The 144,179-nt window shown below is 40.8% G+C and overlaps 1 protein-coding gene across 4 annotated transcripts; it reads right to left on the bottom strand.

Annotated features, from left to right (window-relative positions):
* Positions 1-32,918: 32,918 nt before the first annotated feature.
* Positions 32,919-129,708, bottom strand: BCL11B (BCL11 transcription factor B). 4 transcript variants are annotated; one of them, XM_065403526.1, is made up of 4 exons: positions 129,651-129,708; positions 115,411-115,779; positions 84,434-84,649; positions 32,919-34,930 (listed from the first exon to the last, which is right to left on the bottom strand). In XM_065403526.1, the coding sequence occupies exons 1-4, from the start codon at positions 129,706-129,708 to the stop codon at positions 32,919-32,921; spliced, it is 2,655 nt and encodes an 884-aa protein (XP_065259598.1). The 4 variants fall into 4 exon arrangements, with proteins under 4 accessions (XP_065259598.1, XP_065259599.1, XP_065259600.1 ...); XM_065403527.1 differs by having other exon boundaries at positions 115,411-115,776; XM_065403528.1 differs by lacking the exon at positions 84,434-84,649.
* Positions 129,709-144,179: the final 14,471 nt, after the last annotated feature.

The following is a 144,179-nucleotide window of genomic DNA, read 5'->3' as shown; positions in this document are numbered from 1 at the left end:
CTGGCTCTGACTCTGACCATGGGCATGTAATCTCCCTATGCATCAGTTTTCTTATCTATAAATTGAGATAATGGTACTTAGCTTCCTTCACAAAGTGCTTTGAGATTTATGGAATAAGAGGTAAGCAACTGAAATTGTGAGGGAATAATGGAGCCTCTGCCACATCCCCTGTGCCAGTAATAGGGAGGGCTGTGTCATACAAGTGTGTTTGGTCAGTTACATTTGCTTTAGGGCCACTTTGCCCCATCAATGTGGTGTACAGCTCTCTTAATCTGCCCAAGTGTTGTTATAAATAGTTTCCCCATATGGGACATTATGCTAGGATAACAAGAAGGGACTCAAAGTATGAAAATTTGCATGTATATGACATTAATGAAGTGCAAAATAGCAAAAATAAATTATAATATTACTAGGCCAATGTCAATTATAAGCAAAATACCAAGGAAGAGTATACAGACTTTCAGCAAAAACAAATTAGTGACATTAACCCTGAGACAAACAATTCATAAACTAGACACACAATAAAAAAATAGTCATTTTACTTCTGGAAATAGATAAAAACAATTCAGTCTATACATTGCCTGCTTCTCAGAATACCCATTGCATTAAAAGAAAATATAATTCCATTGAGAAACCAGATAAACTGTGCGGTTGGATAGACCGAAGCAATTTAAACAAGGCACTAAAACAAGATCACTACCAAATGCCTACAACTGCAAAATACTACCTGACTTGGAAAAAGCAAAAATATTATCAGTACCTGATGCCAAATGAAACTATTGGCAAGTGCTACTGTATAAGGAAAGCAGCTACCTCACCATATTCTGGACACACATACAGATACAGATGGTGGACTATGCCATTTGGGATCAAAACTGCAGCGGAAGACTATCAGTGCTGCCAGCAAGATGTACTAACAAGATTCACAGGGATCAGCATCGTAACTGATGACATACTGATGTACAGATGCAGAGAGATATGGTAGAAGCTGTGGAAGATCAGGACCACATCATCTGTGTGCTAGAATGATTCAGGGAAATAAATCTAAAATTGAATAAAAACAAGATGAAATTGCAGTTGAATGAAGATGCCTTCATGGGATGCCTGCTGACCTCCCAAGAGCCAACTGATAGGTCTCAACATGTAACTATAAATGGAGAATCATCATCAAGCAGGTCTGTTTCCAGTGGGGTCTGGCAGGGATCAATTCTCGACCCTACGCTATTTAACATCTTTATCAATGACCTGGAAGAAAATATAAAATCATCACTGATAAAGTTTACAGATGACACAAAAATTGGGGGAGTGATAAATAACAAAGAGATCAGGTCATTGAGATTGCTTGGTAAACTGTACACAAGCAAACAATATGCATTTTAATATGCCTAAATGTAGATGTATACACCTGGGAACAAAGAATATAGGCAATATTGACAGGATGGGTGACACTATCCTGGGAAGCAGTGACTCTGAAAAATATTTGGGGGATTGTGGTGAATAATCAGCTGAACATGATCTCCCAACGTGATGCTGTGGCCAAATGAGCTAATACAATCCTGGGATGCATAAACAGGGGAATCTAGGGAAGGAGTAGAGAGGTTATTTTATCTCCATATTTGGCACTGGTGTGACTGTTGCTGGAATACGGTGTCCAGTTTTGGTGCTCACAATTCAAGAAGGAAGTTGATAAATTGGAGAGGGTTCAGAGAAAGTCCATGAGAATGATTAAAGGATTAGAAAACATGCTTTATAGTGACTGACTCAAGGAGCTCACTCTATTTAGCTTAATAAAGTGATGGGTATAGGGTGGCTTGATTACAGTCTATAAGTATCTACATGGGGAAAATATTTAATAATGGGCTCTTCAGTCTAGCAGAGAAAGGTATAACACGGTGCAATGGCTGGAAGTTGAAGATAGACCAATTGAGACTGGAAATAAGGCTTAATTTTTTAACGGTGAGAGTAATTAACCATTGGAACAATGTACCCAGGTTTGAAGTGGATTCTCAATCATTGACAATTTTTAAATCAAGACTGGATGTTTTACTAAAAGATCTGTTCTAGGAATTATTTGGGGGAAGTTCTATGGCCTGTGCAATACAGGCGGTCACAATGGTCCCTTTTGGCCTTAGAATCTATGAATCTATGACCTGGCCCAGACGGTAACAGCAATATAGCAAATGCCCACATCTAAAGATATAAAGTAAGTTCAGAGACTATTAGGATTTGTGAACAATCTGACAGAATTTCTTCCAAGCCTCTTTGATGTGTGCAAACCCCTGAACCAACTATTGGATGAAGACACAGTTTGGGGTTACTTCAACATGATGTAGCCATCACATATATCAAGGACCAACTACCCATCCTGAAATACTGTCATGGGCATGAAGAGGCAATCATAAAACATGATGCCAGTGAAATGAGGCTTGGGGCAAGACTCCTATAAAAGGGAAATATGGTAGCTTTAGGTGACCAATGCACCAAATTGAAAAGGAATGTCTTGCAACAGCGTTCACATGTGAAAAATTTAACTAATATGTTCAAGGACTGGAAGCCATTTGAATAGAAAGTGACCATAAACTATTAGAGAGCATTTTTTAAAACCACTGGTAGAGAGGCACCAAAATGCCTTCAGTACATGCTACTGAAACTGCAGTGCTATAGTTTAGATGTACACTAAAAGAATGGGATTGTGATGTACATAGCTGACTTCTTCAGAGGAGTTTTGCATCTTGAAAATATATCAACAGAACCAGAATATGAGATCTTCAACCTGATAGAAATCCAGAAAACACAGAAAGATATAGAGAGCATCTACCAAGCCAGTTCTGTGCCACTTTCAAGCAGGGACTGGGGAAAAAATCAGAAAATAACCCAGACAAGACAAAGATTTACAAATGCTCATATCAATCTTCCTGTCTGAATGGCCAGACACCAGGGGAGAAGTCCCACCTGCACCTCAAAAATACTGGCACTGTTGAGACAAGCTTACTATACAAGAGAGCATTATATTAAAAAGGCCGTTGAACAATAATGCCCAGATCAGTTAGAACAGAAACTCTCTCAAGAATACATTGGAACTATTTTAGAATAGAAGTATGTATCTAGAAAGCCAGAGACACCATACACTAGCCATACATGACCACGGATATTAGAGATCTGGTGAGAAGATGTAATACATGTGGGGAAATGCATGCCAAGCAGCAAAAAGAGACAATACAAGTACACAGCATCCCCATCTGACCTTGGAGCAAAATACAAATGGACCTTTTCATCACAAACTACCTCATTACTATAGATTATTAAGACTTCTGGGAACTAGAGGAGCTGTCAGGCACTACTGCAGTGACCATTGCACACAAAGCAATGAATCATATCTAGAAAAGAGTGTGAACAGTGAGGTGGCAAAATATGCAGATGATACAAAAATACTTAGGATAGTTAAGTCCAAAGTTGACCACAAAGAGCTACAAAGGGATCTTACAAAACTGGGTGACTGTGCAACAAAATAGCAGATGAAATTCCATGTTGATAAGTGCAAGGTAGTGCACATTGGAAAACATAATCCCAATCTTAAATACAGAAATGATGGGGTCTAAATTAGCTGTTGCCACTCAAGAAAGAGATCTTGGAGTCATCATGTATAGTTCTTTGAAAAAAAGCTCCTCAATGTGCAGTCAAAAAAGCTAACAGACTGTTAGGAACCATTAGGAAAGGAATAGATAATAAAGCAGAAAATATCATAATGCGGATATATAAAGCCATGGTATGCCCACACTTTGAATACAGTATGCAGTTCTGGTTGTCCCATCTCAAAAAAGATACATTAGAATGGGAAAAGGTGCAGAAAGGGGCAATGAAAATGAGTAGGGGTATGGAACAGCTTCCATATAAAGAGACATTAAAAAGATTAGGACTGAGAAAAGACTTCCACTTCCACTTCAAAAGAGACAACTAAGGAGCAATATGAAAGAGGTCTATAAAATCATGACTGGTGTGGATAAAGTGAATAGGGAAGTGTTACTTACCCCTTCACATAACACAAGAACTAGGAGTCACCCAATGAAATTAATAGGCAGCGGTTTAAAACAAACAAAAGGAAGTACTTCTTCACACAATGCACAGCCAACCTGTGGATCTCATTGCCATGTGATGCTGTGAAGGCCAAAAGTATAAATGGGTTTAAAAAAGAATTAGATAAGTTTATGGAGGATAGATCTCTCAATGGCTCTTAGCTAAGATGGTCAGGGATGCTACCCTATGCTCTGGGTGTCCCTAAGCCTCCAACTATCAGACACAGGGATACTGGGCCAGATGGACCATTGATCTGACCCAATATGGCCATTCTTATGTTCAGCAGGCAAAGTATCCCAAATTGTGTAGTTTCAGACAATGGACACCAGTTTATTTGCAGTGAGTTTGTGCAATTTACCTAGGAATGGGAATTCAGTCATATCACATCATCACCACACCCAGCCAAACAGCAAAGGTAAATCAGCAGTTAAAATTGCTAAGACTATTACAGAATGATGAAAAAATCAAAGAAAATACCTGATAAGCCATTCTAGAATGGAGAAATACTCCCACAGAGGGTCTCAATAGCGGCCTGGTACAGGGCTTGATGTCAAGACACACACATACCTTGGTGCCTCTCACCTGAGCATTTCTACAACTGGCAGTGGGGGAAAAAGTAACAAATAAAAAGGCAGCGAGACAAACAAAGCCAAAACCTACAACAACCAACAAGCTAAAGATCTCTCAGATCTATAAACTGGAGACCCCATTAGGATCAAATTATTTCCTCAGGATAAATCATGCATTTAGAAGCAAGCTACATGTGTTGAGCAGATAAATCCTCATTCATATAACATAGGCTGGCATATATTTCACAAAACTCACAAATACATTGCCCATTAGGAACACAAGACATAAACATGGACATGGAGGATGGTAAGATTTGCACTCTGCTGAGACTTGATCCACAGGACATGGAAAGACCATAGGCCAATAAGCAACCAATAGCTATCGGAATAGACTCACAAAACACCACCACCCCACCAGAAGAACCAAGTGCCAGACAGTCTGCTTTCATCATGAGAAAGCCTTGCACTCGCTCCTACATCAAACCACCTGCAAGGCACACACAAGACTTCGTACAATATTATGTCATGAAACAAAAATCCTTCCAAGCCCAGAGGAAAATACCTTGGTTCCCAAGAAGGTTAAGTGTTAGTTTAAAAAAAAAACTAATAATAATCTGGCGTTAAGTAGCGTTAAGTTAATATATATGGTGAGATAGATTTTAAGGGAATGTAATAGAATGTTAAATATGTAAGCCGGTTACGGTATTCATGTTTAATTTTTCTATCTCAAATTTGACAAAAGGGTTGTTACGAAAGATGGCTTCCCAATAGGGAGCGTTATAGTATGACAATATGCTTATGTATCAGGTAATGTCTAGAAACTTAAAAGTACTCTCCTTTCAGGAAATGCTTGGAGAGAGAGGACAGTATATATGGAGGAAGAAATAAAGCCTGAATATTGTTCTGGCTTGGCTCTCTCTCATTTTAACACCAAGGACATCATTTCACTTTTAGTGTGCCTGCTTCAACTTATCCTATAACCTCTAACACTTACATTCAGGGAGGAATAATTTCTAGGCATTGCCTCTTCTCATTTCTTCCTATGAGTACAGTAAGAGTGAAGTTACTAATGTCTTTCAAATGAAGTGACAACAACTGTGAAGGAGCAGGCATTGTCTGGGGTTCTGAAGAAACCCGTTACCTTTCACCTTATATGCTACTAGTTAGTGCCATGCTGACTTCATTTCTTTCTTTTTTTAAGTGTTTCACATTTTTCTTTAAAAGTTTCCTTGGCTTCTGAGGGGTTTTGTTTTGTTTTCCTCCTCCTCCTCCTTCATTTTGTTATTATCTACAGGGACAATGCACATCCTTTTATCCCATAGTTCTCGTTCACAATGATCCAATAGTTAAATCCTTCCATTTCTGATTATGCACAATGGACTAAGCCTTTTGATATTTTGAATCACTTTGACAAAGTGAGGGCCAAATCCTGCCTGGTGTGTGAACATATATTTTACACCCAAGGCCTGATCCTACAAGGTGCTTGTTGCAATATTGTGAGTTCTCCTAACACTCACTGAATTCCTACTGAATTGAAGGTTCCTCTCTAGGTGGACCCCATGGTAGCTTTTGATAGAACTTTTGCATTTTTGTCATTGCTGGGGAGGCAGTGGCTAAAGCCTTTGTCCCTGTAATAGGAGGATAGGAACTGGAGGAAGAAGGTCAGGTTGCAGATGGGACCTAGTTTGTTAGGCACCATCGGGATCAGGAATTTAAAATGAGTGCAGACTGCCCACTCTCCAACTGTAGTGCCTTAAGCCATTCATATAGCACAGCATATTTAATAAAGATCCCTTTCCTAGAACTCTACCTGCTATATCACTTATTACTAATGAAACAGTTCCCCCTCCCAGTACATTCATGCAGTAGTGGGCCAGGTTACTGCCTAAATCCTGAGAGTGATGGGAGGGAGGAGGGGGTGGCTGTCCCCAATGCCCACTAGTGTGCCATGTTCTGCTGGCTAAGTGCCAGAGTCTGTGCACAATGTAATTGGCAGACAACGTTAGCCAGGATTATATGGTATTCACTTTCACAGCAGCAGCAAAGTGCACCTAGTAGCATGCATCACGGCTCTTTGCTCTTACACAGTTACTACCCTTACCTGCATGTCTGTGACCGTCACATAATTTGAATAACAAACTGGTGCCACAACAGCTTCTTTCATTCAAAGTGACATTTGCTCTGCTAGAATGCAGGGGTACTTCTCAGAAAACTTACCATTTCATGCAAGAGAGGTATACTTGTTCCAGGGGGCTAAATAGATTAAAAATAAATGTGTGGAAGACCCAAACCAAAGTAGCAAGGTAAACACAGTGAGCCAAATTCTGTTATGCATGACGTGAGGAAAGTGCCAGAATGACTGAGTGCAGGGCCTCTGATGCAGATACAGAGCAGTGAAATGGCAATGGTCATGTAGGGCAATGGATGGGCAAAGGGAGCCAGATGCGCACATCTGGAGATTGGAATTTGCCCCATCTCACCTACTGCATGCAGGACATCTGATTGACATACACTCAAATGGGAGCTGGCCATCTGCACCCACAGTCTGAATTTTGGTTCTGTTTCTTTAAAGCAATTTCAATCTAGGGGAAAAATCAGATAAATAAGTTAAAGGAGCCCAGAAGCAGCTCTTATTCTAGCTAATAAGTACGTTACAGATCATCCCAAACCTAGCTGACTGAGGCAATGCTGAAAGGGTGAAATTTTTTCACAGATTTTTCCAATGTATTTGTCAAAATCATCTTCATTTCAACAAGCACATCTCTCCTATATTCTCTTTAAAACTCAGTGGACCTGATTCTCAGCTGCTATAAATCAGTATCGCTCTATTGACACTATGCTTGTCTATACCCGCTCAGGATCTCATAGACTCATAAACTTTAAGGCCAGAAAGGACCATTATGATCACCTTGTCTGACCTCCTGAATGCTGCAGGCCACAGAACCTAACCCATCCACTCTTGTAATAGACTCCCTAACCTCTGGCTGAGTTACTGAAGTCCTCAAATCATGATTTAAAGACTTCAAGTTACAGAGAATCCACCATTTACATTAGATCTGACCCAGTGTTTATTGTGGCAATTGCTCAGAAAATCCAAGTCTCCTTTATCCTTTGAGTTCTCCCACAGTTCCTCTTGCAGTGATGGAATCCTGAATTAAATGATGGATGTTGGGTTATTTTGGGTTTATTTTAATTTTTTGATGGATTTTTTTCAAACTCACTAAGTTTGTTGCTCTTCTCCAAAACGAGTTCCATATTTCAGGAAGTATTTAAATTGATTATTATTATCCTTGTATTAGAATCTCATCTCCCACTGGTGAGCAGTCACACCGGTTGAAGAGAATATGCAGGCAACAGCTATCTACAGCTTTCCCTGCAGGGAAAATAACACTTGCTGGTTCAGCCTCACTATGTAAGCTAAAAACATGCCATCTCCTTTACATGATTACAGGCAGGATTTGAACTATGATAGTCTATGAGCAAATGTTGAGGAACTTGGGCCAACAGTTGCAAAACAGTTTTCCTGGAAATTAGCCAGCAGACCAGCAGTCAACTTAGGACAACAGCAAAACACATTATTTTAATAAAGCAAGGAATGCTATGACATGTCCAGAGGAATACATGTCTATACTAGCCACTTTGGTGATCCATGAATAGTCCATGCAAGCCCAGTAAAATGACACTTGTTTACTCCCCCAACATCTTTACTTTCCACGGTAGCCTCATAAATGAATGCAGGTATTGCAGGAAACTTCATTCTATTCTATTTGTGTTCTTATACCATGCTTATCACCATAGTATCTGAACACCTTCTGGTAGTGCATTAAGTGACTTGACTAAAATCTGTCACATGTTGTTCATTCTTTCATCCTTTTCCCCAGGGGAGAAGTGTGTAGTGGAGTTTCTTGCTTGGTAGGGTTTAGGATTTGAAACTTTTTGTATACACATGTTGCTATGTATTTATGTCAAAAAAGGCAAAGTCAAATAAATGTGCTTTGCACTTGCAGTGGAAGGTGGCATGGTTTATGGTGGTCCTCAATTCCTGGAAGACTTCCTTCCGCAGTCTCGGCCCAGTTCCCCCAAAGGTGCTGTCTCCTGCCCAAACAAGCATTACCCTCATTGTAGAAAGTTCCACTGAGCCAGAGGAGCAAACCTGTCATAACCCCTAAGTACTCACAATGTTATTTGTGTAAAATCAGCAATGTCTTTCCCCTGCCCCACACTGCAAAGCTAAGATGGACATCTGAATTTCCCCAGTGAGAATTCAGACTGAGTTTTGTTTCAGGACCATTTCTAATCAGGGTTCAATAGACCCTGTAAGTAGCTACATTGAAGTCAGTGGGGTTACTCATGGTGCGTAAAGTTAGGATCATGCTTTGCTGCATCAGGACCAGAACACTATGTAAAATCCAGAGGGATGACATCTTAAAATTGTGAGCATTAGGAAGCTGAGAGCCTGGGCTAAATTGTGGCATCTACTTGAGGGAAGGAGAGGGTGGGAAATAAGGAGTCAGACATACAGAAAATGAGGAGTGGTGTCCAAGTGCTTGTCCAGGGTGCAATCAGAGAGGTTAGCAGGAGGGAAGGAGGACAGGTTTGAATATTCATCAGGGAAATTGCAGGTGGATTAAACAGTGGCTCCATGTGGGAGACTGAGCCAGTTGGGGGAAAAAAGAGGATTGTGAAAATGCTGGTCATGGCTGGAGATGAGATTATGAGGGAATATACCCGTCTACCATAGGTATTTTAATAGTTAAAGAATAGACAGAGACAATCCATCATTTACAGGTACAGCACTGGAGCCTGTGGCTATATGGCATGAAGGCATCTTGGTTTGTTTTTGCTTTGCTTCTTTTCTATTCTTTTGCCAGTTACCCCAAGTGACTAATACATTTGAAGATTCCGATGGCTGAGGCACCCAGTGTAGTGTTGCCAATGTATTATTATGAGAGCAGTTAAGTAAGAGAATTGGAGGAATAGTTTTTTTTTTTTAAATTATCCTATTAATTCCTTTGTGGACCTCATTGAATTTGAATCAAGAAAGCTGACAATTAAGACAATGAAAACAATGTCAGGCCATGGCAGTACAATACTGAATAAGATTTGTAGCATGCATATCAAGGTTTTTAATGTTATCAGAAGGGAAATTCTATCAAGAAATATAAAGTAACCTCATTTTCCTCATACACAAATTTTCCTTTAGAAATGCTAATGGGATAGCTGAAGATCTACAAAGAATATTTTCCTAGATCTGGACAAAACAGGGATAGTTTGATGATATAACACATGTTCTCCAAATAAGGACTCGGTCTAGTATCTTTTATAGCTGTTGCATTATCAGTGAAACCATCTGCCCTGCATTTTTCATTAGTACAGGTGCAAGCTCTTTGCTATACATTACTAGGAAGATCAGTTCAAAGCATCATATTTATGTTGTGCGGCAAAATGTGTGTAGCTGTTGTTTGGACAGGGCAATAGGGGTTAATTGGAACCTTACCAGTTATATATTACAAACAAAACATTGACAATAAAACAAGAGACAGAAAATCAATATGGTGTCAGACAAATTAATTATCAATGGGGTATGGAGTTAAAAATAATGGAATGAGATCATCCACTTATTTTCAATGGACTGCATCTCTATGAGCCTCTTTTCAGTTTAGAAAATTCTCTGTAAGTCTGTGAAACTAGAATAATTACCTGTTCAATCAACATCCTTTCTGTTACCATCTTTGTGATGTAAACTCTCAAATTCACCTTGTCAATCCTGACCTCTAGTCCACTGTTCAGGCTCACTTCACCTCCTGTCTCTCCAGTGCCTCCTAGTGGGTGCCCCATCGCTTCCTTAAACTAAACATGCCAATAACTGAACTTCAAATATTTCCTCCAGATGCTTCTTCCCTTTCCAGTTTCCCCCTAAAGCTCACAGCTTTAACTCCCCGCTAACTGACTCTTCTCAAATCTGGGTTCTCACAACATTTTATTCTTTCTAAAAACTTTTCTCTCTGCCAAAAGCCTGGCTCACACCACAGTCTCTCTCACTGGACTACTATAATCCTCTTCTTCTCCAGCCTTCCCAAGTCTCCCCTCTCCTTCAGTCATCTATCCCATATTCAACAGCTAGAACAGACCTTTACTCTTGCTATGTATGTCACCCATCTCTTCAAGTCCCTTCTCTGGATCCTTCTCTCTTTCTGCATAAAGTTCATAGTCTCCAGTCTTAAGGCTCTGCAAATCTAGAACTCGTCTCCCATTATTCCCTTCTGCATGCCCTACACTCTGACTGCACATCTCAAAGCCTGTGGGCTAGATTTCCAGCTGGAGTGGCACAACTATACACTGGCCCTTACTCCGGGCAACACGTAATGTCTCAAGGTCAGATGCACAGCTAGTGTAAATCAGCAGGGCTCCAACAATGTTGATTTAGATCAGGTGAGGATCTGATACTTAGTCTTGCCCTTAGGTATCATTGTGGCACATCACTGACATCAGTTTAAGAGCAGAGTTCCCCACTGATTACACTGGGTAGACCTATTTAAAAACCAATGATACAAAATGATTTATGTTTTTAAAGTGGTGGGTCATTCACCATTTTGACAGACACATAATAACCAGATTCCTATAACATAACTGATGCCCAGCTCTCACCTATTCCTGCATGCCTGAACCCAATGTCTCAAAGGACCCCATGGAGAGATATGAAGAGGGTTTTGACCCCCTTGCATCGGCATGTAGAGTGAAGTCACACTCTAGTCCTGTAAGATTTCCCTTCCCTGCTTTAAAATTGACTGAAATGTTCTACGCATAATGGCTTTGAATAAGGGAAATCAAATTAACAAGACCCAGATCCTCAGCTGGGATAAGTCAACATATTTCCATTAAAGTCAATGGAGCTATGCCAGTTGACACCAGGAAGTGGATTTGGCCCAAAGATTTTCATATTTATTTTCAAGAGTGAAGCCATTGTCCAGCAGATGTTTAGGGCATAAAACTCTGGCGAGGAAGCTATTACTTTGGCAGTCCTTTTTTTTTTTTCCAGAATCCTCTCCTTATTCTACATTTTGACCAGATCTGTTTTAAATACAAAACATTATGTGTACATAATATTCAGGCTGTGATGCTAACTGGCAAAAGCCAGGAAATCGCAAGCTCAGACTAATCCCAATATCAGTGCCATGAATGAAGAAATAGCAGAGGTTTTGCAGACAGTTGCCAAGAGAGGCTGAAATGAAGATGCCAGATAAAAGCCAAGGTTGTATCTGAGGAAACAAGGAAAGTGCTACAGATAAGGAGTGAAATATAAAGAGATTTAAACACGAGAAACGAGGCAGATTTTTGTAAATCTGTATAAAGCTATAAAAGCAAAGATGAGAGAGGAAACCAGGAAGAACATATTGAACTTCTCAAGACAACAATGAACAAACAAAACAAAAACTTGAAAATACAATAGTCGGAAAAAAGCACAAGAAAGGGACATACCATTTTATTACAGTGCCAGAAAAATAATGGAACTGAATCAATGACAGGGCAAAAATCATTAAAAAGACTGAAGAATTCTATGGAGAGTTAGAGTCCTGTGTTTAGTGCCAAAGGCCATCAAAAAAAGCACCTCTGAAATCACAACCGAATAAACTACATGGCCTACACCAAGCATCAGGAGCTGCCTTCCATGTTCTATAGAACATTCAATTGATAGTAGAGAACCTCTTCTGATGCATGTTTGGTGTCTTCTGTAAGAGGAGTTGTTGGTCCCAGTCCCCAAAGGAAGTTTGTCTATCTCACAAAAATCAGCACAGTTGGTACGAATTGGTTCTCTAAACAGACAGGACAAGAACTACCTCACGTAATGAAGAGAAGCAGGGACTAAGATACCCTCCAGGGATGAATGAACATGGAAACTGCACTATGCTTTCATCCCTAACGATGGTCTCCCCAGGCCAGGGTTGAGGTACTTTGGTGAGCCATGTGAGGAAGCATGTACTGCCTGAATTGTACCTACTCTATGGACAAATGGAAGGTGGCTTCATTTTTCAGAGCAGCCAATCTGGCATCTTCCAGTAGCACTAAGTGCACTGACATTTTGGGTTTGTTTTTGTTTTGCTTTATGAGGGGGGTTGGGGGGGGGTCAGGATGAGAGGGAGGGAGGAGACTGGAAATGACTTGCTTAGTGCCAGATCGTTCTTGGCCCTTCTGCAAATGTGCAATGAGGGGCTTAAGGAGTAGGAGGGAGGGAACTTGCACGGTCAGTATAAGGTCCAGGCAGGAGCACAGGGACAGCTTTGTCCTAATCCTTTGGGGGTGCATGGTGCCCTAATGGGGCATAGAGGGGCAAAGAGGAGGTGCAGGCCCACCATCCCACCCCTCTTCTACACTAACCCACAGAACAAGACCAGCATGCGGGTGAAGACTAAGCTACACCCCCTGAAGGGGTGTAGTAGCATACACATCCCTCATAATGTACCAAAAAGCTCAGTGAAGTATTTCCAAGTTACCTTAGGGCCAGGCAGCTCCACCCAGCCCCTTACTCTGGGCTGTGCCTAACAGATATGATCTAGCCTTAAGTCATTCACTAAGGAGCCAATGCTGCTACGCATATTCCTATTAAGTAGTTCTTGTCTCTGCAATCCCCACTGCATTACTCAGGATGCATACGGATGGCACAATCTGGCCCGACCTGCCCAATTTCCTTTTAAGAAGCAAAGCCAGTGTGGAATATTTCACAACAGGTGCTTTCTCACTCCACCCCATTACTTTTTAAAAGGCCAAATGGTGTGTTTGAAAGCAGATTATGTGAGCAAATTTGTTCCCAAACTAAGCGCTGGAGTGCCAAGCTTCCACCCGGAGAACACAACAACACTGGCACAGCCTTAATGATCGGATGCATTTATAGCGACAAAAAATGCTTGTAAATTCATAAACCCTCTACTAACCTTACCTGTAACACGCTCCTGCAAATTTTGCAGTAATTACTAATACTGTAGGTATGAACTGTAATTAGACAATTTGAAGCAGTAAAAACTTGCAACAGATTTTGGAGCTCTGCTGAGTTCACCAGCCAAAGAGCTGGCCTGTGATCTGTAGTTTACCAGTGACAAAGGAGAAACAAAGTATATTTCCTGTACTTTCCCTTAGCATTTGAGCAAACATTGTGTTTAATATTAGAAAGCAGTAGGCATGTGGTTGCTTAGGAATGAAAAACATTCCTTGATGCCCTCTGATATGCACCAGGTTGCTGTGGGATGCTTTTGTGCATTCTACTTGAGCAGTTACTAGGGTCTGGAGTCCACAGGAACATGACATTGTAATCTTGGTCATGTTTTATTTATGGGGAACAGTGCAGCAGATAGGGTGTGTTAACAAACAAAGATGATTGCTTCAGGGGCACTCTCTCGTCCTGAGGTAATTAAGACAAAGTAGTTTCACTGGTTGGGGGATTCATACTGCAGACAACCTTTTCCTTGCTAAAATGATCTGCAGCAACCAGGCCAAAAGGACTAAATCAAAAGCAACACGGGTAGTGTTTCATCTTTGGTTAAAGGTGCATCATTAAATGGAGCTGGCATAAATTATACTTCTTAAAAACCCATATAACATTAAAAACTACTGAATAGAAAATGTCAGCTTAGAGATGTGTGGATTTGAGGCTGGAGAAATATACAAAAGAGCATTGCAGTGGCCCTACATCTCTTTTATAACCTAAATTTAAAATATTGTCTGTAACTAAAACAACCCTAAATTGCAGTAGGCTGGCCCCTGCGAGGTGTTATACAGCCCATTGGCTTTCTGAAAAACCTAAACTACGAATCAAGCTCAGATGACAAAGAAGCTCCACATCTCAGGAAAAAACAATACATCACTGAAAGGTCACGATTCATAGACAATAGGCTGTTCAAATGTGTTGGTTATTTGCAAAATACACAGCTGTGATCACTGCTGAGTGTTACTTGTCTGGTGACTTTACAATAGCATGGTAAAGACATAGTAGGTATTAACTTGGAAAATATACTAGGACAGCAGTTCTCAAACTGTGGGTTGGGTCCCCAAAGAGGGTCATAGGGTTGCCAGGGCTGGCATTAGACTTGCTGGGGCTCAGGGCAGAAAACAAAGCCCAAGCCCCACCACCCAGGGCTCAGGTTACAAGCCCCCTGGCCAGGGCTGAAGCTGCCGTTCGGCCTCGGCTTTGTCTTTGGCCCCCTCACCCAGGGCATCTGGGGTTCAGGCAGGCTCAGGCTTCGGTCCCCGCTCCTGGGGTCATGTAGTAATTTTTGTTATCAGAAGGGGATCGTAGTGCAACGAAGTTTGAGAAACGCTGTACAAGGATCATCTTCCTTCCATGTCCCTCTGATCCCCTCCCCCAACAGGCTCATCCCCTTTCATCACAGCAAGTTGAAGCTTCAAGGCGCCTCACAAATTGGCCTTTCCCTCTCTTTTGTCTCCCAGCTTGTCACCCCTCCCTCCCTCTGCACCCGCTCTGGTCTGTCAATAATGGCAGCTTCATGCCCCATTTTTCAGCCTCTTCCCCAACTGTCTCTATGCCATCTTTCACGCTGCCCTCATGTATAGACTATCCTCCCTGAATTAATCCATAAGATCTTCTCCTCCTTCAAATCCCTCTTCAAGACCAACCTTTGCTTTGATGCCTACAACACACCATCCAGCCAGTGATGGTTTGGTTCTGTGTCAGCAGGGCAGAGTGGATTTTAATTCCTGTTTTTAAAGTGATCTGGTATCTTAGGAAGCACCATTCAGTGCAAAACCTGCTTATGCAATTGTGTGACCTTATTTGTGTTACACTTCTCCTTCCCCTCTTCCCTCCTCTTATTTATCATGCTCTTTTGTTGCATAGTCTCGAGTTAGACCATAAGCTCTTCGGGGCAAGGAATGCCCCTTCCCATGAGTTTGTAGAGTGCTCAGCACAATGGGGCCAGCACTCAGACCTGTAGCTGCTACCACAATATAAACAGAATGAAACTCACCTATGATAATAAAGGGCTCAAGGTTGGCTTTGCTGCAGGCCCCATAGATCGGGTAGTGCATGGTTACCCTGCCCCAGGAGCAAACTGGAAAGGAGCTAGTATCTGAGAGAGCCACAGTCTGCCTCCAAGTTTCCTGCCATGCTTTGTGAAGGGGTAGGACCCTATCTCAGCCCTAGATTTGGTGCAGCCTAATTCCCTGGTGCATCAGCACAGCTGTGCTGAATGCTGTGCTGAGGGCATGGAGACAAAGCTTTTCCCAATCCCCGCCCCTTCCCATCCACATTTGTGGGCAAGGGACAGAGCAGCCCCACAAAAGCTGCTTCCCTCCTTCCCTCGCAGTATCCATGGTATGGGTAGCCAGGACAGGAGAGTAAGGTGATTCCCCTGCCAGGCCACAATCAGGTCCCAAATACAGATCTAATACTATACCTAGATTCATGGCTTTTGGCACAGAGAGGTACAAATTGCTCTTTCCTGCACCAGTGAGGCCCAGAGGCGATTCTCCCCCAGGGAAGGGCAGGCAATGCTTCTTGGGTCAGCCTCCCTAGGGGTTCAGCTTTCATTTCTGCCAGGGGCTCTCAGTAGATGCACTGAATCATATCAAGCCCTTCCCCCTTTCAGGCTGTGCTAGCCCCCTAACATTTCCCTGTGCAGAGGAGATGGCAGCAATCTAGTCCTGATAAACCTCCCCCTTCCCCAGCCCCATGGGGGATTTTCCATCATCAGGTCCCCTGGTTTACATCAGCAGAAGTCAGTGTAAAACAGCATTGATCTGTCCCCTGGTGTGTATGTGTATGCTGGAGGTTGAGTTAATAGAATGTGTTAAGGAAAAATGAGGAGGTGAGAGCAGGATAAATAGGATTGTAAGTGTTGGAGATGAAAAAGACCTATTAGATGATTAAGCCTGTTCCCCTGCCAGAGCAGGATATAGTCTCCTTATAGGGGATGTTTCAGATATGAAAGTGGGACTACATTTGAGCCTGTCCTAAAGACGCCATAATAAATAGAGAAAGTAGGCATATGTGTACAGAACGTGTGAGGCTGTAGGTGATGGCGTGGTAGCCAGGCTGGAGCAGAATGGCTGTGCCGTGCACTTGGCATCAGTCTGAAATGGTTAACAATAAACAAACAGGATTTGGCTGTCAGCACTTTTAAAGGAACAAACACAAAAGGTGACTGCTTTGGCGGCAGTGACTACGCAAAGGACTTGACCTGGCCCTGGAATTCTGGGCTAGTGTTGAGTTGAGCTGAGCTGAACTGAGCTCCTCTCCCAGGCTCACTCAGCTCCGCCCTTCAGACAATTTCCAAAGCAGGCAAGCCTTCTTAACTGACCTGCTGGCTCCCTATTGGTCAGTCTCTTCTTCTGGCCCTTCTAGGCCTCTGGAGGAGTAAGTCTTGTTGGTAGCCCAGCCTGAGCAGGTTTACCTTATTCAGAAGGTGTGTCAGAGCACCGACACCTCTAGTGGGGCAGAGAAGGCCTGATAGACCTAGTCACAGAAGACATGAAGGATTTATTTCCATGCACTTTGGATAATTTTCAATTCCTGTACACACCCTTCCCTGGAAGGTGAGGAAGGACTGTAGAATCTATGTAATGGCACATTATCCAGCACCGCCTCTCCCCACCTTGCTCATTAACACCCCCTACTCATTGCTGAGCATGATCTGCCATGCCACACGGGAGCAAGTAGCCACTGCACTAAATGCTGCTCTGACAATCTTAGGGTTTTATGCTGCTGCTCATCACTGTAGTATCTGAGCATCAACAGAAATGGAATCTCTGACTTATCTTCCTTTTCAAGGTGAAATTTCTGCTTGGGTTATGAGGTGGTATTTTGTTTGTTTGGATTTTTTGGTTGGTTGATTTGTTTGCTTCAGATTGGAGCTTTTGGGGGGGGCTGTTTGGGTAGGTGGGGGTGTCTGTGTTGTGAATGTAATTCCTGCTATAGGGGAAAGGCAATTTCAAAGAGGAAGGTTTTGCAGTGTTTCCTATAGATGACAAGACTCTGGATTCCCCTAATCCCCTCTTGAAGATTGTTTCATACTAGATGCTGTCTACTGAGAATGCTTGTCCCCAGGTCTCATACAGTTTGCACAGCTATCCTGGTGATTCATAGATCGAAATTTGGTCTTTAATGTAGCTGGTGTTTGAGCCATTAATTGCTCTGTAAATTAGGACCCAGGCCATAAACTGGCATCTAAAACTGATTGGGAACCAGTAGAGGGACTTAAGCATGTGCTCACGGTGGCTTAGACCGTGGAAGAGGTGGGAAGCCACATTTTGTACTAGCGGGAACTGTACATTGTCTTCAGCTTCAGACATAGTAAATTACAATAAACCAGAGCGGAGGTGACAAATGTATCACTGTGGCCAGGTCCACGTGCAGGAGGAAGGGATGAAGTTTCCTACTGAGATGTTTTGCTCTTCTTTACTCTAACCCATGCAGCAGAATGTTCCTTTGTCCTCTGTCAGGGACGTTCTGCACTTGGGAAGGTGGGGGCAGGATTTTCCCCTAAAACTTTCTGGACCTGAGGTCAAAATTAAGAATGCCCCCTCAGATGACCTATTGGGACTAGTGGATTGTATATTCTGTATGATTTTTGACCCAAAATGCAATTCATCCTTTGGAACACATGGCATTCAATCTGCATTCACCCCGATGCTCACTTGAAAGGCCAGAATACCTGCACGTCTGAGACAATTTTTAAATGAACTAAGCAAAAAAGACACACATTATCACAGCAAAATAAGGCAGACACAAAAGTATGAAAACATCCATTGTATTTAGAAACGTGCCTGATACAGAGTGTTAGTGGGATGGTGTATGTGTGGGAGGACGTACTCTTAGGGCACGTCTAGACAGCCCGCGACAGCGAGCCTCCCAGCCCAGGTTGACAGACTCAGGATAGCGGGGCTCATGCTAGCGCTCTAAAAATAGCTGTTTAGAGAGCGTATTGAAGTCCCACCCTTGTCTTTTGGCTGGGTTTTGTTTTGCTAGATCTCTATTGAGATTTCAACTCTCTTAGGCTGCGATTTTCAAAGGAACCACAAGGAGTTAGGCACCCAATTCCCATTGCAATTAAATGGGTGTTGGGCGTCTCAACTCTCTTTAGTCTCTTTTTAAAATCCCTGGTTTAAGTGCTAAATGTTTTTTTGGGGGAGGGTCTTTCTTTTTTTATGGGTCATTCCTGTTTTGGAAGAAACTAAGATCAATTGTCTTTTTGAATGTGACTGATGACACAGACCGTAGCCTTTATCCCATGTCCCAAGCATTTGCATTACAGCTAGGACATGCCTACTACGTGGTTTGGAAGAGGTGCAGTCTCCTCCCCAAAGAAGTGTTCTGCTTGTCCCAGTTGAGATATTGTGTTGCTGTCAACTTTCTGTTTTGAGCAGCAGTGCCTATCTGCCCTGTTTGCAATTACATTAGCTAACTGCCTCTTATCAATATTTGTATATTGAAAACCTCCTGATCTTGCTTGCTGCTGACAGTAATGGAACTACTTGCTTAAGTAAGGCAAGCAGCATTTGGTCCTCAGAGGGAGTAATATACACCTGATTTGCACCAGCTGATGATTAGGTCCTATATAAAATGCATCCTAGTGCATCATCTTTAGCGCTTGGGCCAGTGACCTTCCTTCCATGGAGAAATTCTTTGCCACCCCAGATACTTAGTCTTCAAAGAAACATTGGAGACAGCTGTTACTTGCACATCGGGATGAGCAGATCATTCTGATGGAGTTCGGACACCCATTTCTCATTGATCCAAGCTGTTCTGTCACTGCTTACTGATGAAGGCTGCTCATTGTGGCCTTGGTGTCTTGTGTGTTGAATATAGATGGCTTATGAAGTCAAGTGTACTTCTCCTTACATGCAGATAAACAGTATCCTATGCCTGGAATCCACATTCACATACCCCCATTTGGTTCATCTCTACTTGAGGCACTTGGAAAATTTAGAGTTTGAAAGCTCACTACACAGAATGCCTTGAATGTGCAGGAAGTACCTTAAATGAACTAGAATACAAACCATTGCTAGTAGACATAAACTAAAGCAAAAGGACACTTTATATTTAGATGTGTAGGTTGCTCCAGTAGTCTGTTGTGTGTGGAAAATGTAGTTCAGCTGTTCCTAAACTCCCTAGACCAGCATGGTGTGACAGTGTTGTAATGGCAGAGGGCCAGATTTTTAAAGGCATTTACGCTAACTTCCATTGAGATCAATGGGAATTTAGTTGCTTAAGTATCTTTTAAAAACTGGACCAGAACACCCAGACCCAAGGGTCTGGAGTGCCTCATCATAACAAAGAAAGTCCCCTCTAGGTGATTTACAGAGTGGCATTAACAAGCTTAGGAGAGAGCAAAGTCTGTTCTTGCTTGGCTAGAGGAAGAAATGACCAAGGTGCTGTGCTTAGAAAAACGTGATGGGGAAGAAAAACAAGTTGCCTTTGCATTCAAAAATCACTCAGCATTTGAATTAAACGGTTGATATGAAATCATGTCCTTGCATGCTGGTAACAAATAAAACACTATCCCCTGCATTTTTACAGTGGGGATAGGCATGTGTCATTTTCTCTGAGCCATGTGGCCAAGCCCTGCACATCAAGACAAGAACATACCTTTGGGTAAAAATTGCTTTGCAAATTATATTGGACTGAAATGACAGGAAAGCTACTTAATTCTGCAGTCTGATCATCCAGACGTATCACGGAAGTTCAAGGAGATAGACAAAATCTGCCTGACAAACCTAGCACTGATGATTCGCCGCTGCTCCTTTGAGAGCAAACCTATTTGAGAAGCTGGACTTAGCCTGACAAAACAATGTAAGGAAACTTCAGACTGTCTTCAGAAACTTTGAAGGCTATTACACCAAATCAATCCTTTGGAACAATCCATACAGGTTTCTCTGTCAGGTATTAAAACATCCATAGATCTAGTTTGAGTAGCACGACATCTTAAACTAACTATAATTATTGGGTCATATCCTCCACTGGTGTAAATCAGGCTAACCCCATTGGATACAACAGAGCTCTGCTGATTTATGCCAGCTGAGGATCTAATCCATGTGTTTTGTCTGAAATGAAAGGATCAGTTTTCCATAACTTGCTTGAGAGTATAATGGAAATCAGAGATGGGGAAGACCTACAGTACTCCCAACCTTAAATGTTAAAAAATCATGAGGCAAGCCACCAATGAGATTGTCTTAAAAATCATGAGACATTTTAAAATACATTTTGAGTACTTTTTATTTGCCATCTGGTTTTTTAGCCTTTAGAATGCACTTGGGTCATTTTCATGCTTTTGTGCATAACCATAAGGGCTAAAATTTATTCTCTCAGATGTCTAAGGAGATTGGCCTCAAGTATTGATCTAGATCTGAACTTCCCCAAATGCTGAAGGGGTTTATATCTGGTGTAGTATTCAGTGCTTCTCTCTTCATGTAAAATTAAAAGAACACTGCTAAAATCTGGCTGAAAATTTAGATTTCTGTTTTAGGGTTTCATCCTGCGCTACTGAAATCAATGGGAATTCTGCCATTGACTCTAAATAGAAGGCAATCAGGCCATTAGACACCAGTTCTGCAATTGGTCCCAAGTGGGCTCAGGGTTCCACCTGTGTATCTTTCATTGCAGGATCAGGACACTAAGTAGCAAAACTTTAAAGTATTTTATATCCATTGGAGATCTCTCTCTCTCTCTCTTTTTTTTCTCTCTCTCTCTCCCCACTGGGAGAGACAGAGTGGAAGTAAATGGGACTTAGGCGCCTAAGTGTTTCAGACCTAGATCCTGAAAGATATTTAGGTGTCTAACTGCCATTGGGCTTCAGTCACTTTGTAAATGGGACATAGACTCCTAAATCAGTTAACTGTTTTTGAAAATTGTACCCACCATCTAACAGGCTTGATTCACCAATGCTCCATCTGGTTACAAATCTCAGCTGAAAACGGGGGCTGTCAAGCGATTAAAAAAATTAATCACGATTAATCACACTATTAAACAATAAGAGAATACCATTTATTTAAATATTTTTGGATGTTTTCTACATTTTCAAATATATTGATTTCAATTACAACACAGAATACAAATATTTATTTTTATTACAAATATTTGCACTGTAAAAACAAGAGAAATAGTATTTTTCACTTCACCTAATACAAGTACTGTAGTGCAATCTGTTTATCATGGATGTTGAACTTACAAATGTAGAATTAGGTACAAAAAATAACTGCATTCAAAAATAAAATAATGTAAAACTTTAGAGCCTACAAGTCCACTCAGTCCTACTTTTTGTTCAGCCAATTGCTTAGCAAACAAGTTTATTTACATTTGCAGGAGATAATGCTGCCCACTTCTTGTTAACAATGTCTCCTGAAAGTGAGAACAGGTGTTCACATAGCACTGTTGTAGCTGGTGTCACAAGATATTTACATGCTAGATGTGGTAAAGATTCATATGTCCCTTCATGCTTCAACCACCATTCCAGAGGACAGGGGTTCATGCTGATGACGGGTTCTGCTCAATAACGATCCAAAGCAGTGCGGACCGATGGATGTTCATTTTCATCATCTGAGTCAGATGCCACCAGCAGAAGGTTGATTTCCTTTTTTGGTGGTTCGGCTTCTGTAGTTTCCGCATCTGAGTGTTGCTCTTTTAAGACTCCTGGAAGCATGCTCCACATCTAGTGCCTCTCAGATTTTGGAAGGCACTTCAGATTTTTAAACCTTGGGTCAAGTGCTGTAGCTATCTTTAGAAATCTCACATTGGTCCCTTCTTTGCATTTTGTCAAATCTGTAGTGAAAGTGTTCTTAAAATGAACAACATGTGCTTGGTCATCATCTGAGACTGCTATAACATGAAGTATATGGCAGAATGCGGGTAAAATAGCAGGAGACATACAATTCCCCCCCCCCCCGAGTTCAGTCACAAATTTAATTAATGCATTATTTTTTAATGAGCATCATCAGCATAGAAGCATGTCCTCTGGAATGGTGGCCGAAGCATGAAGGGGCATACGAATGTTTAGCATACCTGGCATGTAAATACCTTGCTATGCTGGCTACAAAAGTGCCATGCGAACACCTGTTCACATGTCAGGTGACACTGTAAATAAGAAGTGGGCAGCATTATCTCCCGTAAATGTAAACAAACTTGTTTGTCTTAGCAAGTGGCTGAACAAGAAGTAGGACTGAGTGGATTTGTAGGCTTGAATGTTTTACATTGTTTTGTTTTTGAGTGCAGTTATGTAACAAAAAATATCCTCATTTGTAAGTTGCACTTTCATGATAGCGATTGCACTACAATACTTGTATGAGCTGAATTGAAAAAATATTTCTTTTATCGTTTTTACAGTGCAAATATTTGTAATAAAAATGATAATATAAAGTGAGCACTGTATACTTTGTATTCTGTGTTGTAATTGAAATCAATATATTTGAAAATGTAGAAAAACATCCACAAATATTTAATACATTTCAATTGGTATTCCATTGTTTAACAGTGTGATTAAAACCACTATGAATTACGATTAATTTTTTTAATTGCAATTTTTTGAGTTAATTGAGTGAGTTAACTGCAATTAATTGACAGCCTTACTGAAAACCATTTTCTACTCTGCTTATATCTCAACATCTCCCTCCCTCTGCTCTTATTTTCTGATTTAACTCTGTCATTGTATTATTTCACTCTACAGATCATTTTGGGATAGTTTGCAAGAACGATGCTTTGCTCAATAAAGCTACATTGTGTTGCATTTGTAATAAAAATTCAAGGCATTTTCTGCAGAGTGTTTGGTTTCTGCCAACCACAGACATCCTCACACTGGCAAAACTGCCATTGATATCAATATCGTCTTCCCCTGACTCTGCTGGTGGGATTGCCCTTGGTTCACAATGGGAGGCGTCATATGAAGAGTTTGCTCCCTTGGACCCTCTGCCTCACTCCAGAAATGCGTCTCCTCCCCAAGCCGTGGAGCTCTCACTAAATAGAGTTTGCTCTCTATGGTTTCCACAGTAGATAACCCACCCCACTGTGGTTTTTGTGCGCCCACCTTCTTGTAAGTTGTTCCTCTGCATCACACAGCAGGGGAACTATGAGTTTCTAAATTTGGTAAAAGGTTCGGAAAAGAGGGTAATTTACATACACTTTTCACATCAACAAGAAAAGAAGTAGTGAAAGAGAAATATAACCCCCCCCTTTCCCCCCAAAGGAATGAAATAGTTATAGATGCTTAATTATGTATTTTAATTACATGCATATTAGGAAAAAACTATTTATAGAATTATGTCTTTAAGAAAAGAACAGAAGGGCAGCATTGCTATGTGTTTTACGGCTGCCCCTGAATACCAGATCAGAGGTGTTCAGAAATCTCTACTTCCACTTCTTTTTATGGGGCTGAATTTTTGTGTTAATTTCAGTTTATGTGCTGGCCAGATGATGAGTGAGTTGTGCAAAATCCAAGAGTAAACAAAAGACGTTATAACCAGCAACTAAGTCTCATGGAAGAGCTTCCCCGTTGTAAGCTTGACATGTAAGTTTTACAGGAAGGAATGTTTTGCTTACACCACCACTGTGCCTTATACCTGCACCCTAGTGGGAGTCCCAGTTGACAATGTTCAGCTGGATCCTGTTTCCAGCTGGTAACTAGGTTTTGGAGCTAAGAAATGGGTCTATTAGTCTACTGTTTCCTAACTTCTTCTTGCTGGGACTACTGTTTCTGCCAGTAGAAATCAACAGCTGAAGGATGTTGATGGTGTCCACAGGACAGTTCAGTAGGGATGGATTTACATCCTTACAATCGTTGTGCAAACTGAGGTTTCTATATGGGGTTTCAAATACATATATAGAGATTCACCACTGCATTATTCAGTTATAATCAATTTCAGTGCAGTTACAGCAGCATAAAATTGGGGAACACAGGAATGAACCAGGGCTACAATATGGGGACTAGAATCTGATCTCAGTTACACAACTGGAAATCAGGAGTAACTCAAGTGAACTCAGTATTTTAGATTTTCACCAGTGTACTAGAGATCTGAATCTGATTTTATATATTATATAAGCAAACACAAACACCACCACCCTACACACACAGTACAGCACAGGCTAAACTGATAAACAATAATTCTCAATGGTAAAACCTTTTATTTTAAAAGAGCACTGTATATATTTTTGAAGTTATTTTAATTGATTGCCACTCTGTGTAGATATATGTATCACTACACTGATTGCTTTCCTTCTCATTTTCATTAGCTTTGATGTGCTCTGATATACCAATGACTTCAACCTTAATCAGTGCTGTAGCTTGCCAGCTCCACATGAAAATATCTAAATGGTCTGAACTTGCTGCAGGAGATAGTCTCAAGCATCTAGGCGTACACACACACACACACACACACACCATCTAAATGCAAACACATGTCTAAGATGTGTGAAGAAAAGGAAATCTGTACTGGGTATTTCGTCTCTATGTAGCATACTTGCCCCTTGACCACCAATTGATTGGAAAGTATAATTACAACTGTATTTTCCTGAAATAGTTTTCATCCCAAAGCCCTGATCCACCTATGCACTTAAAAATGTGCATTACTTTGACCAACAGAGTAGTCCCATATTGTAACTTGTCATGATAAAACCTACAAGAAGAGTGACAGGGACAGAATAGGTTCACACTTTTTTTTTTTTTAACAATCATGTATTTTTAGAATTTAAATATGAAATGATGTTTTATCCTATTCTGCCTATAGTAACATCTAGGAAATGTATTGTAGGGAACAAGCTTGCATTTGGTAAGGGATGGACGATTCGAACAAATGGGTCTTTTCCATCTCTAACATGTGTGATCCTTTCCAGGAAAGAATAGTCTGTCATCTGACAGAAAATGGAATACATGTTGTCATTGAATAACTAAAGGTCAGTGTTTAGCTGAGCTGGGAGAATAATTCATAGCAAATCAACCACTAGACAAATATTGCCTCTTTTTTTGTTTTACAAATTGATCAAGTTTTCTTAAATGTATCTGTTATCCAGAATTATTTCCTGAATGATTACTGCAACAAATTCTTGGTCTGTTCACAAATCTCTCATTGCAAGTGTTCAATCTTCAAGCTATTTTGACTGGACACATAGATCACATGTACATTTCTGTTCCCTGACTGGCCTTAGAATGCAATGCAACCCTTAGAATCCAACTGTATGGTGTGAATATTAGTTATTATATTTTCTGCTAATATTCTGCAATATGGCCCTAAAACTTATGTAAATTTCCTGCCAGTAAACTCACTGGCTCAGATTCTGATCTCACATATATTTATGTAAATCAGGAGTAAGCCTATTAAATCCATAAAGCTACACTGGTCTCAAATTAATATAAGTAAGAATCAGGCCCTTCAAAATTAAATTGGCTTTATAACCTCATGTTCCTTTATTACAGTAATGCTAAGAAAAAGGTAATTTAAAGGGATTCTGAAAAGAAAAATTGAGTTAAAAGATTTTTGTTTTTTAAGTTTAAAATACTTTTCAGTTCATCGCATATCAGACCTTGATTACTGGGGGCCTGATTCTGATTTCACAACAGTTTTACTAAACTGGTGTAACTCCACTGATTTCAATAGAGTACTTCCTGATTTATACCCATGCACAAGAAAAATCAGAATACGATCAAAGCTTGGTAAATACTGCAAAAACATTCCACAAATATTCATTTGAATTTGTGAACACGTTTGCTTTGCTAGTATTTGTTGTTTCGCTTTTCATTAATAGTCTAACAAACGGGCCTAATTCTGATCTTTCATTCACACCAGCGAATCTGAGGAGTTGCTCTGTTTAAGTCAGTGAAGCTACAAAGTGGTATAAAACAGTAGTAAGTGAGATCAGAATCAGACCTTATTGTTTAGGGAAAATGCACATTAAAATGAAAAATATATGAAACTTAAAAATAAAATATAGTGTCCTTTAAATGAATTCTTCTGTTGCAGAGTGCCTTTAAGATGTACCTTACTTGGCATTTTGGAAATTATAAGAGCATGAACATTAATCCAATTTAATTGTCAAAGAGCCTGATTCTCATCTCACACTACAATAACTGTTAGAATAGTTTAACTATTACATCAGTCTAGCCCCGATTCAGCAAAGCACATAAGCACACACATAACTCTAGTCATAGATATTAAGGGCACAAGGGACCATCTGATCATCTGACCTCCTGTATATTAAAGGCCATTAAATTTCACCCAGTTACACCTGTATTGAGCCCAGTAACTTGTGTTTGACCAAAACATAATTTAAGCATGAGTAGTCCTATTGAAGACAAGGAGATTACTCACAAGCTTAGAAATATGGCACCTACTTACATATTTTGCTATATCAGGACCTAAGTGAGTTAAGAATCTGGCCATCAAAGCTTCACAAATAAATCTTGAATTGTCTAATAGCAGTTTTGTATACAATTATCCCAGTCAAGGTTTTCTTACAGTTGTTAAAAGTGTTGGCTTGATAGGGAAGAAGAGGGTGGTAGATTCTGTTGAGCTATAATTGTCTCCATCTTTACAATACTCTCCAAATTGAGCCTAATTCTGCCTTTAGATGCATATACGTAACTCCCCCTGCACTCAGTCAGAAGGGCAAATGTGTATCTAAAGGTAAATTTTGGTGTATGTAAAATATTGCTTGGAAGCCCATATTGTGTGGGCCAAATTCTGCTCTCAGTTAAGTCAATGAATGGCATTACTCCATATTTACATCAGAGAACAGAGGCCCTGATCCAGCAAAGCCCCTAACAAACTTATACCGCTGGGACTGCTCACGTGCTGAAAGTGAAGTATATCCTTAAGTACTTTGCTGGGTGGGGGCTTGAGAGCAAAGTTCAGCTCAGAAAAAACAGAAACAATCACGCTTACCTTTTAGTACTTAAAGCTACTTGTTCCGGGACATTTTAAGTGTTTCAAACATTGCTCCAGCTTGCATTGCTTAAGGCTCCAATTCAGGAAAACCCTTAAGCACATGCCTTACTTTAAGTATACACTTAAGTCTCATTGGCTTTAGTGGGATTTAAGCACATGCTTAAAATTAAACAAGTGCTCAAGTGTCCTTTCTGAATAGGGATGCTTTCCTGAATCGATACCTAACTGAACTGATACAAAGATATTCCGTAAGTCTAATGAACCATAATGATCCTCAGTTTTTCAGGTCCTCCCAAATTTAAAATAAACAGGAAAGACAAGATTTGGAGATCAAGTCAAAAGTCCAATTTATTTTTATAACTTGAAACTGGAACAAACGTTGTTTTGAACGAGCGTACAAATGAAATGGTAGACACATGCTGAACTCAACATTGTGACAATAAGGGAAAAAAGAGGCCAAAAATCTTGTACAGAGAATAAAAGGAACAATAAATATTTCACTAAGCCATATTGAAATGACCTCCAGCCATCTCAACATTTTATCCATAATAAAAAAAAAGTGCTCTTGTTTTTTAAACAGAGCACAAATACCAAGCAATAATAAATAGTTCCAAACTTGTAGTAAAAGACAAAACCTCCAAGTAAACAACAAAAGCTCATACAATAAGTAATAGAAAAAGGTAATAAAAATATTTTGCCTTGCCGGTACAAATGCAAACAACTTAAATCAACATTACTTTGCTTTGCAGTTCTAAAATACAAAGAGCACCATAAAAATGAGTTTGCTTCTGATAAACAAAACCTTGGACTGTCTTGTACTCAGGACTGGGATGAAATGCTGATTTTTGACCCCTTTTTTTCATATAGATATTTTCCTTCCCAAAAACGAGATTGCGGGCCCACTCCTGCTCCACAGAAGTCAACTGAAGTTTTGCTATTGACTTCAATGGAAACAGAAGCGGGCACTGGAAGTAATAAATTTCAACTTAATAAAATGTTAAACTGAATTCTGAATATAAATATGGCAGCATAATAGCTACTGTATGTCTATGTAATATTGTGCTTATGGCCTAGTAAAGTATGATTCTCCTAAACAGGAAGAAGAGGGTCTCCATTGTTACTACAGTCTGTAGAAACACATTCCTTGTGCTTTTTGGGTGACTTACCGTTGGTTTATGAATGATTTAAGTCACACGATTAGACAACTGCTGGTTTAACTACCTTAGTAAGAAACAATAGGACTAGTGGTGCTCCCAAGCAATTTGCTTTAAAATGAAAGTTGATTTTTTTTTCTTTCAAGGAACTGGTCTTAGACTGGAAACCTAGGATTCAATGCTGATCTTCATTAGACTGGTATATATTCAGGGGGTACTCCACTGAATTCCATGAGGTTACTCCAGATTTACACCAGTGTAACAAAGATTAGCGTTTTCACTATAAAGTAGTATATGCCTTTAAGGGGCCAGATTCCAATCTCAGTTACACTGGTATAAATCAGGAGTAAATCTTATGAATTAATCCTGATTTACACCAGCGTAACTGAAATCAAAACTTCACCCAATAGGTAAATCTTAGGATAGGATGTAGTCAAGCAAGAAGGCAGCATCTGCAAGATAGCTGGGTCAAATTCTGCTCTCAGTTACAACCATGCCATCCCAATGGCTTCAACTGCATTGCACAGATGAAAGAGAAGGAAGAATTTGGAATGGTGTTTTTTACCACCTTTTTCTGAAACAATGCAATTTCCTCCTTCTCTCCCACCTTAAAATATTCAATAGAATGTCATTGCCACTTCTGCTACTTGTTCCCATCCCGACCAAAAAAAGAGAGAGAGAGAATAGAAAAGAGAAATCAAAAGGCACAGAATTTCATCCCAGTCCCTCAAACATTCAGAAATTTATGGAATGTACAATTAGGAGTACAGCAGCAAAGCAGATAATAACATGGACTGGCAAGACCTGTACATGGAATAGGTCCTGTTCTGACAGGGAAAATGAGGGCTGTGCCTGGACCAATTTTACTTCAATCCAAATTACAATTGTACCAAGAGCAGGTCACTTTACCTATGTCAAAGCAGATGCAACAGCTCTCGCTTTTAAAGAGTAAATTTACTTTATTCTGGAGGGCAGGAGTTAGGGGAGTGAGTGGGAGGCAGTGGTGGTAGAGAAGATGCTCTAAACAGCTAATCATTTGCAAGGGGGAAAAAATCTCCTCTCTCTCGCTAGAAGAGGAATCTGTGGAATGTTACTTCAAACATCTTTACAAAAACTGAATTTCCCTTAACATGAATAGGCAATAACCATCCAGCCTGGTTCACCCATACCTGGTAAAACCTTGATGCAAGGGGTCCAGGCAACTTTGACGATATTAGAGCCCTGTGGGAACAGCACTTTTTTTTGTAGGCCATTTCTGACAAAAAAAATATATACAACTAAAATCATTTGTGAACAAAATAAAATAAAATAAAATAAAATGAAAAAAGCACTTAATTATTTTGTTTTGTTTCTTTTACTTAAAGGTCGTCTAACAACCCCTCCCCCCCCTTTTTTTTCCTGTACAATAAGGACTTAACATACAAATTTTTTTTTTTTTTGCAATATTTTATCCTGCCAAATTAAAAAAATATATTATTGGCAGCCTGTTTGTTTGTTTTTATTTTTATTTCCAAATTCACTAACAAAAAGGTACATTAAATCCCTTTAAAAGGACAAGCGTACAGTTAAAAAATTACAAGCTTCAGTAAAAATACAGCGAGTGCCTACATCATATGAATCAACCAATATCAATATCCATTCCAGAAGGGAGGGGAGGGGGAAGAGAAAAATAGGTATAGGTCAGAAACGTGATTTTTTTCTGCAAAGCAATAACAATATTAAGCACTTTTTTCTACATACTTTTTCTACATGGTGTAGCAATCACCTTTTAATCCCCAAATACAAGTTTCTATACATTTTTTGAAATAAAAATTCAACACCCAAGGCAGAAAAAAATTTACTAAAACTCAAGACTTTACAGTTACAGTGACAAGAACAAATTTATAGACCCACCATTTAAATTTTACTGCAACATTTTCAAGGAAAAAAGAAAAGTTTTTTTTTTCTGGTTTTTTGTTTTTTTGTTTTTTCTTTCTGGTTTTGTAAAATGCCCAAGCATTCTCCATTATTACAAATACTGGTCCACTTTTACAGTAATCAAGAAATTTTAATATATATAATATATACTAAAACCCCGTCACCAAAAGAAAACAATATACACATGGCCATCATGGCATTTTTTTAATAACCTATTAAGCAAACTTTGAAAAAAAAAAAAAAAGATTGCTCAAACACACATACACACAATTTTTTTTACCCTTGTATGTATTCAATACTGTAAACGTATTTTAAGACAGAGTGCACTAAATTTAACTTTTAAAAAAAATTAGCCATTGTTCCTGAATTGTTTTTTTCTCATTCAATGATAACTTGTAATTTGTGTCATATGAGTTTTAATTCAGCAGTAAATCATTTCCATTCCATTTCCTAAGCAGCGTTGTCCTGAAAAAAAAAGGGCTGAGAATAATTCAGCTAATGGATGTCCGAAGTTGTGCTGGGTATGCATCTTCATTTGATTGGGTCTTATGGCATTTTCATGTCCACTATCTTCAACCAGTAATTTTTTTAAAGTAAATGTGGCTCTTTTTTTTCCCCTTAAAGAATGTACTTTTCTTGTTTTACTTTTTTAAAAGTCTTTTCATTTCACAAAAACGTTTTGCATTTGTCTCAAGAGACTCAGATAGGAAGATCAGTTTTCAAGGCACTCACGTCAAATTGAATGGCAGTAGAAAAACTGTCCAATAAATTATTTTTATTTTATTTTTCTTTATAGTGCCAGTATTGTGAATGCCATGCTTAGCAACACTGACACTTAATCTCAGCTGTTCCCTTACAGTTTAACCCACCTTTGGGCCAAGGAGAAGAATATGCTGTAATTTCTTGTTCAGAAGCCATTTTCTCTTAAACACAAACAAAAGTTTTAAAGTGCGGGTCAACATAATCAAAATGTCTAACCTTAATTGTCCACTCTTCGTTATTATTAGTCCTAATATGCTAAAAAAATAAAACAATTGGAAAACAGAGCAGCTGCATTTTTTTCCTACAATGCTTTGCTCATATAGGGCCTGCTCCTGCTCCCAATTAAGTCAAAACTCTCATTGACTTCAGTGGGAGCAGAATCAGCCCATTACACGTATAATGATTAATTTTTCCCCTTCCTCACAATAACATCGTTGTGCATTATATGAGATAATCCTGATATTTTCTACTCGCCATCCAAATACCTTATAAATTCTATTCTAGCGGATTGAGAAACTACCAATCAGCCCTAGTTACAACTGCCTTAATTACAGCGATTCTAGTTGCAGTATACTACTGAGCTAAGTTAGGGGTTTGTACATATATCCCAAACTCGTTTAGATTTGTGTGTGTGTGTGGTAAACTAAAAGAATGGCATTTCATTCATCCAAGGGTGGAGAAGGATGCTACAATACCTTAAAAGAGCTTTTATTACAACTGTGAGGATTCTTTCGGTTATTTTAATTACTGAACCTGGAACAAGTGACAAAATGGCGGCATCTCAGTACATATCATTAATAATGCTAAGAAACTATCTGATAATAATCCACAATTAAGAATGTTATTGCTTTGTTCAATGTAGCTGCCTTCAAAAAATACCTGCACCCATGTCTTTTTAGTTGACATAACTTTAATGTTGAAGTCTACACAGAAAAGGCCTCTATCTTTAGCGACATTGTCAGTGCTACATATCAGATCCAATTCCAAAAGAAAGTGCTAATTTTAAAGATTGTTATCCGCTGTACAATTTTATTTTCCCTAATCTCCAAGGTTATTTTACAAAAAAGGAAGAAGAAGAAGAAAAGAAAGAATTCCGTTAAAATGTTGGCTTCTTCACAAGAAATTACACATGCTTAGCTTAAATTTCAACAAAGCAGCGGCCCCAAAATTATAATTTAAAAAGATATGCCTCTCCCCCTACAATGCAAGTAATCTCAGGCTACTACTGGGTAAAATTAAAAAGGGATACCCAACAAAATTTTAAAAGAAATTTAAACAGAAAGAATAAAAAAAAAAGTACCTGCACATGCCAAAAAATTACAAAAACCCAATAAATACAGAAATTATTGCACAGTTAAAAGGCTCCACAATTTTACTGCCTTAATCAACCCTCAGGTTTAATAGAACTTTGTAGACACAGGTTATATTTAAGTGCCAAGGTCTGGCACCTACTATAGTTATGCTAAGTTATGTTTACGGAGGCAAGTTAGGTCAGCTTTTCTCAGTTGGCAATAGTTAAACTGTACAAATTAAATGTTACCTAGACCCCTGATTTAACCCAGTGGGGGTCTTAGCTTCTTTCTGCCTGCTCAATTTTGACGTCATTTGTCAGCAAATGTTCTCCATGCCACTTTTTCATGTGTTTCTCCAGGGTGCTGTAAACACTGAAGGGCATCTGACAAATGTCGCAGCGGTAGACCTCCTTCCCTATCTGGCCATGCGTTTTCATATGACGTGTCAGCTTACTGCTCTGGGCACATGCATAGTTGCAGAGCTCGCATTTGTAAGGCCGCTCTCCAGTGTGGCTCCGGCGGTGCACCGTTAAGTTGCTGCAGTTCTTAAAGACCTTGCCACAGTACTCGCATGTATCGCTCCTCCGCCCTTCCTTTGAACTGGGTCGACCGGGACCAGGTCCACTGATGTGGGGAGTGCTGCCTCCGCTCGCTGTCCCACTGCGCCCTGAGAGACCCCCATCCAGCATGTCACCTGGTGGAGTGGAGAAACGCAGGCTTCCGTTCTCTGAAGAATGCTCAGAAGAAGTTGCAAAGGGGGATTGTCGGGAGTCTGTGAATCCTAGAAACGGATCCTTCATGAAGTGCCTTGATGCTGCATACCCTACCAGCCACTGGGAGTAAACATTTTCAGAAGGTATTATTGTTGCTGGTGGTAAGTCCAAATCTTTCTCTATTTTTATTCTTTTAGAAGAGTTGTTTAAACTGGGGCTCGTGATAGGTGTTGGCTTGCGAGGGAACAAGCCTGGGAAGGGTTCTCCTGGGCCAAAGTTTCTTCCATTGACCGTCCCTTCCTCAGTGCGGTCAAGTTCTCCTGCCACTGAGTCTTCGTCGCCTGTGTCTCGCTGACAGAGGTCTCGAGGACACAGGTCTCGCTGATCAGAAGACCTTTTCATGAAGCTACTCCTCTTCTGTTTTTCAGCTAGCATGTCATTGTATTGCTGGATGGCACCGAGACTTACATTCTCTATAACTTTTCCAAGGACAAGGGATTTTTCATCTGGTAGCGATTTGGAACCGTTCTCTCGGTTACGACTTAGCTCTGAGTCCATGCTGAAGCTTGACTCTGGCCTGCTCTCATTTTCAAGCTCCTCTTCCTCCTCCTCTTCTTCTTCCTCTTCTTCATTGTCATGGCCCAGGGAGGGATCACTCTCATTCCTGAAATCCGTCTCACTGGATTTTAGTCCCTCTCCAGTGAGCTCACTTGTGCCTGGCTCAGGAGAACTTGTGGTGGAGAGTCCATCATCTGACCTGCCTGTCATGGAGCCAGCTTTGTGCATATGTGTTTTCATATGACGTTTTAGCTTGCTGGCCTGGGAGCAAGCATGATCACAGAGTTGACATTTGTAGGGCTTTTCTCCTGTATGACTGCGTCGGTGCACGATAAGATTACTCTGGAACTTGAATGTTTTCCCACAGAATTCACAGGACTTACTCTTCGCCTGAGGCTGCGGCGGCGTAGTGCTGCTTGGGGGCATTGGTGGCAATGGCGGGGTGCTCAAAAAGGGTGATTTAGGGCTAGGCTGGAAAGGATTCAACAAGCGATGCATAGGGTTGGTGCGATTCGGTGAGACTGGAGGAGGGGTAGAATTGTTTCCTGCCAGTTCTCGAAGCCTTCTGGAGAAATCCATCGCTGGGGACTCAATTGCCATGGGGTTTAAACGCATAACTCTGTCAAAGGCACTGGGATGCTGGGCAACTAACCCCATTTCTTCGGCACTAAGGCGATGTGGATCCAGATGATGACGAGGCGGTGGGCTGAACAGTGGAGGTGTGTTGGGGAGCCGACCCTCACCAAAGCCAGGGTGATCACGTAGGATGGGGCCCGTCATCCGCAAAAGACTAAAAGGGTTGTTGTCTCCAAGGAAATTCATCAGCGGGGACTGTGCAACAGTCTCTGGTCCCAGAGGAGGAGGGATGGTGATGCGTGGAGTAAGGGAACTGTTTGAAGGGCTGGTTTCCAGGTAGATGCGGAATCCATGTGTGTTCTGGGCATGCTGAAGCAAGAACCAAGCGCTATTAAAAGGCTGCTTGCATGTTGTGCAAATATAGCTTGAAGGCTCATCTTTACCTAAAAAATAAAAAGAGAGAGAAAACACTCAAAAAATAATACAGTGGAGAATATTTAAATACCATTGGCATGTACTTTATTTTGTTAACAGATTTAGTTCTTGGAATTTCTGAAAGGGGGATTTAATTGCAATTTATTGATTGATATAAAATGTTGCCCAATGTATTTACTCATCCAACATGTTTATTCACTGAATATGTATGACATACATGACACATACTTGCATTATGTGTATATCTTTATATACTATACCATATAAAACCTACTATATCATATAAAACCTTCATAAGGACTTTTTGGGGGAAGGGATAGCTCAGTGGTTTGAGCATTGGCCTACTAAACCCAGGGTTGTGAGTTCAATCCTTGAGGGGGCCACTTAGGAATCTGGAGCAAAAATCAGTACTTGGTCCTGTTAGTGAAGGCAGGGGGCTGGACTCAATGACCTTTCAGGGTCCCTTCCAGTTCTATGAGATAGGTATATCTCCATATATTTTTTCTATATATTTTATTTTTGGCATATAGGGATCAAACTCGCTTCACACATTTATTCCATGTAAAAATAATTGTTTAAAGGGATTTAATGCTATGTATAAAGTCAAAAGAAAATGTGATGTAGTAGGTAGATCTGTTTTATGGTACCTAAATAGGCTGTGGTATCACGTTCAGTCTTTAATTTTATATTTTTATACACTTTACTCAGCGGTCACCCCAGATCTTTGCTGTATTTAATTTATACATGCTTCAATCATGCTGTCCCCTAAATTTTTAAAGCAGTATGTGGGTATTTATCTGCACAAGTCCCATTAAAGTCAACAGGAGCTTGGAAAACGTATCCCTGTATAAACCACTTTGACATTCTCTTTGCCAAAACACCAAGAAGCCACTCAAGTGAAATATCCGGTAATCAAAGCTGACAGCACAGTTGCAATTAACAGTAACAAATGTCGGGCAGTGCTTGAACTGGATCCCAAGAATTTCTGAGCCTGAGCCTGCCCTCCATCGCAGAAATAGTAACCAGAGCCAAAAACATGGCTTTCTATTTGCCTTTCTAGCCTCCTTTGAACAACTGTATAAGGTGGGAAACATTCCTTTAACCCTGATTCAGTTTACATAAAAGACAGGTGTGGACAAGTCTGCACTACAGTCATAATTTTACTAGCTAAAATATTCCAACCCTGGACACAATATAAACTTTTTACTATCTTCAAAAAAGTGGTCTTTTCCCCTTTAGTGCTCCCGCAGCAGTCTAACACCTATAAATGCATAAACACACGTCAGCTTGAAAATCACGCTTCAGGACATTTTTTTAAAAGTGTCTCTTTGAAAGTAGCTACCTTTTATGGAAAAACTAAAATTGAATTCTTGGATTTCTTTCTGTGACTTAATTAATATATTCTGAGCAGTGATGGATCTAAACCAGAGCCCTGACACCAAATGCAATAAACTTTTTGAAGTTCAGAACCGGGACTGAGCTTCCTGTCTTTCCCTATGCATAATGGACTGAACCAAATCCCAGCTCGCAACAACTGCAAGAGTTTGGCTCTGGATCTAAATTTTACAACCCACTTCCAGTTGTAGGTATTAGGTTATGCAGAAGCCTGTTGCTCAACCATTATGCTTGAAAACAAAAGTGTTTATAGGTGAATCAACTGTACTATCACAACTGCCTTTTTAAAGCTAAGTGACTCACAAGGTATGTCTACACTGCAATAAAGCACTCGTGGATGGCCTGTGTCAGCTGACTCTGGCTGTGGGGCTATAAAATTGTAGTGTAGACATTCGGGCTCGGGTTGGAACCCAGGCTCTGGGACCCTCCCATATCATGTGGTCCCAGAGCCTGGGTTCCAGTCCGAGCCTGAACATCTACACTGCAATTTTATAGCCCCACAGCCCAAACCCAGCGAGCCTTAGTTAACAGACACGGGCCATCTGCAGGTGTTTAACTGCAGTTTAGACATGCCTATGGGAACCAAGAAAACTTAAGCCAAAACACACCATGAGAAGAATAACTGCCACTGACTGTATTCCAGTGTTCTAAGCTTCCAGAAATGGCTGCTGACAGGAAACCTTAGACAGAGGGAAGATGGGGGGTATCTATCTACCCATCTAGCTATCTGGCCTTATCATCACAGCATCTGAGTCCCTACAAAAAGGGAGAATAGAGAAAATTATATCTGATTCTACCACCTTGACTCACATAAATAGGCCTATTTTTAACTATATATTCAGTAGAATATTTTGGGGGGAGTAGTTCCTTACACCACAAGCACTGCTACTGATTTTAATAGCCTATTCATGTGAGTCAAGGTGGTAGAATCAGGCCTTTTACAAAAACCAAACCTGACGTGGAATGCACTTTTGTTTGATTGACATGATCTTTTCCCACAGGTTCTTATTTTGCGATCGGAGGGGAGATAATTAGGAGTAATATGCTTAACTTTTGTGATTAATCTGTAACAATAGCTATTGTAAATAAAAGTGCGGGGGCTATATTCTCCTTTTAACATGCATACATAACTCCGATTGACATTAATAAGAGCTGCATGCACACACCAAATGGAGCAGATATAGTATCCTTTAAAATCTACTTAGCGATGAGGCAGTTATAGGGTTTTATGTCAACTCTGAAGTCGAAGCAACACTAAATGCTCCCATTATTACTTCAACTATTTACATTTCTGTTTCTTATAGAAATATGATGAAAATGTCTAGACTTTTAACTTTTCTTGAACAGCAACATGTGTAGTATAAAAAGTGACAGAAATCACTGAAGCACACTGAAGTATATAACATATTCTGTCAAAAGCTTTTTTTAACAATATGTTTTACCTCAGCTCACCCTAGAATGGTTTTAATAAAGCCCTTTCTCAAGTGCGATCTAATAGCAAATGAAGTGCAGTGTCTTACAAGGTCATGTATCATCCAAATAAAGAGTGCTCTGCACCCTTCACCTCCATTTTATCCACTCTAATTAATCAATTTAATACCCACAGTTGTTCAATTCTTTCATTTTTAAAAGTCACGCTGTGCATTATATTTTATTCTATTTTTAATTTTGTGCACGTGTGCACAAGCGTGTGTGTGTGTGTATGTGTTCTTAAAAGCTTGCTCATCTAGTACAAGAACTGACAAAATCCAAACAAAACCAAAAAAAAATCAGCTGTAGGTTAAAAAAAAAAAGTTTACTTCAGAAAAGGCACACGTGTAAGAAAAGGAATTCCTGGGCAGGCTGAGGATCAAGGCTAATCTAAAACTGAAATGGCTGATTAAAAAAATTAGCCTCAAAATGGCAGCTGGCTAGGAGCTTGCTACTACATGTTATATGAAGCTCAGATGTTTTGTTTTGTTCTCCAAAACTTCACCTCTGTGAAATTCAAGTGAGGAAAGTTCCTTCTCCCCGACTCCTTTTTAGTTTTCTTTCAAACAGAGCAAATTAGTGTTTATTGCTGAGACAAGATTTATGAGATACCAGTCATAACAGAAACAGTATTCTTTCTTTTTGTTTTATTTAGCTTTTATGCCCCTAAACTCTTCTGTTCAGGAGACCCCTACACAATGGCAAAACTGACTGCAGGCTACCTGGCTACCAGGGCTCTGACAGCTTTTTCTTTTCTTTTCTTTTTTTTTAATACTTTCACAACCCTCAAAGGCTCTCCCTAGATGCCTCTTTTTAAAAAAATAAAATAAAATGTTCATTTCCATATTATCACTTCATGGTTATCTTGCCTAGAAGTTGCCCTGAGCAGTGTAGATGCTCACTTTTAAGTACAGAACAATGTCAAAAAGTCTTTGAAGATCCACTCCGAACATTTTTATAGTCTAAAACTTGCTAAATATTTTAAACATGCCCAAGAACAGTCATGTATTTCTCAAAATGATTCTTATATTTAATAATGCAGTGCACCTACACTGTAAAACTCTTTGTTATAAGGCTACTTTTGATATATGGCACAGTCTCTTGCCCACTTCACTGAAGTTAAATAACCACTTTATAACAACTAGCTACAGTGGTTATGCCATGCACTCTTTGGGTACGTCTATACTTACCCGCTGGTTCGGCGGCAAGCAATCGAACTTCTGGGTTCGATTTATCGCGTCTTGTCTGGACGCGATAAATCGAACCCAGAAGTGCTCGCCGTCGACTCCGGTACTCCTGCTCAGCGAAAGGAGTACGCGGAGTTGACGGGGGAGCCTGCCTGCCACGTCTGGACCGCGGTAAGTTCGAACTAAGGTACGTCAACTTCAGCTACGTTATTCACGTAGCTGAAGTTGCATATCTTAATTCGAATTGGGGGGTTAGTGTAGACCAGCCCTTTATCTCTTAAGCACATGCTTAGTTTTAAGCCACATGAGTAATCCCACTGAAGTCAATGACATTTAAGCATATGTTTAACTGCTTTGTTGAACAGGCATGGGATTACTCATGTGCTTAAAGTTAAGCATATGCCAGTTGCTTTATTGAATGGGGCCTGAATGAACACATTTCAAGAATGTGGGCATGATTCTATCATCTTTAAGCAGACAAAATTTCTGATTTCAATGGCTTTTGGGGGAGCAAAGGAGGGTTTGAGTTTATTTTATTATCGTTATTAATTGGTGGGTATTTATTTATGATGAGATGACCAGTCCTCATACTGTAATTTATATAGTGGGAAGAGAACCCAGAGCATAGGATGGGCATCTACAGAAAGTAACATTACCGGGGACATATGTTTACAGATTCACAGATATATAGATTTTAAGGCCAAAAGGGACTGCTATGATCATCCAGTCTGACCTCATGCATAAAGCAGGCCATGGAGTTCAGTGCTAGTCCAACAATTTATGGTTGAACTAGATCATATCTTTTAGAAGGACAGCCAATTTTGATTTAAAGACTCCAAGTGATGCAGAATCTACCAATTCCCTTGGTAGTCTGTTCCAAATGTTGATTATCCCCTCTATTAAAAAATTGTATCTTATTTCCAGTTTGAACTTTGCTGAGTTCAATTTCCAGCCACTGCCTTTGTCTGTTAGATTAAAGACCTCTCTAGTATCAGATATCCCCTCCCCTGAGTAGGTAATTATAGACTGTGAATTTATTGAACACTTCTGTCTTTTCTGCATATAATAGCTAAAGGTGGTCTTTGCCAGAAATATTAACATTTGTTCCCTCCCTTGCTATGTGATTGATTAAGTTTCATTCAAAATGTCAAAACAATAACAAGACTTTTTTTTCTTTTTAATAAATGGTACAAAACAAAGCTAAATTCAGCTTCCTCTCCCCCTGCCCACCCATAAAATTCTGGTTTTATGTTGGGCACCTAGCAGACAGGTTCGTGGAGTAAATTCCACCCAACCAAACTTCTGCTTAATGCCCAGCTCAATGCTAGAGCAACTAGATTTTGTGGGTCAGTTGCTCCAATGCATATGCATAATCATGGACCCCCCGACCGGCGCTCTGCAGGCCTATTTGTGACCAATGCACAACTCTGTTTTGTGATGCAGAGGCCCTCCCCTTTCAATCAGTTCACACCCTCCCTTTGTAGGCTCAACCTTGAGCCTTCAGCAGCAGAGGTGAATTTCCCCCTAAACGCTGTAAGATATTCGGTGCCATATTAAACAATAATCATAGTGTGACCAAAACTTGAGAGAATTCATTGTTTTCTGTTTGGGCTACAGAGACATTCTCTGCCTTACGAACCCTCTTCTGAGCAGGACTGAATAATTCCATTAGCTGTAACAAGAGAATAAACTCCCCCCTTTAATCAGACACGCATGACCCTCACTAGGACCGTGGCATACACAAAGTTGGGTCCATATAACTACTGCCATTCTTTACCTCTAGCAATACATTCTAGATAATGTTTCTGGTATGCTTTACAAAGTTATGACGTAAGGAATTTTAATGCTGCTTTACTGCAGCTTTAGAAGTTCAGGAAAAGTAGAAACTTGCAAGCTTTAAAGAAAGGACCCCATTAACTGTAACACTCAGGAACAGACATGTATCCCGTTCCTACAATCATTCCACCAGTGTTACTCTTGCCCTCTTCCACTTGATTTTTTAATGAGCATTTAAATAATTACTCCTTCTTATTATGCTGGTTACTCTAATAATACCTATAAAGGTAGCGTAGATTCTCAATAAAAACACACCTTTAATTGAATTATTATTAAATTAAAACGCCATAATTGAAAGCACTGGTTTAACAAGTCTCCTCATAAGACCAGCTGACATTAAAGAGAAGGACATTAAAAAGATTTAGTGTTTCATGGTGAACAAGATCTATGGGTATATAACATTTGACAGCACATCGAGGCTGGGACCAAATCCTTCCCAGGAATCCACAGTGGGAATCTCTCTTGCATCGCCCACATGCCAGCTCTATGGAGCATTCCAAAGAGATCTGTGATATGGATCCAAGAGCACAATTTTGCCCCTAGTGTCTTTTCTCCCAGAAATGGTTTCACAAACTGTGCCGTTAATTGAGCTCTCCAAAGCAAGCTAGAATATTTATCTACTTACTTCTTTGACCTTATCGCCATAATATGTGAGCACCTCACAAACATTAATGAATTTCTTCCCACAATATCCCTGTGAGGTAGGGAAGTATTTTAATCTCTGTTTTACAGAAGGGCAACTGAGGCACTGGGAGGTTTTTTTAATGTCCGAGATGTGGTGTGTGGGAAAGCCAAGACTTGGACCTAGATCTCCAATTCCAAAGCATCGCCAACCCAGTGCTTTAACCTGAACCCCAAACGAAGACTGAACCACTGACTTTTACATTTCTTTAATAATAGCTCAGTTTGATGCCAGTGAAAGCTGATGAAATGACACAACCCCTAAATCTTCGGTCCATCCAAAGACGACTAGTAGAGTGCACACTTCCCTACATAAGCCAGCCAATGTCAGCCTTCTTCTGAAGGGATGGCTCATTGGGTGTTACTAGACAATAGTCTTCATGTCCATTCAAATCTTGCAATGTCTATTGAGCACTGATGTGTCCTGTGAAAATGACACTTGTCTATTGAAAACAGGATTAAGACTACCAATGCATTTCACATAGACCACAAATCAGCCATCAGATGGCAAAAAATGTTGGCCTCTTTTGACTTAGGTTGAATGTCTCCAGACCTGATTATTACTTTCCTGAACCACTCAGTTCCCAACTCAGATAAATATTCATTCCCTCTCCTGACTGCCGACTAACCTACCTGCTTTGCTAAAATCCACCTCATTCTCCTGAGCCAGTAGCTGTCTTCAATCATGGGAGACCTTGGATTAAGAGGAGGAGGATATGGATTCTGGGATGTCACTGTCACAGGGTAGCCTCAACACCTGGGGGAATGGGGGCTTGAAGAGATTACACTGGCTGGCCTTGATAAATCCACTGCACGTAGGGATTTAAATAGGTGCCTGCTGGAAGGAATTGAAGGTAAAGGCGAAAGAGAGCAGGAATGAGTGTCCAAGGAGCCTGCTGGAATCTGGGGAAGGGGAATTTTGGAATGAGGTCAGGTGAAGGGAAGAATTGGGGATGGAGAAGGATCAGATTAATTTGGAAGGTGGGAGGGGAAATAATGGGAATGTGTGTAGAAAGAGGGCAAGGGCAGTTTGCTCTCCATCCCCATCGATCACAGTCTCTTTACTTCAACTTCACTCCACACTTACCCTCCAACCTTCTATATCCTTGTCCTGTCCTCACCTCCCTTCCCTTCCATATCCCCTCTCCCTTCACTTGTCTTTTTCTTTCCATTAGTTTCTACCATCCTACTTAAATCCCTCCTTCTAAAAAAAAAATGGAACTAACATGACATTTGCTGCTATGACATTGTTCACTCTGCTTGTGCATATTATACTCCTTTTTCCCATCCAGCATCTGTCTTGCCTAGTTTACTACTCTGTGTACAGCGCCTAGCACAACAGGGCCCCATTATTGGTTGGTCCTTAGGCACTGCCCTAATAAACATGATTAATAATAATAATTGCTCTGCTGTGATTGGAAAGGCTTCAGATAAGCTTTCATACTTTCTGAGTATTTCTCCAACTCTGTCAAGGCTTCCCCTTCTCCAACATGGCCTTTAATTAATAAGAAAATACTCAGAAGAGAATTTGTTTCTCCCAGGTGGAAAATTTACAATAGCACTAACTGATTTCATGACTTATTGCTCCAATATACTAATATTTTTATGTATAGCCAAATCCTTGCCACACTGAAGCCAGTGGCAAAATATTGTCTTCAGCAGGGTTAAGAGCTGGTCCACAAATAGGGACAGCTCTTTATGCTCATTGAACTTAACTGGAGTTCTCCATTGATTTCAAAAGGCATTGGGTCAGGCTCACACTGAGCAAATGTTCAGCGAGACACCAAAGCATCAGTATTGCAATCAATAATAAACATTATCTTCTTGCCAAATATACTCTTTTACCCAACACAGGGAAAAACAAAAAGACCAACTGCCAATCACGCACCTTAGCTGTCACTTTGGGCCAAGTTATGCTCAGATACCCATGTGCATCTCCTGCTGAAGTCAATAGGAACAGAGTGCATGAATCCTAGGGAGAACTAGTGATGTAAAGCTTACTGTACACTAGCGTACACTGAGCCAGTATCCGCTTTCGATTACAGGGATATAAATCCAAAGTAATTACATTTACCTCCATCACAGAGGCTAAGTTACACCGGCATAACACAGATGAGAATCTGGCCCAGAGTGAACAAACGAACAGCGTTGTTGATTTTATTCATTTAACTTTTTTCCCCAAAAACTGCTGAATATGTTTGATGAAATTTAACACTCATAAAAAAATCAGTGGCTAACAGCTCAGACTAGAGCCATGTGTAATATGGGTTGGTGCAAGTTGTTTCTTGGTAGATATAGACAAATCTCTGCTAGAGACAGGGCTGCGTGTCCAACAACTCATTTTCAGTTGTGCCCTAATCAAACTTCAAGCTTGCACACCCAGGGGCCAGTACACTAAGCCATTAGCTTAATTTTTATCACAGCACATTATAGCAGTGTTGTACATCCAGATCTCCAATTTCAAAAGTGACCAGTGATTTTGGAAGCCTCAGTTTCTGGGTGCACACCTTGGAGGGGCCTGAGGTTCACAGAAGGTGGATGCTCAGCACTTTTAAGAGAAAGAAACACTTTCCCCCTCCGATGTAGTGGGAAAAAAGAAAACATGCATAGCAAAAATTGGACCTCATAATACTATGTTCCCTGAATGGAAATCACTGCATAAAATAGAAGAGGAGAGCACGTTAGTCATCTCTGGACACATTCTTCTAATTGGTGTTAAACTCTAAAATACAAAGCAATTTATAAAAGAGAGAAAGGGAGAGGTGCGAAAGGTAAGGAGAGGACAGAAAAATCAATAGTGAGAGATCAATAGTGAATGAGCTAACTTTTAAATTAGCCCTTTGTGATACAACAGTTTCAACTGACTCCATATACACAGCATCTAAATAGATTTGCTTCTTTTAGGTAGGTTCTATGAACCTTATACACCGGTTAGCAGAGATTGGATGGATGGATGGATGCATTAGAAACGTGGCCTATAAAATAGTGAAAATCATCAGTACCTTAATATTGGGTGGAAAAATGTACCCATTAGTGAGATGAAAAGGCTATTGGACGTATCTATGGTATGGCGGTTTATATATAGGATCCCATTTATAGCATTCATGAAAAACCACTGTACTTCTCAAGGACATTTTTAGGGCTTTTCTTTGCATAAGGCATTCAAATACATTTGAAATAATGTCAGTCTTTTCTACAACATATGAAATATGCCAGCAGCTTCCCTTTAAATCTGTTTCCTATACAGTAGCTTTGTTGGAAAACTGGCAAGCGCTTTTTTTTTTTTTTTTTTTGCCCAGCAGACTTTTCTGAGGTGCCATTTTCTGATCTTTCAGGCAGCAATTGTGAGGCCAGAAACCTGAACAGGAACTTGAAGGGAGACATAAAGGAAATTGTCCATGTCATTTAATGGAAAAATAAAGAGTAAATTAGGAGACAATAAAATAAGCCAAAGGGTGAAAACAAATTTTACATTTTTTTTCTTTCAGTGCTTGTGTCTGTTTTATTGCAACTATCTCTTTAGGGTATTAGGTATCTATTCATAGCTAGTAAATGAAATAGCACTTTTGTTTTAATTCATTACTTCTTTAACAAATGCTAACTCCCATCTCTGCTTCTTTAAATCCACAAAATTTCCATGTTCAATCCTAAGAAGTATTATAAGGGCTGTAAATCTTGTTTTAATGGAATGTACATTTAGCTATGAGGAGATAATTGACGTTATGGAGAGCCTAGATGCTGAATTATATAGGTTATCTAATACAAAGGGGACTCATTACTGAAGCACTACAAACAAGTAGTAATATATGTATATTGTTCTGAGTGGCGTTATAGCAAAAGTGTTCAGGTCTACAGGGATTTATAAAACACAAGAAAACAGCAGACATGCACTTGTAAATTTGTCTCATTTGTCTCTGAAGTTAAAGGTTATTCCCTTGATCTGAATTTGTAATAAAAACATGCTAGACTAAGGTTTGTAGAGAATGTTTGAATATGTAAATTGTGTATAATGATAGGCAATTATAGGGTAAAAACTGGACCTTATGAATGTTACAGAATTGCATGAAGCATCAAAGTATTTTCCTTCAGATGAAATATTTATCTTTTGTGCATGCTATAAGCACTTTTTCAAAGGTATTCAGCAACCTATTTGAGTGGAGAGTTAACAAAAATCAAACCACTACAACAGACTAAGACCGTGGGCTTAAGCACAGGAGAAACCTTGGCTTTTACAAAATATACATAATAAATCTCTTGAACTAATGGTTCCGGAGATGTATCCTCAAGGACAAGTTCCACTGATTTTCACTCGCTTAGATGAAAGCTGGTCAGATGTTTCTGGATATATTTTTTTTTAAAGAGGATGTGTGTGGGGGTAAGAATTTGAATTTCCTTGGACTGATTGAACTAAGTCCCTTTTTTTTTTTAGTTGATGGCTGTACTCTTAAAAATAAAAAGGGATGATGCATCAAGATAAGAAGGAGTAAAGCAGAGAGATGATATTGCGGTTTATGCTGCTGAAAATAAGGTTTTCTCCTTCTCCGAGCATGACAGTCTGTTCAGGTTAACCAACTGCAGTGTTAGAATAACTCCAGCCGACTTGTCACAGAGTACAAAAGTCATCAGCAACTGAATGTTCTTTTCTGCACCGCAATTAAGACGAATCAATACGACGTGCCACAAATGGTATTTTACTCTCAATAAGAACTCGGGCTGAGTTTATTCAGAATATTTTAGCGCTTCCCCAGGGGATTTTGGTCCGACGCAGATGGCAAATAAAGTACTCAGCCTAGGGCTAGAGCACATTATGCTAATTCTAATGTCAGATGTACTTTAATATACAGCTCTATTTAATCACCCCATTATTTCACATTTCCATATGAAAAACCTGCGGCACTTCTGCAGAGCTTTCACTGTGTGACAATGCCAGCTTCCTTCAACTAGCTCACTGCAAAATAGAAAAGAAGACTGGTCATTCTCGCCAGTCAAAATGTTACAGTTTCAAAGTTTCAGTATTCCTGAATTTAAAGTGGATCTTCTAGTGTGATTAGCAAGCCACTCTGTTAGGATACTGATATATGCAAAATGCTAAGGAGGTGTTTTAAAAAAAAAAAAGAGACTAGCCCTCCCTCTAACCCCCCCACACGTGCGTGTGTTACACCCCCCAAATCCACTTGGGGAAAAAATAAATCTGTCATAGTGCACCAATATTCACAATGCTGTCACCAACAAAAACGCTAACATTCTCGAGTTCATAGCTTCAGTTATTTAAAAAAATTGACATGACTGGCACAGCTGCCAACCTACAGATGTCTCTGAATAAAACCCTCCTCGTGTATTGGTAATTTTTACTATATCAAACTGCTCTGACTGGAATTAGAAACCACACACCTTCAGCTCAGATCACAGGCCAAATTCTCTTCTAATTTACCCTCATGCAACCCTATTGACTTAAATGGGAGTGCGCCAGGACAGAGCCGTAACCCGGGCAGGGTGAGCGGGGTAGCCACCAAGAGCGTAAAGCCACGGGGGCAGAAAAAATGTGGTGGAAAAATGATGGGAAAAAAACAGTAGGGGGCACAAATATGCTTGCCCACAGGTTTTGAAGGTGAAATAGTAAAATGAAATATTTGGTTTTATATTGGAAAGGATTAGTGCACAGCCTTCACTATTTGGTGATTTTTTCATAACAATATATGGACTAGTTGTGTAGCAGTGGAAAGTGATACTGGGAATTGTGCCCACAAATTCCCATTCCTCAGTCCTTACTCTTGACCTCAGCAAGTCTACTGGGGCCCTCTCCATGAATGATACTTAACTCGGGTTTTCAATATGGAAGGGACACAAGTGAAATGAGATCCATGGTCTCAACTGTCTATAGCACCAAAAAATCCCCCAGGGTTGGAAGAACTGGGGCTCTGTACAAAAAGGAGGCCCAGTTCAGGAAGGTCAGAAAGGGGATCCAGGTCAGAACTGAATTACATTGATGTGCTGTCTGTCAGCTTCCCACTCTTGTGATAAACCCACCCAAACATTTAGGGGGGGAAAGCTCTGTTTTTTTCTTCTCTTCTACAACCATCCAATCTACATGCCTTGAAAATTGTTCAGCAATGCATGCACAAGCCAGCACCTGGGGCCAGACCTCACCTGGTTCCACTGTTATGAGTCAAGGTTTAAAGATGCAGAACACTATTGCTGTGACTGGATATGGCATATGTCACACAAATTAAATGTTCTAATTTGAACACAGTGGGTAGCAATCCTTATATTCATGGTTGGAACGATGACTTTTTAATCTTCATTTTTCTCACTGTGAACACGGTTGCAATACTCCCAAAGGGGGGGATGATGAAAAGCACAAGGAACTAGAAGGGCCTCCTTAGCCTTTTCTATTATCCTTTCAAACATGTGGGGTCTGATCCTGCAGTCTATACCCTGTCCATTCACTCCAGAGGAAGTTTTGCCCAAGTAAGGATTTCAGGATCGAGCTGTCTAGTGATAGAAAGTTTATTTTGTGAGCTTTGCCAGGTAAACTTGGATAAATTAAATGTTTGTTAAGAATAAAAATACTACCCTAAATTCAATTAGTTAATTTCAAAGGGCCAAAAAAAATGTTTATTTTTAAGGGCCTGATCCACTGTCCACTAAAGTCAATGAGAGTCTTTCCATTGATTCAATGGGCTTTGGATTAGGCTTTTTGCTTACTGGGATTTGCTATTCTCAGGCCATCGTTTTCAATGCAGGGGCAAATCTGGCCTGCTGCATGGCAGTTAGTTAAGAATACAGGACCTAGTTCATCCCAGCAAAAAGCCCAAAGACGTCAGTTGACATTACACTAAGGGTTAATTTGGATCATCTCTGTTAAGTACTTTTTGTTTCTTCAGTAAATGCACACATTGAAAAACAGGAAATGCACTAGCTGAATATCAGTCCCTGACAAATTTTGCTGTCTTTTTTTTACTACACTATAATGGGGGGGGAAGGGGCTTGAAGGGAGAAAAAGTGCTCTCCAGGTCTCTCTTATTTCTTTTGCCCAGTTTAGATAAATTGACTCCACTTTTAAGTGCCATTATTAAGACTTCTTTGCAGGAACTGTAGCTGAGGCTAGCAAAACAGTTTAAAAAAAAAAGAACACATACATTATTTATTCTTGGCAATAAACAAACTTGTGGAATCCCAGTCAATTTCCATCATTATGGAAATTATTTGAATGCCAGAATGCCTACGGTCGCATCTTATAGTAAAGTTGATCCGATAAGATTCTAAGTCCTCTAAAGGAAAAGCCCAGGCTGAATGAACAGAGAAGCAGAATGAGGAGAAACATGAGAAGTATAAATATTAAGGGGAAAATGCTATAAAATACTACAAACTACAAAAAGGTTCAGCCACAGAGGCAGGGATTTTGGGGGCTGCTCTAGATCAGGCAGTTTAGATGTGATCTATGTGAGCGTAGCTGCAAAAGATTAATAGACGAATATATTTCCTGAAGTGCAAAGATAAAAAATACAATTTCTGCTCCTTAAAACTGCTGTTTTATGCTGTTACAACACTGCAGAAAAAAATGCCCATTCAGGCTTAAAAAAACCTCCAAACCCTACAAACGTCATATTTTATTTCTATACAATCCAGATTGATCACCTAAGAGAATCACAATTAAAGAATGCTAAGTATCCCAAACCCTCTGAGAATGTGCTGCCTAAAAATATTTTTAGAACAATCACTGTAGTAATTCTTCTTAGTTGTAGAAACACTCCAAATCAGAAAGTCAATTTTTCCTCTATTTGCAGAAGTGTGCTGGTTTTCACTGGAAAGGCGCCTGTGTTTTGTTTGGCTGCTGTTCATATACTGCCTTGGCAGGATTTCCTTGGATAGCTTACAGTGAATATTGCTCTTGCACACAGTAGCACTCCCATTTTAACTGTCCCAGCCACACGTTCTCTAATAACACACGGAGAGCTGCAAAATCCCTGTAAGCATAGTGCTTTAAAGCAACACCAGAAAGGGAGTGGGGAGGAATTTCTGCCCCTTCAAAACTGAGCACTGCAAATGGAGGATGGTCTCTTTAAAAACAACCAATGTGAATTATGTCTAAGGTGCAGTTTTTCTGGAAAACAATGAGAGAGAGAGAGAGAGAGAGAGAGAGAGAGAGAGAGAGAGACAACAACTCAGTGAAAAGGCCTGATTCTGCTGATTCACCAAAGTCAATAAAAGTTGGGTATGCTCAGCAACTACAAGGATCAGGCACTAAGACTGATCTTCTTCTTCTGACAGCACAGACCATACAGTGGTCCCTGATATCTCCTAGCCTGCTACAGATCTGATGTCCAATCCTGCATTCCTTGCGCAACCAACATTTCCACTGACCTGAGGGAGATTTGGGGGCACCAGGGAAGCAGAACCAAGCTGTTGAAAGCAAATGGGCATAAAATGTAAAAGAGGAAGAAATCTACATCACTGAAAGATCAGTAAGAAACTCAACCACTATATTTCCACCTAAGGTTGGAAGAAGGAAAAACAAAAGAACAAAAAAACAAGCAGGGATTCTGAATGCACTTTAGGAATAGCACTGACTTGTTAGGGAACAGCTGCAGTCCTATACAACTTTCCAACTTGCTGTATTTGCTGCCTTGCTGTTGGAGATTGACAGCAATTTGCATCACCATACATTTAATCTCTTGTAAGGTAAATTGATTAATTTGGGCAAGGAAAGATGTCACTCAAAGAACAAATTTCCAGGTACAAAACTGTATGGCATCTAGACACCTAATATTATTTCTGGCTTTAAAAACTCCCCCTCCAGCAGCACTGCCTCCACTGCACTCCTCTCTCTCCTCTTTCTCTATCCCCCCCTCTCTCTCTCTCTCTCTCATTCTCTCTGTTGTTTACAAAGGTTTCATTATGTTTTCAACTAATCAGAAAGGCCTGCTAATACACAATTAACATGTGATTATAAAAAAATAGCTTCCAGAAGAAAGAAAAGTAATTAAGTAGAGAATGCTCTTCAATAAGTGCTTGCTTTAACCCATTGTCAGAACACGATCTAGGTTAGTCCACAATGGATGGAACAGATGCCAAGGGCAGAATGTTAAAAGCAAATAAAAAAAGGACATTATTTTCTTTGGGAATAATAACCATCAACTCCACAAAAATGAACATCGAATTTCAGTTGTTTCTCTCTGACCTCGTCCTCTTTCCTCCACTTTTCTGAAGTATCTTTTATTGTTTCATTTAATTTAATTTAAAAAATGGTATTATTTATTATACCTGGACTTCCAGGGTGACAGGAAACCAAATAACAGTCAGAACCATAAAAAGGGCTTAATGTATTGGGTTTTTCAAAAATGTGATTTAGGCCTAATCCCCACCCAGCTTTCCACAAGCCAAACTCCCAGCAAAGTCAATGGGAATTTTGCCTGCGTAAGGACAGTGAGATTGGACCCTCTGTGGCTTGTGCTGTGTTACATCCACATCTGTAGCACTGATATAGTTAAAAGAACTGCAGTATTTCTGTTGCTAACCTTGCTTCACAGGGGTTGACAACGCATCTATCTGCAGTGTCCTTAGCCCAACACACGCCACACAGGTTCACAGCCTGGAGCCATGGGTTTTGGTTTTTTTTTTTTTTATTTTATTTTAACAAAATTTCATCTGAATAGTTTCAGCCATTTTTGATCTAGAGATTGTCAAAACACATCCAAATGTATCTTGTGTTCCTGATGCTTTCTGCCGACTTCTACAGCAAAAATGGTTCCCTTTGGAAAAATATAAATTCCTCTGGATGTTTGTCCTTGAAGTGGCGCATTTGGTGTATATTTTATTCCTGCTTTTTCCTCCAAATGCATTTTGAAACAAATGAGACAAGTATTGGTATGTCTGCAGCCTGTGTGGTACTCAGTATCTCTCACCTCGTACTGAGCATCCCTCTGTTGCTATTGAAATCAGGGGTTCATAGGACCAGGCTCTTGCTTAAGTCAAAACTAAGCCTATGCAATAGCAGCTCCAGTTCCTTAATTTTTTTGCTGTGTGTTTATATTCCAAACTCCATGTCACATTCAGAGGATTTTTTCTACTCCAAATCCCATTAGTTTCATTGGCACGTTAGGTAATAAGATTTGCATGGTAAAAATTCCATTTATATTAGTTCGGGTCTAAAGGACTCACCAGCCTGATATGATTGTCAGGGGAAAGAGAGGATTTGTCTACACACAAATATGCACTAGTTTAATGAAACGTGTTTAGTTAAACCAGTGCAAATCCCTGTGTGGACACATCAACTTAAAACTGGTTCTGTCTCTATAGCTTGTCACAGGGGCTAACTTAACCAGTGTAAGCCAGGTTTGCATCGATTTAAGAGTGTCCACACACAAAGGCCTGGTCTACACTGGGGGGGGGGGGGGATCGATCTAAGTTACGCAACTTCAGCTACGTGAATAACATAGCTGAAGTCGACGTACTTAGATCAACTTACCGTGGTGTCTTCACTGTGGTGAGTCGACTGCTGCCGCTCCCCCGTCGACTCTGCCTGCGCCTCTCGCGGTGGTGGAGTACAGTAGTCGACGGGAGAGCGCTCAGGGGTCGATTTATCGCGTCTAGACTAGACGCGATAAATCGATCCCCGCTGATCAATCGCTGCCCGCCGATCCGGCAGGTAGTGTAGACATACCCATAGTTGCACTAAATCAGTTGGAATACATCTTTAGTTAAACCAATGCAACTTTGTGTGTAGGCCAGGCCTAAGTATTTCATTCATTTCCACTGACAAAGTTACTATGAGATATAATGGAATCATTGGCCAAATCCTCAAGCCCTACTCAGGGCAGGATTGAAATCAATGAGATTCTGCTATGCTCATTCATGTTGCCTTCAATGAGAGTTTTTGTGCAGTTAAGAACTATTCAACATAAGAAAAGGCGTCAGAATCAGAGTACTATATTATTCAAAGTACAGGTGACAGGATCAGACCCTCCGTTTTTACCAAGAACTTACTCAGACAAATCTCCTACTGAATTCTATGGGAGTTTTGTCAGAGTAAGAAAAGACTTGAGGATTTGGCCCACAGAAATTAGAAATGGAAAAAGCCTATTTACATTGTTTTGTCCAGCCCTTTGCCCCTGAAAGATACTGTGTGGCTTCTGGAGCTCTTCCCTGGCTAGTTTTAAATGTCCCGAGCAATGGAGCTTTCGTCACCACCCATTGAGAGGGAGTTGATCAGAATTTTTGTTTGTTCAAAAATTGTCGAAACTTGAATTTTTTCAACCACCTCTACTTGGGAGAATCGTCCAAATCCTAATGTAAGTCATGGTTTAATATTGAGCCTAAATTTCTCATTTCTTAGTTTTATCCTTTACTCATGGTTATGAGCCCCATTCAGGAAAGCACTTAAGCATATGCTGAACTTGAAGCATGTGGTTTAATCCCATTGACTTTAAGTGCCCTTTCTGAATAGCAAGGGCTTCCTGAACTGGGGCTTTTATGCCCTTGGACCACCCTCAGATGTTCTTCTCCCACAATGCTATTGGCAGAACGCTCCTCAAATGCTTGTATCATATTCCCATCCACCCTCCCCATAGCCACTTTATAGTAATACTACTTGTATATACATACTTCATTCTTTTTATCTTTCCTAGTGAATCAAGCCCTCCAGCCCTTTAATCAATTTTGCTGTTGTTCTCTGAATTCCCTCCCATTTACCAACATCTTTCCAGTATCAAGATGCTCAGAATTATACACTATGTTGAATCACTATTATTTTTTCAAACTCACTTTAAACAAAGCCCAAAGAGAATGAAATGCTGAAATAACGTTTAAAGTAACACCATGGATCAGATTCAGATCTCAGTAACATTTACCATGGTGTAACTGAGAGCAGACTCTGGCCCAAAGTGTGTAAGTAAGGCTGACAGAAGCATGTAAATTCAGAGGTAGGAGTACTGTCCATAACTCAACCCCTTTGTTCCTGGATCAAGTAGTGATCAAGAGAGATCACTCTTTTAAGACCCTTGAAACAGCTAGACACAACGGAGTGAAGGGAGGATTAAGTGGCAACCTTGACTCTGGATTGCCTTGCCATTGTCAGTTTGAACCAATTGCTTAACTCTACATGATCCTACAGCAAGAAGTTATTTTCCATCTAAGACGCAATAGCATAGCAGAGTCACAAAGATAAAACGAATGGACGTAAGAGGCAGGCAGCTGCAAGAAGAACCCGGAAGCAAGCAGGAACCAGGCCTAAGTGTGAAAAACATGCCTTTTTTAACCACAAAGCTTGGCTAGGTGACAACTGTGGAAGGTGACGTGGTAAGTACCCACAAGTATCTGAATGGGGTAGATAGCAAGGATGGTAAGGAATTGTTTTGGGTGATCCAAGGGGGCACAACTAGAAGTAATGGGCTAAAATTGTGCCAAGGACAGGACAGGCTGATTATCAGGAAAATATTTCCTAACAGTAAGGTCTATAAACCTCCCAAGGGAACTGATGAAATTCCTATCACTTGTGTCATTTAAAACAAAACTGGGGGGAAAAGTACTTAAGAATACACTGTAGGCAACAATCTTACACTGGCAGAAAGTGGGCAGCATAATTCCATAGGTATTTACCATCTTCGTACTTATGGACCTGATTCACAAACTTAAGCATGTGCCTAAGATTAAGCACCAGAGTAATCCCATTGAACCCATTAGAGTCAATGGAACTATTCACCTGCTTAAAGTTAAGAACATGCTTAAGTACTTTGCTGAATGAGGTCTCTGAACAACACTGTGCCTTTTAGGCAAAGCCCAGAGCAAAGGGCAGAGCAGAGCTACTTTGTCTCAGGGGCACTCCAGGGGTGAAATCACAGCTTCACTGAAGTCAATGGGAGAGCCTTTATGGTACTATATAAATGCTGCTTACCAGTAACAATCAATAGGAGCTCAGGAGAGAAATGAAAATAATGCATTCTTCACTTGAGCCAGACATCCCTTCTCTCCAACATATAAGCACAGACTTACTATTTGGGTATTTTGACAATTTTTTGTATTTTTAAATCAAATAAGCTGATTCACATAAACTGATGATTATGAAGTTTAAAAATATACCTACTATATAAAATCAACTGGCATACATTTTTCTCAAGGCAGGTGTTCTATAACTCACAGATTTACTGAATTATTCCATTTCATATCTGCAGGCAATGTAATTTCTTACCTGTAAATTTGGTTACAGTGATTTGGATCCATCCATAGTGGATGTGAGGAGGTGTTTTGTTCACTGGGCCAAAATTTATCCCTGATGTAACTTCAGGTGGATGAATCTGGAGCACTGTCTACTTATACTGATCTGTGCACCATGGACTCTGCTCTTCACAAGGAATCCATTCTCAATAATGCAGTAGAACAATCCAGTGTCTCCAAGGGCCTGATCCAACACCAATTGAAGTAAATGAAAATATTCCCACTGACTTCACTGGGCTTTAGATCAGGCCCCTGATGTGTAAGTAAATCTGGGTCTCAGAAGCTAAATTTACAGCTAAGTCACTACCCTTTTTGTGGACTATATGGACTAATCCTGATGATGAACACTCCAAGGTAAGAGCCAAACACTAAAACTCAATGTAATGTTGGGAGAAATAATGGACTAATTTCTGGGTTACAGAAATTGGAAAATGCCACCCCTAAGCCAACCCCTCTGCCCAGGAGGTGGACAAGATCACCTAGATCTAATAGTCTTTAATTCTAAAATGATAAGAAATCTCTTCCACTTTGTAGGCCTCTTAATGCATGCACAAATATTCTCAATATACTCTGGCACTCATATTTGAGTTAAGAAACTAGTTTTCATGCAGAAAACTACCTTGTATTCCTGAAAACTATAATGGGATTGTGGCATGAAAGATCCCCTAATTCTCCAGCCCTCTAAGCAGAAATAAAAGTAGTCTTGTATCTTTTCATCAAATCAAAGAGGACTTAAACCAAAGTGGTCAATCCTAGTTCAGTCAACTGCCATGACCTCCCTTTAAGATTCTGAGAGTCTTCTCACATCTTCTTCACAGTATACAAGCTCTGAAAGCCAAACGATATAACCAGTGAAAGCGGAGCTGCATTTCACACAATTCCATCCCTTCACGTCTGGGTTCTACCTACTGTTTGGGTCAATAGTAGGAGCTGGAAGCTGGCTGATACAATTAAAGTTCTCTTGCTGCCCTGCCAAAGACCTTGCATCCTCATCTAGGACATTCCTTTAGAGGGGAAAAGCAGTCCTATATGATGCTGAAACACATCAGAAGAGAGTTGAGACAGAAAATTGCATGAAAATTGTGTAACATGATTGGCTGGTTTTGCCTGAGTGAAAAAATGATCACGGGGTGAACAGAGAATCCAAAAGACACAGAGGTGAGATTTCAAATTTGTCTAGGGGATTTGGATACCTGATTCCCATTTAAATTAATGGAAGTTGGGGAGCACACTATGTAGTTTTCTGAGAAAAGTGCATGGAAATCCAAGTGGATGGAGCAGATTTCAAGCACAAATCTATAACAAACATATTCCGTTCGGGGTTTCCTACATAATTTTAAGCAAAATGTCATTCCCACCCCGCCCATTACACAACTACTACTTTATTTTACTTCCTGTAATCAGGGTCTTTCTGGGTGCCTTTTGTTTATTTTACTTCCACCCCAGTTGGCATCATAAGCAGAATGGATCAAATTCTGCCCTGGTCTAAACCAACTGTAGGTTTACACCAGGGATAAATTTAGCCCTCCATTTACAATAGGATTTGTGAAATGGTGGCACGAGGAAATAACAGTTTTCGATGGTTGTAAGGATGCAGGTGGCAGTTATATGGTGATTATTATATATTCTACCCCCTTGTAATGGACAGGCAGAAGTCAAACTTGTGCACTTTAAGTACTAAAAGGTTTACAAATGGGCCTCTTCCTTTAATGTAAATAGTCTCCTCTATTTTTTAAGATTCATCTATTGTATAGTGTTCTGAGCAAACAAGCACTCTTCAATTGCCACCTCGTGCATCTGCAATGCATAGTACAGTTCTTCCCCGATAAATATCTGGAAAGAAGCAGGAAAACAATTAAAACTAGAAGGTAATAAATGATGAAGAAGCCTATGAACATTGTTCTGGCCCACTTCCCAGTCTTCATTCATGCGTCAAAAAATCCCATAGCTCTGAGTCTTTGAGAGGGCAGCTGGGCAGTAGGGGTGTCCACAGTAATATAAATGGGAATTAGATATGATCAAATGTGCTCATTGCATTTTCAACAGCACATGTAATCTTCTCCCCCCACACCTCCCGCCCTTTTACCAGAATACATGACAAATGATTCTGTAACCAAGCAACCGGACAGATGAAGAGTTTCAAAGTTCCAGCACATGACAGCTTAGCTTATTATCATTTGGGTGATCAGGATCTGACTAGAGGGGCCATACCCATTTTCTGAGTTAAATCCATTCACACACACACTGAGAGCCTTGGCTCCTGCTCTAAGCCTAATTCAACCCTGGCAGGTTTGCATGGGATGCAAAGGTAGAATTTGGTTCTCTGTCCTTAAAACCTATATTCATTATCTTTGTTGTTCCCTGACATATACGGGTGCGTGACATCCACTAGTGAAGTAGAGTTGTACCCACTTGCCAGTCAGCTCCATGGCAGCAATGGAACCGCCCCAGGTATCCCCACCAATTTGCTAGTTAGCACTTATATTAGAAGTGTCTGGGAATGTTCAGAGTATTTAGCATAGCTCACTCCCCCGCCAATATTTGTTTGCACAATATAGGAACATGATTTATAAAGATTGAGTATCCTAAAACATCTTAAAACAACTACATCTCTTCCAATGGCCTGTTCTAACTGTAACAGCCCTCTCCACTGGGGATTGACTGTGAGATGACTGAGCTTGATGCCACTACAAGCACCCTTGTTTTCAACTCAAGACACATAACTCCCCCGGAGGTCAATTATCTCACAGTACAGTCCCCAGGAGCAGGGGCTATTGCTTAAGAGATCCTCTGCTAGCAAGGTATATAGTTATCCCATACTGGTATGTGTTTACAAAATCTTTTTATTGGTCAAACTATGTGTATATATATATATATATATATATATATATATATATATATATATATATACACATAGTTTGACCAATAAAAAGATTGACCAAAAAAAATAGTTTGACCAAAAAAAAATACACATAGTTTGACCAAAAAAAAAACTCATATATATATATGAGAGAGAGAAATATATTGCGTGTGTGTGTGTGTTTATTTTGTGTCTCTTTCAATATAAGTACTTATGTGGCCCTCATAACTGTAACATCTGTGTATGTATATGTAGAAAAATTATAAAACATTTTAATACGCAAATTTAGATAGATAGATAGATAGATAGATAGATAGATAGATAGATAGATAGATAGATAGATAGATAGATAGATAGATAGATATCTAAGACCACAAAAGGTTTCATTCTTACAAATTTGGATCAATAAAGCCAAATTGACTAAATGAGCTTTGAAATACAGACCAGTGTCTGTTCCGCTGTTTGAATTCTGAGTTATATTAAACATTCTAAAATCCATGACTACCCAGACAATATGAAGTCAGCATTAACATATTACATTTAGTAGTTAATTGGCCACCATAGTAGAAAAATGCTAATAACACAACTAGAAACTGTGAGGTTGGAGTGAAGTGAAATTCTCTGGCTGATCACTGAAATGGGGGGAGGGCAGGCAGCGAGGGGAATCTGCATTGGTACATCTCTGTTCAACTATAAGGAATCAACTTGTTATCCTAAAAAAAGTTATCCTTCGAGTCAAAGACAACTAATGCTCACAGGAAAGCCCTGACAAGGCACTTTAAACTCAGAGGGCCTAATCCCAAACTGGCAGCGGTGACTTCAGCTCCCATGGAAGTCTCTGGACCATATTCTTTGCTGATGTAACCAGAGGGTTAAATCACATATCAGACATAGCTGGATGAGAAAGTGGGTGTAAGTGGCCTAGTTTTCACGAAGCTGGCATACTAGGTTGTGCAGAATGAGTGCAGATTACACATCAAAAGGGGAAAGCAGCTAACTGCAGAATGTCAGCTAAACCTTTATCTTACACCATCTTCTTGGTTGCTATTCCATATGAACTTTCCTCCAGCCTCCTCAGCATTTAAGTTACACTCATTTTCCATGCCCAAGTGAATGACAAAACTCTCCAAGTTATGCTACTTTAACACTTACACCAGTTTTTGATGTCTGACACCACTGGTAGTTCTTATCTTAGCATGTGGCCCACATAGATACCTATAGTGCACAGGCTGCCAAATTGCAGCCCCAGCAAAGTCAATGGGAGACTGGTCAGTGACTTTGGTGGGACCAGGATGTTGCTCAAAATAAAGACAATGAGAGAAATTAGGGAAATTATATCAGGAGTGTGCATTGCTTGGGGTTTTTAAAGCAAACTCACATCCCTATTCCTTTTAAAAGTCAGCATATGAACTACGTAAAACTCCAATAAATAAATATAATGCAGGAAATGAGAAGACAGCACAACTGAGATTCGTCATCATGGTATCTAGTATGGGTTTTGTGGTCACAATTAAGTAGATTCAATGGTGTTTAGCAGGGACCATCTATTGGGTGCACTGATTCGTGTTTGAAAAAGTTAGCAATCATACCTGTGTGCATAATTGCTATTAATATTATTAAGAACAAGCTCTCCATCACAGTTAGAATTATTGTAGCCACAAGTAATGCAGATATGCTGGAGAAATTTCAACAGCTTATCAGCCTTTCAAATAGTAATTGTCCCCATAACACGTAACGCATTGATTACCCTTTGTCACAGCAGATAATAATAATTTTAAAAATCTTGTGAACTATGGCAAGTGAAGTAGGCTAGTTCCTAGTGGAGTCCAGTTGGATAAATAGCAATGGGATGGCAAGAAAACAAGAGGGAGATATACAGAGCAACCAGAGTTTGCAAGAACAATGAACAAAATATAAATCACAGCACAAATGACAAAACTGTGTCAAGTTTTCATCCTTATTCAAGCTAAAGGCCTGAATAATTTGCTGCAATATAAAGAGAGGATTTAATGAAACATTATGGCTCGAAAGGATGACATGAGTAGGATGCTTGGTAGATTATACTGTACATTTAGCACACAGGCTATAGTAAAGGGCAGTGCATAGGCTCCTAGGGATGGAGGAGTAATTTGCAACATTTCTTTATAGGGTGCACAATACTTCCTTTCTCCTTGACTTCCACCCTGCACAGCCACCAACTCCCCTGACCAGTGGACAAGTCAGAGCCATGACTCCCCTTCCTCACCCAGTTGCTCCCAGGGAAAACATCTATGCTCCCCAAAACCACTGTAGCTTTGGCAGCTTTAATGTGAACTGCACGGAGAAGACGTTGCTCCCCTCCTACTTCCCTGCCAGGCTGTGTTAGATGAAGGCCCAATCTATCCCTACAAGACCAATTCTGCCACCTCTACTGATGCTGTGTAGTAGTTTACTCCACAAGCAGTCCCACAGATATCAGAGGGACTATTCATAAAGAAAGGAACTACTCAGCATCAGCCAAGGTGATGGCATCAGGCCCTATAGGAACTGCTCTCCTCATTCAACACGAGTCACTCAAACTTTTAATCTGATAAATCATGTCCAAAAAATTTCCTATTCTGGCTTTGAATATATGCAACTTGCTTGCCCTGTGTTTACTATTGTTTTTCCCATTCAATTTACAAACAACTCTGTCTCCCTAAGTGTACCATGAAGCCCTGTGCACTGCATACTGAACACCACTGGCCCATCAATTTACCATGACACAAATTCGCTCAGTGGAATGATGTTTTGCACTGGGCTATTGTCCACAAACCATTATTTGTCGAAAAACAAACAAAAGGAGAACATCGCAGATACTTTTACACGATACTTTCCTGGTTCCTGAAAATGTGAGATAATGAATAAAAATGTTCATTACAGAATTATTCACTTTTCTCCATGATTCACGTCCCGGTAATTACCGTGACCAGCCTAATAAAAACTGCTACAAAACGAAGGTCAACTAGCAGTTAGAAGTGTTCATTTTCATTTCAATGTATTCATCTCTGGCTCCTAATGGCCTCATTTTCTCCTATGCTCTTTAATAAATACCACTGAATTACAGGTTAAATAGCTAAATTAAATTATTGCAATTACAGCGTGCAGAGCACTGAAACTGGTTTACCTTTCCCAGTTCAATTAGAGGGGAAGTTTCAACAGCTTGAGAATCCTGATTGCTGTCAATATACTGAATCGCTTGGAATCTATACTGAAGCACCAGATATTTGGTAGCAGACCCAGTATTTTTTTTTTTTACAACCCTCTCTCCTGCTTCCAGGAGAATGACTGGAGCACTCTCAGCTGAAATAAAATCAGACAACCAAAGTGTTTTTTTGGAAAGCAACCACAAAGCATAATTGATTTTTGACTGAAAAGAAGGAAGCCTTGAAGTGATGGGGGCTCGTGCAGAGTAAAAGAAAAGACAATCTTCCTCTTCTAAATAGGGAGGAAAGTACATTTTAATAAATATGAATGCTTAACCTGCCACCGGCCTGCAATTATTTTACATGTACAAATTACAGAAGTTCTTCATTATTTAAATATATTCCAGCGTTTGTTGATGTTGCCCCCTCCATAGGCTTAATTATTTAACATCCCTTATAAGAATGAATATCTTAATAATAAGGACAGTTGGAAGAAAAAGAAAGATTTTGTTTCCAAATGATCCCATGGCATGTGGTTATATTTGTTGTGGAAGAGCTCCCCCTTACTTTTTCATTTTTGTGTGTTAACAGAAACACCAAAAAATATATCAAGGATGGGGGATTCTTTTCTGCAACGATAACAACACACGAGGCACATGCACTTCAAATTCAATTAGACCCGTACCAGAATATTTCAACTTCTTGTCGTTTTTAACATCGGGGGAGAGAAAGTGTGTTTGGCTTGCACCAAATCAAGCCACATATTCCACATTGCACTTTAATGGAGAAATGATACTGTCACTGTGGGAAAACTAAGGAGAGAGACTGCTCTGCTCAATCATTCACAGCTTTTTATCATTTTTTCTTATGATGCCTTCGGGCAGCAGGGAGGAGAGGAGCTGCTTTGTGCCAAGTCTGGGAGACATTTTAAAGTATCCCTAAAGCCGAAGTGAAAATTAGTCACAAAGGAAGTCAGCAATGTTCACAAAATTATGTACTTTTATTATCTCGGCCCTAATAGGACACTCAGCTCCATGGGTGTACTTCCCACTGAAGTCAACAGGGTGCAAGTCAGAGCAGAATATGGCCGACAGTGTGCAGCTGAGAAAGGAATTACCTCTCAAAGTCATTCAAGCAGAGGAAACTGGTCGGGATACTGTTGTGGGACTTGAGTCCGCCCTTTCACACAGAGGATTTCAAATTATTGCCAGATCCTTGGAAATGTGAGGTCAAGGCAGTGGAGCATGGACAAGATTCTGCCATTTGGTTTTCTTGGAGCCGTGTATGTGAAGGTGGCTGAGAAGATCATTTACAGATCGCAACATTGTCACCTATGGACTACTTCAATGTTTGTTCTCTGTAGTGTGGTCCTTGCTGGATCCCTATTTAATTTTTTCCACAAGTTTTAAATTACAACTACTGATGAACTTCGTAACGTACAGAGTGAAAGAGAGAAGACAGACCTGGGGGGTTGTAGTTTTTAAATTTTTATTTCAAATTGTGTTATATAGGGAGAACCAGATCTGCAATTATATAATTTAAATTTTGGGGCTGGGTCTCAAGTTCTGAACTTACTATATAACAATAATGATGACAATTGATGACTGTACGTCTGTAGCACCATCTACAGTATCCAAGGCTCTAGAAGCACTTTACAAACACTAATGAATTAAGCTTCATGCAACCTCACTGAAGTCCCATCAAGAACAGAAGATATGAGGAACAGCTAACCACAGTCCCCTCTTTCTTCCCCCTCCAACCCCAAAAAGTAGAAGGATAGGAAAGAATATTACCAGGAACTCCTTGAAGACAACAAATCCTAAGTAAGAAATCCAGGGGCTAAGTGGGGGTGAGGGAGAGCTAGGAGGGATGAAGAGGTCTGAAGTTCTAAATTTATCAGACTTGAACCTCCAGGCAAACCTGAAAGGTCTGGTTCACCATCAACCCCTCATGAACCTGAGAGCAGAGTTTGCTCTGCGTACACCATTGTGAATGGAACCCTGCAGGGTTTGAACAGTTCTAGCCAAAAGTGCAGCAATGGAAATAAAATGAGTGTGTGTTTTGTGAGAGCTGACAAATGAAGTTACATCTCTCCAACAGACAAGTGCATTCATTCTACAAGGTATGTTTCCACTATTTCCCTCCCAGGTCTGAGAGGGCATCCTTAGCAGCTCAGGGCTGAATGGCCCATGTTCTGGACTTTCAGATCCTATTTGGAATCTGGCTAAAATGTGCAGGACATGGGGGAGGTAAATGGCATGTTTTTCTTGTTTTCAGCACATTAAAAAGGCTATTTCAGGGCAATTGTATCACCCAAGCAATACAATCTTCATACATTTCTAGCTTTTATTACGTTCTATTGTACACAAAGATCCTGACGTGTGTGTTTAAATGAATGGTTTTATTTAAAGGTGAACTTGAAAGCTCCTTACTACAGCTGATCGGAACATGTTTGATGCAATTTCATTGTTGCCAAAGCTAAAATGTCTTTCAGAGACATATTGGTTTGAAGATTTTGTGAGCAGGAAAGAGGCTTTCGCACTCTGTGGTTGGGGCACTGACCTGGGATGTGGGAAACACAGGTAAGGTTCAAATCCCTGCTTTGACTCCTTCGTTGTGTTCTGGGATGAAAAACTCTGCTCAAATTTCCAAAAGTTGCTGTGAAACAAAAATACTGTCCCTCCAGTCCCCTCTCCTCCTTACCCACTAGGACCAAAGTCCCGGCGTGAAATCCTGACCCAAATGAAATCAAAGGGATTGGTTTCAGTGGGCCCAAAATTGCACCCCTGGCTTCTGTGTTTCTCTGCAGCAGTCAATTCCATCATGAACACCTGAACCAGTGGAAGGAGCTGAATTCCTGGTTTATGTGCTAGCGGTGACATCAAATGTTGCAGGGGAAACCCGAATCTTGAACTCAGGCATTGGCAAGTAACTAGAAGAGGAAATATTTTGCAAATGACTTGTTGTTGTTTTTTTAATCTTTGTATTTGCATTGTTCAAACCTTCACAGATATTGCGTTAGTGATGTGAGATCTTAAAACTATTTTATCTAAATAAAAAAAATTCAGATCACCTTCAATTATTTGTTCTAATGTTTAGTACTGAGGAGGCAAATAACTAAGGAATAGTGCTTGGATGTCTGTCGCTACTGCTGCCTTTAGGAGGAGTTACATATACATTTCCATGGGACAGTTCACAAGACTAAAAGATCTTAACTGATCACTGATTTGTAATTTGGCCCCAACGCTTTTAGTAGCAGAGAAGATGACTGGTTTAAGATGGATGAACATGAGGAATGCCTGGAGCCACAGATTCAAATCCAGATCAATTTGAGTCACCCCCTGCTCTTTCAGAGGAAGATAACTTTATTCTTGACTGGGGGTTCAGATGATGTATTTAAAAAATCAGGTATGATTGTGCTCTGTGTAGACACAAGCTCCCATGGCATCTTTCAGAATGAATGGGGTTCGCCCAGATGTCCTTAGCCAAAATTGCATCTCCTCTCACTGGACTGTGTACAGTGCTGTGTAAAATATTGGCCTCCACCCCAGTGGTAGCTACATTTCAGTAGTGTGGCATATTTACATTTGGTTAAGTGCTTTAGGATAAAAGGTGCACTGACAAGGTATAATATTACCTTAAATCATATTATAAGTACATTCTACAAGTGCCAAGCATGAGTACCAGGGGGTAATTTCAAGAGCAATTTGGCAATTGTTTTTTGTTTGTTTGTTGAGAAGGGCAATGGGAATAAAAATAATAATCACAATACCTAACTTATATAGTGCTTTTCATCAGTAGATTTTTATATGTGTATGCACCTTCCTTCCTCTGCACTGAATTAAAAAAAATGTTTTTCTAACCCTTGGATATCTTTGATGACTTTGGGCTACATCAAGTTTTGCTTCCATACTCCATTTTTGCAGGCAACTGGGAATGGTTAAAATAAGACCCAGCAGGAGCCCCCAAAACTTGAATTGATTAAACCTTTTCTTGAAGCTAAAATGATTTTTCCTCCTAAACCTCCAAACTTTCAGGGCCTGGCCAGGGTCAGACGTGGAAATATTGAGATACTATGAGAAAACTCTCTCTACCTCTGCTGGTACCAGAAAATAGAAGAAAGCTCACCTACAATTTTAAGCTCAATTCTGCAGAGTTGACAGTTCAGGCAATTTGGATAAACTTTGACTGTAAACTCTTTAGGGCAGATATTGTGTCTTCTATTGTTGTTTGAACAGTCTCCAGCACAATAGGGTACTTACCCTGACCGGGGTCTACAGTATGGCCACTATATAAATAATGAGCAATAAGGACTAATCATGGCATGCTTCTCCAAACTAGACTGTTTTTCTGAACCATTCAAATTTCCCACCATTATGATGTCCAATTTCCCCCAGCTGGAAGTCAAAAGGGACGGTATATCAGTTCTTTAACAGAAGTACATGATAAACGGGGAAAAAGAAAATCTGTATTTCTAACATTCTTAGACTTTTTCTCGCTACAAACCAAATACAGAACAAAGAACTTGGAAACACACCAGAACACATGACCCAATGTTTGGATTATTTGGTTATTTATTTCGGAGCATGGATCATCCCTTTCCACAGTGCGCTTCCCAGGACGGGGACATCAGCATTACAGATCACCCATTTCTGAGTAACAAGTGCTGTGGTTGAATTGCCACTCCCTATTTCTTCAAGGCAAAGAGAGTGGGCAGTCTCAACAGACTACAAACAAACCCTGACTGAGTGCAGGTGAAAGAGTGCCCACATTGCCTGATCCTGAAGGTGTGGTGAAGGCTAGAGAGCATCAGGGACAGTTGTTACTTTAGGGCAGTCAGATGCAATTATGGATTGGAAGAGTAGCATGGAAGTGAGTGATAGTCACCAAGTGAGTGGAAAGGCCCATGGGAAATAAACCCAAATTTTAGTAAGGATAAGTCAGTGGCTAGGTTACTAGGTTTATGCATTACACAAAGGTCCTGATTTTGCAACCCTTACTCAAGATGAGTAACATTACTCATAGTTCCCTCAATGCAACTAATCACTTCAAAAAGTGCTACCCACTGTGGGATAAGTATTGCAGAATTGGGTTGGAACCTCTTTCTCAGTTCTGCACAGAAACACCACACAAAGCAACAGTTCTGGATTACTGATCTCTCAACAATCACTGGGATACACACCATGGATCCAACCCATAGAGGCTGCTTCCCCAACAAGTGCAAGTTCACTAGTTCTCAGTGTCAGCAAGGCAAAACTAGCTCTACTTAAACCTTTAATGGCCTTTTTTACTGACTCATTTAGTCAGTCAGAATAAAAGCTGAATGGATCCCATGATTTGACTATAAACGCCGCTAGAAACACAGCTGTAGAACATAATGTTATTTATTTCCTTTTTTTTAACCCGCTGAAGCAGAAATTGTTGTATCTCGCACACATGCTGGCACAGGAACAGTTTCTGCTTCTGTATATTTTGCCATGTGTGTAGTTTACTACAGAGAGAGAGGTGGTCTGATCAGAGGCCTGCAAGCTGGGAATTCTTCAGTTCTGTGCCCAGCTCTGCTATTTACTAAGTCTGTGCCTCTGAGCAAGTCACTTACATCAGTCTTCACCTTTCTTTCCCCGCCTGTAAAATGGTGATAAACCTACTTACCCATCTCACCAGGGTGTTGTGAGGGTTGATTATGCAGAATCAGGAAAGATGACCTGCCTGTATATTTTCACAAAAGTTGTGAGGTTTTAAAGAGACACGATCCCGTTTCTGAGCAGCCGAAAGATCACATTTCAAAGATGAAAAGAATAAAGAAATGGAGCAAACACAAACCACTATCCCCCCCCCCCACCCTGCACTTAATTTCAAAAGAATTCACAGACCAACAGGATGCTGATTATTTATGAATACTAAACCAGTCCAATATACATGTATAATACACTGGTCTGGGGTGCTTTCCAAACTATCAAAAATCACACCACGCATTACCAAAAATATTTACTAATGAAATGACTAAGAAGAACGGGTGAACTACACTCTGTGGCTGCCAGAGAGGCAACACATTACTGGGAAGTATTATTCTTGTTAGGGAGCCTGATAATGTTTTCTGCTCTTTATGCCTCATGTTTCTTCGGGAATACAACACCAATCCGCTCTGGTAATTAGCATTTCTCAATCTCAGTTTACTACATAGGGGAGGGGGGGAATTGCTCCTTGAAGCAGCAATCTCCCTGAGGGAAAGGCATCAAGAGCAAAAAAAAAAAAAAAACCAATAGCAACAGAGGGAGGGACATAGAACAAGTTTGTCCAACGGAGCCTAATGCACATGCTGCCAAAGAAATGGCGTCAACTGACAGAAGCTGTAAAAAGAATTACAGCAGAGCCCTCTCCGTCTCATTGCTCAGGACGGCTGTCATTATGGACAGAGAAGTAAGGGAGCACAGAGGAGAGGAATGGGGGAAAGGCAGAGAATAAAATTAAAACACTGAACAGAATCTGCTCCACCAAAAAAAAAAAAAAAAAAAAAAGTGAAGTTTGCTGAACTACAAATGGATTAGGGGCCTGATCCAAAGCCCAGTGAAATCAATGGAAGTCTTTCTGACCATTTCAGTGGGCTTTGGATCATGCCCTAAGAGTTACTTTTTTCACCATTTCAATCACGCTTTGTATCCCGTATACACTGTTGTTAGCAACACTTTTTGCATCCAAATCTCAAAGCACTTTATGAATATTAGTTCATTCTGTTCTATACGCTGCTCTCACTGCCGCAGCATCTGAGCATCTCGAATTAAGCCTCACGACACTTCCTGTGAGACAGGTGTTATTACCTTGCACTGTCCCCACTATAGCTGTACAAACGGAGAGACACGGAGGTGAAATGACTTGGCCACGCTCATGCAGGGAATGTGTAGCAGAAATGAGAAGAGAACCCAATTCCACTTCCAGTTCTGTCTCTCCGCTGCAAAAATGTCTCTCTCATAATGACTAATTCAAGCTTATTGTTTACACCCACTTCAATCAGAAAGTGCTCGGGGCTCCTTGGGACAAAAGGTGCTCAGATAAATGCGTATTGTTTTTATTATTATTATAATTCACAAATAGAGATGTCACAGTAGTTGCAGAACAAGTTTTGGGTGACTGCCCCTGCTGAGGCTCACATGTCTTCCAGGCATCTATCCATGCTGTTATATAGTATTAAGGTGTAGATAGGGAAAACCATCTACTTACTCAGCACTATGTTTAAGTGGCCTGCCAATTCCAGCTAATCACCAAGTTATTTACTTGCAGTTTATTAGGCCGAAACTGCCACTAGCCGTTGGCAGCCTCAACTATTTCCACCTTGCTTTCCTGGGGTCTCTTAAAGGACTGCTGTAATAAAAAAGCCATTTCTTCCAGGTTTAGAAGCTAGAATTAACAAAGAAAACCCAGTGCAATGTCAAGCCAAATTCTGGTCTCAGTTACAACCGTGTAACCCCACTGATTTCCAATGAACTTCATTTGCAAGGTGATTGTGCTGTTATATCTGAGAACAGAATCTGATCCACTGTTGTCACAAAGAGGGGTCTAACAGCTGTAATTCTTTTATGCTTGTGAAGATTATAAAACAATAGTCAGACAAATATCAATCCCAATCAGTCTCATCAATAACCTTCAGTTTTGTTTCCATGACATCCAATAGAGCACAGAAAGAGCAGTATCTACAAACTAACTATATTCTCCATGTCTGTCTTAAGTACTTAGATGACCTCCATCACCGCAGTATCTGGGTACCTCACAATCTGTAATGTATTTATTGAAACCGCCCTCCTGTGGGGTAGGGAAGTGCTATTATCTCCATTTTAAGATGGGTAACTGAGGCACAAACTCTACATGACTTTCCCAAGGTCACACAGGAAACATGTGGAGGCACAGGGACCTTAATCTGGGTCTCCCAAGTCCTAGGGAATAGGGAATACAATGCAGAAACCATACATCTGTTTTTTAACACCTTCCATTATTCACCAATTAAAGTCAGGGCCAAATTCTCAAATCCATCCATGATAGTTCTTGGTGCAGTTATTCTGCTCTCACTAAATACCTGGTTTGGTTCTTCCATTGGGGTCCTCTGGAAAGGAGAGTTTTCCTCCTCCCAGCTTTAAAGGACAGTGGCTGGTTTGCTAAGGCTGCCTTTCCCACGGATTGGGTCTCAGGGTGTACTGCTTTTCTGGGTGTCTGATCCCATTGTCATCCTCTTCCAAACTCACTGATATGACATATGACGAGAACAGAATATAAGAGTCATGATTCACCATACAAATCTAAGAACAGAATTCTGCCCTTAGTGGATTCCCAGTGAAGACAAGATTTGAGCTTTCTGATGCTAAACCACTAATTCGGGATATACTATGTGCTTATATACAGTTCTCGATGCCTCCACACCAGTCACACTGCCACCAGTGTGGAGTTCCAGCATTCACTGAGGGTCATATACACTATTCATAGGAAAGCCTTGTAGAGCAATAAAACAAGAGATGGAACAAAAAGATTCTGATTTATTAGTACACTGGTACCCAGTCAACTGACCACATTCAGGAACTGTATGCAAACCAGCAATGGGCCCTGCACTGCAAAATCCAGATCCAAATTTGAAAATCCAAACAAAGAACTCCTCAAAGATTGTTTGTGTCTGGTGATTTGGTTTGGCCCAACAGAACAGTGAGCAGCTGCCAAACTCAAAGAGGTAATTTTCTTTCATAGAATCATAGAATCAGAGATTAGGGTTGGAAGAGACCTCAGGAGGTCATCTTGTCCAACCCCCTGCTCAAAGCAGGACCAACCCCAACTAAATCATCTTCATCTAAATCATCTAATCACCTAAATCTCCATGCTCCTACTATAGTGACCTGAGAGCATCTCACTTGGATTCCAAACCAGACCACCAAGCACAATACTGCCCTTAAGAGAATCCACCCAGTGCAGTGGACACTATGCCAGGACTCTGACAGTAAAATTCCGGTCCCATTAAAGTCAGTGGGAGTTTTGCTATTGACTTTGATGCGGCCAAGATTTCACCCTGGACGTTTAGTGAGCACTCCTCCCATACAATGCAGACATAACCAGTAAAGTTCAGACATGTAACTCACTATTGAGTCTCACGAGTAGTAATTGTGTTCACAACATCCACAGTTGAATGTATTTCCATGTCAAGAAAGGAGAGCTTAGAAGAGGGAGAAAGGGAAAGGAGGACAGAGGGGAGATGAAAAGAAATTTTTGTTTTAAACTAATAGGAAGCTATTATTAGACAGTGGAAGGCCTAGCATTTATTTTAGTCCACTTTAAGCCTGGGGTATATTGGTGGGGGACAGTTGAGATTACAGCATAGTTGAGTGGAATTAAGTGGCACATAATGGCCGGGGACAAACTGAAAGGGTGAATTTTGTCCCCAGAAGTGGTGGTAACCCTAACTCCACATGGTAAGAATGCAGCTCTGCTGTTCTTTGCTGCTCAGTTCCTTACAACTACAAGAGTTACAAGAAACAAAGGTATTTTTAAAAAATACAGTTAAGTAACATTAATATTACAACACAAACAAATGCAAAAGAAATCTCTCCACTGCTCTCACATACCTGGAAATAGACTTACATTACCATGCGCATACAAGGTAAATGGAAGGTCACCATGGAAGTCTTGTTCATTTTTTGCAACTTTTATGCTGCTGCAGCAGCATAGAAGCTGGTAGAGGATGAGCTTTGAAGAGGCTAATACCCACACTGTCCTTAAGGCTCTCTCTCTGCCCGTCTCTTTTTCTCCCTCATGCACACATGTGAACCCCCCCACACACACACACACACACACACAGACAATAGCCTGCCATGCATTTAACTTTTTATTTTTGGCAATTTGTAATATAGCTTTTCAACTAAATGCATTATATAAATGATGATTTAATCTAAAATATAAATGTAAAGCCCATTTCAAGAATAAATTCCAAATTGCTAATTATCTATTAAATTAGACTTTTTTTCAGTCACCCTCTAGTACAGTTTAACAGCACATCACATATCCTTTTACTGTGACTTTAAAAAACAAATCCTGTCTGCTCTTTGTGAACACTGGTGATCCTACCAGTTTTCAAAAGCCTCTGCCCTTTTGTTCTTGGCCAAAATTTCTCCTCCCTCACCCTGAGATATACATGGCTGATACCTCAGAGATGGCTGTATTAGATGGGTGAAGAGAATCTGCCGTGTATATAATTTATAAAGCTGAGATACTCTTGAAGTGAAAAGTATTACAGAATAGGTACTGTCTGTAGTTATTGCTATATAAAATCTGTCTCTTTCTGCACGTGTTGTGTGTGTGTGCAAGTCAAAGCTGGTTGGATACTATAAAAAATTGTCCTGGAATCTGCCTCTTTTCACAAATTTGCATGCAATCAAGTTTTACTAGCAAATTGCAAAATCACAGGCACATTCATTTGTAGAAACCAACTTTGAGATGTGCATGACTTCCTGTGCGAAAAGTGCTTGTGCACTTGTCCAACCCACCAGTAAAATCCCAACAACATGAGCCCAATTTCCCGTGAGTTCTCACGGCTTGCATTGACTTAAACCTGAGGACTGAGCACCTCTGAAAATCAGGCTCTGTGTGACTCATCTGACTTTTGACAACTAACCAGCCCAGCTCAACTGATGAATACTGAAGATCAAATCCTCACACAGAACTATTTGCAATCAATCCAGGGAGGTTTTTTTTTTAAATGACAAAGTCTGTCAAGTACTTCTGAATGACAATCTGAGGATATTCGTTTACAGCTCGCGCTAAAGTCCCTCGATAAACTGTTTGCTGTTATCTGGTCGCTCAGCTTTTAATGTGTATGTGTTTGTGACTAGAACTGTATTTGGCATCTAACATCTATCTACTGATAAATAGCTATATCTCAGCAGCCTGCTCTGTGAGCCTCTGCAGACAAGGAATGGGGAGCACACTTTCATCAAACTAGCATCTGTTTTCAATTCTCATTTATGGATGTGGAATCCTTTCAACTGGACATTAATCATTCTCAACAGCAGCAATTAGATACTTGAGACACATCAGAACAAATTAAATTAGCCCTATTTATTAAAAAAAATATCCTAAGAAAGTGAATAAAAAAGGCAATAGACCATCCTGTGTGTAGCAACACAAAAAGAAAATTAAGACATTGAATCTCAGGAGTCTGAAAATTTTCAGGTGCTATTTTCAAAGCCTGAACTGTAATCAAATAGCAGAGGGGTTCTATTGCAGAATGCCTGGTGGATTATTTTAGCAATAAGGTATAATTGAAAGGATTAACTTGAATGTAATGTTTCCCATCCAAAAATTCCAGGAATGCTGAAATGACTCTCATCTGCACCGGTATGACTCATGTTCTTAATACTGGAACTTAATTTTTACTTCTGAGGAATTCAGGTTTAGGGAAACATTGCCTCAGAAATACTCGTTCAATTGACAAAGGAAAATCTCTCTTTTAGTGTGGTTAAACCCTAGGAGTCACATCTTTGGAGAATCTGGCTTGGCTTAGATTCAGGTAATGGACACCAACAAGAGAGGATCTGCTTTTATTAGAATGGAAAAATCAAGCAGGATAGATCACAGTAATGAATTCAAACTTCTTCAAGCAGGCCAGACAATATGACTTCCTACTGCTGTGTTTGTCTTGTCTGATATAGCAGGCTACTGTCAGCAGGTAACATGGGAGACCCCACCCTGCTCCCTTGGAAATAAACATCTAAACTTTCACGATTTCAACAGGAACAGGATGGTGCCCAATTCAATCCAATGTCAGGCATGAAGTTGCTTGCCAGTCACGATGAGCTAATAAAAAACTCATAAATGAAATCTGCTGATTTTTTAACCAGGAAAAACACAATAGATATATTTTTAAGGAAAAGTTACAGAAAGAGGGACATTTCTGGGCTAAGATAAGCTACTATTATGAGCTCCTATTACCTGTACTAATATGTACCTCAACAACTCTTAGTTGCCTTTACATTGGAGGCCAAATCTTATGCAACCAAGCCATTCCACTATAGACAGTGGGAATGCTTATGAGTTCTGCAAGCATGATTTGGTCCTCTATGGGCAAAATTACCCTCACAGATCCACCCAGTGGATCATGATTCTGACCTCCTGTTCCCATTTGGAAAGTGCACGTATCTGGAAAGTTTTACCCAGCGGAGCACAATATTGGAGGAAAACCCATGTGCTATGCGAGTCTGGAAATGGAATTTTGCCCTCTCCTATAAAGAAATTTGCTGACGCTGGAGTCTTCTTTCTTATCAGTGCCCACATAGAGCTGGGCTTGCGCAGGGAGGGGAGAATATACCCTTTTGAATTAAGCAGTCCATCCTCTCCTCTTCCTTAAGTATCTACCAGTCCAGTCACCTCCCATAACAATTCTTTCCTCCTGCTTTCCCAGCTCGGCGTACACCTGTCTGTAATAACAACTAGAATAAGATTTGGGGTTAGCCCATCTAATATTTATTGCTCCCTTGTTTATTTCTTCATAAATAAAAATCATTGGTATCTGCACACAAGTCCAGCACTGTCTCTGGTAATTTTTAAAAGCCCCAAATTGAAAATAGCCTCAAGTTATGAAGAATTAAAGCAATACTATCCAAAAGGCCAGCATGTGAGCAGACGTATCTAGGGATTGCCACTGCAACATACAGAATTCACGTATGGTTTTATGTTTAAAATTCCCTGTATTGGAGAAACTGTATCAGCTAGTTAGATGTAGCTATAAATAGAATTGCCTACTGACATTAATCACAATAATTTGGCAACATGACTACCAGTGAAATTATGAAAGGGACAGGTAACTTGCAAAGCAGAGCCCAAATCCATTCCAACCATTCATCAGCAGGGGGAAAATGTTTTCCCCATATACTGCAACCTCATGAGAGTATGTGGTACTGTGGTCGTATTTTTTTTCTTTTGGTTAAATGTGACTTTAAAAAATATTAATCTGTTTCTTCGTTTAATTTCATCTGTACCATCGGCCAAGAGAAATACACTAATTTATAAGTTGAAGTGAGCCTTGAGATAATGTCACCCACCATTCATCCAAATTTGTCACTAGCATCCCATTAAAGCTGTAATTATTTTTTAATTAAAACTAAGGAAACTGGCATGCGTGTGCCTACTTTATACATCTGTTATGGGTTAAAATAGCTTTTAAAAAATGTTTTTTTAGACCGCAGTCTTTTGTGGCCATGGCCTATGCCAAAGAAAACGCAAGCTTGCTTATTTTCTCCATGGGGCGCAACAGCGCCTGTGTGTGCCTGAACAGATTCGACTGGCCGTGAAAAGAATTCTAAATAAAACACAAACATGGAATTTGGCAACGCCACAGAAGCAAGCTTAAGACTAATTCCAGCATGCGGACGGCTCTCACACAGCAAGTCTGGCTCCACTATAAATGAAACCAGGCTCTGTAAAATATCCAGTAAAGTTTGAGTTCAGATTTAAAGGGACAGTGCTCTTATTCCAGTTTAAAAAAAAATCTTATTAAAGAAGCTCATGCTGGCTCAATAAATCTGCATGTTGTGAGCTGTGTTTTCTTTCAGCTGATACTTCCATTTAAAAAAAATTAAAATAATTTCACTTTGGGATTGACTTTTGTAGAGGAGGTTCTGAAAAATATGTTTAAAAATAATGCGGGGAGGGTAAATAAAGAGAAATTTTCCTAAGGTGAAAGAAATCAAAGAAAGTGAAGGGAATAATTATTTTTTAAAATATTAAAATAGGTCCCCAAAATAGGAAATTCCAGAATAAAAATTAGGTGTGGATTAAGTGTGTGGGTCATTCACCACAAGTCAAGCAGGCCACTGACAGAAGAGCTTGTTCTAATTACATATCAAAGCAACCAAAATATTGACTCATGATGAGCTGTTGGGGAGGAGGGGTGTCTGTCTGTCTGTCTGTCTGTGTGCAAAATGCTCCAGCATTCCCAAGAGAACTACAGAGGAGCAGGGTGTGTGGTGCTATCCCCAGGGGAATACAATTACATGGGCAACCTTCCTCTAACAATCTCAGTAGATCAGACTGTTTAACCAGAGATAACAGGAATCTCTGAAGAAAAGGAGGGGGTGGAGAAAAAGAGCTACCAACAATATAAACAAGACAAAAGATGTATTTGGTTTTGCCAATTCTGGTGTAATAAAAAAAATTAATCATTGATTATCATCTTAGAGGGATGTGCAATGGTCCTGGCAAACTTACTGGGAAAGGACGGAGAAAATTATACAAGGCAGCCTTCAACCCGACATTAAAAGGCAATGGCTTTTTTCCCAGTACATCTTCATTTTCCCTCAAAGGTTTGGATGACGCTATGTTGTACCGTTCTATAATCACAAAAAAACTACCCTCCACTGCCCATTCCCAACCCGGATCATCTGCCTGCTCCTTGAAAAGCAGACTTGCTGGCCAGTGGCCACTGAATGTTTCAAGAGATTGTGCTTTTAAGAATGTATTGACTTTATCCTAATGATCTTTGACAATGATGGTGAAGAGGCGGAATAAGAGAGCTGTATTGCCTCTCATTTCAATAGCATCTTTCACCCTACCTGTTATGGCAAAGCCCTGCAGAATGTATAAGGATGAAGCCAGTAAGTTTCTACAGAAATTTAATAGGGTTCTATCAAAATTATTCTACAAACCTACTGAATGTAATAGAAAATTATATCCATGCTATAGGGCTTTTATAACCATACTACAGAATTTTATAACAGGGATATTATTTTAATTAAATGAAAAGGTTTAAAAAAATTTATAGAATGGGTTTATTTTCTATTAAATTCTATAGGACTTCTGCATAAGGGTAAAGTTACTTATTTTAATGTTGTCCTCACTATAGGCAAAACCACAAATATCCTGTTCCCAGCTCAATCAACGGTACACATATTTTTATAAAGGATTTGGATTAATTAATCTGTAAACACTCAGACCTAATTTTTAGACACCCTTTAAATGTTAAACAGTGCTAGGTCATAATACGTGCACTTATTCGCTCCCTGTTCTACTGGAGGGAGGAAAAAAAACAGAGAGACCTTTTAGAAGATGTGAACTAAAATAACAGTAGTTCTTTTAAAGATGGATTATATGTAAGCAGGTTTACTGCTATTTTAAGATCCTATTCAGTTCTGTTAATTTTTATTTCTTACATAACTTATTGTTAATATTTTTTAAATGACAGATCCTTCCTAACCATATACTGGTTCTCATTTAAAGCTATATACTTTCCTGGGCTGCACAGGCGAAATTCACAGCTCGCATAAACGGGTGTAACACCACTGAAGTTGACGGAAGTGAAAAGCACCTCTCAGGAAGACACACTCACAGGACTAAGTACCACATGTGCTCCCCCTGTTGTCAACAAGAATTCCACACACAGACTGATGGCACTGTATGATCATTGTTCTGCCTGGCTCATGGAGGCTACCGCATGGCTCAGTGTTAGGGCATGAAAGTGGGTACTCAAAAATTACCCAAAATCCTCCTGAAGCTGAATGACTTAGAGGCTTACTGAAACCCAGGAAATAAACAAAAGCCATGGGTATGCTTTTGTGAGCACTGAATCATCTTTGGAGTGTTTTATAAAAATAGGTTAAAGGAACAGCTCTATGCTAAAATGGACCATTTGTGTTCTGAAAGAATTATAACCGCTCAAAGCAAGCAATTCAAGACACAAAGAAAACAAAATAATCTGTCAATATTATGAAAATTAAAGAGTCAACCACCCATACAGAAGGAGTAGGATTGAAGGACAAAAAGACAAAGGGCCCAATGCCGCTCCCCTTACACTCCACCAGGACCGTTTATGTGAGTAATCAAGTAGGATATGGCCCAAAATAAGGAAGTGGTGTTTAAACAAACCTAAAGGATGCAGGTGTGTTGTATACATTGACTTCTCTCTACCCATGGATTCCTTAGGTTCTTATTAGCAAAGAATAATTTTAAAAGTACAATTTTATGGAAAGATTCCAAATACCCGTGTCTCGTCAGATACTCACTCAGCGCCTGCATTAACCTCATTCCAAAAGTCCCAGGACCTCTGACTCTTACAGCTGAATTCATAAAAAATGTAAGCCTTCTCTATGTGGGATTTTTGCCTGTTTCTTTCCAAGTACACATTTTACTGATTCATTAGACCTTCCTTCCCCAATCCTTGCTATGGTGAATGGCCTTGTCTTTAGTACCAAGGACACTGGTTAAAAAAAACAAAACAAAACAAGAACAACAACAACATCCACAGGGCAGAAAGAAGAGGATTACATAAGGGACATGCCACACTCCAGTGCACTAGATACACTTATATGTTACAAAAATGTATGGAAACGACAGAGCAAATAAAGAAGAAAACGAAAATGTATGCTCCAAATATGTAAGCAGTCATTTACCTATCAAAAGAAGTGCCATGGGTACCTCAGTAAGTTCCTTTGACTTCAATGGAGTTATGCTGTGGTACTGCAGTGGGGAATCTGGCACAGTTCCTCTAAAAAACTAAAAGGTTCACAAAGAAATGTACACTTACCAATGCTTTTCACACTGCCAAACGCGCAGGCTTGATAACATCTAAATGATATTTCATAGATTAGACTACTTGCCCTTGATTGTGAGAGATATGTCTACATGCAGGACACTAATCCTCCTCACTGAGTCTGAAAAGCCTAGTTAGCACATTTCCTCACACACACACATCAAATCGAAAGTGCCAAGAAAAGCAATGACAGAAACCATTTCTGAAGGGACAGAATAACTCAGTGCTACACATGCCAGGTGAAGCAATGCAAGCAAACGGTTTGGCATATGCTACATACAAATGAATGGGATTTTACTGAGGGAAATAAAGAATAATTGCAAACATCTACGTATTGTGTGTCTGAAAATCTCAGTGCTAAAAAAAACACCAAAAAAACCAAACCCTGTGCACTGCACAGCCAAAAGGCAAGCCCGGTGATTGCAGAGAGGCAGTGCGAATCCTAATTTGGTCCTTCATTTCCTAACAGATTATTGTTTCACACAAGCCTTCCCCTCTTCATGTTTTTAATATTTTTTATGAAGTGTTTACGAAGAGACTGGCTGCATTTAGGGAAAGAGTGGAGAGACAGGTAGAAGGTAGTGCGATCAAACGGTTGATCTTACAGCACAAATTATCCGCGGTAGTTACCCTGTTGCTCCTGCTGCAAAATAAAGTGGATCCCTTCTTCTTTGTTGAGTAAGAATGTGCACAATATTTCAACTAGGAAAATATGTCTGCTCTTGCTACTGGCAGTGGAGGTGTTTCCTGATATGATTTCTGTGTGCAGCTATGTATTCATCTAAGCTCCACCTACATTCCTATTAGCGGGGGCGTCCTCTTTTTATTTTGGGTCTCCTGAAAAGTATGGCATGAGCCCCAATTTGCAGAGAAAAAAAGCAAAAGTGTAAATGGGTATGTTTGTGAGTGGGTCCTTTGTCAGAGCAGCAGCAACTCCCCCATGAACGGTGCTGCTTCCTAATCCTTCTACTTACTCTCATTCAAACTGACATTGCTTCCAAATATGAAAGGATTCAAGAGAAGAAATTTGGGGTTTATTTTTATTGCAACCAATGAAATGCCACAAGAAAGCACTCTTTTAAAAAAAGGGGGGTCTGAAGGAACTCAAATGCGTCTCCTTTAGTTTCTTTTAACCTCACATCCCACTTTGCCTTTTTCAATAGGCTTCTCACTTGATACTGACAAGCTGTGGTCAGGATTTAACAAAGACCGGTCACTAAAAAATACAAATCCACCAAATTTACTGCTTAGCCTAATGGTGTTTACCTGCTCTGAAAACATTTTTTCCTAAACAAGCCATCATTTACCATACACTGAGCCCCTCAGTAATGGGAAATTCATCCATTCCCATAAATAAATTAAAAAACACCTCCATCTATCTTGTTCCAATATTTTTAAATTTAATCATGGCCAGAGAACTGCTGGTTAATAATTAGCCCTTCCCCACTCACTCACACACACACACATACATACACACACCCTTTAAAAATGCAAAAATCTAGCCCTCTATTTTAATATTTCTGATGTCGGTGACTGGTGTCAGCTCTCCCCATACAGTAACTGCTTTAAAGCGCTGCATATAGCACTGCATTAAAAATTAATTACACATGCTATTTTATTGATAGTGCATAATGTAATGAGCACCAGCTGTGCTAAACATCCAAACTCCTTTTTAAGACAGCTATAAAAAAAGAAAGAAACTGCACTTCCAAATGCTTCTCCTGTCAGAGGAGAAAAACAGCAACATCTTGTATGGATTTGAAACAGAATTCTTTGATTTAGCTCTACATTTGGAACGTTTGAAGAATTCAGACTCTCGGGCTTGGCGTAGTGGTATGCAATCCAGTTAACTCTCTAAATGTTGGAGTCATTGTCTCTACTGTAGGCAATGTTTCCTTGAACCCCTTTGTCTTGAGACTACTGGATCCAGTTCCACCCGTTAATATTGCAATTAAGCACCTTTCTTTTTCCTTGGATGTCTCAAAATTGCAGGCATCTAGTTTTAAGCAAACTTTAAATACCCCTTTTGCCCTGCTGGTTCTTAACTTTACATAATTAGGACTTACTAAGTTATACTGATAGGGTGTCTTTCTAGAACAAAGCCTAAGCCTCACTTATATTGCCAGCACTGCTGCCCTGTGAAGCGCCCTAATTTTAGCTGCCTCTGTGCTGTCTTATAGTCTCCTGTTCGTCTCTTGATAAACATACCATGTATTAAAAATAAGTTTATGATGAGGTCTAGTTTGTGGCTGGATATGAGATAGATGGATGGATAGATAGATCATACTTTAAACACTGTGCATGAAGTAAATTCTTCAAAATGCATTACATATTTCATTAAAATAAGTAAATAAATATAAGTAATCAGTGACTAATAGAGACGTCTCTTCTGAGCACAAATTTTAGTCAGTTCTACTCTAGCGTGAATCATTTTTTTTCACAGTATAATGAGAAGAAACATTTGCAAATGATTTTAATGTAGCTGTAGCTCTTTGTCTGCATTCACACACACACACACACACTGCCCAACTCCTCTTTCTCCTCTCCAAAAAAAGGGGGGGAAGTGGATCTGAAATCTAATTTGGATGGATTTTTTTTTTCAGATTCCACTGAGTAAGAGGGGGAGGAGTAACATATCAGCCATCGTCCTGGGACTTGATGAGTGAGGAGGCTTTTGCAGGATGAGTTTGCATTCTCCATTCTGATTATTGTTTTGTTTTCCATTGATCTTCCAGTGTTAATAAAACCCAGTCTGATATGAAACAAAAGCTTGCTTCTTGTTCTAGTATGAAATGTGCAGAACACATACCATATCATTAACATAAAAGTTTTTGAAATAATATTGCTTTCTAGACAGACTGTATTAATTGCATCAAGCTTTTTACAGCAGGGTGGTCTTTTCTAGCGTTCCTCATTGGCTGACTCATGTTATAAACCAACACAAAATGAATAGTGTGATATAACTAAAGGAGGAAAAATATTCTACTGTTAAAACCTATTATTTACTTACAGGTATTTCTTTTAACTTTATTGTCACTTTAACCCGTGCCAAGAAAACAACAGACTAGTTAAATAATACAGTAAGCAAAATTTTAGTAGCAAAATAAATTGATGTTAACTTTACAAGATTATTGGGTAATTATTAGAATGTCTTAATAACTAATATGGCCAATTCCTTGAATTAAAGGAAAATTGTTCTTACCATGTGATCTAGGGCCCCATGGCTCCTCTGTGTTAGATCTTGAACCTCACAGTCCTGCCCATTAATCACTGCTGTCAATGCCCACTTGCTGTTTTTAAATATGCAACTGAAGTATTACAATAGCTTTCTGCCTCCTTATAGATATGTCTGTGTGGGAAGGAAGCTGTTTCACTGATTGATTAGATATATGTATGTTAGATAGATTTAATTATTTTTATATATGTATATAAAACCCATGCTCACAGGGCCAGTGCCAATGGATTTAGATCAAGCCCATATGAATACAAGTATAATGGGTAAATTAAAGACGAATGTTGTTTCAATGTGCATTGCAATGTACCAACTGCAATTTCATTTATTGCGCCTTTGGATTGTACCATCTTCAGGGCAGAGACTTTTTGTGTTTGTACAGTATGTCATAAAATGCCATGTACTCTTGGGCTGAGATTTTCATAGCCCATTTCTCTTTTATTTTAATGGGAATTGAGCATCCAGGTTTCGTAGGCCACTTTGAAAATCTCAGCCTCAATGTACAATATTAATAAATCAGATCGTGAAAAAGCAGCCTGTATTTATAGTGAAGATGTATTGTGAAAAATGGCTTCAGTGAAAGTTTTCCAGTGTGTCTGTATACACAAACATACATATAATTTTACATATAATTATGTCACTCAATAATCGTTTGCTTGTCTTTGTTATGTATTTTACAGTTAAGCTAAGCTGTCAGAATTAATTTAAACAAAATAAAAAAGAAGATTAAAAAAAGCACTCTGATCTGGCAAGACACAAAGCAAAGTGAATTTTGTGCCCATTTATATTTTAGATCCAAGCTACACAACCCCGTGAATTTCATGACTCTGTTCCAACTTCTAATTAAATAGGCACTAAAAACGTTTAAAACAAGAGAGCCCAATTCAACAGACAGAAGCTTCTGAGGGACAAAAGACACTGCAACAGTGATATGTGTAGATATTAAAATAATAATATTTTAATATGTAGGCTCTAACTTGCTAATTCTACATCCTGTGTTTACTTATACACAAAGAAATTAACAAAAGCATAACAGAATATGCAACTAGCAACCAAAAAGTGGCCTAGCACACACCACAGCAGAACTTCCATGGCATCCATTTGTTGTGGTTATTATTGACTACACTGAATATTATCAGCATCAAAATTTCTAAAGAGCACAAACAGCCCAAGATGATGCAGGATGAATTCCCATTTGCACAACTTAACAGTGTGTTGTATACAAGACAAATCATATCCAGGACCAAATTTTCAACAGCAGCTTTGACATGTGGGCGCCCATATGCAGCCAACAACTCAGGTTGTTGCCGCCACAAATTGCACAGACTCCTAAGGACCTGATTTGTGAGTGACAATCAGAGATACTAGGTGCCCACAGATGCACCTGCAATTGCTTGCCCTCAGATTTAGAGAGGTTGAGGCTACACTGAAAAATGTGAGGTCCTTACTAAGCATTTAAGCAAGAGCTGAAAAATAAAAAAGGGAAGAAATGGAGGGGGGAGGACAGAGGAGGGTAATGTTAATGGCTTTTGTTCAAAGAATGAAACAATTCCTCAGAAACAGGAACAAGCCTGACAGAATAAAGAGCTAATCGAGTCAGGGACACAAGCAGATCCCTAAAGCTGGAGTAAGTGACTCTCCAGTGTAAATGATTATATGAAGAGGAAAGAAAACAACATTGAGATCATCACTGGTATTATTATACAGCCAACACAAAGAGGTTCTTTTTGTTTCATTTCCACAAAACATTTTGGGTGCAAGAAAGACCTTGTTCTATGTTCTCAGCATTATACGTGGAAGACAATAAAGGGTTAAGTAGATATGAGTCTCCTTTCCAAGGGGAGAAAATGTTTCTTTCAAGCAGAACTTGACCAACTACTGTCATAAACACTTAGCATGTGCTTTGATATAACCTATTCTCTAAGTGCCATAGACTGTAGCAGTAATTATAGGAAGCCATGATAACAGGTCTATCTCCCCACAAAGCTGGCATCACTCTTTTAGCAAATAGATCATTCCAAACACTAGCAGCGCTCAACTATAAAATGAAAGTACGTAAAATAGAAAAGCCTTGTGTTCCAACGTGCTGTAATGAGTTAGTCCTTCCTTCCTTTTCTATTTTTAGTTTTACTTTCTTCTCTCGCCATTAACTGTCTATGTTTGTTTTAGAAGCAATAGGGAATAAGAGTATCAGTTCATTGTTACAACTACCTACATATCAAAGACACCCGGGTCTATTCTATATCAAAAAAAAAGAGAGGGGAACAGAAAATATGAGCTTGCCTCCAGTATGTTTTACTGGTTACGGGGGGAAAACTGCCTACCTTCACACACTGTGTTAGTGGTTTATAAGAGCTTGATTATATTAGTTTTATGGCAATGTCAATCCACTGAAGCCAATGAAGTGAAGCCAGATTAACAGAGTGGAGAATCAACCCCATCGAGAAAGCAACCTGCTTATAGGGAAGTTGGATATAGTGCAACTTCACGTATCGCTGGCAGACATTATTTGAATTCTTTGCATTGTGCAACGTCATGCTGGATATAAAGAGTTTGTGCTTAGAGAAAAGTTGGTGTATGAAAACTGACTGCACTGTGGGCCCAATCCAGCATCCACTGAAGTCAACTGGAGTCTTTCTGTGGACTTCAAGCTTTGGATCAGGTTCTAGGAGGTTCTGTTGTGTATTTTTAAACCTCCTCTTGAGAATTCTTCATCCTTCAAGACTCAAGGTTTAAAATACTGTACTTGCAAAACTTTCGATCTCTGTTCATCACATTAAATCTGAAGTTCCTAATTTTCTCCCTCAGCCCCCGTATCCCCCAGTGAAAGACCGCAGACATTTAAGGAAATACAATCAGGTATTTTCCAAAGAAACTGAATCATAGGGACCCTGTCTTGATATATAGTCACTGTTATACTGTGGTAGGGTTCTATCTGCACATGCTACAATGAAAAACTGTATGCGAACAAGCTTATGCTGGCCCTCCCAAGAGGTCATCAGGGCCAACTCTTTAAGGCTTTACTCACTCCTCACTCTGCTAAGTCCTTCCTGACTGTCCAAATTCTGCAGTCCATATACAGTATTTACTCAGCATTATTCTGTGAAACTCCGACTAAGTTTGCCCAAATAGGGACTGCAGAATTTGGCACACATGGGAGTTTTGCCTGTGTAAGCACTTTTGGATTTTGCCTTAGCTGAATTTTCTTTTAGGCCCTTCCCATTTTCACCTCTAACCCCCTAAATTCACTACAGGCCTGATCCCTCAACTAAGCTGCACTCAGAACACCCATTGATTTCAAAGAGATCCCTGTGTCTGAAATGGCAGGGTCAGGCATCAACTCTTTAGTCAGTCACATGTCAGGGTCCTCCCTGGCTATCTGGGTTTCACTAATCCACATCGCCTTTCCTTCATGGCAGTGACAAGAGTCAGGGTTTAAAAAATGAAGACAAAAAAAAGTTAATGAGGAACATTTTCTCAAAAGCCGGGGAGAAAAGTGCATGGAGCACATATATCCTGCATGCACATGGACTTTGAGGAAAGCCCTTAATACAAATGATTAGGAAAAAAAGACCTCAGATGTTAAATGTTATCCAATTAAGCTTAAAATAAACAGCCCAGAGAGATGAAATCTTGATACCAGGGTATCACATTATGTGAGGATTCTCAGACATTTGCTCACAATGTGGCATAAACAGACCAGCAGTGGCTGGCGGTGACATCTGAAAGTGGGTAGATGGGGGGGGGAAGGAATGGACTCACACCCCTTTTCCCACTCCCCATCCTCAGTGATGAGGGAATGTTTACGTTTTCACTGCCTCCCCCACACAACCCAGCGAAGACCACTCTCCCACAGTAACGATGACATCACTTGGCAGCACTACTGACCTTCAGATAGCAAAAAAAAAAAAAATGTTTCTATTACCTGACAACTGACAATGACATCCAAATGTGCCTGAAGTCTCAGTCTGAGTCTCAGTCTGAGTCCCGCCAACTGAGACTGCACGGGCACCACAGCAGGGCAGGCTAAGGCAGGGCGGGAGAGAGGCCAGTGCGCGGAGAGGTGACGTGATCACTGATGTGTGAGGGTGGGAGGAGGCAGCTATGGGAGCCCCCAGCAGCTTTGCAGGCCTGGACGGCCCTGGAGAAAAAACAATAGAAAAAACTGTCAGTCGGATCTACGTTTGAAGGGACAGAGGAGGCATCATCAGGGAAAACAGGAGGGGTGGAGGGCAACTAGGCCTAACTCGCTACATATTTTTATTTAACTAATTTATATGTCAGGCTGAGACTGGTGTGGCTCGTTGGAAAGCCAGGGAGGAGAAGCCAGGCCGGGGGGATGGGCAGGCAAGAGACCTGAAGAACTACAAAACCACAGATTGCTACAGGCAATTTTCTGGAAGTAAACTCAGACTGGAGGGGCCCAAGGGAGGGGGACGTGGAAAGGGGATGAGGTGGCCAGTGAGGGAAGCTAGAGAAGGTCAAAGATGGTGTAGATGAGAACTGGAGGCAGTTACCAGACCCACCAGCACGTGCTTAGGGACTGAATCAAAAGGGGGATTCTTGTTTTATGGCGTGTTAATGCATTTAACTGACACAAAACTGGGTAGGCTTTCTGCCGAGCTGCTGCTGAAACAGGATCAACCCACCAGCGCAGACAAAGTGCAGCGACTTACAGATCAAATGGCTTCACATAGGTGCCAGAAATCAAGCTCCCAGAATAAAGCATTCATGGGCCACTGTGCTTCCTTCCCATTTGAGCTGCAGCCAGTTACGCATTTTGCATGCCCCATTTGTGTATTCTGTTTCCCTATCAAGCCTATAAAGAATGCAACAACCTTTTTCCTAATAGCTGAAAAATGATATTGTAGCCTCAAACTGTGTTATTTATTTTTAACGCAGCTAGAAATCTTCTGCTATTTAAGCTGTGTTTAGAATCCTCTCCTGCTTCTCTGGAAACCCTCTCTTCTCCAGGCACTAGTCAGAAAGGAGCCTATGACTTAAAAAAGAAAATATAAATCTTAAAATATGTGTATACACACACATACCTATGCACAAATGCACATGCAGACTCACACACACACACAATATTGTAAATCAGCACAATTCCACTGAAGTCAATGGAACTACACAAATGTATTTCAACAGAAGATCTGGCACTATATGTTTATTTAAAGCCATGACTTTTATTTAATTACTCAACAAGGAGTTGTAACTAATCCAGGGTAGCTTCTAAATAAAGCTATGTGGTGCAGTGGTCACCGTTCAAAAGCTGGCATTTGCCAACAATTACCTCACAGTGGTACCTCGGAAACCACAGGTTTTCCCCTACATTTAGATCAGGAAATAAGTGTGTTAATTGTGGGGTATCTTTTGGCAAACGCTGTTGCTATTTTGTTTTAACGGTGACAACTCTGTCTGTGCATGCATGTGCGTGCATAAACATATACAAACCTGGGCATCAAGAACTATTTTGCCATAAGCCCTATGACATTAGAAGCAGCATGTTATAATGCATCCTCTCCATCTCAAGAGTCCCAGTTCGAAAACTATGGCTACATGTTGATCTGACAGTTACACATGTGAGGCAAATAGGGATACTTCATCCTTGGCACAGCATCCAGAGCGTTAGTCTGCAAGGACTGCATTTGATTTTGTCGTTTATCTTAAATGGCTAAGAGACCACCAGTGCAAAACATTTGTGTGAAGCTTTTGCCAAAACCACAAGTGAAGAATCTAAATTCCCTGTGTAAATACTTGAGCTCCAAGCATCAAGGATAAAATTTGTGCTCTTTTGCAAGGACTGCTTTTAAATAGAAGCCATCTCTGTGGCTTATGGGGCATTTTTTTTTGGAACTGTTTGATCTCACTGCAAATGCTTCAAAAACAGGTAAAGATAACCATTAACTGGACTGTATCTGTACTACATTCTGAGTATGACTGTGTGCCAGGCAAAAAGAAACAGATGTCAGATGTATACATATAGAGGTCACTTCATTGTAATTTTAAAGTACAATAATAAGAGAAGTATTTTTATAGAGCAATAAAGACCTAAGAATGGGGGAAGGCATCCTAAAGCTATTGAATAATTGCACTTTTATTTTTAAAAAATAGTATAATGAATTAGGTTGGCACTCTGCTGGCTTGGTTCAGCCACCTGGTTACTGGGGAACTTGTGTGTTGTGGGAAGAGTTGTGAGTTTGATATCTGAGTACACATGGTGGCTATTGGGCATTAATATTCAAAATTATATGGCAACCAGTGTCAGATCTCCAACTAGCCATGTGCGGCACCACAATGTTTGCACCATAATGTTTCTAAGAGACAGACTGGGACATACAGAAGGAGTACAGGTCTCGTGTACTCCAGTCACTTACACCTTTCAACAGAACCAAAGCTTACAATGGAGTCTAGGGGTGGCCAAAGTTCTGCCTAGGGGCCTACAGAATTCTATACTACCTGTGGGTGAACTCAGCTTTAATACGGAGGTGAGGCCTGCAAGGAGCACAGATCCCAGCATGCAGCATGACCCAAATGTCGGGATCAAAACGAAGCACAGTAGTCTTTCCTAAAATCTCAACGGACCCCAACTCTCTATTAAGGATCAGGGTGGCTGCAAACTGCTCCATTTAGCCACAGCCCTCAGGATCATAAAAAGATGCAATACAGCCCTCAGGTCCAAATTCTAGTCCAAGGTGTCCTGCTCTAGTCAGGGAAGGAAATGAAGTATCAAAAAGGACACTCCTAACAGGGGAAAAAGCAAAAGTGGGGCAAAGAGCAGGAAAAGAAGGGAGAAGCAATAAACAATAAAACACAACCCTGGCAGGTCTTAAATGCCACAACTGCATGGATTGGTGCTGTGAGAGAGGAAAACTCCCAGGGCTTACTGACCAGCACAAGGCCATGCCTTCCTCTGTCAGCAGTTACAGACCAGGCGGTGCCTTCTTTTTTCTCATTTCTCCCTTCATTTTTAATAACTTTCTGAAGCATCTGAGGGTCAGACAAGGTGGCACCTTGGCAAATGCAAAGTGCCTGGAAAATAAACTCGCAGAGAAACCTCATCCACTGGGTTCAAGGGAAGTGGCCAGAGAAAATTAGGGCATTTTTTTAAACAAACAAAGCTTCCTTCTGGTTGTATAAATTGCAGCGCTGGTGCCCAGCAGCACCCCAATAAGGATGTGTACATTAAGGATGTGTCCGGGTTTTGCACATCCAACCCATTTTCAGTGGGTACCAGGCAGCCCTAGCCCAAAGAGTGTTTTAAAGATGAAAACAAAGGTAGGGTAACTCCTCATCAGTTTAACTACTTTAAGTATAGACATATGCAAGAAAAGCAGAAATCTGCCCTTTTAAGACAGTGATGTGAGATACTGATCATTCTCAACTCAGCCACAAGTTACGGGTCTCGATGCAGGAATCACTGGCTTGAATTCTATAGCCAGTGTTATCCAGGAGCTCAGACTGGATGATCAAAATGGTCCCTTCTGGCCTTAAAAATCTATGAACTCCCTCCTAATTCAAAAGATCAGATACTCAGCATTTACCCATTCTTTACTTCAGCAAATCTCCCACTGAGATAAATTCTGCTCCCAATCACACTACTATAATTCTGGAGTAGCCCCAATGAATGGCTTGGAGTTACTCTGGATTGACACCAGCGTAACTAAGAGCTAGAACTGTCTCATTCATCACAGCAAGATTTTGCCAGAATAGGGACAGAGTGGAAACAAAGTAAAGACTTCCAGAATGGCCCAATCACACTAACGTGTAGGTTTGCAGGCTCTGGGACTAAAATTTGACAAGTGCCCAGTCCATAACTGGCCTGTCAAACTGTGTCCATGCTTCTTCACATCCAAGTTTTGTACATATAAAAAACTCAAACCAGGATGAGGAAATCACATTTACACATGAAAATCAGATACTCAGAAATCTAGATGCCCAGCCTGCACAGTCTGGGCTCAAGGAAGCCTGGATGTAAAGAAAAGGTGGGTGCAATTTTAGAAGCTACTTTAGAAAAATTGATCTAATTGTTTTAGTGTATTTTATATCTATCTATCTATAGGATAGATAGATAGATAGATAGATAGATAGATAGATAGATAGATAGATAGATAGATAGATAGATAGATAGATAGATAGATAGATGTTTGAGGCCTAGATGTTTGAGGCCTAATTCTCCTCTGCAATCAGTATGGGAGAATCACTCACCTGCACTGCAGATCTCTATTGCATATTTTCTACTCATTCTGCATGTGTAGCTCCCATTGATGTCAATGGGAGTTTTGCAGGTAGAATAGTGTGAAGCAGGCCTAGAGAGATCACAGTCTGGATAAAAGATGTCAGATGCATATGGGAGAGGAGACATTTTTCCTTACACTTTAAAAAGGCTCTATATTGCATATACATCACAGCATTTTTGTTCCCCACTATTTTTACACTTACAAAGAAGAATTACTACAGATAATTTTCCCAGGTATCTGGCTGGTGCGTCTTGCCCACATGTTCAGGGTTTAACTGATCACCATATTTGGGGTGAGGAAGGAATTTTCCCCAAGGTCAGATTGGCAGAGACCCTGGAGGGTTTTCACCTTCCTCTGCAGCATGGGGCAGGTTTAAATTAGTGTAAATGGTGGATTCTCTGTAACTTCAAGTTTTTTTATCATGATTTGAGGATTTCAGTAACTCAGCCAGAGGTTAGGGGTCTATTACAGGAGCGGGCGGGTGAGGTTCTGTGGCCTGCCATGTGCAGGAAGTCAGACTAGATAATCATGATGGTCCCTTCTGACCTTTGAGTCTATGAGTCTAGGAAATTAAGATAAATTAAATATAATCCCCCAAAATTGAAATGAATGTAAGGATCTTGCTGACAATGATAAAACCCTGGAAAGTCACAATCCAAGCATAAATGTTATCCTTTCATTGTCCTTCTCACCTTGCCTAGGCATGGCTGGACATACTGTATTGTATATGAAAAAAAAAACAATCCTCTCAGACACATCTACAGAACAGTACCTAAGCACAACAGAGTGGTACAAGGGTGGAATTGTAGCCTACCCTTGGAACGTAATGTATCAGAGTTTTTAAGACAGACACCAGATTAAGAGAGATCTTGTTTTATGTATTATATTGTGACCAATGTGCATGTATATATGTGTGTATTTTTGTATTCCTTTCTCGGTGTATTGTGTTTGCCTGTATGTGTGTGTGTGTGTGTGTACATTTGTTTAAGCCTCTCTTCCAAGTGCGTGCGTGCCTTTGTATGTACATACTTGCTTCTCTGCCCACGTGTCCAGGTAGACAGCTAGATAGGCAGACAGACAGATTCAGTTACATTATATAAAATAGCTCTTAAAATAATGGCAGATGTCAGTCCCAAGCAGGAAATTCAGGGTATAGGTTGCAAACCCATCCTTGCACCATCCCATTGTGTTCAGGTACACTCCTGCAGCTATTTCTGAGAAGTCTGGTATTCTGTATTTACCATGCTGCAGCCATGAGCCAGACACATCCGACAGTGCAATGAGCATCTATTTGATAATCTCTCCCGCTGATCTGAAAGCCTTTCCTAAAACGAATTGTTTCATCTATGTTACATATTACAATACGAACCTTTTCCACCTACTATTATAATCTCTTCACCATGGATTTTCTCTCTCACACACATACACACACACAGAGATGTCAAAGACAGGCACACATATGCATAGTGGCACACACACAGGCATAGGGACACACACAGGCACACGGAAGCAAGCACACACACACCGAGTACGTACAGTACTGAGTTTTTCATAGAGGCTCTAACCTTTTTCAGTGGTAACACACATACCATGGCATGTACACACAGAGAGGCAAATACCCCTTTCTCACACACACAGAGGAGCATATGCAGATACACACATAAAACATGTACATGCGTGCGTGCACACACACACACACACACACAGAGGCTTGATCGCACACAAACACTCAGAGGTACAGACACCCCAGAGATGACACCTTACAAGCCAAAGCGCACACAACTATTTGTGATTTTTCAGACTCACACACTGCCTGATTTATATTGTTCTTTCTCCAGCTAAACTTTATCTACAAATATGAAATGCAATGTTGTAAGGAAGGGGTGTTCTGCTTGGCGTTTGGGGTTTTTTTTTGGCAAACGAGGCTTCCCTTTGAATAGATATGTTTCTTTATCCCAAGGATTCCAACTGATAATGCATAAATGAGTCATAGAAGAACTGCAACGTTGTGAGCATGAAGAAGAAAGAGTGTGAGTGAGGGACACTGGCACAGAAACTTGACAGTACCCTAACTCCCCCTCTTTCTCTCCCCCCCCATGCCAAGACATTAATTCTCACAAGTCGGAGAAAATTACTATGCATGAATGCAAAAAGCATGATCAGGAGTAATTAACATGGCTTCATATGCAAATTTTATTAATGCAGAAGTACAAAGTCATTATGCAAATGAAACTTACGTCAACTCTCTTGACAAATATTCATCTCTAAAGCTCAAGTTTCTCCCTTCTAATTTTTTTTTTATTTTATTTTTTTAGGTAAAACAGAATAAAGTGACGAGGACTGTTTGACAAGTTTGCAAAGTTGTTTTTCAACCAGAGAAATTTATTCTTGCACTGTTGATATTTTTTTGTTGTTGTTGTTGGCAGGTACACGACAGCTCATAGAGAAGGGAAGGGGAGAGGTGGGGGGCAGGGGGAGGGAGAAAGCTACCAGCAGCAGGCAGCCAATCAAAACGCCAGCGGCTGTAATGAGCGCGATTGATGACTGTTTGGCTTTACTGCAGGGTAATGAACTAGAATCCAGTCTGAGGAGGAAAAAAATATGAATATTCATGAAGCTGTGCTCCTGCCTTTGATGATTAAAGAAATTTTTAATATTCAAATAAGCGCTTGCCAAGTGATTAACAAAGAACAAGCACGCAGGAATATGGAAATGGAGCTGTGGAAGATTTGGGAGTCACAGTCTGTGCAGCAAAGACAGCACAAAATTTCATAAACAAGATAGGCAGATAACCCAATTCAAATTCAAGCAAATAAAGAAAAAAAATCAAATCCAGTTTCTTTTCATTGGTTCAACATTGTACCAGCCACTTTATTTTAAATTATAAGGGGGAAAACAACTATATAGTAAGACTGGGGGGGGAGAAATATCCCCATAATTAAATGTACTGTTTGCTTATTAAGTGCGAGTCATTTTTGTCAAATCTACCCTGGAAAAGGTTGGGAGTTTCCTGGTTACAAATTGATAAGAAAATACAGAATAACTCCCCTGTCTGTTCTGGGGCATTGCTTTTTAGGTGTCTGTTGTTGCATAGTGCTCAGCACCTACAAAAATGTTGAAAGCCCTCAACGTATTGTATGTGACTCAGGCAGGAGTCGAGGGTGCTTTGCACTAAGCAGACCAAGCCCTGTAGTAGTATGTGTGGTCCCTATGCTACAAAGTCCATCCTTGGATGTGGCCATAGTCTGGAAACAAAAAAACGTACCAGGTAAGGAGTAGTGCGCATCCTTGGGAGCCCGGTGGCAAAGAGGAGTTCAAGAAGGTTCCAATCAACTGATTAGTTGGTAGGAAATGTGCATGCAACATTCTCCAAGTGAGAAAGGGACTCCCCTCCCGACAGGGTTTCTGAACAATGCTACAAAAATCCAGCAGTTTTACAAAATGTCTGGTAAGTTCAGGCTCTCACACTTTAATAGCTCCACTAAGGATTCACACTGAAGCACATAACAGCAGTATTAGCTGCCAAAATCATTTTGCAGTTAAAATACATCTAATTAACAGCAGACAACATCCACTGTTTTGAAATTTCCAATACCAGATAAGTTGAGTGCCACCTTAACTGAGCACCAGATAGCTGAGCTCTAACTGCTGCTCAAGGGACCAAGGCATGTAGGTCATCATTCCGTGGGTCTCTCTTAAGACAGCGGAAATCGGACTCACCTTCTTTGTTATTAGATCCCAGGGCTGCACAGGCCTGTTTGGCTTTTCTGCAGATTTTTACAATCTGGTTAATTATTCCCATATTTTAAAATCTAAAAAACATATTCTAGGAATCATTAAAGAATTATCTGATTTCTTCAGAATGTATCATTTCAATGCTATTTTTTTTAAAAAGAACAAGGATGAAGCCACAAATTGCATAAAATCGCCACAGACGAAGCCTTTCTAAAAAGGCAGAATGGATCTGATGGGATTTTCTCCCATAGCTGATCCATTTTTAGAAAGACAAAAAAATATCTATTATTTAAGCACTGTAAAGGGGAAAAAAGCCTAAATGTAAATAAAGTTAAGATTAAACATCATCATTCAGGAAATGCAAAGTTATAGCTGAGACTTTGTCTTCTGAACAATGCCAAGCTCTTCCTAACATGCCCTGTTGTGTCTAAGCATTTGTAGGAGTCTGAAGTATTACGTTACATAACATATATGCTGCAGTGGTTAAGCACAACAGAGCTGGTTAAAAAGAGTGAATGTGACCTCAGCTTTATACTTCCTGACTTTTGTTAGTTTATGTCAGATCCTTAACACAATGTAAACATTGTCTTTTGTCTATGCAATTCCTTGGTTTTGTTTTAATAGTAGTATTTTTTTTAAAAATGCCATGGAAGCAACTAACAGCTCACACAGTCAGTTCCTTTGCAGCTCTGTCTTTGGAGATTTTATGCTCTATCATAAGAACACATATTTATATGTAAGGTAAAGATTTACTTAAGCTGTCTTTAAAAGGCATCCTATTTACTCACTTCTAGACAGAAAATGATCTTTCAGTGGATCAGCTGAATACACATTCAGTACAAGGAGTCAATGTGAAAAGTATGAGGGTCACGTTTTTATAAATCACTCTCTAAATTTAAGGGCCCCAAATTGTGCATGCAATTAGTAGTAGTCAGATGCTATAATAAAATAAATAATAATAATAGTAATACAAATAATAATAATAATAATAATAATAATAATAATAATAATAATAATAATAATAAACAACTTTAATTTCACAAATGCCTTCCATACAGGGCTCTGGAAGCACTTTACAAACATAAATAAACTGAGCTTAAAACACCCCACGTGAGGTTTACTAAAGGCCTAAATATCCGTTTTGTGCATGCAAATCCTCTTTGTGAGTACATCTCTATGTTTTTGATCATCCATATAATTGTGTGTCCTATTTTGGGTTTTCATGTTTAAAGAGTAGGATGAGGATATTTTTACTTACCCGACAAACCATCTGAATTTTCACAGATGTCCCCTAATATCCCTGAAGATTGCTTATCGAGTGCCAAACCCTGCCCTTTAGAAGACAGGTATGTTCATTTTTATTTGTCCCACTATTTGGCAACAACTGATGTCACAGTGAGTATTTTGTATGCCACTCATCAGTATCCATATAAAACACACTCTGGATCTCATGCAGGGGCTCCTGTTACCTGGTCAATAGACCTGGCTAGAGAACCAGGTCGAAGACTTTACATTCTACTTTGTCTACCCACAGCTGGGTCACTGAACCAAACCTGCTCATTTATCTTTGTTATTTTTTTAATCACTCACAGTTAAAATGCAAAATAATTAAGAAATATTTGCTATTTTAAATTCCCCCCCCCCCATTAAATATATGAAAAGAATTACTCACCAAAACCCAAAGCTATTATGGTCCAAATTAAACCATGCTCTCTCCTCCTCAAGACAAAAGTGTTTGCATCATTGGTAGCTGCCTACATTTCTATAAGGGTGTATTAAATATCAGGGAGTGACAGGAGGAAGGGAAGGGAGGGTAAGTGAGGGCAGAATCAGGCCTAAAGTGTCTAGCATTAACAAACAGGACATCTAAACCATTTCTCATTTGAGCTAGTGTGGTCTAGTAAAGCAAGCATTGGACTGGGAGTCAGGATAGTGGGGATCTACTCCCAGTTCTACCACTAACCTCCTGTGACCTTGGGCAAGTCACTTCACCTCTCTCTGCTTCTGTTTCCCCTCCCATCCTTTGTCTGTCTTGTCTATTCAGACTGTAACCTCTTCAGGGTCTCTTACTACGTGCACGTACAGTGTCTAGCACAATGGCGCCCTGATCTCAGCTGGCGCCTCTAGGTGCTACTGAAATAAAGTAATAAATAATAATAATCACTCCGATTGTGGAAGTTTTAAAAAAAAAAAATTACAGGATTGACAATAAACAGTGCATGAATTTTCCCCTGATTTCATTCCCCGGCTCTCATAATTAAATCCTGAGGAGTTTCAATGGTTATACAAATCCTTGTGGGGATTTACATTTTTAGTCCTGAATATTCAGCAAATATTCTTGATATAATCATAATTAAAACATATAATCACCCCAATAGGTGATCAGAGCAATTTAACAGATCCTTGAATTAATGGAGGGAATTAGGGGGCGAAATCAGGGCTGCATGTGGGCAAAGATACACACACACACACACGATAGATAGAAAGATAGAGAGATAGATAGATCTTATTTTAAGATGCAAAAATGAAGGGAAATGAGTAAGCAGGGCAGGAACCTGGACTAACCAGTGGTCAATTATGCTGACCATTTGGCTTCTGAACTTCTCCATTTGGGACCAAATTTTGTTCTCAACTGCTCATATTTCAATGCACACAAGCATCCTCATGCAGAATTTGGCCCTTAGAGAAGAAAGCAGAAGGAATTTGCGGCTTGGACAAGTTCCTCCCCCCAACTGCCCCTAAATTTGTCCCCATACCATTCTCCTCACCCCTTTTTTCCTTTCTCCTCTACCCCCCTCTTTTTCTTCTGTCCCCCGCAAATCACCCCTCACCAATGAAAAAACCTGGTGGCAGAATTAGACTGTAGTGGAGCTTAAGCAGCTCTCTGGTCTCAAAAGTGGTTTTCTTATTATGGTGAATCTCAGGAGACCTAAGGAACGAGAAATGTGATGGTGTGAAATGCACAGAGAGCGCGCGACCAAGGAGAAAGGAAGGCTGGAGAGAGAAGGGAGAGGCGAAGAGAGGACCAACAAAAGAATAAAGGGAATGAACAAGAGCAGAAAGTTATGGTATTCTGTCTCTTTTTTCTGTCCCCTCCTCCTTTCTTTTCCTTCTTTTTGTCTTAAAAGAAACCAAGGGAATGTAATGTTTAACCCTTTGATGCAATGTTAAAGCCAAGAATGGGCATAAATGAAATGGAAATGTTAAGGTGCTCATGGCTGGGATGGAACTTTCTGCTCTGAATGGGATGTAAATCAATGAAGTGCTGTTTGTCAGAGGCTACAGACTTTTTGAAACACTAGCTCTGAGAGCTGTGAACTGCCCCTATTCAGCTCAGCAGCTGTTAACTCTGAAGACTAATGACAACCATTTAAATCTCAACAATGTCAACTGTTTCACTGTTAACTCAAGAAAGTGGAGGGAGGATGATGAGCTCATATCACTGTATGCAGAGCACATGCACAAGAAGATCTGTGCTATCTTCTGTAAGTGATATCTACAGGGGCTACAACTTAGCAGGGCTTGGTTTGTGAGCAAAGTTTGTGAGAGTACCACATATTTCTTTTTCCAGTCTCCTGCTGATAGCAATGTTAACTTATCCAGTATTTATAATGTGAGCATTAAGCTATACATTTTATAGCCCTTCTAGTCGTCAAAAATTGCATACACGTACAATGTGGATGAGTTAATTATGCTACTAGCAATTTCACTTTTGCTTTTCCTGACTTTTTACATACAAATTTGTAACCACAATTCCTCCCCCCCCCCCCCCCCCCCCCGTGTATATAGCGCTATTCACAATCACCCTGACATTTCACATAAGCAAACTAAAACAGCAGAGTGGCAAGTAGTTAGGTGGGAAATATTCAATATAGATTTAAAAAATAAGGGTGGACTTTGATTTCTTTCTGGGGAGAAAACTCCACTAGTGAGGACTTAAAATGTGCCAAAGTTTGATACCTTGAATGTACAAATGAAGTGGGTAAAGTGACCAACAGCAAATTTGACACAATCCACAAAGCTATAAGAGTCCTGAGGATTTTAAAAGTCAAAAGCTTAATTCTCAATTCAATGGTCAGCCAACAAATCTGAATAAATAACAAAATGATACATGAATAGAAAGTATTGATACATGAATAGAAAATTAACCAAGCAGATTGGTTTTGATTAGCCATCTAAGGTGGACAAAAAAAAGCAGGAAAAGGGTATTATAGGAGTTTTAAAAGGTGAAATAATTGAGGAATGAATCAAATTTTATTTGCAAAAGGAAGCCATGTGTTACAAATTTTGGACCCAATCCTGGTGTTATATAAATTAATCAATTATAGTTTTGCCCAGTGCTTCAATCAGAGCAGCAGCAGGCTCTTTAGGAATGTTGACTAGATGAAGACTGGATGATCAAATTCCATCTGGGAAGGTAAAAGACTAGCACAATCAAGAAACAACCCCTTGTTCCTCACAACCAGGGCAGAAGGATAACAGAAAATTCAGCTTCAAGAAAACGAGAACCATTTGACCACAGGACATGCCGCTGTAATTATATTCTCTTTGGGCCTGATTCTACCTCATTTACTCATACTGAGTAGTATCTTACTCCGCAAGTAGTCCCACTGTGAGTACAGCCAAATCAGGCCCTTTCTTAGTATGTCTGTCTGAAACTGAAGCCAAACTGATTTACTGAATCAAAAAGGATGTTTAAAAAAATAAAACCAAGTTGAGAACAAGACGGAAGTACTGCACCATCAGAGGGCAAGCAAAAGACAACCATTTTAGCCATGTTCAACATAAGGAAGTTATAGTCAATTCATCTTTATTATCCTAGTAAAATAAATGCCAGTGGATTTTTTTGTTTTGTTTTTGATGGAAGTGTCTATACACTCAAACTGGAGCTCACTGCTTTATATCACACTGTAACAAAATCTTTCTATGGCCTCTTAGGTTTCAAGCCAAATTTCTGAAATGTCACTGACTAAAAAAATTGAATCGCCCTGTAATTAGTTTCAACAAAGTAGTCCTTTTAACCCTGATTTTCTGGATGTAGATGGCATTTCAATATACATATTGTGAACCTTTCCTTAAAGGATGAGTGGGATCAAGACTGCGAAATCACAAACAGTGTTCTGATGTATCACTCAAAACAACTTCTTGATTTTTCTGTAATAGAATTCAATCCATTTTCCAGTCTTTTAGCAGGTGATCAGGCAAAATGTGTATGCATATCAGAACTGGTAAAACAAAGTAACACCTTAGAGCAGTAATTTGATAAAGATTGTTATAACCCGTTAACACTAGTATCATTATTCCTTATGATTTAATATTCTACTGACTGGCTGTAAGAGAGGTTTCTGTTCTGCTGAGGTTTATACCACTGTTTAATGTAATTAAACAAACTGGCAGCAAAAGCCTCCATGGAAATATCATTTTGATCGCAGAGTATTCCCACCAGAAATTTAAAGGAATCATAACATACAAACTTTGATTCTGTTTTATTTTTCCTCCCGTTCTGAAACTGATCAGGCATTTCTGGACTTAGTAAAGCAAAGGAAGAAATTAATTTGGCTTCTCAGGACATGTGGTTGTTTACAGTAATAATCTACTGCGAATAATAAGCTCAGTTAAGGTGTAAGAACAAAGCCTGAGTTAACAGGCTCTGTGCAGGGAACTGAGTTGGGACTGGGGATATGGAATTCACCATCTCCCAGCAATGGACAGGGCACAGCCATTGACTTCAGCTTGCTCCCAGTATCACCCCTATTCTGCACCAACCTGTTCAGAGTTACTATGCAGCATGCACCAAAAGAATGTGCAGGAAATGGACGCCCCTCGGAGTGGCCACTCACCTTATGCTCTCACCCCAAAAAGCTCGCCAGGTAGAAAGGGCCTCAAAGGAGCCTCCACCCTGGGGTGAATATACAATGATGGATTTTTAGGTACGCCACAGAAATTCCTATTTTCGTCGAGGGCCTGATCCCTCTCCCACTGAAATCGAAGGTAAAATTTCCACAGGCTCCCATGGGGGAAGGGACAGACCCGTCCAGTGTGACCAAAGAATCGCATTTGAGGCCTTGGCGGGAAGGAAAGGAGTATTTTTTTAGTTTTTCAATCAAACTGAGGGTAGGTCTACACTTAACACAGCTGCACCACTGTAGTGCTTCAGTGAAGACACTACTACGCTGATGGGAGCGCTTCTCCCAACAGCGTAGTTAATCCACCATCCTTGAGAGGCAGTAGCTATGTTGACAGGAGAAGCTCTCCCGTCAATACAGCACTGTCTATACCAGGGTTAGGTCAGTATAACTGCATCGCTCGGGGGTGTGGATCTTTCACACCCCTGAACAACGTAGTTCACCGACTACAACAGAGCAGCGCCACGGATGAATATGGCCCTGTATGTCTTTGTGGAAAAGGGACTTTCCTTCCACTTCTAGGGTGTGAGCCCAGGCCCCATCCTGCAGTCTGTACGCACGTGAAACCCCTGTCAAAATCAGTGGGAGTGTTGCCTAAGTAAAGACAGACTGCAGGATCAAGCCTGCCATTTGGAATCCAAAAGGAAATGGAATGGCAGTCCCCATCATAAACCTAACAGGCACAATAACAAAAAGAAAAACAACCCGCTTTCTTCACAACAGCAGAGCATTTGAGGAGAGGATGGAGTCAAAACTCAGTTAAAATAAAGGCTTAGTCACTTTTTCCTCACATCTGAGAGGGTATCTGGAGGAGAAAAAAACACTGAAATGATATCCATACCTATTCTGATGGGGGACAGGGAATGACTAAGAGAAGAGAAAAATGTCTGGTTCCTATTACTGCTATCTCCAGTCCTTCCTCCTTCACAATCACAAATAGTTTGCTTTTTTAAAAAAAAAAAAGCTTCTGTAATATATGTTCTGATTTTCTTAAATTGATCTCACAAACTGCTAGTATCTAGTTACATCTCCCCATACTGCAGGTTTTAATACCCATATTCTACATCCTAATTTCTTTGGGCGGGAGGTAGCTCAGTGTCACTGGGGGAAAAAAAGTCACTGGGTTTTGCAATCCAGCAGCTTACTTGGCAGAGCAAACTGCTGGTTGGCATAATCCACTCCTTTGACAAAACTACTATTTCTGGGCACTCACTCAAAAACAGGTAGGAAGCAAATGCTGAGAAATAAGGAAGTAAAAACAGCCAATAGATTTTTCACTACCAAGAACGCCAAGAGTAAACATGATTTATTTAGCTGTGTTTAACGTGTCTCTTCTGCACTAGACTGCAGAAATCTGCTTGCATTTAAAGAAGGAAGGGAGGGGGGGCGGTTGTGGAGGCATAAAAAGGGAATCCATTACAGAGCTTCGCTAGTACTTTCTGAATTGTTCAGTCACACAGTTTTATTGAGTACAAGTATTTTCTAACCCAAAATATATTCATGTGTCAGAAGAAAGCAGCACTAATCTGCTGTTAATTAACAAGCTGCTGCTAACAAAAGATGAAGGACCCAATTCATACAAACAATATTTACGTGGGCGTCGCACGATTTTACCACAGATCTTTTTTTTTTTTTTCCCCTTTCTCCCTTAGCACATGAATTGTGGGTATCTACAGTGCAGAAATCCTGACTCAAGCTTTGGACCAGTGTACGTGGTTGAGGTGAGAATCCCATCCTGCACCTGCTGAACTTAATGGCTAGATTCCCAATGTTTTCAATAGAAGCAGGATCTAGCCCACGGCTACAAGAAAAATTATTGTGTATGGGCAACGTATTCCTTTTTTCTTTGACTGCAGAAGGTGCCGAGTGAAAATTTACTTAGATCCTTATTCAATTACGTAGCAGCAACCATCTTTTGGCTTTGAGCCCACAGCAGCAACAATGCTGTGCCACTGAGAAGTGACACATCAAGCCCCCTCCAGCATTCACCCTATACATGTAACCAGCGGAGGGGCTGAAAGGGGGGGAAGGAGAGAAAGGGTCTTAAACTTCAGTCTGTGATTTCACCTGTGTTCACATGTGCTGGGGAGGTGTGTGTGTGGAGGGGGGAATGTTATGTTTTCACAATAACAGCACTAAAACCTGGAGGGATATGGTCTTGCTGCTCAAAATAGCAAAACATGCAGAGAGGTCTAGCAGTGTGAGCACAGAACTGAAGGCCAGGAACTCCGGAGTCTAATCCTGTCTTTGACACCCACTGCCTTCTGTGGCTTTAGACATGTCACTTTTGGTATTGAGTACCTGCAGCTCCCACTGAATTTCACTCCATGTGGGGGCACCTCTGAACGTCAAGCCATTATCATCTTTCGGTCTCGTCTATAAAATGGGGATGCAAATATTTTCCTCACATAGGCATCATGATTTGTTGATTTTTCTAAAGAGATGGAAGGGAAGAAGCACCATAAACTCTGGTGCTCGCTAGATGTTTACAGAAACGTCCCACCCTTGCTCCATGGACCAGGGACAGCTCTAGTGCAGAGAAATGACCAATGGCCTCCGGTGTTTTAAAGCATAAAGCCATGTAATCCTGCTCTGAGCTTAAACTGCTGGGGGTTGTATGGAGACTTCTACACTAGAGCTTCCATCACTGCTACCACTGGTGGAACTGCCTGGGTCGTAGCCACAGTGGGGAAAATCGGCAAATATATCCTATTGGCTGCAAGTGCTAAACAGCGATATTCAAGAATGATTTTCAAAGTGCAAAAGTTCCTACCTAATTCCATACTGGGGAAGGTATTTCTGCTATGAAGGCGCTCTGCATATTAGTTACCATTTCACCCAGAAGAGTCACATTGTTCTCTCCAATAAAAAACAATCTTTTCTGGGAAATACGCATCTCTTGCCCTGCAGGCTTTACCTCTTTAACCCTAATTCCCTAGAACACTCCTTTCTCTTTGTTAAATTCACCATGGATCAGCCAGCTCATTTGCTGGGTATCCTAGCCACACCCCATCTACAGCAGACCCCTCCCACTTCCTGGGGTGCACAGGCGGCCTCTAGCCTTTGCTAGACTACAACCCCCAACTCCTCCAGGCAGACTTTTTGCTGGTAGGGCCCAGAGCCTGTGTTTGCACAGGCAGAAGCATGTGAGGGAGAACAGCACTGAATATACATTAGTACATGCTGTTGCACAAATCTATCCCCCTCTTTGCATACACAGCATCTCTGGAGGGCAAACCATCTTTGCCACTTCATCAAATCAGTTCAAGGGAATCTAGAGCAGCATTTATAATGGAGCAGAGTTCTGAGTCCTCTCCTCATTCCCTCTGTGAAATGCCAAAAATTTTAAACACCAATAAATTTATTATTTTAAAGTCCGAGTTACCATTTTAAGAAGATTTTCAGAAGAGCTAACTAGCAGAGATTAGATAGATAGATAGATAGATAGATAGATAGATAGATAGATAGATAGATAGATAGATAGATAGATAGATAGATAGAGTTTGCATTTCTCCCCTAAATAATACAACATTCCAGATGAGCAGTGGAGACAATGGGAATCCGTTCCCAAGTATCCCTAGAGAGGCACTGAAAAAACCAGAGGAGGGACAGAATGCAAGATTGTACAATACCACCCCCACGTAACTAATGCTATAGTTCTCGATCCCTTTGAACAAATCGGAACCTTTGATGACAGCTGTATAGGCTGCAACAATATAAGCACTTAGATGACAAACACTAACCCTTCAAACATAAACAAGTGTCCTTGTTCATGACCTCTTATAACCATTTCTGTGCATTTTTCCCCCTAATGAATATTTTTAGTGAATTTTAGGGGTCTGATCCAGAGCTCCTGAGACTGAAGTCCACAGGGAAGATCCAGCAAGGACAGCATCAGGTCAGACTTCCTCTGCCAACGTACCCTGACTTAGAGGGAACACTGATGGATAATTTTTGGTGGTAAATAAATCCCAGTAAATAAACCAGATCCTGTACAGTATCAGTGAAATCACATAATGCCTCTCTTTCAAGAAAAATTCCCCCATACAATTAGGCACCTTTGATCAACTTGAAAATCTAAAAAAAAGCACATCTCCCTAAACGATGAACGCTGCAAAAATGGGGTAGGGTTTCTGCGGTGGAGGCTGGGGGAAGGGAGGTGGGGGAAGGGAGGTTGGTTAAGTGATTTATCTTTTTCTGCAAAGAAGCCCTGTACCATAAACATTAATCAAACACTATATTCTGCCTTTTAGTCTCGAACAATTATGAGTACAGTTTTGTGATCTTTAGCCATATTTACTGATATTCAAAGGCAGATTCTATCTTGTTAGATTGTTATAAATGGGACCCCAGGGAATCAGCACACAGGCTGAGACAGATGTGAAAGCTTTCTTAGAGTTTGTGTGTGTTTGACTTTCCAGTGCTGAAATTATAAATGTTTTATAAAGAAAAAAAAGCCATCTTCAGATTTCTCTGCCAGGTCATTAAAGAGAGCAGTCCTTAGACTAAAAAAAGTTCAGTTTTGCCGAACTTTAGATTTTTAAGGTTAACTGTTTGTTAATACATTTTCAAGTGTGGTTTACATGTGCTTGCCATTTGTAAACTTAAAAGTTTTAAGAGACAGACAGACACAGAAAAGGTCTCTGGTTATACCCCATAAAAATAAAAAAAACCAAACACAAATTCTACCTTGTTCTCTCTTAGTTAAATGCATTGTGTCTGGTCCAGACCTGCTTCACAATATCATAAAATAGAGACATGCTTCCGACACTAGACTTAAGAAGCTGTCACATTAAAGGTAAACTTTTAATCTACTATAGGCAAACAGTGTACCTTTTTATTTCCTAAGGAACAGCTTTGGAGAAATGTTTAAACAAGAAATTAAGAGCTTCATTGTAAGGATGCATACAGGGGATTCAGAAACTACTGTTTTGGGGTTGGGGGAGGGGTTGGGGGGGTTCTTTAAGGACTTTTGAGTTCCTTAAATAACTATTTTAAAGTAGACTTTTTTTTCCTTCGTACCTGGAGGTAATAAAGGCCCACAACAAAATGACCACCTACACTCCATTTTATTTCTGATTAATGTAAAAGATAAAAAGAAGTGAAAAACAGGTATGAATTTCCAGCCATTCATACTGGTCTTTTATTTTCTTGGGATACTTTTAAGAAGTTAATCGTGTCACAATTCGCAACATATTAGCCCTCGGATATTTGTAATAGCTCTACAGGTTTTTCCCAAGGGCGCTTAAACATGGCAGCCCCGCTACACCTTCCTTATCTACCCCTATGCATTTCCCACACACAGTCCACTTGGGCTGAAAATACGAACGCAGGCCAGAAATCCTGCAAACACTTAATGGACGTGCTTAGCTTTATGCACAAGTAATCCCAGTGAATTCAATGACGCTGATTACATTCAGAAAGCTAAGTGCACGCTAAGGATGAAATTGAGGCCCCACTGGAGCTGACGGCAAAGCTCCCATTGACTTCACGAGGGTCAGGTTTTCACACTAACGTCGTTGCAGGATTGGGGCCATAACCATTTTAAGCTACCTTTCTGCAGTTGTCCTTGTGTTGCTGCTGTTTTGACCTATGCCCCTTTCCCACCTCGAGGCCCCTCTTTAAGACCCCACCAGGCAGGAAACCGCTCGCTGTGACAGGAAACATCCTTTGCAGGTAAAGCTGAAAGAAACTATTTCACCCCGCTGCATGCGTCTGAATAAACTAATTAAAACATGGGAACTTTGGGTCCAAATGCTGCCAAGAAGCAATCGTTAATGGGAGTTGATGTGAAAGGAGAAGCCCCAGACACTTACAACTAGCTGTGGTAAAATAAGAGGCGGCAGAGAATTTTGTTTTTTTAATTTAAAGACATTGTTGCACAACTCAGCCCTCAAGTGGTTAAAACAACGAAGCAGAGAAGGGGGAATCGCTGCTGAAAAGGGGGGAGGGGGAAGCAGCAGCAGCCACCGCTTGCTGCCTAGGAAGCAATGCAGCAGCGCTGTGAAGAGGAGGCAAAAGTGAGCAAACCAGCTGAACTGCTTGCAGAATTAATCAGTAACAAAGAGGCTGGAGCGGTTGGCGGGCTTCAGCCCTTGAACCTGGACTCTGCTCTATAAATTTCAACTTGGAATGGCTCTTTACTGGATGAAATACAGGTTGGCACTGGGCCAAGTCTAGCTACCACCATGGGGCGGGGGGGCAGAAAGAAAAAGAAAATCTTACTCAGGAAACTTTGCTTCAGTTTCAAACTCTTTTTATGAGCTAGTAACAGGGCACTCTAGAAAATGGGAGGAGGGGTTAAGAGGGAAAAAATTAGCAGAGAGTCTTTTTAATAAATAAAACAAAACAAGTAAATGCTCAATTCTAATCTGGATTTGTCTGTGCAGAATAATAGCAGCTATAATAGAATACATCAGGATTCCTAGCCAATAATTCGAATAGCAACTTTTACAGTTATATTAGCCAGCTACGGGTTTGACTCTGAAAATAATAAATGTCTTAAAAGGAGACTGGCAGTTTAATCCCTGTTTGCTGTCTTACTGTATCCGCTCCTCCCGCATCACCCCGCCCTGTTTAAATGACCAGTAAAAAAACATCGGCTTGGTGTAAAAATCCAGATGAGTCATTTATTAAATAACAACATTTATTCTTTTTTTAAATGTTCCAAAGGGAAGTACATAGAGAGAGAGCAAGCTGGAACGCTCCATCCGCCAGCCGCCCTTGTGCATTGCAAAGGCAGTTTTCTTCACGAATACCTTTCCACTCTGGTGTTTATAGAATGAGAACAGACAAGGAGTGGGCTGGGGAAGAGGGTGGCGAGGAGAAGGGGGGGAAGCTGTCAAAGTGGAAAGAAAGAAGGCGAACATCTATTCAGAGGCCAGACGCACTGACCAAGGTCAGCTGCAGAGACACAGCCCCCTTGCAGCAGCTGTGCAATTATGCCCAAATTATGCATGGCACTGAGCTTCCAAGAACCAGCATGGCGAGGTTGGACAGGAGGATCTAGGACAGCAGGAATGAGGTGTCTAATGATTTTAATTGCTCTGTAAGTTTCTAAAGGCTAGATTAGATGCTCTCTAGCTAGAAAAGGGTCTGATGCTCCACACTGTTTGCAAGAATAAATGCAGATAAAAGACCCTAATGAGAGACTGGAGAGAGAGAGAGCGGTATGGTAAGTGCCACCCGTGATCAAAAGGTGAAAGAAAATATCAAAATAAAATGCAGTACAATCAGCTGAGAGGGGGGAATGATTTCTTCACAAAAACCAGCTGCTAAAGTAAATTAGCTTAATTACTGGGGGGGGGAATCTTCTTTTTGCTAATGTATTCTTATGAAAGTGCTTGGTCCTGTAATCTTGTCAAGGATGCAATAGATAGAGATACCCTGCTCTTGCAAAGAGGACAAGGATCAACAGCTTGGTCTTTTCCATCTGTGACTTTCATGATCCTGCTGAAAGACCAACAAGCAGCGTGTCCCCCCTTTCTCGCTCAAGAAATACACTAACGAGCACAAGAACACAATACTGAAGGTCCTGAGATGTTGGACTCAACAGTGGTTAGTGCTGAGCTTGCTCGAATATTCTGCAAAGGCAAACATGCAAAATGCAAAAAAAAAAAAATAGCAACCACCAAGAAACCACTTCACATCTGCCATTAAGATTATTAAATTTCTTACAAGTGGCGTCTCCTCCCAACTTCCCAGAGCCCTCCAACATGCCAACTGAGAGCAAGAATGCTTTGCTTCTGCTGCAACCACATTTATTCCTGTTAAGGGGTTAACGATTCGTTTCCACTACTTCTCTCGAGAAAACCTACAATGAAAACATTGGCTCACGAAAGCGTTCTCACTGCCAGAATGCCACAGCGCGAGTGAAAAGTCCGTTTTGTTTTCATTACATCTCTGGGATTTCCGGCTTAGCTCCTGAGCTTAGACACTAAGTCCCCAGATACCCCACCCACTTTTTCTAAAGATTTATACAGCACAGCCCACCAATTACCAAGGTGGGAGGGAATGGGGACAAGAAGTGATTCTAAAGACGGATGCTTTTGCTGAAATCAACGTGTCCGTCTCTCAAACTGCGAACTACCCAGTTTCTCTGGAGCTCTGGATTTATTTCCAGCTTTGTCAATTAAGCAACACCATTTCACATATATGACTTTTTTTTCTTCTGCTTCTTGCTCTCCCTGCCCCCAACTCCCTACTCTCGTCTACATGTTCACAGGTCTGAAATTCAACCTAAAATCAATGCCCTCTGAGTGATAGGAGATGACATGACAGAGAAATCTAAGTCTTTCTAGTACAAAATGTATGATTATTTCATGATTTTTAGCTACAATAGAAAAATGTTCCAATCTCAGACTCCCTGGGAAAGGGCAACCTGTGTCACAGCTGATTTGGTCCCAGTGTGTTTAGGCAGCATAGGTTCAAACATGGACCGAGAAATCACTACAGTCTTCCACAAGACATGATGGGAGCCTACTCTTGTGGTACGGCAGTCCTGTCCCGCAAAGGCAAAGGAGCATCTATTTTTATTTACTTATTTATCGTAAAACCATAACCGTGGCTTTTATTGATCATCCATCATTCTCCAACAATCCAATAATTTGTACTCGCAGGCTGGCTTTTCTACAATACAAGATGTGCATGTAAATGTCCTTTCCAACTAGGGTTTCAGCGCAGCCTCTAAATCCTCAGCAAACTCACTCCTACAGTCAATACTCCACTAATCATACAAAGTATTTTTATTATTATTTTCCATGCAGTAACAAACGCCATAGCAGGTTTTTATAATTACTGGGCGTGTCTTTATTTTGCAATGGACTGTTTTTTTGCAAGAACATCAGGAAAATGACTTATGATTGGATGACCAGCACTTGTTCATCTTTTGCCATCATATTGTCATTAAAAATCTATCAACCTGTCAGTAGTAATAATTATCAGACATGCTCACTCATCTCACACACATGCCCTATATAACTGCAACAGAGGTCCCAATGAAGGCAGAGAAACATTTTAATGGGGGAGATTTTGATTTTGCTTAGTCCTGGGCAAATCAGGAGTCATTCCACTGAAATCAAAAGAGTAATACCAGTGTAAAGCTGATGACTGTAACTGAAAGAGATTAGAGGGAAAAATTATATTTGTTCCTATTTTTTCAGTTTTTTACTTTGTGCATTTGACAGCATGCTGGGCTTGAATCACTGCTCCGTTATCCCACTCAGTTCAGTGTAACATCACTGGTTTCAACGGAGTTACCCTGTTGTGAAAGTGGAGTAATGCAGTGATGTACCTGCCCTTTGTGAGTAATCATTTTCACTATTCCTCCTGACCAGTCAGTCAGACAGCCACTTTCCCCTGTTGTTTGTGTGGGTCTATCATGATGCAACAGGAGACAAAAACATTTATGAAATATAAGAAAATGTGATTATAAAACCACAAAAATTGGCAGGGAGAATCTGAGGTGGGTGTTTTACCTGAAATTACTTTTATTTATTTTGTCTAGATTTCAAATTGATAGACAGCAGCATCCTTTTTAAAAAAAAATTTCTTCCAAAATATCTAAATAGCAAAATTTCAGCCACTTTGGGAGAAATGTTGCACCATCCAGGCTAAATCCTTCTCATCTTTCTCAGCAGTAGCCCCTACTGAAATCAAGAGGAGTTGTCGACAGAGTAAGAACAGGATTTGGCTTCCTTGTTTGCTTTGATAGGATGGACTACCGGCAAAAACACAAGATAAAGTGCCACTGAAACCCCTGACACCGAGCACAATTCACGGGGCAGAGGGTGTCTAGTCTGTCCATGGGATAGTTGAAAAACAACCACCAAAGACTACATCAGAAGTGTCAAACGGGTGCGAAGAAGTTCAAGAAAGGAGAAAAGAAAAGGTTTCATAATAAGCGGGTTTCTCACCTTTAACTCTTCCCAGGATTCCTACACTTGCTGTTGTGCCTTTGCAGGACACTTTGTATACTGACAAATAAACGAGAGCCGTTATTTCTGTGATTATCTGTGCTGGATCTCTGTGTATGTATCTCCTCAAACACCTGCCCAAGGCACTATGCCTATAGTGATGTCATACAACTGCACATGTGTGTGTCTAGCTAGGTGTTAGATGTGTATCTGTATGTGTAGTTCTTTGCAGGTTTAGGATTAAGAGGCACTAGGTTAATATTTTTATTTTTCACCCATGTTTTCCCCTTTCCTGGTCCAGTTCTAAGTCCACCTTTCACTCTCTGCGCCCCTCTCATCACCCGGTCTCTGACCCTCAACACAAGTTATAGTGCACTCCTACCCTATAAGCACTACCATGACTGTGGTTACCATCCATAAACTTTCCCATTGCAGCCTATTCCACTTCAATAGCAGAACGTAGCTCAAGAGCATCTCTGAACTTCCCCCTTTAGCTTTCCTGTCCCCTCCAGGGACAACTTCTGCATTGTGTTTAGAAGTGGAAACTCATCCATCAGGAGAGTTACAATTCCTGACTAAGCCAATGGCAGTGGAAACTGAACCAGGCAAAGGTTTTATACTATTGAGCAGCTAACCTGCCAAAGAGGAACCAATAAGAAATCTATTCTAGGAACACAAGACTTGCCATACTGGATCAGATCCAAGGTCCATCTAACCCAGTGTCCTGTCTCTGACAGTGGCCACCACCAGACTGCAGAGGAAAGTGTAAGAACCCCACAACAGGCAGATGTGGGATAATCTGCCCTCTCACATAGGTCTGATTCTGGTCTCTCACAGTTAGAAATTGGTTTAAACCCTTAATGCTGTAGTATATTTCTTCAGCTGCTACTGGAGAAATTCCCCTCCCAGAATTAGTGTGTACAGCTTACAGATGAGTGGAACCACAGTTATGGCACTGGAGAGAGCCAGGAATAATGCAGGCAGGCACTGTGCAATTGTTCTCACTTTGCTGTACGAATGTACCTCAGGACTGTTTTCTCTTCTTCATTCTGGACTAGAGAGACTCATCAACATGCTTTATTTTGCACTCATTTGGTGATGTGCACAAACAAGGATGAGATCATCCAACTTGTTTTTCCCCTTGTGACCCAAGTCAGGGCCTCCACCGAGGTCTCCGGAGGCAAAAGACTTGTTCTTTAAACCATTGCAACACTGCACCCACTGCTCTCATCAGGTTTGGGGCTGATATGGCTGGGGTGTTTTGTTGTTTCTTGGGGGGGGGGGGGTTTCTGTTTTCCAATGTTAGATATGCAAATTAGCAAAATATATTGATAAACGTCTGATAAAATCACAGCACCTGATTCTGGTCTCACAGCAGGGTAGATCAAGGTAACTCCAGTGACATCATTGGAGTTACACCAGGGGAAAATGGCAAAAATGAGAGGAGAATCAAGCCCGTAATGTTTTCTCTAGAAGCCTAAGGAAAAGGCTCCTACAGTAAGCTGGTTTTCTTAGGCCCTCATATCATTTATTTTCGGAAGCCTTTTCTTCCTGTTTAACACTGTTTCTAGCCATCTCCTTTCCTTGCTCTGATAAATTATCCATGCTACAGCTACTGTATTGAAGAGCTACTGGTGGTGGGATCAGGTGCCACAGCAGACTTCCTAAAGAGAAGATCAGCCAATGCTGACTGGTTTCCAGCGCCGTATGCCAGCTCAGTGTTGCTCAGACCACCTGTTCCCAACCTGTCTGACATCACGGGCGATCAAACTAGGATTTCTCAGCTTGCATTTTCCTTTGCTGGTGTACTAAGGCATGGTGACGGCTGGCTGAGTCCTATAGTTAATATGGGTGCATGGGCCCATAATGGTACATTGTAAGTAAATGTCTCAGACTAGACAGCAATAATAATTAGCTGTCATGATTTGAAAAAAGGATAATCCATGCCATTGAGTTAACAATCACTCACACAACACACATGGATTTAACTAATCTTAATTTGGAGAAAAATAACAATTCTAAATATATCAAATAGCCTATTTCATGGCAACCTGCGGCAGTGTTTATCTCTGGCTTCCAGCACATGCCGGTTATTTAGTTTCTCTACAGGCAGTTTTACCGTTTAAAAGCCTGAAATGCACATTCATGGAGCAGGGGTTGCAGTTAAATCCCACATTTGACAGGGAGGGTTTTGGGTTTTTTTCACCTTACACATCTAGTTCGAGTCCATAATGGATGGAACCCTGTACTGGTAGCCTGACCTGGATGGACAAGGAATTCAAATTAACTCCTACTCCCAGCACTGTCTTTGCAGAAATTAACTCCACTGTCCTAATGAATTTCTGCTGTTGTTTTGGTCACCCTGCTTGGAAATGTATGGCTCCTGGTCTACACTTGTGAACTAGAGACAAAGACCACAGAACCTATCCAAGGAAGGCAAGACAAGCTACAAAACACCACTGTATTTCTCGTACTTCTTCTAAAACAACTGACATTTATAAAATACATGCAGTGATTGACAACTCCTAGCTAATTCACTGGCCTGGCTTCATTTTGTTGTGGAACAATCTGAAGCATCTGTTAATACAGTGCTTTCTGCAGGAGAGCGAGAACGGGTTTCCAAACAGGTTAGTCAGTTTAAAATAAAAAAAATTTTTGCAGAATAAACCGCCTGTAGTCAAGTCATGTCTTTACATTGGCCATGTAACATTCAAAAGCATATCTTATAGACAGCTTTCGTGATAACAAAAAGAAAGCTCTTTGATCAAACAAAGTTCGGCCTAGCAAATTACAAGTTAAGAGAACACTACAGACTTCAATATCAAAAGGTCTTTAAAATCTAATCCTGATTCAGGAGACAAAGTTACTGCAGTCCAAAAGTTCTGGATTTGTGTTATACACACACACACATGCACACACACACACACACACACACGCACACTCTCCTGCAGATCCTCAGGATCCACTTGTCTCTTGTTAGCTATGCAAGTATTGTAAAGCCACCAGTGTTGTGGTCAAGTAGGATTCATTGAGCATATTAAGTGGAGTCACACCTGGCTTCAGATGAAGGCTGTGAAGAAAGGAAGAACGAAAGAAAGCTATCCATCGGTCTATCAAAGAAAGAAGAACTTGGCTAAATCATGGAATGTTAAAGAACAAAATTCAGGGCTTCGGCAGGTTGAGGCCGTGAATCCAGCTGGAAATTTGCAATATGGAACCTTGTAACCCAACCATTCCAAAAAAGAAAAAATCTCACAACTATGGAGCACCCTGAATTGGAATTAAAGTTTTACAATGTGCTGCCTCCCGGCACTCCGGAGGAAACACCCACGCACGCAGAGAGTAAGAGGGTTCTGTGGCTCAGCCAAGCTCGGTGCTTGACTTACCTTGGCTACGCTCAGCCACGGAGGGCTGTAATGTCGTGCAGCTTAAGTCACGCAGCAGAAGGCCACACAAATCATTTTGACTGAACAAGAAGGTCTACGAAAACAACACGGGATCAAGGAGAGTAGCTGAAACCTATTTGAGGGCAGCAGCAGCGGTGGCAGCATATTTCAGGGAGCTGGAGTGGCGAGTGGGTGATTTCTGGTTTCTCTCTTCAAATATAAAGACTCAATTATCTTTGAACAGCTTGCTTTACACATGAATTGACACGTTTATTTTACAATAAATAACTGAAAGTTATCTATGTTTCCTTTACTGTTAATCTACACAAAGAAATAATAAACAGAGCTTGTCTACAAAAATGCAACTACTGCAGTCCTCAGAATTCAATTAAGCTAAAATAATTAATGCTTCCGCCATAATAAATTACTTTATACATTTGAGCCACTGAAGTTTTTATTCTTTAATCTTTTCCTTTTTATTTAATAAAAAAAAAAGTTTGTTTCAAAGTGTGTGTGGAGGGGGGTTGGTTAAGAGGGGAAAAAAAGGAGCATGATTTCTGTTAAAATGTAATGGTCTCCTTTAGCTGACACAGCATGTAGAGTGTTTTGTGCCTTTGATTAAAATAGCATTCTAAATGCTTTGAACAAACATATCTCCCCATACTTCTAAGGGATTATTTTACATATTTCTTGGTGGAATAAAAAAATCCATTCTTCCTGTCACAGTGCAGAAGGGCTAAGAATATCTTTCGTCACATATAAAGTAAAAATACTGTAGGCTGCTCCATTATTACCAAAAAAATAAAAAAAAAAATAAAGGGAGGGGGCAGGGGTAGGGGAAAGCTGCCTTAGAGATTAAGTTTCCCTTTTATGAAATCGTATTTAGCCTCTTTTTTTAACAAATCTAACAACAATGCTCTACAGCCTCTCACTGGGAAATACCTTTAATGTTAAATGCAGATTCTGATTTTCTTGGCTAATGCAGAAAGCCTTTCTATTGAAATATAAATAAGGGGCCTGGTATATCCCACTAAAGCCTTTCCAGTGAATGACTTCTGTGGATTTTTCATGGCTACCCTCCATGGCTGTAATGTGAGGCTTTTATCCTACCATTGAAAACTATCCTCTGCTATTAAAAAAAATAGAAGGACACCACCTTTTTATCTGAGAGTTCAGTTCCTAATTGAGAAAGCATTATTACTGCAGTATTTAGTGGTGAGTCCCTGTCTGAGTGCAGTGCAGAGAAAATCCCAATCAATCTATAAACCCCTTTTATTTTTGTAAATTCAGAATATCCCATACACATTTCCATTTGATCTTCAGGATAGTGTGAAAGAGATAAGGAGCTCTGGATTGGCTTGCTTCTTTTTTTTTTTTTTATTCCTTTTACTTATGTGTGAGCATTTTTTCCCTCTGCAAATCTTCGATGTGGCAGTGCCCTGGCTGCCCTGAGTCTGGCCCAAAGAATAGCCAAAGTATCATGAAAGGTGCACTAGGTTCTGGTCTGGGATTGGCCAACGGTGTGTTTTAACTATGGATTACATTTGGGCATGACGTTTCGCAAAGTCAGAAAAGACTCTAGGCCCAATCCTGTCAGGCACTATGCACCTCCTCCAAGGTGCCAAATGCCTTCAACTCCCACGGAGGTCGATGGCTGTTGAGAGTGCTCAGCACCTTGCAATATGGGTTCAGTGGCTGCAAAATCAGGTGCCAAGTGCACACTTTGAGCTCTCTCTTGCTCCCATCAAAGTCAATGCCTGAATCGACTGATTTCAATACCCTTTAATAAGGTATTAGACCACAAAGAAGCCCTATCTGCCAGGAAATGCATTCACAAGGCCCTCTTGGAATCATGGGAAACGGGTGGGAGAACTACCATAGTGCAACCTGCTCATGATGCTGCCACTTCTGATGCCCAAAAAACTGCCACCTTCACATGCTCCACTTCAAAAGCTAATGCACTCTTGTGAGGAAATGGGGTGAGAGCATGTTCTGACTAATCACATTCCAATGGGAAAGACAGAAAAGTACCTGCTCAAGATCTAACTTGGGGGCTAAGTGCATTAATTGAGGGGAAGACGTGTGTCTGTTACAGTGCCTAGCTACAGAGCCTGGCTCTTCAGATCATCTGATAGAGACTCATGTGTTTAGCTTTGGAGGTTCCCCGATTCGCTCTCCAGTGTCAGCCAAGATAGCAGCTATCACAGGGCGGGCGGCATAGCACACACCAGCAGTGGTTACATACTTCCTCTCAACAGAGGAAGCTCATCTGGAGCATCTGATGCCCACATTAGTTCAAATCCCACTTATGTAACAGCAGACACCAGGGCTTGAACCAGCAGCCTCCACTGCTAACAGCGTAAGTCTTTGTAGCTCAAACTAAACAGACAGCCGCTATAGCTAGCGGATGTAACCGACACACATTTTCTGTTGCTCAAGCCCCGCTGAGGACACGTAATACTCACTGACCACTGGGGTTGCGCTGTGGTGACTAGCAGAGAAGGGATACTGGGCCAGCGGATCTGATCCAGTATGGCAATTCCTATGGAAGCCAGCATACTGAAAGCAATAACTACATCCTGTTGCTCTTCGGGACTGGATGGAGAAAGTGGACTCCACCAAGAAGACAAGTTTGACTCAAGATCCCATGCTCTGATAGTACAGGAAACCCGCACACTAAGAGAGAGAGCAAGTCACATAACTGTCATAAGCAATGTGTGCTTAGTAACCGAGGAAAGCATAGGTGCAGAGCAAAGGAACGCACTATATACTTGATGATATAGAAAAGCTTTTCCGTGCCGTGTACGCTGCAGAAAAGGTTTCAGAACAGCTCATCCAGGTGGATACAGTCCCCTGTAATGTCCTGGTCAGTGAGACCACTGGGTGATCTGCTGAATAAGTGCTGGCCTTGGGGCAGCTTTAACCTACCCATCCAATTTCTCCAAGAAATCCAAGCATTTTAGAAAAGAAAATGCCTGTAATCTTCTCTCCCAGGCCAGCACCTGCTTGTCTCTACTTTCAAAAACTCCTTTTGGGGCATGCTTTTGAATAGCTCCCTTCCTTTCCGCCTAAATCTATGAAAATCCAGGATTTACAGGGCATCGGTAAACACAGCCCCATCAACATGTCATTTGGATAACGAGACTGAAATTCACCCCATTGCAGAGGGAGTGAGGAAGGCCCTATACACCAGGTAAGCCCCACTTTATTCCTCAGGACCAAATCCTCCTCCCATTAAAATCAATGGGAATATTGCCATTGATTTCAATGGCATCAGGATTTGGCCTTTTCCGCAGGCTTTAAGTGTTGCATAAGGCCTCTGCACTGGGATGAATTTCCCGAGTGTGTAATGTTCTGTTGTCTTTCTGGGCCAGCAGAACTATTTGCCTTCCGACTTGGGGAAGACACCACCAAAATGGCCTCTCTGACCCTGGGCCTTGAACTTTATTTGTGTGTACAGGCTGTACCTACAGCTATCCCAGAAGACCAACTTCAAACACTGAAAACAGTCGTGTCTCACTGACAGCTGGCCCTTCACAGAAAGGTATTGCCATATTAAAAAATTGGTCAATATTATTTCTGCAGCCCTGACTAGTGAGGTTGCTCCAGGCAAATGGCTCTATAAAGACCTGCTATTGAAGACTTCGTTTCATAGCACTTTCTAGAGGGCTTGCTTTAAAAGATTACCTAGGTAGTTGATTGAGTGTAAAACATGCTGTACCTGCAATGTTCTCCTGCTTGGGGCAAATTCCTTTTGTAGGCGTGAGAAGACGGTCTTCTTCATCGGGTGTGACTTGGATCCCGATTTCCACTGGCTCTGACACTTTCCTGAGCTCGGAGCGGGAGGAGGGGGGAGGGCTGCTCTTATCCAGGCTCTTTTCATAGCAGACACCACCAGTGCCATTGCACTGTTTCTTCTTGTGCTCTATAAAAACCAAGATGTCTCCCAGGGGGAAGTTCATCTGACACTGTCCACAGGTTAACAAATCGGGGTCTGTCCCACCTGGGGCGATGCTGATGCCACCCGGCTCCGCTATTGCCAGGCTCTCATCTTCGTCGGCAAGCACCGTTTCCACATGGTCAGCCTCTGCTTTACATGGACAAGAAGAAAGAGGGAAAGGGGGTGGGGAGGAGAGAGAGATTGGTTTGAATGTTCATAGAATCTGAATGATGCACCATGAGGTCAGCCAAAACAGCCTGATTGTATCTTTCTTTTCTTTTCCATGTCTTCCTCCCCTCCCCATAATGATTTCAATACATTTTGCAACCAAGACTGTCTGTGAAACAAAATGATAGACTGACCTCGCCTAGCTTTCCTGACAGCTCCTTCTAACTGCTGCCAGCACTGCAATAATATCAGCAAAGAGCCATTTTGCAATGCTCAAGTTTCGTTCTGAAAGGGTTACTTTTTTGTCCCATCTTCTCATTCCTACTGCATCTCCCTGCCAACCAGCACAGACCCACTCCAGCAATCCTTATACACTCAAAACTCTCACTTGACTACCATGGGTGTTTTGGGTGCTTTGAGGAATGCATGGTTGGGCTCTCTATAGCACACACTTATCCAAACACATAGACAGCAGCAAGGCTAAGTGGCAGCCAAATAGCACTAGTTACATTAACCTACTCAAGTGAGTAAGGTGATATGGCCTGTGGTGAGAAGTCAGGGACTTTTCAAAAGCCTATGCAGAGAGAGAGAGAGAGAGAGAGAGAGAGAGAGAGAGAGAGACTTATTTCCATGTAGGAATATTAGCTGGACTTTAAATTTTCTGCTCATTATTCTACTACCAAATTTCGGTATGGTTCTACAGCTTACAGAACATTTTCTTATTAAGTTGATAGAGAATTAAAGTGTGTGGGTTTCAAATAATTACCTTAAAACCTTCAGCCTTAGAAAATATTTCTTTATCCGATCACCCAAGTCAGTTTCGAAGGCACATGTAATTTCTATTAGTTTCATAATCGATCACTAAGTATTCTAAGCTAATTAATACATCTAAAATAATTGTAGTTCACAAGCCTCTTCTAGAGCAAAATGTTTTGTTTTGTTTTGTTTTGTTTGTTCTACAGCCGAACTGACAAAACTCACAAACCTTAGTCTTTACTCAGGCAAAAATCTCCATTGACTTTTACCTGAGGGAGTTTTACCTAAGAAAGGAGTACAGGATTTGTCCCAAACAGTACATAGAGAACTAGCAGTATGTAAATCAGCAAGTAGAGAGACAACACTATTGAATCTGGAGTAGGGAATAGTAGGGGGAAAGTTCTACATTAGCATCAGTGCTTTGTTTTTCAGTTTCCTGGAGAAGGGAAGGCGTGCAAATCTCTCAAAGCAGTGGGTAAACAGCATGTCGTAATACAGAATTGGATCCTCCTCCCTTGAAGTCAATGGGAGTTTTGCCCAGATATATAGCAAACTGCAGAAAAAGTATACAAAAAGGGATGGAGAAATGGGAGAAATATGCTTTATATCTAGGAAGTTACTAAACATTCTGAGCCACAGAAAAAGTTTAGAGGAGGCTTCTCCCCTGCCTTCCCCTTACAAGATAAATTGCTGATTAGTACCTCCACCAGCTGTATCGCAAGTTGCATCAGGATTCACTACCAGCTTAGAGCAGTGGTTCTCAACCAGGGTAGGGCACATCAACTCATCTAGATATTTCCCTAGTTTTTCAACAGGCTACATAAAAATCACTAGCGAAGTCAGTACAAACTAAAATTTCATACAATGATATTTTATACTGCTCTATATACTGAAATGTTAGTACAATATTTATATTCCAATTGATTTACTTTAGGATTATGGTAAAAATGAGAAAGTAAGCAATTTTTCAGTAATAGTGTGCTGTAACACTTTTGTATTTTTATGACTGATTTTGTAAGCAAGTAGCTTTTAAATAAGGTGTAACTTGGGGGTATGCAAGAAAATCAGACTCCTGAAAGGGGTACAGTAGTCTGAAAAGGTTGAAAGCCACTGACTTAGAGGATGCAAAGTGAGAAAAAAATACTATGCTTCATATATCTACGGTAATAAGAATAGGACTAGCATCCTATGAAACAAATGTCTGAGCAAGTCACATCCTATCGACGGAAGATATATACTGTAGGGCTTTGAATTTACTAACTTATAACAAAATAAATCTACAAGGTAACTAAACTCTAGGCATAATACACCTTCTGAAAACGATTAATTACTTCCCCCCCTTAATCTAAGTTTAAAAGGAGTTTGAAGACAATGCTACATAATTAATTTACCAATTTATTTTCTGAAAAGATGCTATGCCATAGTGAATATGTAATCATAACCCTGTGCTGAACAAAGATTGCTGGGGAGAGAGTGAATTTCTGTGAACAGTGTGTCAGAATGCAAAAGGTAATTATTTAGTGCTTCTGTTCCCATTAATGATCTAACATTGAGCAATATTGTTTATATTGAAGAAAGATTGCACCTTTAATTACCAATTGCATATACATAATTTTAGAGCCAAACTAAAAGGACTGTGAAAAAGGTCTTTAAGAAATATGTGCACCATTTCTGGCTAGAATTCTTATTAAGTGGGAGCAGAGTGTCAAAATATTAAAACACAGACAAACTAAAGGGAGATGGGACAAAGACCTGCAAAAGACAAAATAAAAATGAGAACTGAATTGAACTAAGGAAAAGTGGTAGGGAGGGGGAAAAATGCCTGTTACCAGGTTCATATAACATCACTGTTCAGCTTTCAGATTAAATATGTCTCTCAAATTACAAAGGTTTAACTCTGGTATATGTTACTGATAAATAAAAACACATATAGATCTCAACTTTATTATCTTTTTGATGTATAGGATTTTTTTCCCCTGCTGTTTCAGAAAATGTAGCAAAACTGCTTCATTTGATAAGGGTTCTGACTATGCCTGGGTGGAAAAGATGAAGTATCTTTTAGTTGTTAGCTGCTAAAATTGTTCAAAATTCCTTCTTTTCAATTCTACAATTAATCTGAATATTAGTTACGTCCACATATGTCTGTTCATTTATACTCTCTCTCTTTTTCCAAGGATTCTGCACTAGTATTTTTTAAAATAACATCTGGTATTCTTTCGTATTTTGGCAGTCTTCACATTACAGAAAATCAGCTTTTCATTTTCTGGGTGCACTAAGCCCTCGTGATCGGTAGTAATTGGGTTCCAAAGTATTCAATAATTTTCACGCCACTGTATTTTTTATTTTAGTTTAACAAATCATCCAGAACAAGATCGGTCTGATAGCTATCAATCCAAAGCGATGTAAGATACACACACGGCTTTCTATGGGGCCTGGAAATGGTCATAAAATAATGTCTGGCAAAACACTGACTATATCTTCAAATGCATTTTATCCATATCAATTTGCATATTAATTTTTTACTCAGAAAAGAACAAAAAAAGCTCCCTCTCAACAAAGATAAGCCACTAAAAACCTACATTCAAATAGCATTACAGGACAGACATAAACTCACAAAGGTAAGGACAGAAAAGGCTAAACATCCAGCCTTAACTCATGTGCCAAGCTTGGATAACACCATAAGTTAAGTCCTCCACCATTTAAGATCCCTGCAGTTTCAACTGGGCAGTTTAGGCCAGACTCTGAACAAAAACTCTGACTCTGCTTGTGGGTTTAAAATGAGATGCTCCTTCGCATTATTTGAAACTTTGCTTTCTGTGGTTTCATTTCTGTTGCTGGGCTGCTGGGTTTCACCATTACTTAGTTTTTTTTCTAATTATTATTTATTGAAAACAGAATGTTAAAAAGGAGGAAAAGCTGAACCACAAAAAAAAGAAAGGAACTAAAAAACACCGGCTGCCCTCACATGGAAAAGGGCAAAGTGAAAACTAGTTGCTTCCAGCCAGGTGGGTTAAGGTGTGCCCAGCCTCTCACCACACCCCGATGCATGCTCCAAGTAACCCGTCAGTAATCGCTCACAGGGAATATTGCGATCCATGGAGCAGAGATGGTGTCCAAAGTGGGAACCCTCTGAAACTGGTGTCATTCAATGGTTTCATGTGAATGTATTTAAACAATGTTCATTCACAGCACTGTATTTGTCAGACTCCTAGCGGCATCTCTAAGCACTGTTACTATCTATCGCACCAATCTGCATTAAAAATAAAGTGCTTTTTCATCCAAGACTGTAACGGCTCTATCACAATACCATTGACACTACAATTCTTAGCCTGGTGGCACCATTACAGCATTTATGCACATGTGTATATTATCCAACACACCATATTAAAATTACTACACCTGCAATGGTTTCTGACTTTCAGATGCTTCAAGCTCATTCATAATACCAAGACAGTTTCAGCTACTACACCTTGGGCCTGATCCAAAGGCTGTGGAACTCAATTTAAAGACTCCCACTGGGCTTTGGATGAGTCCTATAATAGGGAGTGTTACATTTCTTTCTATATTTTAGTTGTATTTAAGTACTAAAAATACAAAAGAACCCAAAAGCAATAAACTGCCCTCTTTCTTATTTTCCCTCCCTTATCGTACAGCATAAAATATAAGAAATGTTAATATATTTTATTTTGTTTAAAGAAGTGGGAGAGAAAAAACTGATCGCAGAACAAGGTCCTGCATGTCAAATTTCTTCTCCATGAACCGTTTCTAAAGCTGAGTAGCAAATCCATAAAAGCAGAGGTTGATGGAAACACTGCCACAGCCTTCACTATGGAGGCGCTAGCGGGTGCCCCAATTGCCATGGGTACTGTGAGATCCGTTACCATGTAAATCTTCCACAGTCCCAGATGAGCAGAGCTCAGATTAACCAGATCTGACTGCGACTTGTAATGATGAACTGATAAATCTTGCGGCATTTGCCAGCTGCACCCCATCTACAGGGACATTCTACCTTCAAGGGTATGGCAAACGCTCCCTCCTGCCTATACCCCATGTACGTGGAGTTACCAGCTGTATGATCCATGTGACAGTCACTGCACTGAAACACAGGAAACTCTACAGTGCCTTGAAACCAAATCCCTACTTTTAATGTTTTACCCGTCGTCCTGGTAAAAAGGCACAAAGGAAAGACTGGGCCCTCAGGGAAGTGGATTTCAACCTGGGGTCCGCAGACTATGTCTAAGAGATCCGAGAAAGGTAGTCATAACCATCGAACAGTGGTTCACCACTTGTGGACCACGGACCCCTGGGAGTCCGCAGACTATGTCTAAGATTTCCAAAGGGATCCGCACCTCCATTCGACATTTTTTAGAGGTCCACAAATGAAAAAAGGTTGAAAACCACTGCCTTAAGGTGTTACCCACAAACTAGACTTTAGAATGATGTCCCACTGACAACACCTGCATGTCACACTTATTGTAATATTGAATTATTGAAATAGCACAGACAACACACGCTGTGGCTAGGTTATCGGAAGCACCCAGTGTCATGATTTTACCTGCTTACAACTAATACTTTGGAAACCAAAGGCTTCATCTCCTCACCACTCAAAGTCTAGCAATAACCTGCATACAGATTCTTTTCATCTTCACAGCTGTGAATTGCAGTGTTTAGATATTGTATTATGTCTAAATTGCACCAACATCACACTCAGCAGCACTGGCCGGTTTTAGCTGCCATCAATATTTAATTTTTCTGATCCACATGATTAAAAATCAATTCTTCATAAAAAGAAAGCTGGGGATGGATTAGTAAAGAGAAAAACAGCAGTAACGGGGAATAAAGCTCTACTGACAGAGAGACTCATATTTTTGTATTACTTTTAAGTGAACCTCATGCCTGTGAAAAGTGCATGATGACAGCCCAAGAGATTCAGATTCTCCACTTATCCACAGAACAGCACAGGCAGCAGCTGTATGAGCTTCCCCAAGCTGCCTGCCTCAACCTTGACCTGTGGGGACAATCTGTGGGTGTAGAGGTAAGTTTAGTCTCTTTGGCCCATTCAGTCTGCTAAGACAGTCACACAAGCATGCCAATTAGTTCCAACTGTGATAGAGAGGGGCGTTTTTTGCTATGATGTGAACACCTGTCCACTAGGTACTGGACAGAGATCACGGCTTCACATAGCCCACTGCACAGCCTTCAGATGTTAATGATTTTCGATCACTAGACAGCACAGGGACTAGTATGCGGGGAGAGGAGAGGGGAATAACCCATTTAGATCTAATGCATTAGCAAACAGAACACACAGCTGTGAGTTTCAGGGCTCTTCTGCAACACAGTACATCAAACACCTATTTCAGAAATATCCTGAACCTCTCAGAGCGCAGTTTAACCCTCAGTCCACACCTGAGACAGAACAAACCTCTCTGCCACCGCAGAAAATAAGGATTACAGTATAAGAAAAATGCAAATGGAAATGAAATAGTAATAACAATGTAAATACCAAACAAAACAAAAGCCAGGCATATCCAAATGTGTACTTGAATCTTGGGCATTTCTCAGATGTAATTTAATCAGAAGCTACACACACACAATGTTACAGAAAGGGGTGATGTATGCTTTCCTAAATAAACTAGATACTCTTGAAAAAAAAATAAAGATTTACTGCTATTGAGAGCCTAAAATGCATCGGTTCTTTTATAGACCACAAAAGCTGTAAATCTTCACAGATAAAACAGGGATTGTGATGATGTGATATAAAAGCATTCTTTGTTCCCAAGTGAATAGATTTGTTTTATTTAAAACTAAACACACATACAAAAAAGATACTGGATACACAAAAAGAAAAGAAAAACAACTGTACTGAGGTACAATCTTTTAACTGTATTGGAAAAGAATCCCTGAATTACAGACGCTTAACAAAATATTTAAAAAGCATGATGAAAATTAGGTATTTTGTTTCTCGTGTGGATTTAAACACACAGCTATATTGTTTTTTAAAATTTCAGTCTCCAAAGAGGTTGTGTTCTGAATGAGGCATAAATCACTGTTACTCGTATACAACTTTCTCGAGCCATTTTTTTGACTTTCATTGAAGCATATTCATTATAACATTCAATGAATTTATGGCTTATGCCAGTGGCTTAGTGGAAGGGGTCATAAAAAAGTTAAGTAAACTAGTGATTTTTTTTCCTCCCCCTTAACTTTGGATTCCCTTTTTATAATGTGCTGTCTAGTACTGAGTCTCTGGAAAGTACCCTGGTCACATAACAGCACACACACAAATTATCAGCTGCTTCAGACAAAAAAAATTGAATTTCTTCCATTGAGGCAACTACACAAAAGACTTGCATATGTCAAAAATACAGAACTCAGTCCCTGTGAATGCCATACCATTAATCAAATCCCCGATCTGGTGTCACTTTTGCCAGTAAAATGATGGTATTCTTCTAACCCCCTCCATTGGCGCGTGCCTGCGATGCGTGAAGTGCGTCCCTCTGCTTTAATTTGTTTTCGAATAGCCTGCTTTAGGCATTTTTTATATATTCCTTGGGGAAAGCTGCTGCTGCATAGAGCTCTAGCGAGGGGATACGGTATAGGCTAGGCAACAGCTTTTTAGGGAGGAAAGCAGTGAGCAAATTTAACTGATGTTTAGAAGCTGTAACTTACTCTGAATACACAACTGCCTTTGAGGGTGCAAAGGAACAGTGCGTAGTGTGCAGCCTGCATAGACACATTTTATGAAAGTAAATAAACATGAAAGAGGAAGGTGCTGTGGTAGCAGCAGCTGAATGAATCATACATTTATCAATGCTTCACGCTGTTATTGATGTCTTTTTCCCCCCTCATTACAAAGATATATATAAATCTATCTGCATATAACAGCGGTACACACTTCGCAAGGCGCTTTTCTGGCACCCGTAACTTTACTATGCATCATGATTCAGCCCCACAAGGCAGCTTACTTTTCCTCTAGCCTTCTCTGAGGCTACCTGACTCTTAACCTTGAAAGACCAAATTCTACAGACAATTCTTACTCAATGTGTTGGGCGCGGAGAACCAAAGAAGACTGCTGCGCTGCAGAACAACCACCAAAAGAAGAAAATGTTCAGCGGAAGTGGAGAGCCATTTTGGTTGTAGTAAGTCTCTTCAGCGAGACTTTTTAAAACATGTTTCAATCTCAGGGGGTTTCTACCCAACTATAATGTATGGGGGAGGGGAGGTATTATGTCTCTTAGTCAAAATTTACAGTTGTGGAATTGAAGCAAAGCCACAATCAGCAAAGTTTGAGGTTTCTGCAGAAAAGGTTTTCCCATAGCTGGAGAATGTTAGCATCATCAGGGTTTGAGCCACTGTGCTCTTCATCTTCCAGGTCTGTCAAATGAGCTGGCTGCTGTCTATATGCTTCCAACTAGCTCAATTCAAACATTAAATGAAGTAGAGAAATCATCAGATAAATTGCTGGCCCTCTGTACTCAAGAGTGAAGGCTTTTTCTACAGTTGATGACAGCCCTGATCTTTTGTCTGACCTAATTTATTTCTCTTTCAGGTTAGAATAAAACACTCTTTCCTGTCACGGGATAACCTCCACCCACATATTGTGCCCTAAAATAAGAATAAGTCATTGCTATGTTAACAAAACTATAACTTGATGAATTTCTCGGACTTGGTGAGGTAAACATTATATCCTAACATCCAGTGATCAAAGCTTTCTATGTGTATGCCATTAAATTATACGTTTGGGCAAGAAAGTGTCCCACTAAAGTCTATCAACAATGCCCAGGCAAACTAAAACAGTGAATGGTAGAAGCCTGTATATTAGCCTATCGCTCATTCCACGGAAAGTTTTACACGTTGTATATGATTTGTGTTTATTTCTTTAGGGAAAGACGTATTTTTATTTACAGGAACTGCGGCCTGTATGTTAAAAGGAGTCAAGGATCAAAAGCAATACAAGCTATCCAAAATTTGATACAATCGAGTGGGATTTCAAGCTTTCTGAAATGTAAGCACATACAATTGTATGAATGTGCATGTTCATTTTTAGTGTACACAATCTTCTTCTCTATCTAATATTTGCTGTATGTTTATACATACGCTGGAAGCAGATAAATAGATGCACATGTCTTTTTACGATGAATCCATACCTATGGCTATCATCAGCTTTATCTGACAACAACAAACTGAGAATTTAAAGATTATATGTTGATGATAAAAGACACGGTTAAAAACTAATTTTAATTAAAAACTTCTAACTGCAGGAGTCTGTTAATCGGTCATGATTTGTTTAAAAATAGATTTATCTAACTTGCAATCCCACTCATCTAGTACCATATAGATCTTTGCATGAAAATCAATACTTCAACTTTACACTTAAAATATTTTGCAGCAACATAAACTGCCTCAGATACAGCTATTATTTCCCAAGCTATTGTATCCCACCCACCAGTACTACAGTACTGGATGATTCAAACCATAATCTACTATGATACAGACTATGAGCTCCCCCTAGTTGTCAACACATGTCACTTAAAGCCAGAGGGCACAATTGAGACTTGCAATTCAACTAAAAGCCAGCAAAGTTTATTTTGGAAAGTATTTTATATCAACAAACAATCCATAGCGCAAAGCAATCTAGATAGGAAATGTGAAAGGGAAATAAATGCCTTGTACAAAGCATTTTTAAACAAAAAGATTATGCTAAAAGCAAACTCAGTTCTGATAAAAACAACAGAATAGGTGTCAATGGAAGTCAGTCATTGATATCTATAATTTGTACTATTTTACCTAGCACACACTCATCTAAGTCATAATTATTGTCAAATATGCCACTAGACATCCCTTTGTTCAACATAGCAAGATACATTTTGCACTAGACAAGGATTCAACAAACCATTACTATTAAACACAGCCACATAGGAAAATCTTAGACTTGTTTGCTAAATGTTTAAATAAGCTTGACAAAATATTCTCTGTATTTGTCTACCAACGAAACAACGTGAAACGCTTTCTTATCCATCGTACAGCTTTTTAAATCACTAAGCAAATCAAGCAAAAACTAGGAAGCAATACAGATTCATAATACACAGCCACAACGTGTTGGCTTTTTTAAAATATGCTATTTTTTAAAGCCAGGAAGGCTATGAAAATGAGCTGTTTTTATCTCATGAGTAAATTACAAATAAATTTAAATAAAATGCATCCCAGAGACTGATAAAGAACATATCTTTTGTATTGCCTTACTTAAAGCTGTCATGTAACATGTCTTTAAAAAACACATCATGCTTTTGTATGCACAGCTATGCGTGTATTAAGAAAAACGCAGCCATCTCCAAAAATTATTTCCTAGCTAATTCTTTAGTAATATCTTACATTCTCAATGTGTAACACTAGGAGAAATTGTTTTCTTTGAAGGCGAAAAGCGCATTAATTGCAGCAAATCTAAATGCATTTTAAGTGGAGTTCTTTGCACTTAGAAGCAATTTGCAAAACTTTTATGTACTAGAAATGTTATTAGCTTTTTCTTTTACTTAAATTACTTTGTACATATATGAACTGATAGGGTAAATTATTAATCTTCTTAGGGAACCTGTTGACCAGTTATGAAAGAAATCTCGCTGGGGAACTCTAGTTCTCTATCTGGAATTTTATCATTTTACTGTGCTTTTTTCCTCCATATTTTCTACTGTTTTATTAATTTTGCTTATTTTGCCTTATTCTGCAAAACTGGTAGAAGCAGGCTTTTTACATGGATTCTCTTTCACATTTCCTTCAACTCCAAAAAATAATTCTAGTTTTAAAACACATTTCTCTAGTTTAAAAAATTGTTAAATTGGAAAATAAGCAATTTTAATCAAACCAAAATAATCTTTCTTGGTATGGAGCAGTTCTACAGCATATCATCATCTCTTCTGTATAAGACCTTTTTTCACTTTGTCTATAAATTTAACTAGCTCAGGTACAAGTTTTTGTCTCCATCACTGGATAAAGGTCCAGACTTTTGTTTTAAATTTCTTTTCTCTTTTTTGCATTGCAAGTATATCTATTGCAACACTGTATGAGGAACCTAGAGTGAGGCAAATAGGCCACTCAATTTTGCAGATTATAAATAATAATAATTGTTCCAATTTTGGAATAAACAAATATATTATATATATATATATATATATATATATATATATATATATATATATATATATATATATATATATATATATATATATATATATATATTGCAGCCTGCTTGCTTGGTTCACATTCACTATCTAAATGTTTCTTTGAATACCAACGTGAAACCCAATAAATATCAGTGGAACAGAGTCAGAAAACCTTTTTTTTTTTTTTTTGCACCTTGCACAGGACTCCTATCCACCCTGCAAAGCATTTCTCCTGACAGATGCCAAAAAGGCAGAGGTAAACATCAAATATATGCATCTCAGGAAACAATATCAAATTCATTCTGGGTTGTTGTTTTGGTTATTAGTTTAGGCTTTTTTCCCCCCAGCTACTCTCCAAACTCTCCTTTTCACAGGACAGACACTGGCTCTTTAATAATGAATTAAAGCCTCCTGAAAACTGGTAGGACTACTCCTGTCTGGCAAAACACCCTTCTGAAAGTCTGCAGCTTAGGCTCAGGGTATGTGTGCTAAAATGCCCGCATTTCCTGCTTTCCCCCTCTCCCCCCCAATTGATACCTTTATTTTTTTCTGCCACTATTCAGTATGCATCCTGATTTCTCCGCCAGCTTCCTCAGGATGGAGAGATAGATAAATACAAGAGGGGAGGGAGGGAAACTGCATGCAGCTTTGCCTTCCATTCCTCGCAGGCTCCCCTCCAAACCCATTGTGCCCGCTGCTTCTTGGAACCCTTATTAATGATTCCCTGTCTCATTACATCCTTTCAAATAAGGCGATATGAAAACAAGATGAAATTGAAGAGCGAACCTACCTGGCTCCCCTCCCTCCCAAAAAAAATATGTTTCTCCCTTTTAAACAAATTCAAACGTGCGCAACAAACCAGATTATCCACACAATCCACGGCCCCTTTCAAAATCAAGTATCTCCTTGCAAATGAGACAGAAAATAAGTAGTAGAAATTGCAATTGATGATGCAGATGTTTTTAAAAATCAACAATCACCCTCCCCCCCGACACACACACACACAAAAGGAAAAAGAAAATGCAATTTCCAAACCAGATTTTTTTAAAAAAAATAATGCAAATAACAAAAGGATGGGAGGAAAGTCACCTTTTTTTAAATGGGCATGCAAATCTGGTTGCAAAATAATAATGAATTAAAAACACCCCCGCCCAAAAAAAGAGTCAAATATCAGATGCATCTTCATTTTGTTGCACCAGGTGCTGGTTGGGGGGAAAAATGGAAGTAAAAAAACGAAGTAACCAGATGAGCTAAAAAAAATAAGAAACTGAAATTTCAGAAGGCAAACGCCACCCAAGATATCTAATAAAAAAAGTATTTCCAACAAATTCTTACAAACAAAATTTATCAGCTGTAACAAAGGAGAGATCGCAACCACCAAATGCTCCTGGCAGATGGCTTCTATTCTTGGTTTTCAGGGGAGGGGAGACTCTCGTATATATTTATTTATTTATTTATTTAAATTTTTTAAAATATAACATAAATATTCGGATTTGCAGCGTTTGAGACTCAGCCCTTGGCTTGCTCCATGCGCAACACTCCTTTAAAAGCAAGTTCGGGACTTATTTTGTTGTTGTTGCTGTTTGCTTGTTATTTGGCTACATTTTTTCCCCCCACATCAGATGGTGGGATTTCGGAGAGCCATGCAAGGGAAAAACCTGCCTGCAATCTTCATTGCACCTAGAAGAGGTTTGATTTTTACTGCACTAAAATTGTGCATGGCGAATTAGGGAAATAAACGCTAAAAACAGAGGTGGGAGGGGAGGGAACGTGCACAGAGAAGGTGCAATTGCAGCCGCTTCTGTAGCACGCGCGCACACACACACACACACACACACACACACACAACTGCACTGTCCCCCGGATCTTCGTAGAGATGTTACATCTTATTACCTTCTCTTTCTTTTACAATGGGCGCTTTTGCAAAGTACAGCTCCCACTCCTGCCCGGGCTTTTTTTGGGGGGGGGAGGGGTTCCCAGCGTGGATCTAAGGCTCCTGCCTAGTTGCTTTATTGTGATTGTGATTATTAGTAGTATTAGTATTATTTGCTGCAGCTGATGCCTCGTGGGGTAATTCTCCCCACCCCCACCCCCTTGCAAACTGGGTCCTGGCTCGCAGCGGAACACGCCAGCCCACTCGCTGCCATGCCTGGGTCGGTGGCCGGTGGAGGGGCAGGAGCCCCCTCCCGTGCCTTGGCACCTGGGCAGGTCCTTCCGTAAGGGGCTAGGGGAGGGCAGCCGCCTTCCCAGCTACCTGGAGCCTGACAAGCGTTCCGGGCTCCCGCTGCCGCTGCTCTCCCTCTCCGACTTCGCCTCCCCCCCGCCCGCATCCCAAGGGCTGCCCGGATCTTAGCCCCCCCCCCGCCGGCGATCTTCCCCAATCCCCCTGCCCGCATGGTGCCGGGGACGGTCCCGGCTTCGCCTCCTTTCCTCCCGGAGCGCGCTGGCCGAGAGGGGCTCCCCGACGGCAGCTCCCTCTCCGTGGGTCCCCCCCCTCCTCCACTCCGTCCTCCCGCCGCTCTCCTCCACTGCCCGCCTTTCCCCCCCGGCTCCCCTTCCCCGCATTTCCCCCGGCCGGCTGTCACCCCGCCGCGTGTGCTCGCCAACTTTCCCCGGCTCTTCCCACTGCAGCCAGCACGCGCGCTTTGCAAACCAAAACACCGAGACCCCACCGCCAGCTCCTTCCCCGGCCCCTTCTCTGCCCCACGCCGCCTGCCGCCTCCCTCCCGCGCCGCCACAGCCTGCAAATTCACTGCAAACTTTGGTTTTCTCGAGTCCCCCCTCCTCCTATCCACATACACCCTCCCCCCTTTAATTCCCTTCTCTCCCCCCCCTTCTCTCTCTGGCTCTAAAGTGACTTACTAGACTTGGCTTTTCCTGGACTTTTCCCCCCTTTTGAGCCTTGATTTCTGATCGTTCTTGTTTCAAGTTCAAACTTACGTGTGATAATCTCTCTTTGTGACAAGTGCTGCGGGTTTCCCTGCTTGCGACGGGACATTGCCCTGGCATTTACACTGGCATCGCCCGGAGAGCTGTACTGGGTTGGGGGGGATGTGTGGGGGGCGGATCTTCCTCCTCTTTTTTTCGTTCACTCTTTCGTCGTCTTCTTTATTGATTTCTTCTTCTTTTTAAAAAATAAAATAAAATGGAGACAAGAAAACCCCTCTTTTTTTGTTGTTCTGGTGCACCAGGTGGGATATCCCCCTGAATTAAAAAAACATCATCATCAGGAAAAGCTCTTTCTTTTTTTTTCTCTCTCTCTCTCTCACTGTCTTTTCTCCACTGCTTCTGTCACTTGGACTTCCAAATCTCTTCTTGAACTTAGGAGGATTTGCACCAACAGTGACACTTTTTCTCTCTCTCTCCAGAGTGCTTGGCAAATTGGCAAGTGCACTTCTTCCACCAGGAGGGTAAAAAATCAGGATTTTTTTTTAAAGTACAGAATGGGGATTGCCCACACACACAAAAATGCCCCCAAAAATATTTTTTTCAGAAATTGACCCTTGCTGGGTTTTTTAAAGGGGTAGCCAAAACTGTGTCTCCTCTTTCCCAGTTCAAGTGGCACTGCTTTGCCCTAGTGCTTTTGGATTGCCAATGCCTCTGCACCACTTTGCACTGCTCCCCCTCGCCTGGCACTGGGACTGGAAGGAAGGAAGCCCCCAGTGCAGCTGGGTTGGTGCTGGCTATTACTATTATATATTGCAATGTGAAGATGGCGGAGTCCTGGTTCTCTGGGAGCGCTCTGTCTCTCTATGGCTGGGGCTGCCTCTGTACAATGGGATAAAATTCAAGTTCAAGTGCGGACGTGACGTTTAATCTGCACTAGAGACAAAAAGACCCAGAGAGTAGGAGCACTGGGGGCGACTAGCGGTGGCTTTTTAACATTGTACCCTGCAAGAGAACAAGAAACACACACACACACACACAAACTAAAGCACATGCATGGATCGGGAGCAGCTCCGGGCTTTGTGCATTGCCTCCTTCACCGGCACTCCGAGTGCCAGCGAAATAATAATGATCAATAATCACCATCGTGATAAATAATAATCATGCAAACTAAACTTCCCCCTACCCTGTTCTAAGTGTCCTGTCCGTGCTGAGACCAGCTCTAGCGGGTCGTTCACCCCGGCCGGGGACTCACTAGGGGAGTGACTTGGGGATCTCCCTGGGGCAAAGTGCCTCGATTGGATTTAAATCGGCCAGGGGATTATGCCAGGCAGCGTGGCACCGCCGCCCGGGCTAAGAGAGGTCAGGATCGGAGTGGACAGCTCAGGGCGACGCAGGCAGCGGGACTGAGGCGGGGGTCCTGGCAGAGTGATCGCTCCGCTCTGTTATTAATGATGGCATAGGATCTCCATGGTCCGGCCTCGACTCTGGGTCTTGCTTCGTTGTGGTCCATTTCTAGGATCACTGGCGTGAAGGGCTGGGGCGGGCTTCTCTTTCCTTCAGACGGCACCCCAGGTACTCAGCTGCAGGCACATCCCCAGTGTATTTCAAACAGTTTTGCACTAACACAAATATCTGTGTGGGCTGGGGAAAGATTTTTCTCTCCCTAATCTATGAGTGATGCTACCGGGAGACTCTTTTTGTGTCTCTCACACACGCACGCCTCTTCGACCTTTGGTGGTGGTGATGGTGGTGTAAAAATTCCTGACAGGGAAGATCTTTGTGTGAGTTAGTGGCACTCACCCAAGACAGGGAGAATCCAGAGGCATTTAGATCACGGCGGAACAAGACACTGCATGTACTTTTCATTCGATTTCACAGGCAGGTAAATGCCCGGCTGAGTGCGCTTCTAACTTTAAGATTCTTGGAAACAAAACTTTCCTTTCCCCGCCCTCTCCTTCTTCCCACCCCCCTGTATTTTCCCTCCCCCCCCCCCCGAAAAGCAAACTGTTCTTTGCGAAGTGCTTTTCAGCACTAGGTCTGGACAGAGCGAGGGAAGTGGGGGGGGGGGGGGACTTTGAAGCCAGATATGGGGGCTGCAGTGAAATCCAATAAAAATCATCAGCCTTCACCCTGAACACGCTGGGCAAGACATTTCGCATTCATGTCATTCGCTTTCTACGTTGAATTAATATTTCTGTGTGTGAAGTCGCAGGGGAGCCTTGGGGGACCAAAATTCATCTCCGTGCCCTTAATCTGCTTTGAGCAGAATTTGGCTAACCAGCTATACTTGCCTCCTCCAGCAACTGTCGGGAAATCTGCCTCCCCCTACAGAGAGCGAGACCCTCTCAGATGTATGAGTTCTACTTCGTCAGCCCCACTCTCTCCATAGACCCTGGTTCTGACCTGGGGATTTCACATGGGGAAAGCCAAGGAAATCCCACCACCAGGCCTGGGGATGGGTTTTGTTGGCGGGCACAGGGCCAACCTTGCCATGTCCTCTTCTCCCTGCTCAGCCATCGTTCTCCCTTAATAGTACCTATGGAAAAGCCAGTTCAGCTCCTAGCACGCTGCCTAGATTCTTCCTGGCGTTTGTTTGTTTTGCTTAACAGGGTCCTACAAAGAAAATGAACAGTGTGGTGGTAACACAACTCGCAGCAGCTGGGCGGGAATTCAGAGATCCGCGGCTGCTTTTAACACACACACCCCAACACACACGGAGCCCTGTCAAAAAGTTGTGCAAACAATCGGGTGAGAAAAGGGGAGCACAGCAAGGGCCAGAGGTGGAGAAAGGTCCGAGGTAGCCTGCAGCTGGAGGGAGGGGAGGAAAAACGCCTTCCGCGGAACCTGGGTTGGGGGAGCAGCAATGTCCCCTCCCGTGCCTTTCAGGGGATCTTTTGCTGAACCATTCTTCCTGCAGCTCCACCCCCGTTTTACCTAAAGCTTGAAAAGCACCAGCCCCACCTGGTGTCAACATGATGGATGCCACAGGGGTCGGTTGTAGCCTTTCCAGGAATGCAGCTGAAAGTCCAAAGAAAATACAAAAAAGAAAAAGAAAAAAAAGTTTAAAATATTTCTACCGACTCTCTCTCTCTCTCACACACACACACATACTGCACTTCATGCATTTCTAGATACTTGAGTCATATTTCTACAGCCATTTCCTATAAGGGTTAGCTTTCATTCATTCCAAGAAGAGTTTCTTTCTTTCTTTCTTTCTCGGTCCCTCCATGCTCCCCACCCCCCATTTTCTTGCACTTTGCTTGGCGTGGCAAACAGGCTTTGTGTGTGTGACTCTCATACAAAATGTGTCTCGCGCTTCTGGGGGAGGCATTTGCAAACCCACTGGCTGCTCCTGGTTTAAAGGTGCAGCGCGAATGGCGTTACTGGCAGCCAGGGGAGCGGGGTGGGTGCAAAGTCCATCTCGCATTACTTTGGCCGGTTTCAGATCGTTGCAGAAACCTGCACGTACCTGAAGCAACCCTTATCAGGAAGTTCCTGGGCATCATTTGTTGATTCACCACTGTCTTACAGTGGGCATTCAAATCAAAGATAAGGACACATAAATGATTGACCATGCTGCGTTCCCTTATTGCCTTTAATGGTTCAGCCTGGGGTGGACGCGGTCTTTCTCCCTTTGAAGTGCGATCAGGTCTAGTGTAAGAGCTGGCATTGCCTTACACATAGCTTATCTGAACCATTTTTTTTAAAGCCTGCCTTCTCTTCCTCCTCCTTCTAAAATATATCCCAATGGGGGGGGGGGGAAATTCCAAAGTGATTTTTCAGTCTCCTCTTTTCTCCCCTGTCTGGCACTTGTGATCATTAGCACTGAAAGCTGTTAATGTCTTGTCTCACAGCTCCCCCTTTAGTCTCTTTGCTCTCCCTGTCTCGCGTTCAAAGCCAGATCAATAGCAGTCTCTTTCTAACCTTGACCTATCCCTCGACCCCGCCTCCATCTGCAGCTGGCCCACTGTTTTGTTTTCCCACTCTGTCGATATCCAAGTCACAATCGGTGACAGCAGACAAACAAGAGGGGCTTGCTTCTCTCTGGGGGCTAGCTGAACTCCCTCCCCCCCCCCATTCCCCCCTCCCCCAGGCGGCCAGCCACAATAGCGCTATGGTCAGAGGATTTCTGTCCCACTGATTATTTTACTGCTTTGTCCAAGTTCCTTTTCTGTTCTCTCTCTCCCCCCATCGCACTGTTTTAACACATAACAAAAACACACACGCGAACATTAAAGCTAGAAAAGGCAGCTTGCCACTTAACAAAAAGGAACAAGAAAAATAATTTTAAAAAAGAAGCGCTGCCTTTGTACAGGCTTTACAGATTTTAGTCTCTTTATTTTGAAGGAGAAACAAAGCAAAACAAAAACCCTGCCCCAACGTGCTGAGCATTCTGTTCATACTATAACACGGATCATAACAAATCACTCTCACCCAGTAACATCTTCCTTAAGGGAAAACAAACCAATACAGTTTTAAATATTCGATTTTATTCTATATGCAACAAGGCATGGCGAGTCAAGGGTTTTCGGCACGCAGACGTGGTTTAGCTCCTGAGTCCCCTGCCCTCCCCCCTTTTTTTAAGCATGTGATGTGTTCTGCTGAAATTTGGCGTGGGTATAAATAACTGTAACTTCAATGTAAAAGAGGAACTCTCAATATTCTTGCAAGAGGATGAGATGAATCTGTCACTTGGACGCATTTTAAATCCGTCTCCACGCTCTCCCTTTTGGCCAAACAACTTTTCAGCTGAATAAGAATTTCTGCAACAGAGTCTGTCTGATGTGACTTTAGGTTTCTTCACATGCTTCACTCGAAAGGCTCGTGCTAAGTTAGAAGTAAATGTTTTTTTACAGAGATCTGGGCAAAGTGGGCGAGAAATCAACCTTAGCTTAAACAAGTCTACTCGTTCCTGTTCCCTTTGAATCTTTAAGTGGTGGTGTTTGTGAACAGGAGTATAAACACAGGGCATTGGTCCGATCGGCTTAGTTATCCGCTCTGCCTTGCGAGGAGATATAGAAACACAGGATCTAACTAGATCATATTTACATACATATTAATAAAGCTCCCGTGGTGGCAGTTCTGCCTTCACATATTGTACAAGTATCTCCATGAGCTCTCATTTCAGATCCATTACAGAAAAAGATAAAAAGAGGTCTTTGGTGCTTCCTTGTATATTTATCTGCAATGATTTTACATCATTTCTGAAAATTATATAGTTGTAGCACCAAATTTGTGGGTGATATAATAACTCAAAATGTGTAATTTTTTTGTAGCAAATCACTTTGTAGCAGTAAACTGGGCTGCAAAACATCAATCAGAGGAACAGTTTGGTGGCTCTCTTTCATTTGTGGCTTTGATAGCCATTAATATGAGACAGGGAGAGAGCATCGCTAAGACACCTTATTTTCTTTGTCATGAGTGAGGTAGGATGAGCCTTAAATGAGAACACTGGCGTATTTCAGACTGTCAGTCAAATGAAAGCTGAGGGGGATAACGCATTATCTGCTACCACTCCCCAGACCTCTTGACAGAGCCACAAGGGATGCAAAGTTCGCTCTTTCTTTAGACTTGGGGTTGTCCCACTTTTTGTCTCTGTCACTTGCTGACGTCTTCGGGACTGGATTTGGGAAGCAACATCCCGGCAACATTGACATCCCCAACGCTTATCCCCAGTGCTCTGCTCCTTGGGAATCTTCTGCCTTTCCAGCTGAATTCTGTGCCTCCATCCTCGTTCCAAACATTCACTGAATGACAGCTGAAATATGGGGGCCTGATCCTGCCCCCCTCCCGCATCAAGGAGGAGGGGGGAAGCCACACAACCCCAAACAAACCTCCAACAAAGAAAAACCCACCCATCTAAGTCTGGAGCAGACGGGAGCGTTGCTTTAAGTCAGGCATGCAGGATCGGGCCCTCCGCGTCTGTGGGAGACAGGTCCCTGCAAACACAACGGCAGCCTGTTTGTATCTTGGACCCAAGCACTAAATGGTCGAGGCTGCCCCCCGTGAGGGCAGTGGCAAAACTTCCATTGACTTCAAAGGGGGTAGGATATTTGTGACCCGAGCGCCTCTCTTGCTAACCAGAAGGCAGCTCCTTTTCTGTCTCTCCTACTTAGGGTTTTTGTTTGTGTGTTTGTTTTTTTCTGTACCACTTTCCAGGCAAAAGCAAGACAATCGGATGAACTACAGGGAGTGTGTGTGTGGGGGGGGGGGGGGAGTGTGTGTGGGGGGGCACTTTATCAACCCCCTCCCTCCAGTGACTCAGTGCGTGAATCACGAGAAGATGCCACTTGGGTTCTTTCATGCCATGAAATAAATACCCGGGTTTCCGAATCTAACTGAAACCCAAAGAAGAGGGGAACCGGTAAAGTTCTCCATTGTTGTTGGGGGGGTGGGAGAGGGCCTTTATCAGCAGGGCTGGCGTGCTCGCTATTGCTAATGAATGCAAGGCAGGGATTGCTGCTTGTGTCTTTGCAAAACGCTGCGCATTAAGTGCCATGGATGGCTCCATGGAATAGACCGACGACAGATACGCTGTGAGGTCCCGCTGCTGGCACAACTGTGCGAAAAGTTGGGACGCTATTAGAGACGGGCTGGTATCTTCCTGGTGAGAGCCGGTTTAAAAAAGTTGTCCCATGATATAACTATATCGAACATTATCTCGGGACTCAATTTGCATGGGGAGAGGGAGGGGGAAATCACTCCTCAATCCAGCACTGACAAATCCTGAAATTTGGGAAACAGAGCGATGATCCTGTCGTCCTCAGCTTTCTAATGTTGGTTTCAATCAGCTTCCCCCAGCCATGATTTCACGGGGATTTAAACTCCTTGGAATTGTTTGAAATAACAAAGGCCTCTAGGATATCGATGTGGCAATAAAATCTTCCACTTAAACTTATGACAGAAAACATTTCAGCCTGTCTCTCAAGGATCATGAAAATATGAATCTGGACATCACAAAAGAAAGACATCTCGTTTGTCTTTCTCCTATTCTCTAAAATCTCCCTGCTTTGTGGTCTTTAAATAGGGCAGATTTATGGTAATTCTTTTATCTTTTTTTTTAAACTTGGACAACTGAACTCAAACTGGCAAATTCATCAGCCTCTAGATTTAGTATAAACATCTGCAGCTTCATTATTCCTATCAACAATTAGGGAACTTAAAAGTGAGGATGTCTGGCCTGGGAGTGATTGTATATTGCACCCAAACTGCACATTCTTGTTGGTAAGGAGTGGAGCGATGTAGGAAACATCGATGCGTTTAACACTTTAACATAGAGTTTGTGTTTCTTAATTGAAACTGATCAAATAATAGTACTTCCTTTCACAACCAAAAAGCAGGCATTTTTCATGCTAATAGGAAATGGTAGGAAAATATTTTAGGAAAATAAGGAGCAGTGTCTGGGATTGGCTGTCACCATTTTTTTCATGTGGTGCTGGATTCTGATCTCCCTTTACTGCAGTTTTCCACCTGGGTAACTCCATTGACTTACCAGAGTCCCTGCTGATTTCTGGATCAGGTCTATGGCTTTTCTGGTTCCAGTTTTACAACGTCCCCAAACACATTGCTTTTGCTTCCTGCTTGTGGTCTGCAGGTCAATGCCATAATGATAGATCCCATGTTCCCCTCACCTCAGCTGACACTTTGAAATGTAATTTAGGATAATTAGGCAACCTCCGTGCCTGATGGACCAAAGGTTTGATAATACCATGGTAAAAGGCCACAGTGATGCAAAGCTTTTACAGAACAGCAACTGAAGTCTTTTTTGAGCCAACTGTTCCACCTGGACCACACTACAAATTATTGTTTTCAATTACCACCTGTGTACTCCTTCCCATGCATCGTATTGATGTAAAATTACAACAACACTAGTATAAATAAGTTATGCTGTGGTAGTAAAATGGAAGAAATTTTGTTGTAGCAATTATGTTCAGCAAGATGACAAAATAAATTTCCAGTGCTGTGCTTGCAGTAACCTGGGGAATTTAAACCTCATAATTTCCATTCATTTCAGATAATTTGGAGTAATTTCTATATGTAATAACTCTGTAATGAAAAACACAGCGGTACTGAAGTGATTTCAACTCTGTTTTTTTTCCTATGGTATACATGGCACAAAATAAATAATAAAAATAATATTTCCTTTTGTATGTGTTGAGTAATTCTCTCAGCAAAATCATAAACTAATACCAGGACTAAATCTCTATCCATGAAATGAAAAATAAATTGAGTTAAAGAAAGTGAAAAAGTATGAAAGGCCTTGGATGTTTTATTGTGACTTTATTAAATTGTATCGTCTCTATGCTCTATTGTATCCCCCAGGGTTACTGTTCCAGGGAAGGGCATAGCGATAGATGGGTACGTGTCCCTAGAGCAAAAGGAGAGATGGTTGGAGCAAATATTTCTGAACATATTTAATTCAACACTTTAGTTTGTAAAAATAGAAACTGGAAATTAAAAGCAAGAGGTGCAAGCATGTACAGGACAAAATAAATAAGTTGTTTGAGGCCATTGATTTGCATTAGTGTTGAATGGTAAATTACTTGGAAGACTGTAAACATGTGCATTCACTGAATAAGTTCCAACACAAAGGATTCACCTTTAATTAAAGACAAGAGAGACATTATTGAAGAGCGGGGTCTGTGTCCTACCTACAGTCATGACACAAGGCAATTATTACATAGTTAATATGAAACTATATGTGTTACTTTGTGGCAAGTACATAATAATTCCACTGGAAATAACAGTAATAAGACATAATATTATTATTGTGTACTTATATATTACTCTCCTCTCCAAGTGTTTTACAAGTTTGGTTATGGATTGAAATACTTGCTTTTCAGGTGAGAAAAATGAGGCATAAAGAGAGTAAGTAACCTGGGCAAGGCCACATAGCTAGTCTGTGGCAGAATTGTGATTATTTAGGCCAGTACTATTTAGGCCAAATCCTGTATGCTAATCCAGTGGCTCTCAACCTTTCCAGACTACTGTGCCCCTTCAGGAGTCTGATTTCTCTTGCGTATCCCCAAGTTTCACCTCACTAAAAAACTACTTGGTTACAAAATCAGACATAAAAATACAAAAGTGTCACAGCACATTAATACTGAAAAACTGCTTACTGTCTCATTTTTACCATATAATTATAAAATAACTCAATTGGAATATAAATATTGTGCTCTCATTTCATTGTATAATATATAGAGTAGTATAAATAAGTCATTATATGTATGAAATTTTAGTTTGTTTATGTAGCCTGTTGTAAAACTAGGCAAATATCTAGAAGAGTTGATGTACCCCTTGAAAGACCTCTGAATACCCTCATGGGTATATGTACCCCTGGTTGAGAAGCACTGCTCTAATCAATAATCCTATTTCTCAGTGGCATCATGATGAGCCTTCCTTTTAAACAATGGCAGTTGAATTGCTGTTTTATTGCCCAATATTATGCAATTAATTTTTATCTCCACTATCATTATATCTCCTATTATGAACAATACAGTCAGGATCTATGAATGGGCAAACTGGTTGACAAGCAATAAGAGCTGGCTTAAACTTCAACCCTGCCATGAGGGAAGTGAATGAGAACATTCTCAATGACACAAGCTGATTCAGGTACGTTCTCCCAAGCTACACACACGCCCTGCACCCAAGGTCTGTTCTTCCTTCAGCTTATTCTGTTTTTGCTGGTGACCATTGTGAGGTCTCATCTGGTCTGGAAGGCTCTGCTTGGCCAATTGCTGTCTTTACATCTGCCTCCGTTGCCATTACTGCAGGTCAGGGCACTACCACTTATGTCGATGTAACTTACATCACTCAGGGATGTGAAAAAGACACCTCCCTGAGCGACTGAAGTTACCGTGGCCTAAGGGCTGTCCACACAAGTGATATGTCAGCAGGAGACACTCCCGCCAACATACCTTCCGCCTCTTGAGGAGGTGGAGTAATTATGCCAATGGGAGAACACTCTCCTGTCAGCATAGCGCATCTTCACCAGACGTGCTTACAGCGACACAGCTGCATCAGTGCAGCTGTTCTGATGTAATGCTGTAGTGTAGACTTGCCCTTAGAAATCCTTTAGTCTGAGGATGCCCTGGTCCAGCCTCCTGGACTACTGAAACTTTTTGCGAGGACCTTCCAATGGCCCTGAGAGAATATCAAGAAACTAGAGGAATCAGAGGGTCAGATCAGACTTGGTTGTGAGAGAGACAGAGAGAATGGAAAAGGGGGGGGGGGGCTGAGACTGACAATGTGGACTTTTAAGTCCAAGCCACTGGGGTTAGACAGGAAACCAACCACAGTTAGGGGAAAGAGGAAAGAAACAGGTCTGGGGCTCAGTGGGGTAGCAATTGTGTGAAGGAAAAGAGCAGTATAAAGAAGTATCTGAGGCCTTGTCTTCACTGCTAAAAGAATGTCTATTTTTTACCTCAGGGTAACTAACACATGTGAGCCATCCTGAGGTAAAAACACAGTGAAGACCAGGCACTATAGTTTTACCCTGAGGTAAATTCACCAAGGTCAACACCTGGAGGGGATAGAGGTCTGCTTATCTCATAGTAAAACTAAAGTGCCTGTCTTCACTGAATTTTTATATCAGGATAGCTCATGTGTGTTAGTTACCCCCATAGTAAAAATGTACCTTTTTAGCCGTGCAGATAAGGCCTAAAAGTGTTGGCAAGAAGAATGTGATGTGTGAGATGGAGAGTCAGACAACTGCAGAAAGTTTGGATACGTGCATGCATTTGGACTGGCTTGTTGAAGATGGGTGAATACCTCAATATTCAGATATCTTAGGGACTTACATGGCCCCCATTACCATGGTATTTGATCACCTCACCATCTTTTAATGATTTATCCTCACAACACCCCAGTGAAGTAGGGAAGGGCTATTATCCCCGTTCTACAGCTGAGGAAATGAAGCACAAAGAGACTAAATAACATGTGCTAGGTCATACAGGATATTTGTTATGGAGCAGAGATTTGAACCCCAGTCTCCTAAGTCTCTGATTTTCAAGATATATGGGTTCAAGTTCCCTACTCTTCAGTAGATATGGAGGAATATTTGAATCTGGAAACACTTATGGCAGGAAACATAAGGTAGGCAGGGGGTCAGCCACAGTGCAATAGCACACAGCAGTTGGTTTTAAAAATAAAATTCGCATCACCAGCCCCCATACAAAATAAATGGAAATGAAAACTAAGTTATAAAGTTAAAGGTAGGTAGGGGTCAACAGCAGCATGTAATGAATGGCAGGGAGCTGAAAAATTCAGATCCATTCATCAAAAGCAGCCTTTAAAAGCATACACCCAAAACAAACTTTTGGTCCGAGTTTAAGGGCTGCTTTTGAATGGTAGGTAGATTTTGTGTGATGCTATTGCAGCTACCGAGACCAGGAAACCTCTGCGAGAGGCGATGACCATTGCAGCAAGTGCCAGGGTTAGGTTTTCAAATCTTTTTTTTAAAACAATACAATTTTTTTTAAAAACTGACCCCAATCCCAACTCCCCCAAAATTCAAAATCAATCCCCCAAATGGGAGGAAACCAAAGAGTTTTTTGAGTATAAATCACCCTAAGATTGGACCCATATTTTTCCCAAATATAATTTTTAAATGAGTATATTAATAACCCTAGGCAAATGAACAATTGTCCCACAACCCTCCCAAACCAATGAGTGGCTCTCTCCGTGATACCCATAAATGCTTCTCTTCTCCTCACAAATGGAAACATCCTCCTGGTGTCTGCTGTTAACTGCCATTTGGAGCCCAACTCTGCAAACACTACGTCTTCAGTGCAAAAAAGTGCATCTTGATGTAAAATCCCAGTGAAGACAGGCACCATAGTTTTTACCTCACTGTAGCTACAGATGAGTTCAATGCTATACCCCCCACATGGGGTTTACCTCAACTAGCTACACTGAAGTAAAATCTACAGTGCCCTTTGTCTCCATTAGCTTGAGTGAGCTGCCATGATATAAAAACAATCCCTTCTGAGGTGAAGACAAAAGCATGAGTAACTTTACATACATGGGTAGTCGCACTGTGGGTTCCCTTGGGCATAATATCACTCATGTGTTGGGAGAATTGTGGCCTTTAATGTAAACTCCTCAGGGCAAGGACCATGTTTTCCTTTAGGTACAGTGCTGAGCATGCTGTCAGTGCTTACCCTATATATGAATTCACAACATAACAACACAATAATGCTAACAACATTCCTCCACCCCACTCCCACCAATTAAGTGCATAATGAACATGCGTGAGAGACGAAAGCAGCAGTGGAGGCCTGGCGTGACACATTAAACTGTATCTCCGGTCTGCCTCCTCCTCCACCTCTTTCTTTTTCCTCCCCCTCGCCATGTGGCATCCTACTCTCCTGCTGCTCTCCTGCTACGCCTCTGCATCCCCTCTGATGAGGCACAGTACTGTAGCAGCAGGAGCAGTAGGAGCAGCATTAGAGCCTGCCAGTCCCTGCCTAATAATCCCCCCATGATGCAGTCCTTTCAGGTCAAGACCAAGGAGAGCTCTTTCTTCTCCCACTGCTGTGGTGCTGATTGTCACACAGCTAACGGGAGAGGTGATGGCACTGAGTCTGCAGCCTTTTCTGTAACTGGTGGAGGAGGTGGACACAGGCTTTAGGCAGCTGATGGATGTTCCACACCAGAGGTATATTATCCCCTCGAGCTCCACCTACTCTGGAAAAGTGCTGCTGCTGCCATGCCTTTCATTTATCCGGCAGTCTGGAAGGAAATGTTTCAAAACTTCTCAAGGATGTGCTTATGGTAGGGCTTGGAAGTATCAGTCACTCCACCACTGATAGACAGAGCTCCATGCACACTTTCAGAGCTCACTGGAGTACTGAACTATTCTGCAGCTGCTACCAGCCCATTCCCACCCTTCTTCCACTTCTCCAGCAGCTTTCTCAGTTCTCCAGCCAATGCCACCACCAATATCATTACACCCGCTCGACATATGGTGACATGCCTAAACCTTGCCCAGCCAGCGAGAAATCCCCCAGTGGGGTTGACAGGCTAGTAGTCAATAATGATGCTATGGCAGCATCTGTTGCTTTGCTCATACCCTCATTTTCATGGTCACCAGGTTTTATAGCTGGATTCAGCCACTCGCTGGTTGTGGGGTGATGTAACTTCTCTGTTCGTCTGTTTACCTGTTATGCAGGAGGAACTGCAACACCAGTGCACCAAGAGGTGGGCATCCCTCTGGACCTCAAATAACAAAATTCAAGCAGCAGCAACAGCATGTATAACAATAGTAGCAGCTCCAACACACCGAGAGACTTCAGAACTCGAAGCCGAAGTAGAGTATGTCGCTGCTGTTTGTTACTGTGATGACTGATGTACTGATGTACTGACTTTTTTAAGGGTGAAAAAATTGTGTCTCTCTGGACTGAAACAATAATAACTCTGGACCTAGGGGAATAAAAGTTCAAAGACAGCAGTATCATCCCTTACAAAAGCATCTGCTGCACACTAGCTTTCCACGACCAGGCACAAATGCACCACTCCCATATGATAGCCCCTAGCTCTCAAAAGTACACATCAGCACTTTCAATGAGACTATAAGCCATGCCCTTGGGCTAGCCACTGTTTCAGTGTTTCCAACTCTCAGGATTATATTGAAAGTGGTATTTGGTAGTTTTCTGAAAGCTCCAGCTCCCAGATTCATGTGATTACATGTTAATCTCAGTTTTAATTAAAATAAAGTTAAGTTTCTAGCAGAGAAAAGCTTGAGAAAGTGACCCAAGTGCATCCTTAAGGCTCAGCAACAGGAAGGCAAAAAAAAAAAAAGAATCCAACTTTTATTATTTAAAAAATCTCATGATTTTTAATCCAATCCCATGATTTTGGGCAGCCAAATTCACGATTTTTGAGTGGTCACAGTTGCCAGTACCACAGTTTGCTTGCTTGACGTGCTTCAGCTTGTCATTTAGCATAATAACACTGCAAAAATGAGCCACCAGCCATTGTCACAGCAGGCAGCCGAGCTTAGGGCTTTGGCTGACAAAGAGCAGCCACCATGCCATTGTAGGCTGAGTCATGCCTGGCAATGTGCAGGTGCACAATGAGGAAGGGAGGGCACAAAAAGCTTCCTCTGCAGGAGCCAGGCACAACAGCAGTCCCTGAGTGCAAGGACTGCTCCAAGCTAGTGCCAGCTTCCCTGGAGGGCTGGGTATAATGAAGGTGTGACACGTAGGAGTGCTGGCAGAAGGCTAACATTTTATTTCCTGACCCCAATCACATGATACTGGTCAGGGTTACGGAAGGTAGGTGTAGGGATTAGATATGGCACAGCCTATCCCTTCCTCTCTTCACTAGCTGTGATAGCTGGCACTGCACAGCGTGGCGTACATGCTTTGTCCATAGCAGTATTTATGTCCACCCACTGATGGACTGGAATGCTCTCCTGTGACTCTGAGGGAAGCTACTAAGATTTAACCCCACATTGGCATGGGCATGTTCCCACATGCATAGGATCTTGATTTTTTCCTGATTAATATTGGGAAACATTTAGGTGCCTCGAGGAGACTAATTTTGTAGCTCTCTGGGACACTGAGCATTCAGACTGCA

The sequence above is a fragment of the Emys orbicularis genome, chromosome 4, assembly GCF_028017835.1.
Source record: "Emys orbicularis isolate rEmyOrb1 chromosome 4, rEmyOrb1.hap1, whole genome shotgun sequence".
Taxonomy (NCBI): domain Eukaryota; kingdom Metazoa; phylum Chordata; order Testudines; family Emydidae; genus Emys; species Emys orbicularis.
This window is presented reverse-complemented; position numbering and strand designations above follow the sequence as displayed.

Excerpts from the sequence above, each read along its gene's own strand:
- BCL11B (XM_065403526.1), bottom strand. The coding sequence starts at position 129,708 with ATGTCCCGTCGCAAGCAGGGAAACCCGCAGCACTTGTCACAAAGAGAG. Across the intron at positions 115,780-129,650 it reads ACAAAGAGAGATTATCACAC|CAGAGGCTGACCATGTGGAA; the intron begins GTAAGTTTGAAC and ends GTCCATGTAAAG. Across the intron at positions 34,931-84,433 it reads ATGTCATTGTCAGTTGTCAG|GTAAAGATGAGCCTTCAAGC; the intron begins GTAATAGAAACA and ends TTTATTTTTTAG.